At 47.0% G+C, this 144,179-nt stretch overlaps 2 protein-coding genes across 2 annotated transcripts in view; both read right to left on the bottom strand.

The window, feature by feature from the left end:
* LYRM2 (LYR motif containing 2) overlaps positions 1-3,373 on the bottom strand; it is a 4,997-nt gene extending 1,624 nt beyond the window's left edge. Inside the window, exons 1-2 of the mRNA XM_089689530.1 lie at positions 3,230-3,373; positions 629-769 (exon numbers count right to left, since the gene is read on the bottom strand). Of these exons, the coding sequence (XP_089545656.1) occupies positions 629-769; positions 3,230-3,271 (183 nt within the window). The 5' untranslated portion in view covers positions 3,272-3,373. The remainder of the gene's footprint in view (positions 1-628; positions 770-3,229) is intronic.
* Positions 3,374-38,848: 35,475 nt separating this feature from the next.
* Positions 38,849-114,860, bottom strand: LOC149452305 (disintegrin and metalloproteinase domain-containing protein 10-like). Its single transcript, XM_089689529.1, has 16 exons — positions 114,761-114,860; positions 107,806-107,956; positions 103,548-103,666; positions 100,499-100,645; positions 98,135-98,220; positions 90,424-90,546; positions 87,069-87,161; positions 75,074-75,242; positions 74,360-74,526; positions 73,541-73,712; positions 65,612-65,762; positions 61,685-61,868; positions 55,248-55,347; positions 51,819-52,033; positions 46,605-46,701; positions 38,849-39,743 (listed from the first exon to the last, which is right to left on the bottom strand). Exons 1-16 carry the CDS (start codon positions 114,816-114,818, stop codon positions 39,610-39,612), a joined length of 2,166 nt encoding a protein of 721 aa, XP_089545655.1. The 5' UTR covers positions 114,819-114,860; the 3' UTR covers positions 38,849-39,609.
* Positions 114,861-144,179: the final 29,319 nt, after the last annotated feature.

The raw sequence follows: 144,179 nt of genomic DNA, 5'->3' as shown, positions 1-144,179 counted from the left end.
ATCGGTTCCAGTAATCGCCCCTCCGCTGGTCTGATCAACCTCCCAGCGTACATCCAATTCACCCAGCTGCCTGAGCCTCCCTGCTGGCCTGGGTCCCCTATTGGAGGACTGGTGGTACCCCCTTATCCACGGCCCTGACTGAAGCACTGGGATGAAGCCATCAAAGAACATAGGAAGCCCTCTCGGCTGTCCCCCTCACCTCATCAGTGGCCGTCTGATTCCTGCGGAACTCCCCTCGGGCCCAGTCCTTCATATAGTGCCGGTCAGCGGGGTCTGGGATCTGATTCACCCAGCTGCCTGGGCCCCTTATTGGAGGACTGGTGGTACCCCCTTATCCACGGCCCTGACTGAAGCACTGGGATGAAGCCATCAAAGAACATAGGAAGCCCTCTTGGCTGCCCCCCCCCCCTCACCTCATCAGTGGCCGTCTGATTCCTGCGGAACTCCCCTCGGGCCCAGTCCTTCATATAGTGCTGGTCAGCTGGATCTGGGATCTGATTCACCCAGCTGCCTGGGGCCCCTATTGGAGGACTGGTGGTACCCCCTTATCCACGGCCCTGACTGAAGCACTGAGATGAAGCCATCAAAGAACATAGGAAGCCCTCTCGGCTGTCCCCCCCCCCCTCACCTCATCAGTGGCCGTCTGATTCCTGCGGAACTCCCCTCGAGCCCAGTCCTTCATATAGCGCCGGTCAGCGGGGTCTGGGATCTGCCGCACACCTCGAAGGATCCTCCGGTAAAGACTGAGAACCTGCTGCCTGAGGAGGAACTGAGGAGACAAATTTCAAACAGGGATTAGACTTCCTGTAGCTTCCAATACACCCGTTGGGGTAAAGAGCGTACCTGCTCTGTCTGGAGGTCACCAATACCTATAAAAGAGGGCTCCCCAGCCTCGTACATCAACCACGACACCATTTATTTCCACGATAATAACAGGCGATAGACTCACAAACGGTCATCAACAAAAGTCTCGTCATATATCTCCAAAAGTAACGACCAATGTGCACGCCTACAGATGGACTGGGAAGATGGTGACGAGTTTCGAGGAGTGCCCCCTCTTCTTCAGAGTCGAATCACCTATTTTTACTTCGGAAATAAATGGCGTCTTGGTTGATGCACACGGCTGGTGCGCCCTCGCTTGTCTTTTCCCATGTAGTGCTCGCAGGTACCCCAGTCTGAGGAGGCCAGCAAGGCTTGGTGGATTCCAGAAGGCTGAGACCACATCCATGGACCTGAGATACCTGAAGCAGGAAGAGTCTTCCTACATTACTGGTTACACACTCGAGCACGGAAGATTTATGGTGGTTTGTTGTCACCAAACATAATAGATCCGGTAAAGTCGGCCACAACTGGACTTGTCCTGAAACATGAAGATATCTTGTAGCTTCTCCAAGCCACTTCTTTGGTTCTAATGAGTGCCGGGAACATCCATCCCCTGGTATTTATATCCACACAGGTATCATGGGCACCTTAATCCCATCACCATAGAATGTGTCAAGGCAGATGTTGATTGTCCATGAACAGGGCGGGTGGGATTGTTCCATTTGTAGAAAATCAACATCTGTGGTGGCACATTCAATAACAATTGGATCAAAGTGACACTAAATTATATTCTCCCTATTCTTCACAAATAATCCAAACACATCCACTGCTTAATGGCCCTGTAATCTGTATTTCATGAAATAGTGTCTTCCTGGGTTTTATGTCCCCTTGTAATGTCCTCTATGAGCTCCCAAACCTCTCCTTTTCTTCATAACTTTTGTTTGTTTGGAACAAGCAGTTCACGTTGATATCATGTGCACTGCTCTATGCACACTACAAGCCCACAGTCCAGAGCCCACAAGCCATAATCAATAGCCCACAGCCCTCAACCCATCTTGAGAGTGAGGAAGAGAAGTTGGATATGTTTCTACACACAGTGGGAACACGGAGAATGATCACAATCATCAAGCCCACAGTCCATAGCCCTTTGCCCATAAACCATCGCCCATGGTCCACAGCCCACAGTTCACAGCCAACAGTTCACAGCCCACAAGCCATAATCTATAGCCCACAAGCCAACTTGAGAGTGAGGAAGAGAGGTTGGATATGTTCCTACACACAGTGTGAATATGGTGAATGAATGTGGACACCTTCTAACACTAAGTAGGATCACAGCAACAAAAACAAAGGAATTTGGAGAAGGCTGAAAGCAATAGTCCATAGCACATAACCTAGTCCACAGACTACAATCCATAGCCCACAGCCCAAAAGCCAAACCACACAGTCCACAAACCATCGCCCACGGTCCACAGCCCACAAACCATCGCCCACGGTCCACAAACCATCGCCCACGGTCCACAGCCCACAAACCATCACCCACAGCCCACAAACCATCGCCCACGGTCCACAAACCATCGCCCACGGTCCACAAACCATCGCCCACGGTCCACAGCCCACAAAGCATCGCCCACGGTCCACAGCCCACAAACCATCGCCCACGGTCCACAAACCATCGCCCACGGTCCACAAACCATCGCCCACGGTCCACAGCCCACAAACCATCGCCCACGGTCCACAGCCCACAGTTCACAGCCCATAGTCCAGCTGCATCCACCAGCTGGCCGGACTACCAAACAAAGCCAGAACCGGGTTTGATCAGCTCTATTGTAAAGCGGAAGCAATGTCCAGGATCAGGGCCCTCCTATCCCTCTTGTATTGAACTGTATTGTTGCTGTATTGTCTCCTGTTATATTGTAAAGTGCTGAGCAAACTGTTGGCGCCATAAATCCTGTATAATAATAATAATAATAAAAAACAAATTAAGTGACAGTGTAAAAATAAGAAAAAATAATTAAACAAAAAAATTAAGTGACGGTGTAAAAATAAAAAATAAATAAATAGGTGACAGTAAGAAAAAAATTTTTAAAAAATTGCTGTCACAGGGAATGTTTGCCGCAAAATCTGCAACACTTGTCATTTTATTCTCTAGGGGCTTCGGATTTACAAATATATAACATTTACGGGGCTCTGAGTAGTTTTTGTAGGAGAAATGACCCCTGTGGGTGGGAGGACCAGCAGAGGGAAGCTGAGTATGTGCAGCTGCTTGAGCAGCCATTGAAGTTGTTTCTCAGCCATATCACAGGCTTTTCCTTTGACAAATCCCCCCCAAAAAAATCTCCCACCACAGGAAGTGTCCCTGTACACCCAATCCCTTGTACACTGCCTCCTATACACAGCAATGGGTCACCTGTCTGAGGCTGAAGGCAGCAGGAGGCAGCCTGGACGACATCCTTCGCAGCACTCTGTCCGGGACACCCCTCCTCCTTCACACACCTGTCCTTTCCCTTGTTATTTCAAACTGTCCTCAAGTTGGAAGCCATTTTGTCTGAGACCTTCCCATAGACTCAGTTCATGTTGGTCTTCAGAAACATGGCCGCCAAAACATCGATGCCTCTATAGCACGCGGTCGCCATTTTTCTGGAGAGTAGACTTGGTACAAAATACCAGAAAATCACAGGCAAAATGGCTCCTCAGCTGAAGACAGCTTCTAGAGGCTGGCGGCGTTAGGGTTGGGAGTGTTCCCAGCCGTGAGCGCCCCCCTCTGCTGGTCGGAGGTGTTCATTACACGTATTGATAGTAATGCCTAATTAGCGCACGTTGCTGCACAGGGTGTTTGTTCATTGTGCTGTAATTATACAAAGTGGCCGCTAGATGGAGACATTGTACCACCTATCACTACTGCACAGGTTTGGTTTTTATTTTTTTGGGGGGGCTGCATTAGTAATTGGGGCATCCCGCTTTTGATAGTCTTTTTAGGTGTTTTGTCTGACATTTTTTAGCATTTTTGTACAGCGTTTTTAAAGTGTTTTTAAGCTTTTGCGTTTTTTTTAATAGCCGATAGAAGAAAAAAATCAGTTTCACCATTTTTTTCTATGTTTATCTGCTTTTTTTTAGCTTTTCATCAGCTTTTACATTAAAGTTAGGGCTTAATTATTAATTAATTTCATTTTTTATTATAATTATTATTCTTTTAAAATAAATAAATCATAACACTATTATTATGAATTAATGTATGTTTGCATTATTTTTGGTGGGGGTTAAGGATTAGGTAAAGTTTAGAGTTATTATTATTATTATTTTTATTATTATTATTATTTTTATACATGATTTATATAGCGCCAACAGCTTACTCAGCGCTTTACAGGTTAGGGTTAAGGGTTAGAGTTAGAGGTTGGGTATAGGGTTATGGGGTAAATTTATTTATTTAATTTAAAACATTTTTAGGGTTTAGGATTAGGGTATTAATTTATTTAATGTATTTATTTATGGTCAGGGTTATGGGTTAATTTATTTTGTTTATTTTTGGTCAGGGTTAGAGGATCATTTATTTATTTATTTATTTTTGATCAGGGCTAGGGGTTCATTTATTTATTTATTAGTAGGGTTAGGGGTTCATTTATTTATTTTTGATCAGGGCTAGGGGTTCATTTATTTATTTATTAGTAGGGTTAGGGGTTCATTTATTTTATTTATTTATTTTTGGTCAGGGTTACGGGGGTAATGTATTGTATTTACTTATTTTTGATTAGGGTTAGGGGGTAATTTGCTTTGTTTATTTATTTATTATCAGGGTTAGGGGTTCATTTAATTTATTTATTTATTTTTGGTCAGGGTTAGGGGGCAATTTGATTGATTGATTGATTTATTATCAGGGTTAGGGGTTCATTTATTGTTTTTATTTATTTTTGGTCAGGGTTAGGGGGTAATTTATTTGATTTACTTTCTTTTGATTAGGGTTAGGGGGTAATTTGATTGATTGATTGATTGATTGATTGATTATCAGGGTTAGGGGTTAATTTGTTTTATTTATTTATTTTTGGTAAAGTTTAGGGGTTTATTTATTTTATTTATTTATTTTTGATCAGGGTTAGGAGTTCATTTATTTTATGTATTTAATTTTGGTCAGGGTTAGGGGTTTATTTTTATTATTTATTTACTTTTGAACAGGGTTTGGGGGTAATTTGTTTTTTTTATTTATTTATTTATTTATATCAGAGTTTGGGGTTTATTTTATTTATTTACTTATTTTTGATCAGGGTTAGGATTTTATTTATTTATTTATTTATTTATTTATTTATTGTCAGGGTTAGGGGGTAATTTATTTTATTTACTTATTTTTGATCAGGGTTGGGGGGGGAGGGGGTAATTAATTTGATTTATTTATTTTTGCTCAGGGTTATGGGTTAATTTATTTTGTTTATTTTTGGTCAGGGCTAGAGGATCATTTATTTATTTATTTATTTTTGATCAGGGCTAGGGGTTCATTTATTTATTTATTAGTAGGGTTAGGGGTTCATTTATTTTATTTATTTATTTTTGGCAGGGTTACGGGGGTAATGTATTGTATTTACTTATTTTTGATTAGGGTTAGGGGGTAATTTGCTTTGTTTATTTATTTATTATCAGGGTTAGGGGTTCATTTAATTTATTTATTTATTTTTGGTCAGGGTTAGGGGGCAATTTGATTGATTGATTGATTTATTATCAGGGTTAGGGGTTCATTTATTGTTTTTATTTATTTTTGGTCAGGGTTAGGGGGTAATTTATTTGATTTACTTTCTTTTGATTAGGGTTAGGGGGTAATTTGATTGATTGATTGATTGATTGATTGATTATCAGGGTTAGGGGTTAATTTGTTTTATTTATTTATTTTTGGTAAAGATTAGGGGTTTATTTATTTTATTTATTTATTTTTGATCAGGGTTAGGAGTTCATTTATTTTATGTATTTAATTTTGGTCAGGGTTAGGGGTTTATTTTTATTATTTATTTACTTTTGAACAGGGTTTGGGGGTAATTTGTTTTTTTTATTTATTTATTTATTTATTTATTTATATCAGAGTTTGGGGTTTATTTTATTTATTTATTTATTTTTGATCAGGGTTAGGATTTTATTTATTTATTTATTTATTTATTTATTTATTGTCAGGGTTAGGGGGTAATTTATTTTATTTACTTATTTTTGATCAGGGTTGGGGGGGGAGGGGGTAATTAATTTGATTTATTTATGTTTGCTCAGGGTTATGGGTTAATTTATTTTGTTTATTTTTGGTCAGGGCTAGAGGATCATTTATTTATTTATTTATTTTTGATCAGGGCTAGGGGTTCATTTATTTATTTATTAGTAGGGTTAGGGGTTCATTTATTTTATTTATTTATTTTTGGTCAGGGTTACGGGGGTAATGTATTGTATTTACTTATTTTTGATTAGGGTTAGGGGGTAATTTGCTTTGTTTATTTATTTATTATCAGGGTTAGGGGTTCATTTAATTTATTTATTTATTTTTGGTCAGGGTTAGGGGGCAATTTGATTGATTGATTGATTGATTTATTATCAGGGTTAGGGGTTCATTTATTGTTTTTATTTATTTTTGGTCAGGGTTAGGGGGTAATTTATTTGATTTACTTTCTTTTGATTAGGGTTAGGGGGTAATTTGATTGATTGATTGATTATCAGGGTTAGGGGTTAATTTGTTTTATTTATTTATTTTTGGTAAAGATTAGGGGTTTATTTATTTATTTTTGATCAGGGTTAGGAGTTCATTTATTTTATGTATTTAATTTTGGTCAGGGTTAGGGGTTTATTTTTATTATTTATTTACTTTTGAACAGGGTTTGGGGGTAATTTGTTTTTTTTTATTTATTTATTTATATCAGAGTTTGGGGTTTATTTTATTTATTTATTTATTTATTTTTGATCAGGGTTAGGATTTTATTTATTTATTTATTTATTTATTGTCAGGGTTAGGGGGTAATTTATTTTATTTACTTATTTTTGATCAGGGTTGGGGGGGAGGGGGTAATTAATTTGATTTATTTATTTTTGCTCAGGGTTAGGGGTTAATTTATTTGATTTATTTATTTTTGATCAGGTTTCGGGGTTAATTTATTTGATTTATTTATTATTACTATTCATTTATTTATTTTGGTTAGGGTTAAGTGATACTAGTCTTTGTTTTTTTGCCATTGCCATGCCTAAACTTCAGCTTCACCCACTTGACCTCTAAAAGGTTCTAATCCCTTCATGTCCGGGGCATTTGCTTCTCAGCACTGCGCTACTTTCACTGGCAATTGCGCGGTCATGGGACACCGTACCCAAATGAAATGTTTATCATTTTTCACACAAATAGAGCTTTGTTTTATTTGTAGTATTTGGTTGCCACTGTTTTTTTGTTATATAGTTTGTTTATTATATAAATGAACAAATACCAAAAATTAAAAAAATATACATTTTCCACTTTCTGTTATAAAACATATCTGATCAAATGTATTCCTAAATTTAGGTCAAAATGTTTTTTGCTAGATGTCTTTAGTAAGGTAAAAAATTAAGCTGCGTTTTTGAAGACACTAAACTATTGGGGACACTAGCATAGTTCTGATTGTGCTCAAGATACTGATCTGTGCAGACACTGTGCTAATAATGGTGGTGATCAGCGACTTATAGTGTGGCGGGCGATCTGGTGCTGGGAGGGGCACTTGCTGACTGACACTGCGGTCGCTAGTGACATTTATACGGTGATCAGTACTGTACACGGACACTAATGACACTGGCTGGGTGACGGAGCAATCAAAGGGTTAACTGTGGAGGGAAATCAAGGGGTTAAATGTGCCTAACAAGTGTATATGTGCTGCTTGTACTCTCACAGAATCTGGCCGACTTCTCTCACTGAACGAAAAAGAGCTCAGGGAGGAAGAAACCAGGCAGATCCTGTGCATTCTGTTTACAAACACACACTGATCTGTGCTGTGATTGGCCACAGCCGATCAGCAGGTCTACAGCCAAAATCATTGGCTGTAACCTGCTGACAGATTCGTGCCCTGGCCAATCCCAGCGCAGAGCAGCAGGAACTGTAAGGAAACCAGGTGTTATGATCCGCCAGGCGGAGCCTTCCGGCTGCCAACTGATAGACCAACCCAGAGCGTGGGGTCTAAGCCCGGGCTGTGCCTTCACCAGGGCCCCTGATGGTGGGGATGGACTTGAAACAGTCCCGGGCCAGGTCACGACCTCTGGGCGGGCCCACCAGCGGCTGGGAAGGCCTCCGGGGATGCGTGTAGGTACCGGGAGAGCCAGATATGAGGCGGATGACGGCCCCAGCAGGGTGGCACGGATAGTGGTTCCGTGGGGGGTAAGCGGGGTACCAAATCAGCGGGCAAGGAGTAGTCAGGTCACATGCAGGGTCAGCCAGGTAAATCAGTCCGTAGAATAGTCAGGATATCCGAGTCAAAACGCAGGAGCAGGCAGAGTAGTCAGGACAAGCCGGGTCAAACACAGGGGCAGGCAGCGTAGTCAGGGTTGAAAACAGGGTCACAGAACAGGAGCAGGTATCCAGGATCACATAAGACCTTGCGGCAATGGGTGACAGTGCAGGGCATCTTTAAATAGTGCGCCCTGCACTGTCATTGGCTGGCTGGGACGCGCCCCCGGCTGTCATTGGACGCCTGAGGCGCGCCCTCGACTCTCTACTGCGCATGCGCGGCGTCCTGTCAGCCGCGGCTCGCCGCCAGTGCGCATGCGCGGGGGGACGGCGCCGTGATGCAGGATTCCGGCGCCGTGATCCCTGACACTGCCCCCCCCCAATGGGCACCCTCCGGGAGCCCCACTGATCTCTCCACCGTGGGTGTCCACAAAAAAATTCCCGGATGAGCCGGGGAGCGTGAATGTTCTGGGCGGGTTCCCATGAGTTCTCCTCAGGGCCATAACCCTTCCATTTTATCAGGAACTGGGTCTGGTTCCCCCTCCGTCGGCAACTGAGGATAGTCTCCACTTCGTATTCCTCCTGGTCATCTACGGAGATTGCCTCGGGAGGTCTGGACTCACGGTCCGGGAAAGGATCCGGTCTGGATGGCTTCAGGAGAGACACATGGAACACAGGATGTACCCTGAAGGTCTGCGGAAGCTCAAGCTCGTAGGCCACCTTGTTGACTACACGCTTTACCGGAAATGGGCCAATGTACTTGGGTCCCAGCTTCCTCGAAGGATGCAGCATCTTCAAGTTGGTCGTTGACAGCCATACCCGATCCCCTGGTTGAAGCAGTAATTCTCCTCTTCTTTTCCTGTCGAACGCCCTCTTGCTGTCCCCTTGGGCTTTGGCGATGGCTTCCTGAATTGTCTTGTTATTGACAGAGAAGAAGTTTAAGACGTCCTGAGATGGCGGCACATCAATGGGCGGAGCCTGAACATGGCGGCAATGTAGGAGCTCGTGGACGGAGCTCCGTGGTCTGACCTCCCCAGGCCTCCAAGCTTATCCCCTGGAGTATGTTAGAGCCTAGCGGTGGGGGACTTACCCGGTCTGACGGCTCCCGGCGGAGGAGAGACTGATGCGGGTGAGGGAAAAGAAAGGAGCGGCTGGCGATTGAGGAAGAGAGAGTCCCTGGACGCTGGGAGACGAGAGGGGCCGGCGCGATCACGTGACCGGCCGCAAAGCACCTCTGGGAGACCGGGAAGCCGGCCGGCCGGCGTTTTGTGGAGAGAGAGCAGAGCTGACCTGTTTGCCGGGGGCCGACACACTCTCACACTCTCCCACTTTCCCCCTACCCCCCTAGTAACCCTGGAGCCTAAAAGTAGGAGAAAGGAGAACTACTGAGACCTGGACAAGGAGTCTGAAGAGACCCTGGGGAGTTCCCCCCCATGAACAGACCCTCAGAGGAATCGACCGAAAAGGCACTCACTGGAAGAAGACATAGGAGGAGGGTGAGTGACACTTATGAATAGCATTTTTTGAAGATCTATCATGCTGACCTCTAAAAAGTGTGTATAAGAACGGGGGACCCCTAGAGACTGTATAAAAAGTGGAAGAGGTACGCAGAGAGAAGAGGAGAGGCTCGGGGAGAAGAAGGGGGAGAGGGGGGAAGGAGGAGGAGGAGGAGAAGAGAAGGAGAAAAAACCAGCAGGGGGACAGAGCAGAGACTTGAAAGATTTAAGAAATAATTTCCCGCCATACCCACAAACTTACAAAGGACTATAAGAAGGATAAGTGCCACAGAGAAAAATGAAAAACAAAAATGTAAAAGGAAGTGGGCTTAAAGGGTCCCAGACTGGCACAATTAAAAAATATACATCCCAAGGAAACGTAACCCCAGAAAGACCTCAGAGCAGATCTGAAAAAGGAGAAGCAGACCTTAGTATGGAAAGAAGCCCTAGAGTATCAATGGGCCCGGACACTAGTAACCAGCAAATACCAGGCAATACAGAGGCGGAAAAAGACCTACAAATACCTAATAAAAAGGAAATGGCAGAAATGTTTAAAGAACTGGAGAAAACAATAAAACAAGAAATGGTAAACATTCGCAGTGATCTGGGGCACCTCTTGGAGAGAATTGAGGAAACGGAGGAGAAAGTTAAAGGTCAGACCCAGGCTATCTCTGAACTTGAAAAAGAACTAATTAATATAGGGAAAGTCCAAGAAAAACTGTTATATAAGGCTGAGATACAAGAAAATAAAGATAGGAAAAGAAACATCTTGATACGTGGGGTTTCAGAAGACCTAAAGGGAGAAAGCTTGCAAGAGGTGGTTTGCAAAATATTTAACATTATAACAGACAGCTCTGAAATGGAAAGCTCTAAAATAGAAGGAACCTTTAGAAAAGGGAAAATCCTGAGAAACCTGGGGAAAGAAAGGCCGAGAGATATAATTGTCAAATTTTATGAATTTCGGGATAAAGAAAAAATCTGGAAGAAGACTAAGGGAAAATCAGTAATTAAGTATGAAGGAGGAGACATACAGATATACGCGGATCTGGCGCCAGAGACTTTGTGGAGAAGGAGAACTTTGAGACCCCTATTGAAAAGGTTGAAAGAACAAAAGGTGCAATATAGATGGGGGACTCCCGAATGCCTAATAGGATGGAAAAATGGGACTACAGCATACCTTAGGTTTCCAGAAGATATGAAAAATTTTTGTGACAGTTTAAAAATTCAAAGAATGGAAATCCCTGGCTGGGAAGAAGAACGATGAGAAAGTAGAGCGAAGAGAAAAGAGGACTGGCAATTTGTGAGGGGGAGGAGGTGGAGGGGGCGAGAGGGATGGAGGAAGAGAGAGGTGTGTGTTTTTTTTTTTTTTTTTTTTTTTTTTTTTTTTTTTTTATCTCCTTCTTCTCCTCTCGCCACCTACCCCCACTCTATTGCCTTTGTTATGGATTTTTTCTTCTTTTTTTTCATTTTTTTTCTCTCTCTCTCTTTTCTGCCGGTGATAATATCCAGGTGGGGCTTGGGAGGTTATGGGGAGGTTAGTCAAGGGGAAAGTCGTCCATGGACGGAGTTTTAGCCCAAGGATCAAATCAAAGGTGGATTTTTAATCCATAAATGATTAGTAGGCAAATGTTAGGCCTAAAAAGAGGGGGGAGGGGAGGGGGGAGGGAGGGGGTTGGAAGGTTGGCAGGGGGGGAAACGGGGGGGAGGGAGGGGGTTGGAAGGTTGGCAGGGTGGGAAATGGGAGAGGGAGGTTGTTTTCTCTGCAAAATAAAAGATGATATAAAAACAAGTGAGAAGGGAGAAGGAGAGAGAAATAAAAAATATAGATGGAGGAGAAAAGAGGAAATTTAGGGAAGATGGAAGAGATTCAGTTTATAACATATAACATAAATGGGTTGAACTGTCCCGGGAAAAGATATAGATTATTTAAAGAATTACATCATAGAGAAGCCTCAGTGATATTTTTACAGGAGACACATCTTGAGATAAGCTCAAATGTTAGACTGAGGTCTAAAAAATACCCAACATGGTACTATGCAGATTCCCCGGTTAAAAGAGCAAAAGGGGTAGCAATAGGCCTGGCAAAGAACGTTAGGTTTGAGTTGGAAGATAGAAAAACAGACCCAGATGGGAGATTTTTGTTCTTAAGGGGCAAGTTACAGGAGATCGAGTGTACACTGGCCAACATCTACTGCCCTAATAAAAAACCGGAGGAGTATCTCAAAAAGGTGTTGAGGAAGTTGATGGACTTTAAAAAAGGACGTTTGATCCTGGCAGGGGACTTTAACTTTTGTATGGACCCACAAAGGGATGCCACCTCCCATATAAAGACAGAAGGAAGTAAGGCCCTGAAATTATTGAAAAAAGAATTACACATAAGTCAACTGGTAGATGCCTGGAGAATTACACACACGCAAGATAGAGATTATACTTTTTTCTCAAATATGCACAAGAGATATTCAAGATTAGATTATATATTAATAGAACATCAATTAATCGACCATCTGACCCAGGTAGATATAGAGACAATAACTTTATCAGACCACGCTCCAGTTACTATGAAAATGGAATGGGGGAGAAGGAAAAGCGGAGGGCTGGGATGGAAATTGAATGAGACACTTTTAGTGGAAAGGGAAATAGCTCAGAAAATAGGGGAGGAGATCGAACGCTTTTTTAAGGAGAATGAGACAGGGGAGGTGTCAACAGCCACAGTGTGGGAGGCTCACAAAGCTTATATAAGAGGAATATTAATGGCGATTGGGGCTAGAAAGAAAAAAGAAAGAAGGGAGAAAATGAATGAGCTCTTAGAAGAAATAGATAAATTAGAACAAATACATAAGAATAGAATAACAAAAGAAATAGAGCTGAAGTTAAAAAAACAGAAGGAAGAACTGAAAGAAATGATAGAAGAGGAGAGGAGAAAAGTATATAATAGAGTTCTAAGTGAGAGATATAGATGGGGAGAAAGACCTGGAAAGTATCTGATGAGAGCCCTGAGGAAAAAGAAAAATAGAAATTATATAGAAAAAATAAAAGATGCTAAAGGAAACATGAAACACTCAAATAAAGATATCACCAAAGCCTTCATAGAATATTACAGGAAACTGTACAATATAAGCCCCTCGGAAAGTTCAGAAACTATAGACAGTGAGAATAACCAGAAAAGAAAGAAATATTTGGAAATGGCTAGGTTATTAAAATTAAGTGAGGACCAACTAAACTCCCTAGACGCAGATATCTCACAGGAAGAAATAAAACTAGCATTAAAGGGGACAGTGTCCGGGAAAAGCCCAGGCCCAGATGGTTATACAGTGAGATACTATAAAAAATTCAGTGAAATCTTAGTACCAAAACTCAAAAACTACATGAATGCACTAGGTGGAGAGATGGAAGTAAGAAGAGAATCATTACAAGCCCAACTCGTGCTCATTCAGAAAGAGGGAAAAGATCCCTCTCAGTGTTCTAGCTATAGACCTATTTCACTACTGAACACAGACACTAAGTTGTACGCAAAGGTCCTAGCAAACAGATTGAAAGAGCTAATGCCTGGATGGATACATGAGGATCAGGTGGGCTTTGTTCCAGGAAGGGAAGGAAAAGATAATGGGGTACGATCATTGATGCTAATCCAAAAGAGTAAAAAGGGAAAAGAACCGGCGGTACTACTGTCTATAGATGCTGAAAAAGCGTTTGATAGGGTAAATTGGAGATTCATGATGGATACTCTGGAAGCTTTGGGAATCGGGCCTAGGATGAGAGAATGGATAGGAAAGCTGTACAGATACCCCTCGGTGGTCATTGGGGTAAATGGGGAGAGGTCAGAACCCATTGAGATGTCAAACGGAACAAGACAGGGATGCCCATTATCTCCATTGCTGTATGTTATATCTCTAGAACCTCTACTATCAACAATAAGACTGAATAGAGACGTAAAGGGAATCCGAATAGGAGATACGGAACATAAAGTTGCTGCCTTCGCAGACGACTTGTTGTTCTATGTAGGAAACCCCAGGATAACACTTCCAAACTTAATGAAGTCACTAAAGGAGTACGGAGAACTATCAAATTTAAAGATAAATCCAACAAAAACGGAGATTCTAAATATAAACATCTTAAAAAACGAAAAAGAAAGGATACAAAAAGAATTTCCCTTTAAATGGAAAGATAGAGATATAAAATATCTAGGAGTAAAACTCACAGCCTCACAGAAACATCTATATAAACTAAACTATATTACACTGATAAATGAGATTAGAGATGAATTAAAAAGATTGGAGGGAGGAACCCCGACATGGATGGGCCGTATTAATCTGGTAAAAATGGTAATAGTACCAAAAATCATATATAGATATCAAATGATCCCAATTAAACTCCCAGAGATTTTCTTTAAAATAATTAAGAAATTGATAACAAGATACATATGGAGGAATAAAAAACCAAGACTGTCATACGAACTGCTAAGTAGGAGGAAAGAAAGAGGGGGTTTAGGGCTCCCAGACTTTAAAAGATATTACAAAGCGGTAATACTGGCAAGAACCATAGATTGGATATTTAATAATAAAAAAAGCTGGGTGAGAATAGAGAATGAACTCAGCGGAATAGACTTGGGAAGAATGATATGGGTACCAACACAGTATAGGGGTTTAAATGACAATGTAAATACATACACTTTGAATGTTTTAAAGATTTGGGATAACTTACACAGAAGTATGAAATGGACTTTTAATTCTACACTGATTCCACTAAAAAATACAGAGTTTTTCCCCCCAGGTAGAGAAGAAATAGGAGGGAAGTGGTTTAAAAAAGATAAGGTGCAATTAGGAGATATCTTGGTGGGAGATGAAATAGGAGCATATGGCGAATTGAAAAAAAAAGAGGGAGAGATTTTCACTAAATTAGACGAATGGCGGTATTTCCAATTGAGGTGTTTTGTCGGAAGTTTGCCAAGACCTTTAAGGACAAGAGACAATTGGAACTTGTTTGAAAAGACATTGGGAACACAAGGTGATGGGAAACACGGGATTGCTAGAATTTATAAAATACTCACTGAACTAGACACAAACACGAAACCAACATATTTAACAAAATGGGAAATGGATATGGGAGTTGTGATAGATGAGGAAAAGCAGAGGAGAATGTATAGATTAACTCACGAAAACGTCTCTATGAGAGAAGTAGAAATGAACTATAAGTGTTTGACAAGATGGCACATTTCACCAGTAGTAGAAAATAAGATGTGTGGAGAGAGTACACCGCTGTGTTGGAGGGGATGTGGAGAAATAGGCACAATATACCATATATGGTGGGGATGCCCAAAAATCCAGATATTCTGGACAACAATAATCCACTTAATAAGAAAATTGACAGAAATAGATATAAATCTAGATCCAGAAGTATGTATTTTGCACATCACGGATATAACGGTAAATAAATATAAAAAATCAGGGATATGGAACTATATAAATGCTGCAAAAGCCCTGATACCCAAGTTCTGGAGGCAAATAGAGACACCAAAGGAAGAGGACTGGATTGAAAGAGTTGAGCAGATTAAAAAGATGGAAAGGCTGTGCCATACCCAAGAAGATAAGATGGAGGTTTATCATGGGAAATGGGAGAACTGGGAAAAAGCCAGATTATATATGAGGTGTAGGAAAGAATAAAGATAACAACAGAAAAATTCCACTTGCTGATATAAGAAGACGTAGAGAAAAGATAGAATAGGCAGAGGGGACATAGGGTGGGGGGTGGAGAAGGGGGGAAAAGGTTGCATAGAGTATATAAAGTAGAAATGTTGGTTAATATAATATTATAGAATATATTTTATATATATATATATATTTATATTGTGATGATGAAATGTAATTGAAATGGAAAATTAATAAATATTTGAATTATAAAAAAAAAAGACGTCCTGAGATGCCGGTACCGGGTTTTCAGGCATCAGGTCAGGGAGAAATGTGGGATGATACCCGTAATTGGCGAAGAACGGGGATTGCCCCGTTGCAGAGTGACTCGAGTTGTTGTACGCGAATTCTGCGGACGGCAACAACGTCAACCAGTCATCCTGAAGGTAGGACGTGTAACATCGCAGGTATTGTTCCAGCGTTTGGTTGGTCCTCTCGGTTTGGCCGTTGGTCTGCGGGTGGTAGGCGGATGAAAGCGACAGCTTGATTCCTAGTGCTTTACACAAGGAGTTCCAGAACCTGGAGGTGAATTGGACTCCCCGATCTGACACTATATCTTCGGGGACCCCATGAAGCCTGACTACTTCCTTAATGAAGATCCGTGCCGTTTCAGGTGCCGATGGGGTTTTCTCCAGGGGTATAAAATGTGCCATCTTTGAGAAGCGGTCCACGACCACCATTATTGCTGTGTAGCCTTGGGATGGTGGGAGTTCGACCACAAAGTCCATGGCAATCATTTGCCAGGCCCGCTTGGGTATAGGTAATGGACGTAACAATCCCCATGCCCGGCTCCTGGAGGGCTTGTTCCTTTGACAGGTGGAGCAGGTCTGGACGTAACGCTCGCAGTCCTTATTCATGTTCGGCCACCAGAACGAGCGCCGTAGTAGTTCCAGAGTTTTCGCAACCCCGAAGTGACCTGCCATTCGATGGTCGTGGCAGTGCCCTAGGACCAGGGTTCGCACCTCTTCAGGGACCATGATCCGGTCTTCCTTCCAAAACAGCCCGCCGTGGTTCAGGAGGGGTGACCCCGACGGAACTGGTAGTCCTGTAGAAGCGTCGAGGAGTCTGGAACGAAGTTCTGTTTGTAGAGCAAGGAAACTTCCGGAAGGTAAGATGGTGTCAGGTGCCACTGTGTCATCGGGGTCCTCAAACATGCGGGACAGAGCGTCTGGTTTTGTGTTCTTAGTACCGGCTCGGTACGTAATATGGAGAGTGAATCGCGAGAAGAAAAGAGCCCATCTTGCCTGGCGAGGTCTCAGTCGTTTCGCTGTTCTTAAATATTCCAGGTTCTTGTGATCTGTGAAGACTAGGATTGGGTGTGTGGCTCCTTCCAGTAAGTACCTCCATTCTTCTAGAGCGGATTTGATGGCCAGGAGCTCCCGATCTCCAATGTCATAGTTACGTTCAGCCGGCGTCAACTTCCTGGAGAAGAACGCCACGGGGTGCAGTAGTTCCTTGGTTCCATTTCTTTGGGACAGAACCGCTCCTACCGCGTTCTCAGAGGCATCCACTTCCAAGACATATGGGAGGGAAGTATCCGGATGGCAGAGGATGGGCGCAGACGTGAATAATTTTTTGAGCTTCTCGAATGCCGTCTGGGCTTCGGAAGTCCACTTAAAGCGGACCCCTTGTTTCGTCAGTTGCGTGATCGGGGAGACCAGACCGGAGAAGTTCCTAACAAACTTTCTATAAAAATTGGAAAAGCCGATGAAACGCTGTACCCCCTTTTTGTCGGCGGGTATTGGCCAATCTAAGATCGCCGTGACTTTCTGGGGATCCATCGCGACCCCCGCGGGAGAGAGAACCAGTCCCAAGAACGTGATTTCGCGCTGTTCGAAACAGCACTTTTCTGCCTTGGCGTATAACCCGTGTTGACGCAACCGTTCTAATACCCGTACTACGTGACCTCGATGAACCTCCAGTGAAGGGGAGAAAATTAGGATGTCATCCAAATAAACTACTACAAAGACATCGAGGAAATCACGAAAAACATCGTTGATGAAATGCTGGAAGGTTGCCGGTGCATTACAGAGCCCGAATGGCATCACTAGATATTCGTAGTGACCGAATCTCGTACGGAAGGCCGTCTTCCACTCATCCCCCTCCCTGATACGGACAAGGTTATAGGCCCCCCGCAGGTCTAGTTTAGTGAATATCATTGCCGATTTTAATCTCTGGAGGAGCTCGGGGACTAACGGTAAGGGATAATGGTTCTTTACCGTTATCTTGTTTAGATCACGGTAGTCTATGCAGGGCCGTAACGATTTGTCCTTCTTCTCTACGAAGAACAGCCCGGCCCCGGCTGGGGATGTGGAAGGACGAATAAACCCCTTCCGCAGGTTCTCGTCAATATATTCCCTCAGTACACCCGATTCCGTTTCTGACAAGGGAAAGATCCGGCCGAACGAGATCTCAGATCCGGGTAGGAGGTCTATAGGACAATCGTAAGAACGGTGTGGGGGAAGAACGTCAGCCCCCCGCTTACTGAAAACGTCCAAGAAGTCATGGTAGGCCGGGGGAATAGTCTGGGATAGATTGGCATCACCGTCCAAGCACAGGAGGAACCGGGGACCCACGGATCCCGTGACCTGGCAGTGATTCAAACAGTAGGGTGACCTAAATTGAATCGTTCCCCTTTCCCAATCAATCTGGGGGTTATGGGCCCGCAGCCAAGGGAGCCCCAGAATGACTGGAAATAGGGGTGATGCGATGGCATCCAAACGGAGGAACTCCTGGTGATGGTCTGCTATTGTGGTAAAAATGGGTGGTGTCTCCTGGTCCACCACCCCTGATTTTATACTGGAGCCGTCTGCCAAGAATATGTTGAACCCCCTTTCTTTGGTCTGCAGTGGTATTTTTTGCCGGTGGGCAAAAGTCAGGTCGACAAAGCAACTACAAGCTCCAGAGTCAACGATTGCGGTCACCGATAGTGTTCTTCCCGGGAGCTGCAAAGACACAGGTATGGCCAGGTAATTGGACTGATCATCCCTTCCTGCGGGTAAAGTAAAAGAAAAGGAAGCGGACTTACTCATCTTTGCAGGACAGGAGCGCACCTGGTGACCAGCTTCCCCGCAGTACAGGCATAGGTTCAGCGCTCGTCTCCTTTGACGTTCCTCGACCGACAAGTGGGAACGGGCCAGTCCCAGCTGCATGGGTTCCGGGTTGTCCCCCGATTCCGTGCCTCGGGGATGGTTCCCTGGGGTTGGAGCTGTGTCTCTCGGTGGGATCCATGCCACCCTTTGACCCTGGTTGCTCCTTTCCAGCCGACGTTCCCTTAACCTACGGTCAATCTGGATGGCCAACTCAATCAGTCTTTCCAGGGAGTCTGGTAGGCCTACTCGTGCTAGTTCGTCCTTGAGAGACTCAGACAGCCCGATGCGGAACTGGTGACATAAGGCCGCATAGTTCCATCTGGTGTCTCCCATGCATCGCCTAAAGTCGGACGCGTATTCTTCGGCTGCCCGGCGGCCCTGCCGCAGCGAGTATAGAGTAGCCTCTGCGGAGGCAGCCCGCTGAGGGTCGTCATACAATACTGCCATGGCCTGAAAGAACTTGGTCACGGAGTCAAGCTGGGGGTCACGCCTCTCCATCAGACGGTGAGCCCAATCCTGGGGCTCATCCTGAAGGAGAGAGACTATAAACCCCACCCTGACGGTCTCGGAGGAGAATGTGCGGGGCTGCAAGTCAAAATATAGTGTGCAAGCATTCCGGAAGGCTCGGAAGCGGCTCCGGTCACCACGGAACCGTTCCGGCAGGGGAACGCGGGGCTCAGGAGCTAAGGGTGTGGCAACCGCTCCGGATGTCGGGGTAGCGGGAGGTTCCCCAGATGCGGGACTCTGAGCAGGGGGAGTCTGGGGGGCTAATGTCTCCATGCGGTCTTCCAGTCGGGCGCAGCGACTGTGGAAGTTCTGGAAGGCCTGGGTCAAAGTTGCCAGGTGCTGGCAAATATCCTCTAGGGACGCCGGTCCACCTCCTGGCTCTGTCATGGCCGCAAGGTACTGTTATGATCCGCCAGGCGGAGCCTTCCGGCTGCCAACTGATAGACCAACCCAGAGCGTGGGGTCTAAGCCCGGGCTGTGCCTTCACCAGGGCCCCTGATGGTGGGGATGGACTTGAAACAGTCCCGGGCCAGGTCACGACCTCTGGGCGGGCCCACCAGCGGCTGGGAAGGCCTCCGGGGATGCGTGTAGGTACCGGGAGAGCCAGATATGAGGCGGATGACGGCCCCAGCAGGGTGGCACGGATAGTGGTTCCGTGGGGGGTAAGCGGGGTACCAAATCAGCGGGCAAGGAGTAGTCAGGTCACATGCAGGGTCAGCCAGGTAAATCAGTCCGTAGAATAGTCAGGATATCCGAGTCAAAACGCAGGAGCAGGCAGAGTAGTCAGGACAAGCCGGGTCAAACACAGGGGCAGGCAGCGTAGTCAGGGTTGAAAACAGGGTCACAGAACAGGAGCAGGTATCCAGGATCACATAAGACCTTGCGGCAATGGGTGACAGTGCAGGGCATCTTTAAATAGTGCGCCCTGCACTGTCATTGGCTGGCTGGGACGCGCCCCCGGCTGTCATTGGACGCCTGAGGCGCGCCCTCGACTCTCTACTGCGCATGCGCGGCGTCCTGTCAGCCGCGGCTCGCCGCCAGTGCGCATGCGCGGGGGGACGGCGCCGTGATGCAGGATTCCGGCGCCGTGATCCCTGACACCAGGAAGTAAGCCACGACGTAGCCGTGCCCCGCCCATACCTCTAAACTACCCCCATGGAACAAAAATATATTTGAAATACTATCATTTTGATCATATTCAATAGATTTCAAAATATATTTCAATATATATATATAATCCCTGGTCACGCGGGATCTCCTGCACGGTGGGGGTTGGGGAAAGACCTGGCAACCTACCCTGTAAAATAATTGCTAAGAGAATTCATCGAAAAAAAAGTCGCTTACGAGTGACGGTCCGTGAAATCACCAAGGGTTGGATATACTGAACGGATATATATATATATACACAGTACGCACACGCACGCACGCACGGACACACACACACACGCACAATGTTGAAATGCAGTTTTTATATTATTATACAGGATTTATGGCGCCAACAGTTTGCTCAGCGCTTTACATTAAAATGGGAGACAATACAGCAACAATACAGTTCAATACAAGAGGGATAGGAGGGCCTGATCCTGGGAGCTTACAATCTAAGAGGGAGGGGCTGGTGGCACAGGAGGAGAAAGCTGTGGGGGATGGAGTGGTAGGAAGATAGGAGGAGGTCGGCAAGTTAGCAGGGGGTGGGGTAGGCTTCCCTGAAGAGATGGGTTTTCAGGGTGCGCCTAAAGGAGAGGAGAGTAGGTGATAATCTGATGGGTTGGGGCAGGGAGTTCCAGAGGATGGGTGACACCCTGGAGAAGTCCTGGAGGCGGGCATGGGAGGAGGAGACCAGGGAACTAGAGAGAAGGAGGTCTTGTGAGGAGCGGAGTGTGCGTGTTGGGTGGTACTTGGATATTAGGTCAGTGATGTAGTTCGGGGCAGTATGGTGGACGGCTTTGTACGTCAGTGTTAGGATTTTGAATTTGATCCGTTGCGCAATTGGAAGCCAGTGGAGGGATTGGCAGAGGGGGGTGGAGGACACTGAGTGGAGGCCAGTGGAGGGATTGGCAGAGGGGGGTGGAGGACACTGAGTGGAGGCCAGTGGAGGGATTGGCAGAGGGGGATGGAGGACACTGAGTGGAGGAGGTCAGTGGAGGGATTGGCAGAGGGGGGTGGAGGACACTGAATGTAGGCCAGTGGAGGGATTGGCAGAGGGGGGTGGAGGACACTGAGTGGAGGCCAGTGGAGGGATTGGCAGAAGGGGGTGGAGGACACTGAGTGGAGGTCAGTGGAGGGATTGGCAGAGGGGGGTGGAGGACACTGAGTGGAGGCCAGTGGAAGGATTGGCAGAGGGGGGTGGAGGACACTGAGTGGAGGTCAGTGGAGGGATTGGCAGAGGGGGGTGGAGGACACTGAGTGGAGGCCAGTGGAGGGATTGGCAGAGGGGGGTGGAGGACACTGAGTGGAGGCCAGTGGAGGGATTGGCAGAGGGGGGTGGAGGACACTGAGTGGAGGCCAGTGGAGGGATTGGCAGAGGGAGGTGGAGGACACTGAATGGAGGCCAGTGGAGGGATTGGCAGAGGGGGGTGGCGGAAACAGAGCGGTTGGTAAGGTGAATGAGTCTGGCTGCCGTATTCAGGATGGACTGAAGCGGGGATAGCCAGTGGCGAGGCAGGCCAGTGAGGAGGGAGTTGCAGTAGTCGAGTCGTGATATGATGAGGGAGTGGATGAGCTTGTGCTGTTCTCCTCATATTTGTTATTTAACTGTGCATTGTATTACCAATTCTTATTTCACCATGTTTGTTTCTATGTCTTGATCTGTTGCTGCCATCTGCTGGCCAGAATTTGCATGCTGCATGCCTTTGTTATAGCTAGTAAGTGTTTTCTCTGCTGGGCGTGGTTTTAGGCAAGCCTTGGTTCTGGTCACTTCCTGCAGCCATTTTATCTGCTATATAGCTGTGTGACAGGACATTCAATACCCTGGGCTTGTGAAGGCATCAGTTTTTGACCAGCAGTTAGCCTCAGGAAAGATATCACAGGACAGCATGAATACCTCTACTACCTTACAGTATTGTATCACTGTTTGTCGCTGTATTTTGGACCAAATAAACCCACGCTGATTTCATTCCCGTGTATACGTTTGGATCCATCTAACCTGAACATCTGCCGGTCCGGTCTGCTCCACTGCTTGGATACGAAGGTAGGAAGTTACACAGCCATTATTAGATATACCTTCATTCGCCTTCATGTGGGGACAGAACAGTCAAAAACTGCCTTAAAGTCCATACCCCGCTACAGATTCCCTCAGAGTCCAGTACCACACTCAGGAATCTCCCTAGCAACAGGCCCACTTGCAGCAAATCTGCCCGGCTACAGTGCACGTTCCACAAGCCTATGCGGAAGCACTGCACATACGCAGTATCTATAGTCTCGCCTGGAAGTCCTCCACAACTCGCCAAGCCATTCCTAAAGTCCTATATTAACTTTTCCTCGCATAATAGAAGTACTGTTTATGCACGCTCATTACATTGCTGTGGCCCGCAAAACCCCGCAATTCACTCTAAACATCTTAGAAATTTTATCAAAGTGCCCTATCGGAGCCGTGCTGCGATTTTCAGCGCCCAATTCAAAACTTCATTTTCTTAAAGGGACAGCGCACCTTAAGTCAAAATGGCCGAAAAGGACTTTGCACAGTTCCCCAGTGATGAACTAAAGCAAATACAACCTGATACTGATCATTATGAAGGGCAGGGAACAGAATCCACACTTCCAGCAGAACAAGTCATACGACCAAGACGCTCTCTGAAACCGACAGTAAAAGTCATTGAAAATTATCACACCACGAAAGATGAGCTATGTGATAACCTGGAGGAACAATGGGAACGAGTTTCCTCCCTCATGTCCGGACTTAAATCCTCCTCAGGTGATGCCACAAGCTTACAAGTTGCCATCGGGCGGCTGGACACAGCTCATGAAAGATACAATAAACTGTCCACAAGGTATATAACCTTTCTAAAAGACTCTAATATCGATGAAGCCCTATCAGAACTGAGCAAGGCAGAATCAATAGCCAGACAAAGAGACGTCATGGTGCTGGATGTTAAAGGTAAAGCGGAACTCCGTATCTCGCATTTGCAAGAAACTAAGTCACACAGATCAAATTCATCTAAACATTCCTCTCGGTCATACAGATCATCGTGCTCAAGAAGCTCAGCCTTGAGCGACAGATTACTAGAGGCCCGCATAAACGCAGAGCAATCCAAAGCGAGACGCTCCTTCACAGAAAAAGAAGCTCTTGCAAGGGCAGAGGCCAAGAGGGCAGAAGCAGAGGCAGAGGCCAAGAGGGCAGAAGCAGAGGCAGAGGCCAAGAGGGCAGAAGCAGAGTCAGACGCCAAGAGGGCAGAGGCAGAGGCCAAGAGGGCAGAGGCAGAAGCAGAGGCCAAGAGGGCAGAAGCAGAAGCAGAGGCCAAGAGGGCAGAGGCAGAAGCAGAGGCCAAGAGGGCAGAAGCAGAGGCTCGAATAAAGATTTTCGAATCAGAGATGCAGGAGGAAATTGCATTAGCTAAAGTAAGACTACTTGAGCAAGCATTGAGCCAAGGTCTTGATCCAGTCTGCTCGCTACCACAGGAGATAGATGATCCAGTTGATCGCACCAGTGACTATGTACTGAATCAGTTATCTGCGCCACCCCCAGTTTGCAGTACCGTCCAAGCCGAGAACACTGAAACCTCCAAGTCAGCTCTACCTGCGGTACCAGTGCCACCCACAGCACCCGAGCAACCTAATAACCGTTACCCGGAAGTGCCCTCTCAAGGACGATTGTTACAGAAAGATCGCTATCAGGCGTTTTCTGGCCTACCTCCACAGCTCAAGCAGCAGTCATCACAATATACAGAGGCTAAACGAAAGCTTAACCCTGCAGCTACATCATTCTACCCGGAAGCATCTCACCCCTTCACACCAGGCAGCCAATACGCCCCAGGGGCATCACAAGTCGTCATGGCAACAAGCAGTGAGAAATCAGATATGTCTGAGTTTGCCAGGTTTATGGTGAGCAGAGAGCTAACCAACACCAGTCTCTCAAAATTTGATGACCGTGCAGAGAGCTACAGAGCTTGGAAGGCAACCTTCAAGGCCGCCATCGCTAACCTTAACCTAACCGCAGAGCAGGAGTTTGACCTCTTGATCAAATGGCTGGGCCCAGGCTCCACAAATCGTGTCAAGAGCCTCAGAACTGTCTATGTGGGACAAGCAGAAGCAGGTCTTGCTGTCGCCTGGCAGAGACTCGAACGTACCTTCGGCAGTGCAGAAGCAATAGAGAAGGCCCTATTCAAGAGACTGCAGAACGTTCCAAGGATCAATCTCAAGGATGTCCAGAAGCTTCAGGATTTAAGTGATCTGCTCATGGAACTGGAGCTTGCCAAGGGTGACCCTCGTCTGTCTGGGCTTTGCTACCTGGATACAGCTCATGGAGTGAACCCAATTGTCGTGAAGCTACCATACAGTCTGCAAGAAAAGTGGGCGGCATCAGTCTCAAGGTACAAAAGAGAGCATGACATCACCTTTCCCCCATTTATTCACTTCTGTAGATTTATCGATGAACAGTCCCAGATGAGGAATGACCCCAGCCTTGACTTCCTGGAGTTCAACACTACAGCTTCAGCAACATCATCGTCAAGGTATGAAAGCATCATGCATAAACACAGAGACTTCAAGAGCAGCGTGAGTGTTAGAAAGACTAACCTACCATCTCCTGCAGTACCCACGGGTAAACAGTACACCACCTCATCAGGAGATAAGACCTTCAATCGTGAATGTCCCATTCATAAAAAACCACACTCTCTGAACAAATGTAGAGGGTTTAGATTCAAAACCATACTGGAGCGCAAGAAAATCCTCACCGAGCTTGGGGTATGTTTCAGATGCTGCGCTTCATTGGAACACATGGCTAAGGACTGTAAATCTGTCATCAAGTGTGAGGAGTGTCATAGTGAAAGACATGCCTCAGCTATGCACCCAATCCCACTCTCCAGAGATTCACCCACTGCCGTCACCACCAGTCCTGCTCCAAGTCATGGCGGGGAGCCCCAAAATTACGCTAATGCAGCGACTGCTGTTTCCTGTTCATGCTTGGATGTATGTGGGGAGGGCCAGTGTGAGAAATGTTGTGCCCGAATATGCCTAATCAAGGTCTACCCAGAGGGACTACCAGAAAAGGCAGTAAAAATGTATGCCATCATCGACGACCAAAGCAACCGGTCCCTAGCAGGTCCTAAATTCTTTAAAGCCTTTGGAATAAAGGGACCATCCGAACCCTATACCTTAAACACCTGCTCGGGCCGCATAGAGACTAGCGGCAGAAGGGCACAAGGATTCATCGCTTCTCCAGTCAGTGGGGATACGGAAATACCCTTACCGACGCTGATCGAATGCGATCAAATACCCAACCATAGGGATGAGATTCCTACCCCAGAAGCTGCAGTTCACCAACCTCACCTAAGGCACCTAGCCAACGTTATCCCACCTATGGACATCAACGCCGAGATTCTACTCCTGCTCGGCAGAGACAATCTAAGGGTACACAAGGTGCGTCAACAGTGTAATGGTCCTGACTATGCACCATACGCCCAGAGACTGGACTTGGGATGGGTAATCATAGGAAATGTATGCTTAGATCAACCAAGAATTGACTCTTTCAAAACGTACGTGCGTGCAGATGGACGCACAACTTGCATTAAGCCGTGTCCTCATCACTATGAGGTGAAGGAGAAGTCTCCAGGCCTCATACAACCACCTGACGTCATTACTCCCCTCTTTGCCGACAACTTGGGGAGATCAGTCTTTCATACAACCAAGGACGACGATAAAGTAGCCTTGTCAGTAGAGGACAGAGAATTTGTCGAGATAATGGACAGTGAGTTCTTTAAAGACGAAACCAATCACTGGGTTTCTCCATTACCCTTCCGAGCTACCAGGGTAAGACTCCCGAACAACCGGGAACAAGCAGTGTCTAGATTTAACTCTCTTCAGCGTACCATGAACAGCAAGCCTGAAATGAGAGAACACATCGTTGCCTTTATGGATAAAATATTCCGTAACAACCATGCAGAACCAGCTCCATCCTTAAGGAAGAACGACAAGTGCTGGTACTTGCCTTCATTCGGAGTATATCATGCCACTAGACCTATGTCTGTAGGTTCCTTTACTAACTCTACTTGGCTTACAGGTCCGGAGTTTCTGCTAAAACAGGCGGACAGACTATGTACAGAGCCGCCTTTCACCTACGTTGGCCTAGACGTCTTCGGGCCATGGATGGTGTCCGCACGCAGGACCCGTGGCGGTCACGCAAACAGTAAGCGTTGGGCTGTACTATTTACTTGCATGAGTGTGCGAGCCGTTCACTTAGAGGTCATAGAATCCATGGACACATCCAGCCTTATTAATGCCTTAAGACGGTTCTTTGCAATCAGAGGACCAGTGAAACAGTTGAGGTCTGACCGTGGAAGCAACTTCATTGGAGCCTGTAGAGAACTGAACATAGACACCAAATCCATTCAAGATCACTTGGCGGAAAAGGGTTGCACCTGGATTTTCAATCCTCCTCATAGTTCCCACATGGGGGGCTCCTGGGAGAGAATGATCGGCATCTCACGCAACATCTTGAATTCTATGTTGATGGATGTAAACTCTTCAAGACTCACACATGAGACTCTAGTCACCCTTCTCGCTGAAGTTTCAGCCATCATCAATTCTAGACCCCTCGTGCCAGTATCTATGGATCCTGAAACACCAGCCGTACTGACTCCAGCTATCCTACTTACCCAAAAAACTGAGATTACGCTATTACCTAGTGGAGAATTTACTCATGCGAATATCTACCAAAAACACTGGAAACGTGTACAATACCTAGCTGATTACTTCTGGAACAGGTGGCGAAAGGAGTATCTCAATATTCTTCAAGGAAGAAGAAAGTGGCAACACCACAAACCAAACCTAAAAGAAGGCGACCTCGTGTTAATGAAGGAGCAACATACCGTACGGATTGACTGGCCTATGGGACTAATTACAAAGGTTCTTCCTAGCAAGGATGGCAAGGTCCGTAAAGTGGAGTTGAAGATCTTCAGAAAGGGTGAGCTTAAAATATTCGCAAGGCCAATTAATGAACTCATTTTGATACTACCCATCGAGAACATTCCTGCTGGGTGAACTCTACTGAACTTGAACTTTGTGGTTCTTCTCTATTCCAACTCGGAATCTACTACATTGTTATGTTTATTGCATTCTAACATGTTCTTTGTTACAGGTTGTTTTATATTTTATGGACATTCGTCATAGTGAAATCCCTTATGGAATTTCAGACGGGGAGTGTGCTGTTCTCCTCATATTTGTTATTTAACTGTGCATTGTATTACCAATTCTTATTTCACCATGTTGTTTCTATGCATTGATCTGTTGCTGCCATCTGCTGGCCAGAATTTGCATGCTGCATGCCTTTGTTATAGCTAGTAAGTGTTTTCTCTGCTGGGCGTGGTTTTAGGCAAGCCTTGGTTCTGGTCACTTCCTGCAGCCATTTTATCTGCTATATAGCTGTGTGACAGGACATTCATTACCCTGGGCTTGTGAAGGCATCAGTTTTTGACCAGCAGTTAGCCTCAGGAAAGATATCACAGGACAGCATGAATACCTCTACTACCTTACAGTATTGTATCACTGTTTGTCGCTGTATTTTGGACCAAATAAACCCACGCTGATTTCATTCCCGTGTATACGTTTGGATCCATCTAACCTGAACATCTGCCGGTCCGGTCTGCTCCACTGCTTGGATACGAAGGTAGGAAGTTACACAGCCATTATTAGATATACCTTCATTCGCCTTCATGTGGGGACAGAACAGAGCTGTTTAGTGGTTTCTGGGGTTAGGAACGTGCGGATTTTGGAGATGTTGCGGAGGTGGAGCCTGCATGAGTTTGTCAGCGATCTGGGGCTGGAAAGACTGATTGGAGGCAAGGATGACACCAAGTACTCTGGCTTGCGGGGTGGGGCTGATGGTGGTGTTGTTGGACATGATGGAGAAGTCTGGGGGGGGGGGGCGCGGGATGGGGGGAAAACTAGGAGCTCGGTCTTGGAGAGGTTCAGTTTGAGGAAGTGGAGCGACATCCAGTCTGATATGTCTCTCAGTAGGTGTGTGATTCGGGCGGAGACTGAGGGGGTGAGGTGGGGGGTAGAGAGATAGATTTGTGTGTCGTCGGCATAGAGATGGTAGTTGAAGCCGTGAGAGTGTATGAGTTGGCCAAGGGAGGAGGTGTAGATGGAGAAGAGAAGGGGCCCGAGGACAGAACTTTGAGGGACCCCAACAGAGAGGGGGAGTGAGGGGGAGGTGGCAGCGTTATAGGTAACAGTGAAGGAGCGCTGGGATAGATTGGAAGAGAGCCAGGAAAGAGCAGAGTCTCTGAGGCCAAGGGAGTGTAATTTTTTGAGGAGGAGGGGGTGGTCAACTGTGTGGAAGGCCGCAGAGAGGTCAAGGAGTAGGAGCACTGAATAGTGGCCATTAGCTTTGGCGGTTAGCAGGTCGTTGGAGAGTTTGAGTAAGGCAGTTTCGGTGGAGTGTGGGGGACGGAAGTCAGATTTTAGGGGATCAAGGAGGTTGTTGTTGGTGAGGTAGGAACTGAGGCGATTATAGACTAAGCACTCTAGGAGTTTGGATGTAAATGGCAGCAGGGAGATGGGTCTAAGGTTGTTCAGGTCGGTGGGATCCAGGGAGGGCTTTTTGAGTATGGGGGTGATATGTGCGTGCTTTAGAGGGGAGGGGAATGTGCCAGAAGAGAGGGAGAGATTGAAGATGTGGGTGAGGGAGCATAGGATGGAGGAGGGGGACCGCAGGAGTTGTATGGGGACAGGGTCAAGGGGGCAGGTGGTGAGGTGGGCTTCAGACCTTAGTGACCTCTTCAGTGGTAGCGAGGTCGAAGGAGTGGATTGTTGAGGGGGTTTTAGTGTGAGGAATGTTGGGTGGGGTGGAGGTCTGGACAGTGGCAAGGTCGAAGGAGAGGACTGTTGAGGGGGTTTCCGTGTGAGGGATGCTAGGTGGGGTGGAAGTCTGAGCAGTGGCGAAGTCCCTGCGAACTGCATCGATCTTGCTTTGGAAGTGGTTAGCAATCTCATGGGCGGTGATTGAGGTGCTGGGTGGAGGTGGGGGCGTAGAGAGCAGAGAGTTGAAGGTGGAGAAGAGCCGGCGAGGGCTGGAGGAGAGGGTATTGATGAGGGTTAAAAGTAGGCTTGCTTGGCAGCATGGGAGGAAGTGTAAGTTAGGAAGGCGGATTTATATCGGGAGAACGCTTGTTGGGATCTGGTTTTGCGCCATAGTCGCTCCAGCGCGCGACTGCTTCGCTTGAGATTTTTGGTGTGGTCATTCTGCCAGGGTTGAAGCGGTCGAGGTCTAATGCTTTGTGTGCTTAGGGGTGCTAAGGAGTCTAGAGTGGCTGACAGCGAGTTGTTATAGACAGCAGTGGCCACGTCAGGGCAGGACAGGGGAAGGATGCTGTCGTAAAGTTGGGCAGCCGCTGAGTGGAAGGGGGTGGGGTTCAAGTTGCGGAGGTTTCGGCTGGTGATGGTTTATATATTACAAAATATATGAAAATTAGTTTTAACATTTTTTTTTTTTTTAATATATTCTTCAGATTTCTGTAACATATAAAAAGTAATTTTATTCCAAAAATGTAGATTTGTATTTTTAAAGATATACAGTATAACTGAAATATATATTTTAAAACTATTCTTTCCAAATATATTGACATATATTTGAAATACTACAATTTTGGCCGTATTCAATAAATTTCGAGATATATATATATACTGTATGTTGAAATGCGTTTTTTATATAATGCAAAATATATGAAAATTATTTTTAAATATATATATTTTTTTAAATATATTCTTCAGGTTTTTCTAACATATGAAAAAGTAATTTTAACATATATTTTTACATATATTTGTAAATGCATTTCACAAATGTAGATTTGTATTTTTAAAAATATTTTTCATATTTTGTAATAAAAATGCATTTCAACATGTAGTGTGTGTGTGTATGTATATATATATATATATATATATATATATATATATATATATATATATATATATATTTTGAATACGGCCAAAATTGTAGCATTTCAAATTATGTCAAGATATTTGGGGAGAATATTTTTAAAATATATTTAAAATATATTTTTCTTCCATGTGGGATATAGCACAGGCACAGTTTAAATATCCTGCTTAGTGCCACTGTGGGGGACATATGTGAGTGCATGCACATGTACACGGGTGCACATTTCCTATTTTTCATATATTTTGTGATAAAAACGCATTTCAACATACAGTACATATACAATGAAGGAAATGCGTATTTGCTCCCCGGCTGATGTTGAATGTTCGCCCCTCACACAGAAATGATCGGTCTAACAATGGAATGTTCACCCCTCACAAAGAAATGATCGGTCTAACAATGGAATGTTCGGTGTAACACTGAGAGACAGAATATAACAAATTCAGCAGAAATGCGTCTAACAGATGATGCTGCCAGGGATCCCCTTGGGCCATGGCGGTGCGAGTGTACATGCCCAGGAGCGTGCGATTGCGCACATGTGCAGTAGTGTACATGTCACTGCAAGGCGGGCTATTTAAACCTCCAATACAGTGTAATCAATGCCTTCTGGTCTATAACGTCCTGCACTCCATAACCTGATTCTGTTGCCTGTATCTGATCTGACCCTGACTAAGAAAGAACTCCGCCTGCACCGACCCCGGCTATCCCTGACTATCCGCTTGCCTACCCCCTTGTACCTGATCAGCCCGATTGATCCTGACCCAGCTTGTCTGACTCTGCTGCACCTACTTACCTGTATCTGCACCTGGCTTGTATCCTGTTTGCTGCCATACTTACCTGCTGCTGCACCCACGGTCCTGCACCTGGCCTGCATCCTGGTCACCGCCATACTTACCTGCTGCTGCACCCACAGTCCTGCACCTGGCCTGCATCTTGGTCACCGCCATACTTACCTGCTGCTGCACCCACGGTCCTGCACCTGGCCTGCATCCTGGTCACCGCCATACTTACCTGCTGCTGCACCCACAGTCCTGCACCTGGCCTGCATCCTGGTCACCACCATACCTGCCTGCTGCCACATCCACGTTCCTGTGTCCATTCCCAGTCTGCATCCCGATTGCCGCCATACCTGCCTGCTGCTGCACCTACGTTCCTGCTGTAAGGGACCGCCTGGCGGTACCACTAGCACTCCACTGAATAGGCGTCCCCAGCGCACGGAATCTAAGTCCCAGGGTGCTTGTTCACCAGGGCCCCTGATGGTGGGGATGGACTTGGAGCCCCCCGAGACCAGGTCGTGGCTACTGGGTGCGTCCGGCAGTGGTAGTGGTATGCGCCAAGGGCTCCCGCGGGGAAGAGTCTGATGTGAGGAGGTCAGAAGACCCCACTGCAAGGGATGGATGGATGGATGAGCAAGGTCAGACGGGCCGGGTCGGTAACAGAGAGGACGGCAAGGTACAAGGCAGCGGGCATAGAATGGTCGGGTCACACGCCAGGTCAGCAACAGCAGGTCAAATCCAATCAGGGGCATTCAAGAGAGAGGTCAGGCAAAGCAAGGGTCAGGATAGGAGAAAACAGCAAGGTCAGGTACAATCCGGGTCACAACTTACAATTCACAGGTTCACAGGATGCAGGGAAGACCAGAAGGCACTGAATGACAGCTCAGGGCCATTTAAATATACCGCCCTGCTCTGCCATTGGTGCCCAGCGGGCGGCCGCGGCTTCTACTGCGCATGCGTGAACTCGAACGCCGCGGCCGGCCCGGACCTAGTGCCCGTGTCCCTGCACAGGGCGGTGCACTGCGCCTGCGCCGGGACCATCGCGGCGGGGATCGGAGAGATCCCTGACATTGCCCCCCCCCTACGGGCAACCTCCGGGTGCCCACCCAATCTCTCCACCACGGGTGATCGCGAAAAAACCTCCGGACAAGTCTGGGTGCATGGACATTATGGGCTGGTTCCCAAGAATTGTCCTCAGGGCCATAGCCCTTCCATTTGATAAGGAATTGGGTCTGGCCTCCCCTCCTTCGACACTTCAGGATTGTTTCAACCTCAAATTCTTCTTCTCCCTCGACCGTTACGGCTTCCGGGGGTCTAGATTCCCGGTCAGGGAAGGCATCAGGGACTACTGGCTTCAGCAGGGACACATGGAAGACTGGGTGGATCTTGAGCGTGTCAGGAAGGACGAGTTCGTAGGCCACTTCGTTAACCATCCGTTTAATGCAGAAGGGGCCTATAAATTTGGGTCCCAATTTCTTTGACGGGCAAAGCATCTTTAGATTGGACATCGCCAGCCAAACCTTCTCCCCAGGCCGCAATACCAGATCTCCTCTCCGTTTCCTATTGAATGCCTTCCTGTAGTCTTCCTGGGCCCGACTGATGGCCTCTTGAAGCTTCTTATTGTTCGCGGAGAAGAACGTCACCACATCTTGTGTTGCTGGTACTGGGCATTCCGTGACCAAATCCGGGAGGAAGGCTGGGTGAAAGCCATAGTTGGCAAAGAACGGGGACTGTCCCGTCACTGAGTGGCGGGCGTTGTTGTACGCAAATTCCGCTAGGGGTAGAAGTGGCATCCAGTCATCTTGAGTAAATGAAGTGTAGCATCTTAGGTATTGCTCTAGGGTCTGATTGGTCCTTTCGGTTTGACCGTTAGTTTGAGGGTGGAACGCAGAGGAGAGAGACAATTTGATGTCCAGGGCTTTGCACAGTGCTCTCCAAAATCTGGACGTGAACTGGACCCCCCGGTCCGAGACAATGTCTTCGGGGACCCCATGCAGCCTTACTACCTCAGGAATGAAGACTCGCGCAGTCTCGGCCGCCGAGGGGGTTTTCTTCAACGGGATGAAGTGGGCCATCTTGGACAAGCGGTCCACGACCACCAGGATTGCCGTGTGGTCTAGTGATGGCGGAAGCTCGACTATAAAATCTAACGAGATCTTTTGCCAAGGCCGTTCAGGAATCGGTAAGGGTCGCAGCAGACCCCAAACCTTGTTTCTTGCTGGCTTGTTCTTCTGGCAGGTGATACAGGACCTTACATAGCCCTTACAATCTTTAGCCATGTCCGGCCACCAGAATGAGCGTCGGAGAAGTTCCAGGGTCTTTTCTGGGCCAAAGTGCCCCGCCATCGGGTGGTCATGGCAATGCCCCAAGACCAAGGTTCGGGCTTCCTCCGGCACCACAATTCGATCTTCCCTCCATAGGAGTCCCCCCTTGTTCTGGAGCGGCCCTCCGCCTGGGGTAGAGATGGTTGTGGATGCCTCCATTAGCTTGGAACGAAGGTCCGACTGAAGGGCCAAGAAGTTACCCGAGGACAGGATGGTGTCGGGTACTGGGATCTCCTTGGCGTCCTCGTACATACGTGATAACGCATCGGGCTTAGTGTTCTTTGATCCAGGCCGGTACGTAATGTGGAAGTTGAATCTTGAAAAGAATAGTGCCCATCTTGCCTGTCGCGGGCGAAGACGCTTGGCGGTTCTCAGATATTCCAAGTTTTTGTGGTCAGTAAATATTAAGATGGGGTGCACCGCACCTTCCAGTAGGTACCTCCATTCCTCTAACGCCGTCTTGATCGCCAGTAGCTCTCGATCCCCGATATCATAATTCTTCTCCGCTGGGGTAAGCTTCTGTGAGAAAAATGCTACAGGATGGAGCAGTTCCTTGGTGCCTTTCCGCTGGGAGAGGATGGAACCTACCGCATTCTCTGATGCATCTACTTCCAAGATATAGGGCAGGGCGGCGTCTGGGTGACCCAAAATGGGTGCCGAGGTGAACAGCTTCTTCAAGGCTTCAAAAGCTTCCTGCGCCTCTGGTGTCCATCTGAACCGAGTTCCCAGCTTGGTTAGCTGAGTAATGGGGGAGACCAGACCCGAGAAGTTCTTGATGAACTTCCGGTAAAAATTCGCAAAACCGACAAATCGTTGGACGCCTTTCCTGTCCGTGGGTTCAGGCCAATCCAGTATTGCGGCGACTTTCTGGGGATCCATCGCGACCCCCACGGTGGAGATAATCAGGCCCAAAAAGGCAATGCTGGATTGTTCAAAACAACATTTCTCTGCCTTGGCGTACAACCCATGCTGCCGCAATCTCCCCAATACCTTTGCTATATGTATTCTGTGTTCCCCCAAAGAAGGGGAGAAAATCAGAATGTCGTCTAAATAAACGATAACAAAGACATCCAGAAAGTCTCTAAAAATATCATTCACAAAGTGTTGAAACGTGGCCGGAGCATTACACAACCCGAACGGCATGACCAAATATTCAAAATGGCCGAAGCGGGTGCGGAAGGCCGTCTTCCACTCGTCCCCCTCCCTTATGCGAACCAAGTTGTACGCCCCCCTCAAATCCAGCTTTGTAAAAACCACTGCTGACTTTAAACTTTGGAACAACTCTGGCACTAACGGCAGTGGGTAACGGTTCTTTATCGTGACCCTGTTCAACTCCCTGTAATCGATACATGGCCTTAAGGTTTTGTCCTTTTTTTCAACAAAGAAGATTCCCGCCCCCGCCGGTGAAGTGGAGTGGCGGATGAACCCCTTCTGGAGACTGTCATCGAGATATTCCTTTAGGGCCCCCAGTTCGAGCTCTGAAAGGGGGAAGATTCGCCCAAAAGGAATTTCTGAACCGGGTAACAGGTCAATGGGACAGTCATAAGGGCGGTGGGGGGGTAGAGAATCGGCTCCCCGTTTGCTGAACACATCTAGAAACCCATGGTAGACTGCAGGGATTACTTGTTTTAGTTCAGCTTCCCCCTCAGAGCACAGGAGGATTTGGGGGATCCCCGGGCCCGAAGTGCGGCAGTATACCCGACAGTATGGGGAAGGGAACGAGATTACTCCGGTTTCCCAGTCAATCTGGGGGTTATGGGCCCGTAACCATGGGAGCCCCAGAATGACTGGGAAGAGGGGTGAAGCTATAGCGTCCAGGCGAAGGAGTTCCTGGTGCTGGCCGGCAATGACAGTGGTGATGGAGGGGGTTTCCTGGTTCACTACCCCCGATTTTATTCGGGAACCGTCGGCCAAATAAATATTGAACCCCTTCTGTTTAAATTGGAGAGGAATACCCTGTTGGTGAGCAAAATTAATGTCCAAGAAGCAGCTGCATGCCCCCGAATCAATTATGGCCGATACTTCCACGGTCCTTTCTGGAAGCTGAAAGGAAAGGGGCACCACTAAGTATTGGGATGGACCAACATTGCCAATGGACAAGGAAGAAGAGGTGCACTTACTCAGTTTCTGCGGGCAGGATCGTACCATATGGCCAGCTTCACCACAGTAAAGGCACAGGTTCTGGGATCGTCTGCGCTGATATTCCTCTGGAGATAGTTTAGGCCGTGCCAGGCCGAGTTGCATGGGTTCAGGGATATCTCCAGGTGGCCGGTTCTGGACGTTTGGCCTAGGTGCTTGACTGGGATCTTGAAAAGACCCCCAGGAATTTCCTTGACCCTGGCCGGACCTCTCAAACCTGCAATCCCGCAGTCTACGGTCAATTTTAATGGTCAGTGCTATTAAGTCCTCTAAAGTCTCAGGTACCTCCACCCGGGCGAGCTCATCCTTCAGACCTTCTGATAGGCCTATACGGAACTGATGCAGGAGTGCGAATTCGTTCCAGCGTGTGTCCCCCATCCAGCGCCTAAACTCAGACACGTACTCCTCCACCGCTCGGCGGCCTTGCCGGAGCGTGTACAAAGTAGCTTCAGCAGAAGCTGCCCGCTGCGGGTCATCATACAGGATGGCCATGGCGTCAAAAAAAATGTCAACCGAACTAAGGTGAGGGTCATTTTTTCCCCGTAATCGGTGGGCCCAGTCTTGGGGTTCACCCTGCAGGAGGGAGATGACGAACCCCACCTTCATGGATTCAGTCACGAAGGTCCGGGGTTGTAACTCAAAATAAAGAAGACAGGACTCGCGGAATGATCTGAAGCGTGTGCGGTCCCCGTGAAAACGTTCCGGTAAGGGTACTCGGGGGTCGGCCGCCGGGAGTGGTGCGGAAGCCCCAGAAACCAGCACAGGGGCTGCTACGGCTGGGGGTGCGGGGACCGCGGCCTGTGGGGCAGGAACGGATATAGTGCAGGTCTGGAATTGGGTTTCAATCTGCTGGCATCTATCCTGCAGGGCCGATACGGCCTGAGTCAAATTAGACAGGTGCCTGCAGATCTCCTCAAGCGGCGAGGGCCCTCCTCCAGACTCAGTCATGGCCTTCTGGTACTGTAAGGGACCGCCTGGCGGTACCACTAGCACTCCACTGAATAGGCGTCCCCAGCGCACGGAATCTAAGTCCCAGGGTGCTTGTTCACCAGGGCCCCTGATGGTGGGGATGGACTTGGAGCCCCCCGAGACCAGGTCGTGGCTACTGGGTGCGTCCGGCAGTGGTAGTGGTATGCGCCAAGGGCTCCCGCGGGGAAGAGTCTGATGTGAGGAGGTCAGAAGACCCCACTGCAAGGGATGGATGGATGGATGAGCAAGGTCAGACGGGCCGGGTCGGTAACAGAGAGGACGGCAAGGTACAAGGCAGCGGGCATAGAATGGTCGGGTCACACGCCAGGTCAGCAACAGCAGGTCAAATCCAATCAGGGGCATTCAAGAGAGAGGTCAGGCAAAGGGTCAGGATAGGAGAAAACAGCAAGGTCAGGTACAATCCGGGTCACAACTTACAATTCACAGGTTCACAGGATGCAGGGAAGACCAGAAGGCACTGAATGACAGCTCAGGGCCATTTAAATATCCCGCCCTGCGCTGCCATTGGTGCCCAGCAGGTGGCCGCGGCTTCTACTGCGCATGCGCGAACTCGAACGCCGCGGCCGGCCCGGACCTAGTGCCCGTGTCCCTGCACAGGGCGGTGCACTGCGCCTGCGCCAGCACCATCGCGGCGGGGATCGGAGAGATCCCTGACACCTGCACTGGCCTGGATCCGGATCTTCTGGGTCTCACCTGCCTGCCACCAGCTCCAGACCTACCCGGCACTCATGCCACTCCTGGCTCTGCACCCTCTGTTCCCACTATCAGGGGCTCCAAGCGGGAGTCGTAAGAGGACACCTCCTCTCCACGTCAGGCTCCCCAACCAGGTACTTGACAAATGCACTGATTTTCATGTTCATGAGGGGAATAAGGATTTGATCCCCTATCATTCAGCAGGATTTCTGGCTACCAGGTGTCTCTCATACAGGTAACAAGCTGAGATTAGAAGCAGTCTCTTAAAGGGAGTGCTGCTAATCTCATTGTGTTACCTGTATAAAAGACACCTGTCCACAGGAGCAATCAAACCATCAGATTCCAAACTCTCCACCATGGCAAAGACCAAAGAGCTGTCCAAGGATGTCAGGGACAAGATTGTAGACCTACACAAGGCTGGACTGGGCTACCAAACTATGGCCAGGTGAGAAGATGACAACAGTTGGTGCAATCATTCACAAATGGAAGAAACACAAAACAAGTGTCAGTCTCCCTAGGTCTGGTGCACCATGCAAGATCTCACCTCGTGGAGTGTCAATGATCATGAGAACAGTGAGGAATCATCCCAGAACTACACATGAGGACCTTGTCAATGATCTCCAGGCAGCTGGGACCACAGTCACCAAGAAAACAATTGGTAACACACTACGCCGACAAGGACTGAAATCCTGCAGTGCCCGCAAGGTCCCACTGCTCAAGAAAGCACATGTCCAGGCCCGTCTGAAGTTTGCCACTAAACATCTGAATGATGCAGAGGAGGACTGGTGGGAAGTGTTGTGGTCAGATGAGACCAAAATCGAGCTCTTTGACATCAACTCAACTCACCGTGTTTGGAGAAGGAGGAATGCTGCCTATAACTCCAAGAACACCATCCCAACTGTGAAACATGTTGGTGGAAACATTCTGCTTTGGGGGTATTTTTCTGCTAAGGGGACAGGACAACTGCACAGCATCAAAGGGATGATGGACGGGGCAATGTACCATCAAATCTTGAGAACCTTCTTCCCTCAGCCAGGGCATTGAAAATGGGTGGTGGATGGGTGTTCCAGCATGACAATGACCCAAAACACACGGCCAAGGCAACAAAGGAGTGGCTCAAGAAGAAGCACATTAAGGTCCTAGAGTGGCCTAGCCAGTCACCACACCTTCATCCAATTGAAAATCTGTGGAGGGAGCTGAAAGTTCGAGTTGCCAAATATCAGCCACCAAACCTTAATGCCTTGGAGAGGATCTGCCAAGAGGAGTGGGCCAAAATCCCTCCTGAGATGTGTGTAAACCTGGGGGCCAACTCCAGTCCTCGTCTGACCTCTGTGATTGCCCACAAGTACTAAGTCATGTTTTGTGAAGGGGATCCAATCCTTCTTTCCCTCATGAACATGCAGATCCGTCATCATTTGTTAGACGCATTTCTGCTGAATTTGTTGTTGTATTCTGTCTCTCAGTGTTACACCGAACATTCCATTGTTAGACCGATCATTTCTGTGTGAGGGGCGAACATTCAACATCAGCCAGGGAGCAAATATGCATTTCCCTCACTTTATATATATACTGTATATATATTTATTTTATTTTTTAATTAATTTATTTAAATATATTGAATACGGCCAACATTGTAGCATTTCAAATATATGTCAATATATTTGGGAAGAATATTTTTAAAATATAATTTCAAATATGGGTAACGCCAGCTGCCCATATACAACCAGCACTCTTTATCCCCCAAGGATGCATGGCAGCTTTCAACTTTGCAAATTTACATTTGAAAAAAATATCTGCAATATATATATATATACACACAACCAGCTCACAATAAAGGCAATTTTTATTATATATATATTTTAAAAAATTTTTTGCGGAGGTTCCTACTCACAATTTTTAATAGACTAGCCATAAATGTCTGGGTGGGTGTCAACCCTGGTATAGGGTCAAGGAAGAGTCTCTAATAACAACAGGGTGCCACGGTGTGGAGATAGCACTAGAGGAAAGGACCTCGGAGACATGGCAGAAGGACTTCGAGGAGGAAGCACACATTTCATACCACTCGAGGAAAGGACCTCGGAGACACGGCAGAAGGACTTCGAGGAGGAAGCACACATTTCATACCACTCGAGGAAAGGACCTTGGAGACATGGCAGAAGGACTTCGAGGAGGAAGCACACATTTCATACCACTCGAGGAAAGGACCTTGGAGACATGGCAGAAGGACTTCCAAGAGGAAGCACACATTTCATACCACTCGAGGAAAGGACCTTGGAGACATGGCAGAAGGACTTCCAAGAGGAAGCACACATTTCAGACTCTACATTGAAAATGGAAAAGAACAATAGACCATTTTCTCTTCGGTGTCTAACTCTTTTCTCTGTCGCCTGAACGAAAAATAACACAAATCTCATCTTTTTTTAATGACAAATGTAGCTAGTAATGCCCTTTTCCTGAAACAACCTTGCCAAGGTCACCCATGATGGCAGATTCCATCATCACCCAAGATGTCGTACTGATCTCCTCTGTCTCTGGTGCCGTATCTGCTTTGGGTGACCTCCCATCAGTGGTCTTCTGGATTCAATGTCACAGTCGTGTCTCGGTCAGCCCATACGCTGCCGTCATAGCAAACTCTTCTTTTTCCCAGTAGGCGACTTCTCTTCTGCGAGTACTGGGGCACTTTTGTTTTACTTTTGCTGATGTCTTCTTCTCTTTTATCCCTGGAAGAGATGAGATACGAGGTCTGATTTGGGCAGCGTACGTTTCACAGAAAAGAATTACCAACGTGTTGAAATGTATGTACGGTAAACCCTACATTGAACCCCTCTTATTATTGGTCCTTTTTAACACACCATTGAAAGAGTTGTGTAATGACTTTCCTTCTGAGATGATGGGATCTCTCTTTTCCCATCTTCCCTTGATTTCCCACATGGAAGAAAAATATATTTGAAATAATACAATTTTGGCCATATTCATATATATATATATTATACAGGACTTATGGCGCCAAGAGTTTGCTCAGCACTTTACAATATAACGGGAGACAATACAGCAACAATACAGTTCAATACAAGAGGGATAGGAGGGTCCTGATCCTGGGAGCTTACAATCTAGGAGGGAGGGGCTGGTGGTACAAAAGGTACTAACTGTAGGGGATGGACTGGTAGGAGGAATAGAAGATTCCATTATTAGCGGAGGGCAGGATAGGCTTCCCTGAAGAGATCGGTTTTCAGAGATCGCCTAAAAGTGAGCAGAGTAGGCAATAGTCTGATAAATTGAGGTAGAGAGTTCCAGAGGATGGGGGAAGCTCTGGAGAAGTCCTGGAGACGAGCATGGGAGGAGGAGACAAGGGAGCTAGAGAGTAGGAGGTCTGGGGGGATGGACTGGTTGGAAGAGTAGAAGATTCCATTATTAGCTGCGGGCAGGATATATATATATATATATATATATATATATATATATACACACACACACTGCACGCTGAAATGCGTTTTTTATATATTACAAAATATATGAAAAATATTTTTTAAAATATGTATTTTTTTAAATATATGCTTCAGATTTTTTTAAAATATAAAAAGGACATTTTAACATATATTTTTACATGTATTTGTAAATGCATTCCAAAGATGTAGATTAAATGTATTTTTAAAACACATACAGTATATTTGAAAATGTATTTTTAAAAATACTTTTCATATATGTTGTAATAAAAACACATTTCAACGTACAGTATATTATATATATATATATATATATTATTTTTTTTTTAAATATATTTTGAAATATATTACATACGGCCAAAATTGTAGTATTTCAAATATATGTCAATATATTTGGGAAGGTGTAAAATACCGTATTGTCTCAATATTTTGTTAACGTATATTGGTGAGAAAAGTTCAAAATAGAAAGTCCTTCCAACTCTTGCATAAACTCAAAAATTGATTTAATAATAATGTTGTATAAAATTAGAAATAAAATATTGGAATACAGAATGTTTAGATAATGTCCAAAAAATATAGTTAAGTTATAATATAAAGATTCTTTGTGTATGGTGTGAAGCTGTGTGTGTCAAGAATCTAGGCTTCTAAAAAAGTGAGCCTAAAAAGTCCTTGTTCTGCTCTAAAAATGAGCAATTCAGCCCCCACCTTCCTAAAAATGGGCTGGTCTACTCCTCTGTCACTTGTAGTCCCACAATGATGAATGCATACAGATGAATATAACAAAACCTCAGTCTTCTTCTCTCCTAGGAGTCTGAAATTCAATCCTTGGAACCTCTAGACAAATCCACTGACCAGGGGCGGACTGACCATTTGGAAACTCGGGCAGTGCCCGAGGGCCCGGGATCAGTAGGGGGCCCCATGAGATGCCCCTGGTACCTTTTTCATAGGCTTTTTTGAGTTTGGGCAAGGACACAGGGGCCCCATGATCCCCTATTGCCCGGGGGCCCCATGAGTTGTCAGTCCGCCCCTGCCACCGACATTCCATCAATCAGGGAGAATGGTGTGTTACAAATATACACTAGATTTATACATATATATATATAATCTCCCAAAAGTAATCTTGATATAAAGTTATATCATATATAAATATCTTAATCAAGAAATATTACAGTATAAATCTTGTAAACTTATCATGTATGAAATAGATTCTTACAATTCTCTTATTAGTGAAACATTATCTCTTACTTACAGAGATGGGGGATGATGGGGGAGGGACAGCTAGACTAATTACTACCACATGTTGCTTGAATGTAGAGAACAAACCAAGATATATGTATATATATTCACATAGACTATAAAAAGTCTATTTATCTTACTTATCCCAATCTAGAACAAATAGAAATATAACAACTCAATTATTCTATTAAGATCCAACTCATTCATACATATGTTAGTACTGTTAATAAGCAGATATTAGATATTAGGTTAAGGAAAGCTTCTAACAGAAGGATATTTTTAAAGTATATTTAAAATATATTTTTCTTCCATGTGGGTTTCTCTTGCTATTTTTCATTCATTTTCTCTCTTTCTCTTCTTTTTTTCCCTTTCTTTCCTCTCAACCGGTTTTATTACTAGGGGCCATTGTTTGGTATCGTCGAATGTCACGCTCCCCCATCCTTCTTAATTCCTTTCTAAAGATAACCCCCCCCCCCCTTTTTTCCTCTCTCCCTGGGGTGAGCCAATGATGGGATATTGATGGGAGACATCCCGGTGATCAGGTTCTATGACTCTACAGTGGATGCTTACTGTAGATTGCCAGGTTTCGTTATATTTCTGGTCATGAGCTCAAGTTCTAGATGAGCAAACATCAAGCTTCTCTCTGTTATGTGAACCCCCGCGTGGGTCATATTTGTTCTTATGAATCTGTATATTTGTTTTTTTTATTTCCTTTTGAACAATTGTTTAATTACGTATCGCTTACGTTCCCATGTTCTGTTGATCTATTCAATAAAATTTTCTTTGGTACCAGAAAGAGTTGTGTAATGACTATCACTTTTTGAGCATGTCCGTTACCACACCGCTCTGACCCAAGCAAATTACTATTATCAATGGGGCTGTCTTAATGGGTACCCAATGGCCCCAGGTGCATGGGGGCCCCGTGATAATCTTGCATTACATTATACTTGCCAACTGTCCCGGATTTTCTGGGACAGTCACGCTTTTTACCAAGCTGTCCCAGGTTGGCCTGGGCAGCATCCAAGAACCTGCACTGTGCCCTCTTGTCCTCAGTATTGTGCCCTCCTGACTCCTCCCTGTATTGTGCCATCCTGAGTCCTCCCTGTATTGTGCCCTCCTGACTCCTCCCTGTATTGTCCCTCCTGACTCCTCCCTGTATTGTGCCCTTCTGCCCCCTCCCCCCAAGTCCTGTGGCTTTTATGTAGATTAGTCTTTGATTTATGGTATTTTTTTATGTTGATTAAAATACATTTTATTGAAGGTACTGTACTCATAAATATATGTTTAATTATATCAACTATTTATCCTTTAATTCTTGAGAGTAGGTGCGTAAATTGGGGCAGGCTGGTAGGGGCCCCAGTGCATTACCTTGCCGAGGGGCCCATGAGGCTATTAAGACCGCCCTGATTATCCATTCAAAACTCAACCGCCAAACAAAGCTTGGGAGAAATTCCACACCCTGTGGTTAATATGGGAACTCTACTCCTTGGTGGCTTCAGAAACTATCTGAACAGGTATGATTGATCGGTCACCGGCATTTATATCCAGAGACAGTGGGGGCGCTATTTTCTGCCCGCCATTCAGGGTGCTCATGTTTTCTGCAGCTCTTAGGTGGGAATATTTCATCTGCCCCTATGTGGCCCCCTGATTCTCTCTCATATAGCCTTGCCGCCCCTTGCAATTTTGGGTTACAGAATCTTGGCCATTTGGATTCAACAAGGGGGCGCTCTTTACGTCTGGAGGAAAAGAAATGTAATCTCCAAACACGGAAAGGTTTCTTCACAGTGAGAGCTGTGAGAATGTGGAATAGACTCCCTCCAGAGTTGGTTGTGGCCAGCTCAGTGGATTGCTGTAGGAAAGTCCTGGATCCTTTCTTGGATACACAGAATATAACTGGATAGAACATTTATAGGGAAAGTTGATCCAGGGAATATCTGATTTCCTCTCGGGGGATCAGGAAAGAATTTTTCCCCTGCAGGAGCAAATTGGATCGTGCTTTGCTGGGTTTCTGCCTTCCTCTGGATCAACTGTGAGTGTAGGATTACAACTTTTTTTTTCTTCTATGGTTGAACTGGATGGACTTTTGTCTTTTTTCAGCCAGACTAACTATGTAACTATGCAACTCCCCCCTAAGTGTTAGGTGCCCTGAACCCAGAGCTTCCCCTTCCCTTTACCCCTTCCTTCCTTCTCCCTTCTCGTTATCCTTTTCCTTGGAGTACCTTTCTCTCCTACTTTTATTCATATTGTTTCTGTCAAATTTGGTCTTTCTATTGAAGATCTAAAAATGTTGGATTACGTATCGGCAGTCAACTACACGGATGGCTTCTGTCAGTTTACCATCTCTGGAAATTTTCATGTTTACTCTTTTGTAAAATTTGCGTCCGCAGACATTTTCTTACACAGGCGTACCTCGGTTTACGAATTGAATGCGTTCTGCGGAACTTTTCATATTGCGAAAAATGCGTAAACCGAAACGCGGTTTATCATAGGAACGCATTGAAAACCAATTACTTTTTTCCGGAGGTCAGAAAAAAAGTAAGGAAAAAAGTCTTTTATCTGTTCAAAACAGAAAAAAGGATCAGAAAAAAGTAAAACAAAAGTCTTATCTGTTCAAAACTCTTTATAAAGTGCATTTTAAAGGCATAAATACTGTACAGGGACATGATAAAAAATTAATTTGTAAATGCATTGAAAACCAATTAATCCATTCTGGAGGTCAGGAAAAAGTCAAAAAAAGTTTTATCTGTTCAAAACTCTTTATAAAGTGCACTTTAAATGCATAAAGGGACATGATTTAAAAAAAATTAGTAAATGGATTGAAAACCAAATTATCCATTCCGGAGGTCAGAAAAAGTAAAAAAAAAAGTCTCATCTGTTCAAAGATCTTTACAAAATGCACTTTAAAGGCATAAGTACTGTACAGGGACATAATAAAAAATTTATTTGTAAATGCATTGAAAACCTATTAATCCATTCCGGAGGTCAGAAAAAGTAAAAAAAAGTTTTATCTGTTCAAAACTCTTTATAAAGTGCACTTTAAAAGGCATAAATGGACTTGATTACAAAAAAAATTCAGAAATGCATTGAAAACCAATTAATCCGTTCTGGAGGTCAGAAAAAAGTTAAAAAAAAGTTTTATCTGTTGAAAACTCTTTATAAAGTGCACTTTAAAGGCATAAATACTGTACAGGGACATGATTACAAAAAAAATTTGTAAATGCATTGAAAGCCAATTAATCCGTTTCAGAGGTCAGAAAAAAGTAAACAAAAAGGTCTTTTATCTGTTCAAAACTCTTTATAAAGTGCACTTTAAAGGCATAAATACTGTACAGGGACATGATTACAAAAAAAATTTGTAAATGCATTGAAAGCCAATTAATCCGTTTCAGAGGTCAGAAAAAAGTAAACAAAAAGGTCTTTAATCTGTTCAAAACTCTTTATAAAGTGCACTTTAAAGGCATAAATACTGTACAGGGACATGATTTAAAAACTAATTAGAAAATGCATTGAAAACCAAATAATCCGTTCCGGAGGTCAGAAAAAAGTAAAAAAATAGTCTCATCTGTTTAAACTCTTAACAAAGTGCACTTTAAAGGCATAAATACTGTACAGGGACATGATTAACAAAAAATTTGTAAATGCATTAAAAACCAATGAATCCGTTCCGGAGGTCAGAAAAAAAGTAAAAAAAAGTCTTTTCAAAACTCAACTTTTCAAGTCTGTTCAAAACTCTTTATAAAGTGCACTTTAAAGGCATAAATAGTGTACAGGGACATGATTAAAAATGAATTCATGAATGCATTGAAAACCAATTAATCCGTTCGTATTGCGAAAAAAATTCGTACACCGAGGCATTATTTTCAATGGATTTTCATTCGTAAACAGAAAATTATGTTAACCGAGACGTTCGTAAACCGAGGTGCGCCTGTATTTGCATCCACTGCTGTTTGATTGCTCGGGACGTATTTGCTGATTTTGACAATAAAACAATATTCAACCTCAGAGCTCAACCGCCACCCATACAACCCACACCAAGGCCAAGCATTCCAGGGGATGCAAACTTTTGACCGGGGGGGCCATTTGGGTGATTTCTGGTATCATTAGGATAGAAACCAGAATGAAACTTCAAAGACTGATTAGGTAGCGAGGTTCCCACCCATGTTAGGACATATACATTGTATTGGCTTTCCAAGACAGGTAGAGCATTACTTTGAATCCATCCCATGGATTGTTCTGCTCTCCCGGCACATCTACTTTTCAATCTGGCTTCAGCAATCAAAATGTTACTGAAACCCATGAGTTTTGGGTTTCCCCGTCAGGTACGATTGGAGTCGTACATTTAGTATGGCTCTAATCGCACCGCACCGGCACCAAAAAGGTGCGAGACCCTTTTTTTGGGATACGCACTAGAATCGGATCGCACGGGTATTTACACCTATGCCATCCGATTCTGCACATCGCACCACGTTTTGCAGGCTGCTTTCGGGGTGTTGTAAACGTAACCACTTCGCGCCGGCACCTCCCGGCCCTTAAAGAGTTTCAGAAGCCAGGATTTTAGGGTCCTGTGACCGCCGTGATTCGCCGTTATGGTCCCGATCAAAAAGGGGAGATCGGGACCTTTCTGTGACTCATGGACACATGTGCTGGGAGCGTGCAGGGCGCGCGCTCTCGGCACATATGTATTTTCTAATTGCACACAAATATGCGGCCGCTCAGCGCCGAGGCCCGGACGCCGAGAGGCCGCATATTTGCATGCGCTCGGCATCAAGGGGTTCACATACACACCCGCAGCGGTTCGCATGAATGGGGTGCGATTCTGATGTGGTGCGGAACTTGCACAGGAAACGCTGCAAATTCCGAACCGCGTCAGACTGAACCGAGGCTGAAAGAAAAAGAAAATACCTTTATTGGAGTCGAGCGTCCTGCCAAAAATCAGAATGGTTCCAGCCATCACGGCAGCCAAGGATAATATAATCAGGAGTACGGCCCACCAACGTGTCTGTGAAAAGAATGTAGGCAGGAATGACAAGGTGAGGGTTTTCTGATCTACAGCAAACCTGCGCAGTCCCCATTCAACGCAAAACAACAGGTTCTCTTTAACCCAATCCCCACCCCCTTCCCTCCTTAGCAGATACTCACCTTTACTTTTACTTTCCCCCCTTTGACTCCAATCATCCCCAGAACCCAGAGGGAATATCTGGTACTTCTGAGTATGGAGGAGCCATGTGACTTCCTCCATGTGGCTTCCTCCATGTGGCTTCCTCCATGTGGCTTCCTCCATGTGACGTAACGAGAATTGAAAGTGAAGCGCCACACCACTGCTAAGAGGTCCAGGTACAACTTTATTCCATTAAAAGTCAGAGGTACAATCCAGAAAAAAGTATCCAACGCGTTTCAGGGGTCCAAGCGCACCTTTCCCCCCTTTGACTCCAATCAGCCCCAGAACCCAGAGGGAATATCTGGTACTTCTGAGTATGAAGGAGCCATGTGACTTCCTCATGTGACTTCCTCCATGTAGCTTCCTCCATGTGGCTTCCTCCATGTGGCTTCCTCCATGTGGCTTCCTCCATGTGACGTAACGAAAACTGAAAGTGAAGCGCCACACCACTTCTAAGAGGTCCAGGTACAACATTATTCCATTTAAAGTCAGGGGTACAATCCAAAAAAAGCAAGCAACGCGCTTCCAGGGTCCAAGCACCCCTTTCATCAGGGCATTGATAAATTGATACATTCTCGAAAAAAAAAATGACCTTGATTGGAAACAATGTGAACAAGCCAGAAGTGAACCTACAATGGTGAAATACAGGCACAGGCCTTCACCGCTTGCCCTCCAGAGACGCAGTGGCTGAATGGTTAGGACTTCCACCTGGCAGTACGAGGGTCGTTGGTTTGAATCCCAACCACCATCACCTGCCTGGAGTTTGCATGTTCTCCCTGTGCCTGTGTGGGTTTTCTGCAGATACTCCGGTTTCAAGAAAGAAAGAAACAAACAAAAAAAGAGAAGGGGAGAGGGTAAAACAAGGAACCACAGAAAAGAAAAGAAAAAAAAAAAAACAAGCAGCACAGTGGCTAAGTGGTTAACACTTCCGCCTGGCAGTACTCGGGTCGTTGGTTCAAATCCCAACCATGACATTGCCTGCCTGGAGTTTGCATGTCCTCCCTGTGCCTGTGTGGGTTTCCTCTGGATACTCCGGGTTCCTCTCACACTCCAAAGACATGCTGGGAGGTTCCGAAATTGTCTCCTGTCTAAATTGTCCCTTGTAAGTGTATGTATGAATGTGAGTTAGGGACCGTAGACTGTACACCCCTCGGGGGCGGGGACTGATGTGAATGTACAATATATATGTAAAGTGCTGCGTACATTGATGGCGATATATAAGTACCTGAAATAAATAAATATTATATAAATGTACCCCCCCTTCCTGACTAAACTATTTTTTGCGTTACGGCGCTGCGTTAATTTAACTGACAATTGCGCTGTCATGCAACGCTGCACCCAAATTACATTTACGTCCTTTTTTTCCCCACGAATAGAGCTTTCTTTCGGTGGTATTTGATCGCCTGTGCATTTTTTATGTTTTGCGCTATAAATAAAAATTCCGACGATTTTGTAAAAAATATATATACTTGACTTTTTGCTATTAAACATATCCAGTAAAAAATTTTTAAAAAAAAAACATTTTTCTGCTCCGTGTCTTTGCTGAAAAAATATCCCAATACATGTAAATTAACCCCTCGCCTACAGGGCACTTTCACCCCCTTCCTTCCCAGGCCAATTTTCAGCTTTCAGCGCTCTCACACTTTCAATGACAATTGTGCGGTCATGCAACACTGTACCCATATGAATTTTTATCATTTTTATTTACACAAATAAAGCTTTTTTTGGTGGTATTTTTTCACCACTGGGGTGTTTTCTTTTTTGCACTATTAACGAGAAAAGAGCAAAAAATAAAAAAATTTAAAAAGTTTCTTTATTTCTATAATATAACATTTCGCAAACGGGTACATTTTCTCCTTCACTGATGTGCGTTGATGAGGCTGCACTGATAGGCAGTACTGATGGGTACTGGTGAGGCAGCACTGATGGGCACTGATAGGCTGCACTGATGAGGTGGCACTGGTGGGCATTGGTGAGGAGGCACTGATGATGATGCACTGATATGCAGCACTGAATGGCACTGATAGGCAACAATGAAGGGCACTGATAGGCAGCAATGAAGGGCACTGATAGGCAGCAATGAAGGGCACTGATAGGCAGCAATGAAGGGCACTGCTGGGCTCCATGGCTGGGCACTGATGGGAGGCATAGCTGGGCGGCACTGATGGGTGGCAGTGATGGGCACTTTTGGGGCTGCACAATCAGTGCCCTGATTATCAGTGCAGATGACGTCTGTGACAATTGCTGGTTATCGGCAGTACTTTTCAGTGACACTGTGAGGAAAGTGCTGCCGATAACCAGCAACTGTATTTACTTTGTGATGATCTGTGTGATTGGACATTGGCTGATCACGTGGTAATAGGCCGCTGTGCTTGGTCTTTCACCTGCATTCGGCTATAGCGCGGTTGTAAAGTGCTTTCTTCCTTATGGCTCCCCTCAGGGCCGGGGATAAGGGGGTACCACCAGTCCTCCTGTATGGGGCTCGGGCCAGCAGGGGGGCCCAGAGAGCAGGGTGATTCAGATGTGGGCAGGAAGGGTGATTGGCACCGTGGGGTGGGGGTCAACTACTGGAACCGATCCCCTGTATGGCTCTCCCTGCAGCAGCTGAAAGCCGGCTTCTTCTCCTCTCCTTCCGCTGTCTTTCAGCTGCTGCAAAGAGAGCCACACAGGGGATCGGTTCCAGTAACTGACCCTCACTGAACCGATCACCCCTCCTGTGCACCCATTTCCCCCTGGTGCCCAAGCCCCCCCTTTGAGCCCCCACAGTGCTTCCGGCTTTCCTCCTCTCCTCCCTGCCGACAGCTGCAAACACACAATAGGATCCTTCAGGGTGGGATGTGAGGTAAGGGTCCGAGCATATGTGACATTTACCTGCCCCTTCCTTTCCTGAATGGAAGCATAGTCAACTGTTTATTTGGAGATGGGGGGGGCCTTGTCAGGTTGATTGTATGGTGCCCAGGGGCGGACTGACCATTTGGGAACTCGGGCACTGCCCGAGGGCCTGGGGTCAGTATGGGGCCCCATAAGATGCCCTTGGTACCTTTTTTTGAGTGTGGGTGAGGACACAGGAGTCCCATGATTGCCCGGGGGCCCCATGAGTTGTCAGTCTGCCCCTGATGGGGCCCCATAGTGTTTAACAGCAACCCTGCCTCCCCCCCAGTTGAAAATTACTCTATTTTTTAAATGCTTTTGGACCTTTTTTAGGGTCTCACTTCACCACTTCCATCTATCTCACCTAGTTAGGAATGATAAAGTGTTCCCCTCGGTCCCCTGAGATGTCCATTTAACAGTTTTGCCAACAGGCACATGTGCGATGCAGGACCCTGCACATGCAAAGATGCGGTACAGGTCTGTGGGACCCGAGAGAGTCACTAGGAAGAGCGCATCTAGGGAGATATCCAGCGCATGGCGCAGACGCCAGAGGGGTCAAGGTCCACATGCAAGAGAAATGTACCCCCTCCACGTGTGCGGAGGTCCCTGCCAGGTCCTAAAGAACAGGAAAAGATCTTCTGCACATCTACAGACGAGGCAGATATTCAAAGATGGCGGCATGGGAGAGGAGAAATGGGACCAGTACATTGGGGGACTACATTTCCTCTTTAAATTACACCCCCAAAATCTGTGCCCACTTAAAATATATGATACATAACACTTTTAAAGGAAACTGCTACTAGGTAATAAGAAATTCATGAACCTATTACGTATATACACTCACCGGCCATTTTATTAGGTACGCCTGTTCAGTTGCTTGGTAACACAAATTGCTAATCAGCCAATCACATGGCAGCAACTCAATGCATTTAGGCATCCAGACGTGGTGAAGACAACTTAGGGAAGTTCAAACCGAGCATCACAATGGGAAGGATTTAAGTGACTTTGACCGCGGCATGGTTGTTGGTGCCAGACAGGTTGGTCTGAGTATTTCAAAACTGCTGATCTGCTGGGATTTTCACACACAGCCATCTCTAGGGTTACAGAGAATGGTCCGAAAAAGAGAAAATATCCAGAGAGTGGCAGTTCTGTGGAGGAAAATGCCTTGTTGAGGTCAGAGGTCAGAGGAGAATGGGCAGACTGGTTCCAGATGATAGAAAGGCAACAGTAACTCAAATAACCACTCGTTACAACCAAGGTATGCAGAATACCATCTCTGAACACACAACACGTCCAACCTTGAAGCAGATGGGCTACAGCAGCAGAAGACCACACCGGGTACCACCCCTGTCAGCCAAGAACAGGAAATGGAGGCTACAGTTCGCACATGCTCACCAAAACTGGACAACAGAAGATTGGAAAAACATTGCCTGGTCTGATGAGTTTTGTTCAGATGGTAGGGTCAGAAATTGGCGTAAAGCATGGATCCATCCTGCCTTGTATGAATGGTTCAGGCTGGTGGTGGTGGTGTCATGGTGTGGGGGATCCATCCTGCCTTGTATCATTGGTTCAGGCTGGTGGTGGTGTCATGGTGTGGGGGACCCATCCTGCCTTGTATGAACGGTTCAGGCTGGTGGTGGTGGTGTCATGGTGTGGTGGATCCATCCTGCCTTGTATCAATGGTTCAGGCTGGTGGTGGTGTCATGGTGTGGGGGACCCATCCTGCCTTGTATGAACGGTTCAGGCTGGTGGTGGTGTCATGGTGTGGTGGATCCATCCTACCTTGTATGAACGGTTCAGGCTGCTGGTGTCATGGTGTGGTGGATCCATCCTGCCTTGTATCAATGGTTCAGGCTGGTGGTGGTGGTGTCATGGTGTGGTGGATCCATCCTGCCTTGTATGAACGGTTCAGGCTGGTGGTGGTGGTGTCATGGTGTGGTGGATCCATCCTGCCTTGTATGAATGGTTCAGGTTGGTGGTGGTGGGTGGTGGTGTAATGGTGTGGGGAAGATTTTCTTGACACTAACAAGTGGCCAGTGAGTGTAAATGTCCCGTTTTGGCCCACATATATGTAAAGAAGAGCTTACCTTCATCCATGCTGCTGGGTCCCGTTCTATCACCCTCAGGAAGGAATTCTTCAGCCTGGCTATGGGCCCATCGGCATCAACAAAGCGGCAAACGTGAAATTTATCACAGTAGCCTTGCCTCTGTCCACAAGGTGCCCCTGGTGAAAGGATGACAGCCCTATTGAAGAGGGGGGACAGTGCTGGAGATTTCGTACTTCTGCAGGAGGACGCGTCACCTGTAATGTAAGAACAATATGAGATAATGATGCAATGAGATAATAGTCACATTTATATTTATATTATAAAGCAAATATGGGGACATACAACTGTAGCAGAGGGCCCCCTCGCCCACCTTGTTCAGTGGAAGGAGGAGGCTCCATTAACTGTGCTCCTCACAATGCCCTGAACATGGATTACAGGGGATGATGGACTGGATCCTGTTCTGATTTACTAAACTGTGCTGCCCTTTAATGCTCCTAATGGGAAATGGCTCATAGGCATCCCTGTTACTACAATAGATGCATTGTCTGTTCTGCATTTAACAGTTATAAGTTCAGCCTTTTCCTGCGCTCAGGAGCTCCGGGAGACCATGCCTGATGGGACATAGGTGACTGGACACAAGTTCTGCCACCAGGTGTCTGGTCTTCCATTGGTAATCCTGGCCTGCTAACGCCAAGTGGGAGTAGAATGGAACACAGCTGCCATAGAAGACCCCATCACGCCGATGGGTTCTGTGCCTTACTTTTTTCCTAGTGAGGTGGCCCTGCTCCCACAGGCATTCACCTGCATACCCACCCCTGGGGTTACTCCAGCCTATTGCCTATGGGACTGCTCCTGGGATCCCTACAACACCCATGTGGGCAACCAACTCTACACAAAGAGAAATAGAGACGCTGCCACTAGGGGCCAACCACAAGTAGCTGCCCTTTGTACCAGACTGAAGCGTACGGTTAATGTCACAGGGATGCTAATGCTATCCTATTCCAATTTACTGTACTCATGCCGCTAGTGGGAAACTGCTCATAGGCTGTCCTGAAAAGAAAGAAAGAGAGAGAGAGAGAAAGAGAGAAAGAGAGAGAAAGAGAAAGAAAAAGAGAGGGGGGGAGAGGGGGGAGAGAAAGAAAGAAAGAAATAGAGAATGAAAGAGGAAGAAATGGAGAGAGGGAGAGAGAGGGGGGGGGGGGGGTAGAGGGAGGGAGAGAGAGAGAGAAAGAAAGAAAGAAAGAAAGAAAGAAAGAAAGAAAGAAAGAAAGAAAGAAAGAAAGAGAAAGAAATAGAGAGGGGGGAGGGAGGGAGAGAGAGAGAGAGAGGGGGGGGGAAGAAAGAAAGAGAAAAAGAAGGGGAGAGAGTAATACAAGCAAGAGAGAGAGAGAGAGAGAGAGAGAGGGGGGGGAGAGAAAGAAAAAAAGAAAGTAAGAAAGAGAAAAAGAAGGGGAGAGGGTAAAACAAGCAACCACAGAAAAGAAAGAAAAAAACAAGCAGCGCAGTAAATAAATGGTTAACACTTCCGCCTGGCAGTACTCGGGTCTTTGGTTCAAATTCCAACCATGACATTACCTCCCTGGAGTTTGCATGTTTTCCCTGTGCCTGCATAGTTTTCTTCTGTGTACGCACACTCCAAAGACATGCTGGGAGGTGAATTGGCTCCTGTCTAAATTGTCCCTAGTATGTGTATGTATGAATGTGAGTTAGGGACCTTAGATTGTACGCTCCTCGGGGGCGGGGACTGATGTGAATGTACAATATATATTTAAAGCTCAGGTACATTGAGTACCTGAAATAAATAAATAAAAGAAAATCACAGACAAAAATGAAAGCTTGCAGATGAAGACTACAGCCTGGAGGTGGCAGTATTCATCTTCAGTGTCGGGTATTTCCAGTAATAGCTCAGCAGTCAGTTGCACTATTCAAAATGATAATAAATTATTTATAAAATAGAAAGAAAAATGTCCTCCTGTAATAAAAAGAGGACTTTGTTTTATTAAAGCACATTTTTCTTGAAATGCATATTGAAGTATATAAGCTATTTAGGTGCAAATTAGTACTCCAGTTATCATCAGCTGACACGTGCCGACTGTTAAATTTGTTCCCAGCATGCAGGCCAGTGTTCTTCAACCTTCTGTCAGTCAAGGCACCCTTTAGAATTGTGCGCAATCTCAGAGCACACCAGTCTGGGGGCTTTTTTTTTTTTTCGCTTTCCTGCACGTTACATTTTTAATGGACTGCTCTATGTGAGTGAAACACGCAAAAAAGGTGCACATTTGCTAGAAGCGTGGGGGCATCATTAAGAAATAATGGCACCATCTGCAAATAGCAAATCCCCCCTTCTAGAAAAAAATCCCCCCCTTCCAATCCCCCCTTCTAGCACAAACACCCCTCCCAACATAAACCCCCCAAATGTTACCACCTAGCACAAATTCCCACTCCTAACACAAACTGCTCCCAACCCCCCTCCTAGCACAAATCCCCCCCACCACCACCACCAAATCCCCCCTTCTAGCACAAATTTCCACTGCTAACACAAACTGCTCCCTCGCTCCCAGCCCCCCCTCCTACCAAAAATTGCCCCTCACCAATTCCCCCCTCCTAGCACAAATTTTCCCCCACACACACACACACCAAATCTCCTCTCCTAGCACAAATTTCCCCCCACCAAATCCCCCCTCCTAGCACAAATTCCCCCCACCACCACCAATTCCCCCCTCCTAACACAAATTCCCGCTGCTAACACAAACTGCTCCCTCGCTCCCAACCCCCCTCCTAGCACAAATTGCCCCCCACCAAATTCCCCCTCCTAGCACAAATTGCCTCCACCAAATTCCCCCTCCTAGCACACATTTCCCCCCACCAAATCCCCCCTCCTTCCAACAATTATCCCCCACCACTTCCCCCCCTCTTAGCACAAATCCCCCCACCACCATCACCAAATCCCCTCTCCTAGCACAAACTGCCCCCCACCAAATCTCTCCTCCTAGCACAGATTTTCCCCCAAAATCCCCCTCCTATCTCTTCACAGGAGACAGAAGCAGAAAGGAGGAGAGAGCTGGGAGGGGGTGTGAGCTGTGCTATCTCTACTACTGTCATTGAAAAACTGAAAGCTGTTGCCCGACATGTCCTCAACATCAATGACACCATTGGTCGGTAAGATGTGGGCAGGCGGCCTGCACAGCTTTCAGGTTTTCCATGGCAATAGTACAGATAATTACAGGGAGGAGGAGAGAGTAGGGGGGAGGTGAGGGCTGTGCTCTCTCTCCTCTCTGTGCATGGGAGTTAACACAGGATCCCGCTCAGACTGGACTGTTGCCACAGCACCATGGAGGACTGTTCATGGCACCTCTGTTGGAAAACACTGATACAGCCATCAATGACAACTGGTCACAAAAGGGTTAAAGGAGATTGCATCAGGTTGTATAGTGTAGCCAGCTTAATTGTCAGTCACTTTGTGGTTACCTGGCTTCCGGCAGCACAGCTGGCACATCTCGTACATGTTCTCTGTCGTACAATCACATTGCTCCAAACCGAATTTCACACAAACAGATTGGCTGCACACCTAAGAATAAAGACGATACAATACAGTCATTGGCAGGTATTAAAGCAAAACTCCACCCAGAATGAAGTTTTCACATAGAGCTTTGATCCCCTAAGGAAAAAAAAAGCTAATCCATCGACAGACTGTAAAATCAAATATTCATTTCCACATTGGATTCCAATTATTTCCAGCCTACTCCTAGTATTCTGAACCACCTCGAAGTTAGTAAACATTCTATGTGAAGATCTCTGCACATTTACTTCCCTGAATTCTATGGCCCATAGTCACTGTGCCCCATGAGTAGGGACTGTTGTGTAGGCAGGTGCAGTCTGCTGTTTCCACTGCAGGTGGCGCTCAACCACAGCGGCAATCCAGAGGGAGAGGAAGTCATGGAGAACAAGGTTCCTCTGTTATTTCCTGAGTCACTGGGGTAGCGATCCAATTGGATGCTGGCTGCCCATGAGACCCTGATGGCCATCTTAGGTTTGGCAGAGAATATTTAAGACCTTGGCCCCTGGGTTTGGGGCATGTTATGCGAGTGGGTGGAGCAGGGGCAGACTGACCATTTGAGCACTCGGGCTCTGCCCAAGGGCCCGGGGTCAGTAGGGGGCACCATGAAATGCCCCTGGTAACTTTTTTATAGGCTTTTTTGAGTGTGGGCAAGGACACAGGGTCCCCATGATCCCCTATTGCCCGGGGGCCCCATGAGTTGTCAGTCCGCCCTGGGGTAGAGTAGGGAAAGGTACCCCATCTGTGAGGGACCATACCAGTGATAGGGAAAGGTTCTTGACGTGGAGGGAAAGTGTAGAGTCGCATCTCTCTGGAAACCTTCCAGAGTGGGCATGAGGCGGCCAAGGCATATTCTACCCCTCTCAACAGTCGCTGTCGGTTCAGCTGGAACCTACTTCTTCATGATATTGGGACTGTGAGTTTGCCCAACTGGGTAGCTTTCCCACCGAAATTGTTGTAAACTCTTGCTGTGTTACATCAATACAAGTTTTCTATCGCACCTGTGTGAATTATTGGCACCACGCCATGCTGCACCCTGCCTTCACTTGGCATAATCAGAAGGATATGTCCCTTTGCGACGGGTGTGGAAGGAGGACTGGGCTCCAGCATAGATTCGGCCTTAGACCTGACCAGGGGCGGACTGACCATTTGGAAACTCGGGCACTGCCCGAGGGCCCGGGGTCAGTAGGGGGCCCCATGAGATGCCCCTGGTATCTTTTTCATAGGCTTTTTTGAGTTTGGGCAAGGACACAGCGGCCCTATGATCCTCTATTGCCCGGGGGCCCCATGAGTTATCAGTCCGCCCCTGGACCTGACACCGAGATTAATGGCTCTAACACTCTGGCAGAGTGGAAGGAGAGACTGGATAGTGCTGTGCGCCCGTACCAGGTCCCAGCCCGGCTGGTGGCGGAATTAGCTATTAACACTTTGGAGTCGAATGCCCACCACGCGGTGATGGCGCTCCCAGAACATGAGCGGGTCACCCTAGAACAGATATTGTCCCTCTTGGAGAGCCTGTTTGGGGAGAAGCTGCCACAGGTGCAGATTTTTCTTAAGGAAGCAGCAGGAAGACCGGAGTTTCACCCACTATGCAGTGGTCATGCAGAATCTCAGGAGATGCCTAGAAAAGAGGGATGTTCACGGCTTCACTGATTCAGATCACATACTGAGGGATCAATTCATACCTGGTCTGAAGGCAGGCCTGGTCTGGAGAGCCCTGCAGGAAGTTAAAGCGCAACCCATCTTTTCTTTTATCAATGTGCTGTTGGATGCAGTTGCGAGGGAGCAAAAAGAGGTGGATGAAAAAATAGCAGTCACCAAGGAATTTGAGCCTGCATACCTTAAGGAGGAGGACCTGGCATCATGACCCATGTCGGCCATGCAGACAGCACTTATGAAGATAGATCATTATCTAGCCACTTTAAAGCACAGCCTCCTCTAAAAAAGATTTTTACCAACTCCATAAGTACGAGAACCCATTGCGCAAGGACCCAGAAGAAGACATAAAATATTGGCAGTGTGGTCACTATGGACACATATCCAAGAACTGTGGGTGGTCTGGATCCAGGAACCCTTCCAGGCTGTCATTTAAATACTAACTCCGGGGAAAGAGGGACAACCCTGGGACAAGAGAGACAAGAGGGACTCAGAGTCCCAACAAGTCTGAAGGCACGGTCACGCCAAGCCCAGTGATGTCCGCCCTAGTCAATGGGCAAGAGATCTCATGTTTGATCGACACTGGGTCCGAGGTCACTATCATGGAATATGATTTCTATGTGCAGAGATTTGGAGCCCAGAAACAACTGGACCCCTGTTGGTTGTCCCTCTGAGAGGCCAGTAATCTGCCTATTTTGATCGAAGACATCACTTGGGTGAAGATTCAAATCGAGGACCAGGTGGTGGGTGTCAGAGTGGTCATGAAGGACTTGAAACTGCCCTGTCTGCTAGACAAATATGAGCATTCGGGCAGGAGTGCCTGTGGCTGTGACCTGTGGGCAGCGTGACTTAGAGTACTTCAGGCTTTTACAGCACAACACAAAGCTACTTAAAGGCAGCCTGAACAAGTGGGAGTGGTCCGTACCCCCAAAGCAAAAGTTAATCTTGGCACCACTGCATTGGTGGTCTGGTCCCTGACATTGGGGGCTCACAGGAAGCTACCAGGAGCTACAGTGATGGAAGAACCCCACAAGGATCCTGTAATGTCAGGAGAGTAGTTGGTGGGCCATACCCTAAGGCCCAGGCCTACCTCACAAGTGTGTCAAAAATTGTCTGCTGTTGCACAGGCAATCCTGAGACAATGGGATTGGCTGGAATTGTGAGACAAGGTACTCTACCCAAATATTTTCTGAACATGGGGACATCCTGCAAGTTGCAGTCCCCCAGTCACATATCTTGGAAGTATTTCAAGTAATCCACACCACCAAACTTTGAATCCGCGATAATGACTGAACTCTGTCGCTTAAGTTGCATCAGGAAGTCCCATACCACTCCATATCATCCCCAAGGCAACAGTGCCTGTGAGCGGTTTAACCGCAGCTTTTTGGGAATGCTGCGGACTCTAGAGCTGAGTCACTGGGATCAGTGGTACCCAGGGGCAGACTGACCATTTGGAAACTCGGGCACTGCCCGAGGGCCCGGGGTCAGTAGGGGGCCCCATGAGATGCCCCTGGTACCTTTTTCATAGACTTTTTTGAGTTTGGGCAAGGACACAGTGGCCCCATGATCCCCTATTGCCCGGGGCCCCATGAGTTGTGAGTCCGCCCCTGGTGGTACCAACACATAGGGGCCAGGGTGTGGAAATATAACAACACTGTCCACAAGTCCACACGCCCTTTTTCATAATGTTTTTGGAGATATGACCAAATGCCCGTGGACCTCCTGATGGGAACACCTTCCGCCCAGAACACCTAGGTAAAGGAGAATTGGGAGCGGATGCAAAAAGCCAGTTTCTGTTGGACAAGCACAAAGAAATGGTTTCTGATCCTGTTCTGGGGTGACTGCCACTGCATCCAGGGGACCAGTTGTTGGTAAAGAACACCAAGCATACCTGTACCTGGTGGTGGGGCAACCTATTCCATCTACCCCGATCTATGACTCCATAGGGGCCTGACTTCATGAAAAGGAGACTGCATCGAAACATGCTGAGACCTTGTGTGCTGGGCGGTGACTACCGAGGAAGCCTTCCAGTGACTAGAAGCTATTCTTCCCCCGTATATGAGTGACTGGTTACTGCCTCCCCTCGAACTTGAGCCTCCAGCCTCTGCCGACTCAAAAGACTGACAGCTCTGGTGTTGGGGGTCCAGGATACCTAACAACCCCATCCAGTACAACGGACTGTACTGATATGTCTGAACATGCAAACTTGGGCCCAGGTGATGGGCCAGCGGAGGACATGTGTGACCCCCTGCCACTACCTTCAGATGAGTTTTCGCCAAGTGACTCAGCTGAAAGTCAAGAAAACCAGCACCCTTTGTGGTAAAACCGCGGGCAACTCCCTGCAAGATAATCGGATTATGTTGTTTGAAATTGTTTATTGTTCGGCTTTACCATACCCCATTGTGTTATCAGTGTTACTGTGTTTTCATGTGGTTGTGATGCCGAGGACAGCAGTTAAAACTGTGGGGGGGGAGTTGGAGTGTAGACAGGTGCAGTCTGCTGTCTGCACTGCAGGTGGCGCTCAACGGCAGAGACAATGCAGATGGAGCAAAAGTCATGGAGAACAAGGTTCCTCTATGGTTTCCAGAGTCACTGGGGTAGAAATCCAATTGGATGCTAGCCGCCCATGTGACTCTGGCAGCCATCTTATGTGAGTGTATTCAAGAGCCAGGCCCCTGGGTTTGGCACACATGTGAGTGGGAAAAATAGGGACAGGTACCCCGTCTGTGAGGGACAATACTAGTGATAGGGAAAGGTTCCTGACGAGGGTGGAAAGTGTAGGGTCGCATGTATAAATACATCAGTGGTTCATATAGTGAACTCGGTGTAGTTATTCCCCCTGAGGTCATCACAGAGGACAAGGGGGCGCTCTTTACGTCTGGAGGAAAATAAATGTCATCTCCAAACACAGAAAGGTTTCTTCACAGTGAGAGCTGTGAGAATGTGGAATAGACTCCCTCCAGAGTTGGTTGTGGCCAGCTCAGTGGATTGCTGTAGGAAAGTCCTGGATTCTTTCTTGGATACACAGAATATAACTGGATAGAACATTTATAGGGAAAGTTGATCCAGGGAATATCCAATTGCCTCTCGGGGGATCAGGAAGGAATTTTTTCCCTGCAGGAGAACATTGGATTATGCTTTGCTGGGTTTTTTTGGCTTCCTCTGGTTGCTAAGGAGTGGGCCAGCAAGCCTGCCGCCACCTCCTTAGCAACCAATGACTCATCAGCATGCAGCCCAGCAGGCCAGAAAAGGGGGGGGACGAGTGAGAAACCCCCCTCCTAAATTATTCCAGGCCATATGTCCTCAACACGGGGGGGGGGGGTTTGGAGCCCGCCACCTTGTGACATCATCGACCCAGCATGCCCCTGTTTGATGACGATGCAAGAGGGCAGAGTCACCCAGTGACGTCATCGGGTGGCCCTGCCCCTTAGTTATTTAGGAACTGTCAGATGGTGTAGATGTCAGATGGCTGAAGCCTTCGTCGGGTGCAGAGCTCTTTTTTTTTTGGTTTCCTGCCATTCATTGTGATGGACATCGGATCTACTTCGAGGGACATTTATTTTTTGGCTGTTTTTGTTTTTTAAAAAGGACTTGTAAAAACTGTTTTAACACTTTTTACACTTTTTTGGTGAATGTACCCCTACTCATTCACATGGGGGCCAGATTCCAATAAGTCACCCCCCTGCACGCCCACAACCACCAGGCCAGGGTTGTGGGGAAGAGGCCCTTGTCCTCATTAACATGGCAACAAGGTGCTTTGGGGGGTTCCAGCCTACCCCAAAGCATCCCCCCATGTTGAGGGCATGTGGCCTGGCATGGTTCGAGGGGGGAGCTCACTCGCCCCTCCCTTTTCTGGCCTGCATGCTTGGAAAAGGGTCTGGAAAGGATTTTGGGGAGGACCCAAGCTATTTTTTTTTGCAAGTTTTGGCGTGGGGTTCCTCTAAAAAGTCCATACGAGACCCAAAGGGCCTGGTACGGATGGGGGGGACCATTTGTAATTTTTTTTTTTTTTTACATTCAGCTATCAACAGGGAGCCTTGCTGACAGCTGATACGTCATCGGTTGTTAAGGATGTGGTGGCTAGTTTGCTGGCCTGCTCCTCAGCAACCAACTATTCAAATAGAATTCAGATCGGTCTATCAGTTTTCGACCGATTCGAATTCTAATCGTTTAAAAAATTGTAATTTTATTACATTCAGCTGTCAACGGGGAACCTTGCTGACAGCTGATAAGTCAACGGTTGTTAAGGACGTGGCAGCCAGTTTGCTGGCCTGCTCCTTAGCAACAAACTATTCTTCAAATAGAATTCAGATTGGTCTATCAGATTCGAATTCTAATCGTTCCAAAAATTTTAATTTTGTTAGAAAATGTATCAGCGATAGGAAACAAATTTTGAAAAAGAATAACAAAACAAAATTAGTAACATAACAAATATACCCAAAAGGAAGCTAGACAAATTTTTCTGTTCTGCGCATATCTACTGGCGTCACTGGAGGGGAAGGGAGTGTTGGAGGGTTTACGTTTTAGGGTGGTGTAGTGTTGGGCATGACTTAGGTAACACGGATTACAAAGTTCCCAGGTATACACACACAGACTACATACATACTGTACACCGCGCTGTACACGGCATTGTACACGGCATGATAGCAGTACATCCAGAGAAATGGCTGATCGTTGGGTTTTGTCTCATTACCCCATTCAGGCATATTCTGGTTCCATAGCTGCACAAGGTGTAGTTCTCCTTCGGTTTGGGATTGGGGCATTTGGCCGACTCTCCTGTACAGAAGTCTGCAAAACTGCATTCCGCCTCATCCCGACATTGCTCTCCTTTAGCTTTGAGTTCACACCGCTGGCTGCAGCATTGTCCTTGACTGGGACTGGAGAGATGAGGATATAGACTGTTAGGTATACATGAAATACAGGTACATGCAGCATGTACAGGGCCTTGAAAAAGTCTTCACACCCCTTGAAATGTTCCCCATGTTGTCATGTTACAATGTATTCCCCCTCCCCCCCTGAAATGCCCCCCATGTTGTCATGTTACAATGTATTCCCCTCCCCTCTGAAATGTCCCCCATGTTGTCATGTTACAATTTATCCCCACCCTGAAACGTCCCCCATGTTGCCATGTTACAATGTATCCCCCCCCCCATGTTGTCATGTTACAATGTATCCCCCCCCCATGTTGCCATGTTACAATGTATTTATTGGGATTGGATGGGATGGACCGACACAAAGCGGCACATAATTGTGAAGTGGAAGGAAAATGAGAATCCATTTGTGACCAATAAATCTGTGAAAAGTGTGGCGGCATTTGTATTCAGCCCCCCGGAGGCAATACTTTGGAGGACCCCCTTTGGCTGCAATTCCGGCTGCAAGTCTTTTTGGGGATGTCTCTTTGCATATCTAGAGAGGAACATTTCTGCCCATTCTTCTTTGCAGGATCACTCAAGCTCTGTCAGATTGGATGGAGAGCATCTGGGAACAGCAATTTTCAGGTCTGGCCACAGATTCTCCATTGGATTTGAGTCTGGACTGTGACTGGGCCATTCTAACACATGAAGATGCTTTGATCGGAACCATTCCATTGTAGGTCTGGCTGGATGTTTCGGGTCGTTGTCCTGCTGGAAGGGGAACCTCCGCCCCGGCCTCAAGTCTTTTGCAGACTCTAACAGGTTTTCTTCTAAGATTGTTCTGTATTTGGCTCCATCCATCTTCCCATCAACTCTGACCAGCTTCCCTGTTCCTGCTGAAGAAAAGCATCCCCACCACATGATGCTGCCACCACCATGTTTCACAGTGGGGATGGTGTGTTCAGGGGGGTGTGCAGTGTTAGTTTTCCTCCACACAGAGAGTTGTGCTTTTAGGCCAAAAAGTTCCATTTTGGGCTCCTCTGACCAGAGCCCCTTCTTCCGCATGTTTGCTGTATCTCCCCATATGGCTTCTCACAAACTGCAAACGGGACTTCTTATGGCTTTCCTCCAACAATGGCTTTCTTCTTGTCACTCTTCCATAAAGGCCAGATTTGTGGAGTGCACGACTAATAGTTGTCCTGAGGACAGATTCTCCCACCTGAGCTGTGGATCTCTGCAGCTCCTCCAGAGTTCCCATGAGGCTCTTGGCTGCTTCTCTGATGAATGCTTTCCTTGCCCGGCCTGTCAGTTTAGGAGGACGGCCATGTCTTGGTAGGTTGGCAGTTGTGCCTTGCTCTTTCCATTTTCGGATGATGGATTGAACAGTGCTCTGTGCGATTTTCAAAGCTTGGGATATTTTTTTTATAACCTAACCCTGCTTTACACTTCTCCACAACTTTATCCCTGACCTGTCTGGTGTGTTCCTTGACTTTCATGATGCTGTTTGTTCACTAATGTTCTCTAACAAACCTCTGAGGGCTTCACAGAACAGCTGGATTTATACTGAGATCACATGACACACAGGGGGACTCTATTTACTAATTAGGTGACTTCTGAAGGCAATTGGTTCCGCTAGATTTTAGTTAGGGGTATCAGAGTAAAGGGGGCTGAATACAAATGCCGCCACACTTTTCACAGATTTATCTGTGAAACATTTTGATAAACATTTCTCATTTTCCTTCCACTTCACAGTTCTGGGCCACTTTGTGTTGGTCTATCACATCAAATCCCAATAAAATACAATTATGTTTTTGGTTGTAACATGACAAAATGTGGAAAATTTCAAGGGGGAGGGGGACTTTTTCAAGACGCTGTATATGCATATGTGTGTGTTAAAATAGCAGAATTCACATATCAGTCTAGTGTCAGGCTGCAAGTCCCCCACTAGAAATACAATATATTAAATACAGTATACCCACATGAAGACCCGGCATTTTCTGGGATGTTTTGTTACAAGTTTAAATCTGTATTTTTTTCTAGAAAATTACTTATTACCCCCCCCCCAAAAAAAAATATATATATATATATATATATATATATATATATATATATATATATATTTTATTTTTTTTTTATTATTGCAAAGACCCTAGAGAATAAAATGACAATCGTTTGCAATTTTTGTTTTAGGTCACATGGTATTTGCACAGCATTTTTTTTCAAACGCAATTTTTTTTTAGAAAAAATACACTTTAGTGAATGAAAAAAAAAAACCCCCACAATATATACCACATTTTTTTTATTTGTAAAATATGAAAGAGGATGTTATGGTAAGTAATTAGATGCCTAACATGTCACGCTTTAAAATTGCGCACGCTTGTGGAATGGCGACAAATTATGGTACAAAAATATCTCCATGGGTGACGTTTTAAAAAAATGTTACAGGTTACCTATTTTGAGTTGTAGTGGAGGTCTAGTGCTAAAATGATTTCTCTCAATCTAATGTTTGCAGCGATACCTCACGTGTGTTCTGCTAACACCATTTGCATATGTGTGCACAATTCTTTGGCCAATCACAGTGCATGATGACGTCACAAGGGGCAGGGTCACCCTGGCCCCTTGTGACGTCATCACACTATTTAGGAACTGTCAAGACTGGCGCAGCTGTCAGCCGGCGGGAGCCAGCGTCGGGAGCAGAGTGTTTTTTTTTTCTTTTCCAGGTCGGTGGCGGGCATCGTGATTGATGTCGGATCTACTTTGGGGGACATTTTTTTTAATTTGTGTTTTTATTAAAGGACTTGCCAAAGACTGTCTTATGTAATTTTTACACTATCAGCAAGCCAGGGGATCAGCAAACCAGAGGATCAGAAGAGCTGGGGGTTACTACTGAGTGGGGGATCAGCAGAGCTGGGGGTTACTACTGAGTGGGAAATCAGCAGAGCTGGGGGTTACTACTGAGTGGGCGATTAGCAAAGCTAGGGGTTACCACTAAGTGGGGGATCAGCAGAGCTGGGGGTACTACTGAGTGGGCGATTAGCAAAGCTAGGGGTTACCACTAAGTGGGGGATCAGCAGAGCTGGGGGTACTACTGAGCGGGGGATCAGCAGAGCTGGGAGTTACTATTGAGTGGGGGATCAGCAGAACTGGGGGTTACTATTGAGAGGGGGAACGACAGAGCTGGGGGTTACTACTGAGTAGGGGAACAGCAGAGCTGGGGGTTACTATTGAGATGGGGACCAGCAAACCAGAGGATCAGCAGAGCTGGGGGTTACTACTGAGTGGGGAATCAACAGAGCTGGGGGTACTACTGAGTGGAGGATCAGCAGAGCTGGGAGCTACTATTGAGAGGGAGAACGACAGAGCTGGGGGTTACTACTGAGGGGGGAACAGCAGAGCTGGGGGTTACTATTGAGAGGGGGACCAGCAAATCAGAGGATCAGCAGAGCTGGGGGTTACTATTGAGAGGGGGAATGACAGAGCTGGGTGTTACTACTGAGTGGGGGAACAGCAGAGCTGGGGGTTGCTATTGAGAGGGGGACCAGCAAACCAGAGGATCAGCAGAGCTGGGGGTTACTACTTAGTGGGGAATCAGCAGAGCTGGGGGTACTACACAGGACATCTGCCAAGCTTCATTAAAGCATCAGAAAAGCACATTGAAGCGATAGGCGCTTTATTGTGCGTTGAGGTCGAAGCACGTGTAAATTAGCCCTTAGTGGTGAGGCCGCATAATTATAATAATGTCGATTTTTACAGATGCCGTCACCCACCTGCACTGCTTTCCTGGTTTCAGTGTGCACTGTAGCCCCTCTTGTGCATTGGCGCTGTAACAACAGGTGTCATTGTCTTTGTCATTGAACCCCACATCACATTGTTCCCCGGCTTCTACAATTTGGTTACCGCACGTCGGCCGGTCACTCTCTGCAATGAGAAGTAAATGTCATCCACCGAGAAATACACACAGCGGCATAAATGTAAGCTTGTCTGGTCTGTTGGCTAAGATCAAGTGTGGTCCTCCACTCACTGCGACGGGAATACCTTAGATCTTGTCTTCTCTCACCACTGTACTCCCTACAACCTCACAAACACCCCCTTTCCTCTCTCTGATCACAATCTCATCACCTTCACAGTCTCCTTGTCCTCTAACACCTACCCCACTAAACAGCAGACAATTACCAGCAGAAATCTCCAAAACTTGAACCCTGCTCCCTTCCACTCTGCAACTGACCAATTCTATGACGGCATCAATCCCCTGTCCTGCCCTGACCTGGCCACTGCTGTCTACAACAGTTCTCTTTCATCCACACTAGACTCACTTGCTCCCCTAACAACAGGAAGCATCAGGCCCCGACCGTTACAACCTTGGCAGACTGACCACACCCAAAATTTAAAACGACATAGTCGTGTGCTGGAGCGATTGTGGCGTAAAACCAAATCCCACCAAGCGCTCACCCGATATAAATCTGCCTTCCTAACATACAATTCCTCCCTTCACACTGCTAAACAAGCCTACTTTGTCACTCTTATTAATACTAGAGATGAGCGAATTTCTCAAAAATTCGATTCGGCTGATTCGGCGAATTCCAGTGTGAAATTCGATTCGATGCGAATTTCTTCGCTACGAAGATGACTTATAAAAAGGGTTTCTAGGCTTCAGAGAGCCTTTAAATTAGTGCAGAACACTGTACCTTTAATTTAAATGCCCTTGGAGATGAGGAAAGAGAAGGAGAAGGAGAAGGAGAAGGAGAAGGATGAGAAGAAGGAGAAGGATGAGAAGAAGGAGAAGGAGAAGGATGAGAAGAAGGAGAAGGAGAAGGATGAGAAGAAGGAGAAGGATGAGAAGAAGGAGAAGGAGAAGGAGAAGAAGGATGAGAAGAAGGAGAAGGATGAGAAGAAGGAGAAGGATGAGAAGAAAGAGAAGGATGAGAAGGAGAAGGATGAGAAGAAGGAGAAGGAGAAGGATGAGAAGAAGGAGAAGGATGAGAAGAAGGAGAAGGATGAGAAGAAGGATGAGAAGAAGGAGAAGGATGAGAAGAAGGAGAAGGATGAGAAGAAGGATGAGAAGAAGGATGAGAAGGAGAAGGATGAGAAGAAGGAGAAGGAGAAGGATGAGAAGGAGAAGGATGAGAAGAAGGAGAAGGAGAAGGATGAGAAGAAGGAGAAGGAGAAGGATGAGAAGAAGGAGAAGGATGAGAAGAAGGATGAGAAGAAGGAGAAGGATGAGAAGAAGGAGAAGGATGAGAAGAAGGATGAGAAGAAGGAGAAGGATGAGAAGAAGGAGAAGGATGAGAAGGAGAAGGATGAGAAGACGGAGAAGGAGAAGCAGAAGGAGAAGGATGAGAAGAAGGAAAAGGAGAAGGATGAGAAGATGGAGAAGGAGAAGGATGAGAAGATGGAGAAGGAGAAGGATGAGAAGATGGAGAAGGAGAAGGATGAGAAGAAGGAGAAGGATGAGAAGAAGGAGAAGGATGAGAAGAAGGATGAGAAGAAGGAGAAGGAGAAGGATGAGAAGAAGGAGAAGGATGAGAAGAAGGAGAAGGAGAAGGATGAGGAGAAGGAGAAGGATGAGAAGAAGGAGAAGGATGAGAAGAAGGAGAAGGAGAAGGATGAGAAGAAGGAGAAGGATGAGGAGAAGGAGAAGGATGAGAAGAAGGAGAAGGATGAGAAGAAGGAGAAGGATGAGAAGAAGGAGAAGGAGAAGGATGAGAAGATGGAGAAGGAGAAGGATGAGAAGAAGGAGAAGGAGAAGGATGAGAAGAAGGAGAAGGAGAAGGATGAGAAGAAGGAGAAGGATGAGGAGAAGGATGAGAAGAAGGAGAAGGATGAGAAGAAGGAGAAGGATGAGAAGAAGGAGAAGGATGAGAAGAAGGAGAAGGAGAAGGATGAGAAGAAGGAGAAGGATGAGAAGAAGGAGAAGGATGAGAAGAAGGAGAAGGAGAAGGAGAAGCAGAAGGAGAAGGATGAGAAGAAGGAAAAGGAGAAGGATGAGAAGATGGAGAAGGAGAAGGATGAGAAGAAGGAGAAGGATGAGAAGAAGGAGAAGGAGAAGGATGAGAAGATGGAGAAGGAGAAGGATGAGAAGAAGGAGAAGGAGAAGGATGAGAAGAAGGAGAAGGAGAAGGATGAGAAGAAGGAGAAGGAGAAGGATGAGAAGAAGGAGAAGGAGAAGGATGAGAAGAAGGAGAAGGATGAGAAGAAGGAGAAGGAGAAGGATGAGAAGAAGGAGAAGGAGAAGGATGAGAAGAAGGAGAAGGATGAGAAGAAGAAGGATGAGAAGAAGGATGAGAAGAAGGATGAGAAGAAGGAGAAGGATGAGAAGAAGGACAGTTCTGTGACAGTTTCCGTCTATTTCTGACAGTTCTGGGACATTCACTCCATACAGCTGTTTCAACCGCTGTATGGAGGGAATGTCATGGAACTGTCAGAAATAGACTATTAATGACAGTTCTGGGACTGTCCTTCCATGCAGCGGTTGAAACATTGTATGTATTTGTTTCCATAAATGGATCCATTTATGGAAACAAATAGATACAATGTTTCAACCGCTGTATGGAAGGACAGTCCCAGAACTGTCATTAATAGTCTATTTCTGACAGTTCTATGACATTCCCTCCATACAGCGGTTGAAACAGCTGTATGGAGTGAATGTCCCAGAACTGTCAGAAATAGACTATTTATGACAGTTCTGGGACATTCCCTCCATACAGCGGTTTCCGGCAAAAAGTGTATGTGCAGAGTTCCTCTATTCTGCAGATACACTTAGAGGAGCTCTGCAGATACACTTAGAGGAGCTCTGCACATACACTTTTTGCCGGCTTGGAATTATTCTTATTTTCATCCTACTTCTTCTTCTTCTTCTTCTTCTTCTTCTTCTTCATCCTCATCCTCATCCTCTTCTTCTTCTTCTGAGGATGAGGATGAAGAAGAAGAAGAAGAAGAAGAAGTAGGATGAAAATAAGATTAATTCCAAGCCGGCAAAAAGTGTATGTGCAGAGCTCCTCTAAGTGTATCTGCAGAGCTCCTCTAAGTGTATCTGCAGAATAGAGGAACTCTGCACATACACTTTTTGCCGGCTTGCAATTATTCTTATTTTCATCCTACTTCTTCTTCTTCTTCTTCATCCTCTTCTTCTTCTTCTGAGGATGAGGATAAAGAAGAAGAAGAAGAAGAAGAAGAAGTAGGATGAAAATAAGATTAATTCCAAACAGGCAAAAAGTGTATGTGCAGAGCTCCTCTAAGTGTATCTGCAGAATAGAGGAACTCTGCACATACACTTTTTGCCGGCTTGGAATTATTCTTATTTTCATCCTACTGCTTCTTCTTCTTCATCCTCATCCTCATCCTCAGAAGAAGAGGATGAGGATGAGGATGAAGAAGAAGAAGAAGAAGAAGAAGAAGAAGTAGGATGAAAAGAAGAATAATTCCAAGCCGGCAAAAAGTGTATGTGCAGAGTTCCTCTATTTCTGACAGTTCTCTCACAGCTTCTTCACATGTACAGCGGTTGAAACATCTGTATCCTAAATGTAAACTAATAGATACAATGTTTCAACCGCTAAACATGTGTTCCTTCTGTCAGAGAACTGTCAGAAATAGCGGAGCTCACTGCAGGGACACTTTTGCCGGCTGATCGGGAAATGTTCGATTCGCGCACCCGAAGTAGGCAAAATTTCGGTTTCGCCGCGAATCGAATATTTCCTGAAATTCGACTCGAATTCCGGTTCGCCTGGTTCGATTCGCTCATCTCTAATTAATACCTTCTCTTCGAGTCCTCATCGGCTCTTCTCTATTTTTAACTCTCTACTTTCTTCGCCTCCACCGCCACCCAGCGCCTCACTCACTGCCCACGAGATTGCAAATCATTTCAAAAAGAAGATTGATGCAATTCGTAGGGACATCACCACTACACAAACACCCACCCCACTTAGCATTCCTCATATCATACCTCCCTCAACACTCTCCTCCTTTGACCTCGCTACCACCGAAGAGGTCGCTAAGATCTTCTCAGAAGCCCGCCTCACCACCGCCCCCTGGACCCTGTCCCCTCACAACTCCTTCAGTCACCCTCCTCCTCCATCCTACGCTCACTCACTTCTTCAATCTTTCCCTCTCTACAGGTGCCTTCCCCTCCCCTCTAAAGCATGCGCACATCAATCCCATACTTAAAAAACCCTTCCTTGACCCCACCAACCTGAACACCCTTAGACCCATCTCTCTGCTGCCATTTACCTCTAAACTCCTAGAACGTTTAGTCTACAATCACCTGAGCTCCCACCTCACTGACAACAACCTTCTCGACCCTTTACAGTCTGGCTTTCGCCCTCTACACTCCACTGAAACTGCCCTACCAAAACTCTCTAAGGATCTGCCAACTGCTAAAACCAATGGCCACTACTCTGTACTCATCCCAACCAACGGCCACTACTCCGTACTCCTACTACTCGACCTCTCTGTGGCTTTTGATACGGTTGACCATCCCCTCCTCCTCAAAAAACTTCACTCTTTTGGCCTCAGCGACTCCGCTCTCTCCTCGTTCTCCTCTTATCTATCGCAGCGCTCCTTCAGTGTTACCTATAACGCTGCCACCTCTCTTCACTCCCTCTCTCTGTAGGGGTCCCTCAAAGTTCTGTCCTTAGACCCCTTCAGTCTCCACTCGCATCACTAGCCTACTAAGTGACATATCAGCATGGATGTCACTCCACTTCCTCAAACTCAACCTTTCCAAAACTGAGCTCTTAGTATTTCCCCCCCCCCCCACCCATGCCACCTCCAATGACTTCACCATAAATATTGATAACACCATCCTCAGTCCATCCCCTCACGCCAGGGTACTAGGGGTAACCCTAGACTCCCATCTGTTCTTCCAGCCCCAGATCCAATCGCTGACAAAATCATGTAGACTTCACCTCCGCAACATCTCCAAGATACGACCATTCCTAACCTCGGAAACCACTAAGCAACTTATTCACTTTCTTGTCATATCTCACCTTGACTATTGTAACTCACTCCTCATTGACCTATCTCATCACAGGCTATCCCCTCTTCAGTCTATTATGAATGCTGCTGCCAGACTCATCCACCTTACTAACCGTTCCGTATCTGCCACCCCTCTCTGCCAATCCCTCCACTGACCTCCACTCAGTGTCCTCCACCCCGCTCTGCCAATCCCTCCACTGACCTCCACTCAGTGTCCTCCACCCCTCTCTGCCAATCCCTCCACTGACCTCCACTCAGTGTCCTCCACCCCTCTCTGCCAATCCCTCCACTGACCTCCACTCAGTGTCCTCCACCCCTCTCTGCCAATCCCTCCACTGACCTCCACTCAGTGTCCTCCACCCCTCTCTGCCAATCCCTTCACTGGCCTCCACTCAGTGTCCTCCACCCCTCTCTGCCAATCCCTCCACTGACCTCCACTCAGTGTCCTCCACCCCTCTCTGCCAATCCCTCCACTGACCTCCACTCAGTGTCCTCCACCCCTCTCTGCCAATCCCTTCACTGGCCTCCACTCAGTGTCCTCCACCCCTCTCTGCCAATCCCTCCACTGACCTCCACTCAGTGTCCTCCACCCCTCTCTGCCAATCCCTCCACTGACCTCCACTCAGTGTCCTCCACCCCTCTCTGCCAATCCCTCCACTGGCCTCCACTCAGTTTCCACCACCCCTCTCTGCCAATCCCTCCACTGGCTCCCAGTTGCCCAACGGATAAAATTAAAAACACTAACAATGACATATAAAGCCATCCACAACACTGCCCCAAATTACATAACCGATCTTATCTCTGAATATCACCCAAACTGTACTCTCCGCTCCTCGCAAGACTTCCTACTCTCTAGCTCCCTTGTCTCCTCTTCCCATGCTCATCTCCAAGACTTTTCCAGGGTGGCACCCGTCCTCTGGAACTCCCTACCCCAATCTATCAGACTATTGCCTACTCTACTTACTTTTAGGCGATCACTGAAAACCTTTCTCTTCAGGGAAGCCTATCCCGCCCTCTGCTAATACTGGAATCCTCTACTCTTCCAACCAGTCCATCCCCCACAGTTATTACCTATTGTACCATTCACCCCTCCCTCCTAGATTGTAAGCTCCCAGGATCAGGGCCTCCTATCCTTCTTGTATTGAACTGTATTGTTGCTGTATTGTCTCCCACTATAATGTAAAGCGCTGAGCAAACTGTTGGCGCCATAAATCCTGTATAATAATAATAGTTCAATAATTGTTCAGTCGATGCCACTTGTCTTTTAGCTGAGCTGGCTGACTTTATAGTATCTATGCTGGTGTGCTGGTATGATGGGGGTCCTGAAGGTCCTCCTTGTGGGAAAGAAACCGGTTGATGCTATGGTCCTTGGACATGGCCGAGGTGCAGGACTGTCCTGGCAAAACCAGGACGGTTGACATGTACGGTAAGTGGTATTGGGGTGATTACACTCATGTGGCAGGTGCTTTTATAATGAATCATACCAGCCCAAACTGTATTATAGGGCCTGGAAGCCCATTTTTTCTTGGAAAGATGGAAAACGTTTCCATAGACCTCAGCTGCCCATGCAGGGGTTCTTCCACATCAATAGTTAACTGAAAATTCCAAGCCACCTGGCTCCTTTGTCAGCAGCCCCCCTGCTCTTCTTACCAGTCCCTCCGATTGTGTTTTACTCAGCTTTCCTGGTTCAGTTGGATCACTCAGCCTTTAGCCACAGCTCTCTGATGCACAGCCCACTCCTGGCCTCTGGATAGGGGTTCTCCTGACACCCCAATAGAAGCCCACCTGACTCCTGGGATAAGACCTCTGACCTCCTGTCTCTTGACTCCTGGCTGAGGGCACCTCTGACCCCTGGGTGAAACCTCCTGTCTCGTGACTCCTGGCTGGATCACCTCTGACCCCTGAGTGAGACCTCCTGCATCTTGACTCCTGGTTGGATCATCTCTGACCCCTGAGTGAGACCTCTTGCCTCCTGACTCCTGGTTGGATCACCTCTGACCCGTGTTTCAGACCTGCTGCCTCTTGACTCCTGGCTGGGGCACCTCTGACCCCTGGGTGAGATCTCCTGCCTCTTGTCTCCTGCCTGGGGCACCTGTGACTCCTGGCTGGATGACCTCTAAACCCCCAGTTGAGACTTCCTGCCTCTTGACTCCTGGTTGGATCACCTCTGACCACTGGTTGAGGTTTCCTGACTCCTGGCTGTGGGCACCTCTGACTCCTGGTTGAGACCTCCTGACTCCTGGCTGGGGTACCTTTGACCCCTGGATGAGGCCTCCTGCCTCTTGACTCCTGGCTGGGGCACATCTGACTCCTGGGTGAGACCTCCTGCCTCTTGAATCCTGGCTGGGGCACATCTGACCCCTGGGTGAGACCTCCTGTCTCCAATATGTGAGCCCCAAACTATCCTCAAGGTTGTGTATATAATGACCCAGCACATCTGTGTACTCAGACAAGCTGCAGGTATCCAGTAAAATCTGGACACAGGATTGAAGTTTCCGTCCCATCAAAGACACTTTGGAACCTCCAAGCTCAGGGACTGCCGAATCTATAGAAGGCCAAAAACAGCTTTCCCTGCTCAGAGACCACGGTCTGGGACCTCACACTAAACCTTGATGCAATTCCTGTGTCATGTTCCCCTGCATTTCCACAGTGGGCGGGGCCTCGCACGGTCACAGGGAGTACTGTTAGCAGTGGTGATGGCAGTGGAAGTATTGCTGCCTACTTACCGACAAAACACTTATCCTTCTTTACTTTCAGGAGATTAGAAATATAATGAATGGAGCAAGGAGAGAACTTGTCATTGTTGTACTGGTTTCCGTCCACCGCGTGTGAGAACATCAAATAATTTCCATACGGACTATTCACCGAGAACTTGGCACATTCCTTATCTCCATCGTGCTGAAATAAAACAAATCGCAAAGAAAATGCAAAACATCCAAACCACTACTACTGTATATTATTGTGTCCAGCCGTGGAACTGGAGACTTTCCGAGGTCTGTACACCCGCTGTGCCCACTATGAGGGGTTCCCACCATCCCGGTGCTGCGTTCCTGGGTCTGTACACCCACTGTGCCCATTATGAGGGGTTCCCACCATCCCTGTGCTGAGTTCCTGGGTCTGTACATCCGCTGTGCCCATTATGAGAAGTTCCCACCATTCCTGTGCTGAGTTCCGGGGTCTGTACACCCGCTGTGCCCATTATGAGGGGTTCCCACCATCCCTGTGCTGCGTTCCCGGGTCTGTACGCCTGCTGTGCCCATTATGAGGGGTTCCCACCATCCCTGTTCTGAGTTCCGGGGTCTGTACACCCGCTATGCCCATTATGAGGGGTTCCCACCATCCCTGTGCTGAGTTCCCGGGTCTGTACGCCCGCTGTGCCCATATACTGTATATGACTTGCCTGGAGTTCACATACAAGTAGACCTGAGAGAAGTCGTTGCTTCTGCTGATCACATTCTCAGACCCTCTTAGCTGTGTGATTTACACCCCACAAATGTTCAGCATTAGATTCTTTGAGCAGCAAAGATGTTCCAGATGTCACTTACAGGAGCGCCCATGCTGTGCCCCATCTCATGTGCCAGGGTGATATGGATGACCCTCTGAGGTAAGTACTGCCCGTACTTCTGTATGGTCACCACTCCCGTATTCAGAGATGCCTTTTCTGTGCTGTTTTGCATTTTATCAAACTTCGAGCATATTCCTCCAAAATTCCCTGCAAAAAAATAATGGAAACCTTTCAATAATGTTTCATTTCTGGTTCTATTTAGATAATTAGGGTTGTGTGGGGTTCCCACCATCCCTGTGCTGAGTTCCCAAGTCTGTACACCAGCTATGCCCATTAGGAGGGGTTCCCACCATCCCTGTGCCAAGTTCCTGGGTCTGTACACCAGCTATGCCCATTAGGAGGGGTTCCCACCATCCCTGTGCCAAGTTCCCAGGTGTAGTTATGAAGAAAAACCCCCCAGAGTTATTTATCCTGTGAAATTGCAGGGACATTCGTTTTGTGCACAAGGATGCAATATTGACTGTTTCTGGGCATTTTTCCCTCCAGGGCGAATGTTATTCATTCATACAGAATGGAGTGAATCCACAAAGTACCACCTGATGGCCACTAGATGGAACTGATAACTACATATTTACCACGATCATCGGTTCCATCTAGTGGCCATCATGTGGTATGTTCCTGAGCCACTCTCTATTTTATGAATGAATAACGTTCGACCCGGAAGGAACAAAGCCCTCTGACATTTGTTTTTTACCGGATCTTCCAATCCAGGCCAGCCCCAGGGTGCCACTGTAGTCGCGGTTTGTCAGCAGGTAGGAAAGGCAGACGTGGTTCCAGTTGTTTCTGGAATGCAGCATCAGCAGCTTTTCGATCCCGATGTAAGGAGAACTCAGAGGGTCACCTGGCTGCTCCTCCTGCATGATCTATACAGAGTACAGGAATGGGAAATGTCTCGTCAATAGATAAAATAACTACAATACCAACAGTAACTACTCCAGACCAGTCCTAATATGCCAGTCTGCTGGAAATGCATACTCTCTAATGCAGGCCATAGATGGGTCGAAACCGGCAACGAAAAATCGGTCGTTCAATCGGTTGACATTTCCACCAATGGTAAAAAAATCGGCTGATTTTCGTCCCGTCTACGGCCGGCATTTAGTTACTTCTGTCCCTGCAGAGAGCTCCGCTATTATATTTGACATGAAAAAGTCTTGCGGTTGCAAAAATGTATCCATTTGTATCCATTTCAGATACAGATGTTTTTATTTGGATACAAATAGATACATTTTGCAACCGCAATACTTTTCATGTAAAATATAATAGCGGACTGGAATTCTTCTTCTTCTTCTCCTTCTTCTTTTTCTTCTTCTTGCAGGTCACGGCTCATGCGCACATTTTTTATCAGTAAAACAATTGGCCGATTTGCCCATCATTGCCGGGAAAATCAGACGATCAATGTGCCAAAACCCCGAAAAACGGCCGACCAATTAACTCACTAACAGTGCGAAAATCGGCCATTTTTTTTTCTGCCGACAAATAAGCCGTTTTTCGACCCGTCTATGGCCGGCATAAGTTTCACCCTTTTTTTTTTATTTTAGACTCAAGGAATATTTTATGTTTTTATTTATTATGGTCAACATTCAAAATTATTGTTTTAATTCTTTTTTTTATAAATATAAAGATATAAATGTGTGCTTTGGGGTTTAATATTGCTTTAAGTGAATAATATTGATTATCTTCTTACAGTGACATCTGAAAGTGGGTGGAACATGTTGTCTCTGAAGTTGAAGGCAGAAAAAATGAACATTGCAGTTCGTTGTGTAGGGGGCTGTGTAGCTGCAGAGTGGTCAGGGTGTCCATGCTGACCAGTTTCCACAACCAAAAGTGCCTACAATGAGCACGTGATCATCAAAACTGAACCACGGAGCCATGGAAGAAGGTGGCCTGGTCTGATGGATCGCGTTTTCTTTTCCATCATGTGGATGGCTGGGTTGGTGAGCTCCCCTAACCTATTGTGTATGGGGCTGTGTAGCTGCAGAGTGGTCAGGGTGCCCATGCTGACCCGTGTCCACAACCAAAAGTGCCTACAATGAGCACGTGATCATCAAAACTGAACCACGGAGCAATGGAAGAAGGTGGCCTGGTCTGATGGATCACATTTTCTTTTCCATCGTGTGGATAGCTGGGTTGGTGAGCTTCCCTAACCTATTGTGTAGGGTGCTGTGTAGCTGCAGACTGGCCAGGGTGCCCATGCTGACCAGTTTCCACAGCCAAAAGTGCCTACAATGAGCACGTGATCATCAAAACTGGACCACAGAGCCATGGAAGAAGGTGGCCTGGTCTGATGGATCACATTTTCTTTTCCATCATGTGGATGGCTGGGTTGGTGAGCTTCCCTAACCTATTGTGTATGGGGCTGTGTAGCTGCAGAGTGGTCAGGGTGCCCATGCTGACCCGTGTCCACAACCAAAAGTGCCTACAATGAGCACGTGATCATCAAAACTGAACCACGGAGCAATGGAAGAAGGTGGCCTGGTCTAACGGATCACATTTTCTTTTCCATCGTGTGGATAGCTGGGTTGGTGAGCTTCCCTAACCTATTGTGTATGGGGCTGTGTAGCTGCAGAGTGGTCAGGGTGCCCATGCTGACCCGTGTCCACAACCAAAAGTGCCTACAATGAGCACGTGATCATCAAAACTGAACCACGGAGCAATGGAAGAAGGTGGCCTGGTCTAATGGATCACATTTTCTTTTCCATCGTGTGGATAGCTGGGTTGGTGAGCTTCCCTAACCTATTGTGTAGGGTGCTGTGTAGCTGCAGACTGGCCAGGGTGCCCATGCTGACCAGTTTCCACAGCCAAAAGTGCCTACAATGAGCACGTGATCATCAAAACTGGACCACAGAGCCATGGAAGAAGGTGGCCTGGTCTGATGGATCACATTTTCTTTTCCATCATGTGGATGGCTGGGTTGGTGAGCTTCCCTAACCTATTGTGTATGGGGCTGTGTAGCTGCAGAGTGGTCAGGGTGCCCATGCTGACCCGTGTCCACAACCAAAAGTGCCTACAATGAGCACGTGATCATCAAAACTGAACCACGGAGCAATGGAAGAAGGTGGCCTGGTCTAATGGATCACATTTTCTTTTCCATCGTGTGGATAGCTGGGTTGGTGAGCTTCCCTAACCTATTGTGTAGGGTGCTGTGTAGCTGCAGACTGGCCAGGGTGCCCATGCTGACCAGTTTCCACAGCCAAAAGTGCCTACAATGAGCACGTGATCATCAAAACTGGACCACAGAGCCATGGAAGAAGGTGGCCTGGTCTGATGGATCACATTTTCTTTTCCATCATGTGGATAGCTGGGTTGGTGAGCTTCCCAAACCTATTGTGTAGGGTGCTGTGTAGCTGCAGACTGGCCAGGGTGCCCATGCTGACCAGTTTCCACAGCCAAAAGTGCCTACAATGAGCACGTGATCATCAAAACTGGACCACAGAGCCATGGAAGAAGGTGGCCTGGTCTGATGGATCACATTTTCTTTTCCATCGTGTGGATGGCGGGGTGGGTGAGCTTCCCTAACCTGGGGAAGACATGGCACCAGGATGCAGTATGGGAAGAAGACAATCCGGTACAGGCAGTGTGATGCTCTGGGCAATGTTCTGCTGTGAAACCTTGGGTCTGTCCATTCATATGGATGTCACTGGACATGTACCACCTATCTAAACATTGTTGGTGACCAAGTACGCCCCTTCATGGAAATGGTATTCCCTGATGGCAGTGGCCTCTTTCAGCAGGATAATGCACCCTTGTTCAAGAATGGTTCGAGGAACACAACAACAAGTTAGAATTGTTGACATGGCCTCCAAATTCTCTATATCTCAATCCACCGAGCATCTGTGGGATGTGCTTGCAGAGTAGGCTGATTGTACCTCTTCCATGTTCCCCTCCTCGTTGGGCACCAGGCAAGGGTCACATGAGAGGCCCACGCTAAGCACTTTGAACAGGGTCACTTGCCTTACACATGGGGTACCTTTACTTGGATCGATTGACTGAATGCTATGTAGTACCCTCCTAGTTAGCTAGGGGGAGCTAGACTCCAAATGTTAATCAGGGCTGAGTAGCAGCCTGGGTGTGATAACTAGCAGTGGCCAAATTTTGGTCAGAGCTGAGAGACTATGCAGACCAGCCCTCTGGAATTTCCCTCTGCTCTAGAAGTCTGGATAAAGGTCTAGAAGCAGTGGGTGTATCTGAGGAGTGATTGGTCTGTACTCTTAGAGCAGTGGTTCTCAACCTTTCTAATGCCGCGACCCCTTAATACAGTTCCTCATGTTGTGGTGACCCCGAACCATAAAATTATTTTCGTTGCTACTTCATAACTGTAATTTTGCAGTTGGAGGAGTAGTGCCACGTCATTGGTGTCAGTGGGAGGAATAGTGTCCCATCACTGATGTCAATGGGAGGAATAGTGTCCCATCATTGGTATCAGTAGTAGGAATAGTGCCCCATCATTGGTGTCAGTGGGAGGAATAGTGCCCCATCATAGGTGTCAGTGGGGGGAATAGTGCCCCATCATTGGTGTCAGTGGGAGGAATAGTGCCCCATCATTGGTGTCAGTGGGAGGAATAGTGCCCCATCATTGGTGTCAGTGGGAGGAATAGTGCCCCATCGTTGGTGTCAGTGGGATGAATAGTGCCCCATCGTTTGTGTCAGTGGGAGGAATAGTGCCCCATCGTTGGTGTCAGTGGGAGGAATAGTGCCCCATCGCTGGTGTCAGTGGGAGGAATAGTGCCCCATCGTTGGTGTCAGTGGGAGGAATAGTGCCCCATCGTTGGTGTCAGTGGGAGGAATAGTGCCCCATCATAGGTGTCAGTGGGGGGAATAGTGCCCCATCATTGGTGTCAGTGGGGGGAATAGTGCCCCATCATTGGTGTCAGTGGGGGGAATAGTGCCCCATCATTGGTGTCAGTGGGAGGAATAGTGTCCCATCACTGATGTCAGTGGGAGGAAAAGTGTCCCATCACTGGTGTCAGTGGGAGGAATAGTGCCCCATCATTGATATCAGTGGGAGGAATAGTGCCCCAACACTGGTGTCAGTGGGAGGAATAGTGCCCCATCATTGATATCAGTGGGAGGAATAGTGCCCCCATCATTGGTGTCAGTGGGAGGAATAGTGCCCCAATCATTGGTGTCAGTGGGAGGAATAGTGCCCCATCATTGGTATCAGGGGGAGGAATAGTGCCCCAACACTGGTGTCAGTGGGAGGAATAGTGCCCCATCATTGATATCAGTGGGAGGAATAGTGCCCCCATCATTGGTGTCAGTGGGAGGAATAGTGCCCCAATCATTGGTGTCAGTGGGAGGAATAGTGCCCCATCATTGGTATCAGGGGGAGCAATAGTGCCCCAACATTGGTATCAGGGGGAGCAATAGTGCCCCAACATTGGTGTCAGTGGGAGGAATAGTGCCCCATCGTTGGTGTCAGTGGGAGGAATAGTGCCCCATCGTTGGTGTCAGTGGGAGGAATAGTGCCCCATCATTTGTGTCAGTGGGAGGAATAGTGCCCCATCGTTGGTGTCAGTGGGAGGAATAGTGCCCCATCGTTGGTGTCAGTGGGAGGAATAGTGCCCCATCGTTGGTATCAGGGGGAGCAATAGTGCCTCAACATTGGTGTCAGTGGGAGGAATAGTGCCCCATCGTTGGTGTCAGTAGGAGGAATAGTGCCCCATCGTTGGTGTCAGTGGGGGGAGGAATAGTGCCCCATCGGTAATGTCAGTGGGGGGAGGAATAGTGCCCCATCGTTGGTGTCAGTGGGGGGAGGAATAGTGCCCCATCGTTGGTGTCAGTGGGGGGAGGAATAGTGCCCATCGTTGGTGTCAATGGGGGGAGGAATCGTGCCTCATCGTTGGTGTCAGTGGGAGGAATAGTGCCCCATCATAGGTATTAGTGACACCAATGATTGGGCACTATTCCTCCCACTGACACCAATGATACTTACCTTGCTGACCCCTGCTCCAGCCTGGGCTCGCTCGCTCCCTCCCTCTCCCATGGTACAGACACTTACCGGTCAGATGTCTTCCTTCTCCGGCCGCTCTCCTCCTCTTCACTCGCTCGATCTTCGCGGTTCCGCTCGGCTCCTCCTTTCCAAGCTCCACCTCCTCGCCGGTGATTGGCCGCCTGTGTGCATCTCCTGAGCTACAGTTCCGGCGGCCAATCACCGATGAGGATTGATCCCGGGGGTGTGTCCAGATGACAGGGACGGCATGTCATCCTGCCCACACCTGGAGTCGGATAGAGGAGCGGTGTCTCGGTTCCTAAGGCCATCGGAAATATGTGTTTTCCGATGGTCTTAGGCGACCCCTGGGAAAGTGTCGTTCGACCCCCAAAGGGGTCGCGACCCCCAGGTTGAGAACCGCTGTCTTAGAGAATCCTGAACAATCCCCAACAAGAGGCTTGGCAAGGGAAAAAGACAACCTTTAAGAGTAACTGAGCCTGCTCAGCTACAGGAGAGTTGGAGAGTGAGAGTCTGGTGGAAGATGTAAGAGAGGATGAGATGTAGAATTCTATGGAGGGGGCCCAGATGGGAAAGGGACTCACTTAAAGGCAGAGAGACCTTGGAAGGAGGAAAGCTTGGGACTTCATTGGCCCCCTGAGAGGACCACCTGTATCACAGGAAAGGAGCGGCCCAGCTAGAAGGTCTGGTAGCAGCCACCAACCCATTGGCAACACAGGAGAAGGACCATATGAGTAGACCTGCACCTCCTGGGCCAGCAAGGGGAAAAAGACACTCCGGTGGGAAACTGGACTAGCTTTTTACCCAGGTCTGTTCACATTGTGGTGGCAGGCACTGGATCACCTGCCTAGGGATTCACCCAGTACAGCTAGATAAAGAGAGGATTCATCTGGGGTCTGGGGTGGTACTGTGGGAGATGCTGGCTAGCTCTCCAGAAGATATTTTGCTGTAAACACCTGTACATAGTCGCTAAGGAGTTTGTTGCCATCCCATACACCCCTCACCCCATCCAAGTTCTAGTTCCCCTAATAAAACTTCAAAACAAAGCTCCAGGACTGGTTACTGTCTCCTGTTGCAAGTCTGAAGCAAATGCTTGTTGCCTGGCTGTACAGGACTATAGGGGGACCCAAATACTAAGCAAACCCAAAGGGGTAGTGCTACATCTAGTTAACTCTCTTGATGTATTCTACACCACCACGGTCACTTGTGCATTTAGGAGGGACATGCAGAGTCTGTTCCCTCTCTACCTGTCCAGTATAGTGGAGGTGGCAGTACATCAAAAAGGGGCTTTGGGGCTGATCGATCTTCCTCCCAAAGATAGGCTCTGTGGTAGCATTGCAGAGCAGCAGTTCAACCCCAGGAGCAGCAGGGGAGGCCATCCTGGAGAGCTGTCTTCAGCACAGCTTAAGGATCTTTGCTGGAAGTTCAGCAGAGGTGGCATCTCCGGAAGCGGGTGTAGCCTTAGGGAGGTCATCAAGACCAATCTCAAAGACACACTGGAACAGCAGTGTGCTACATATTTGACAGCGAGCCTGAGGGATGAGTGTAGCCGGACACCTACAGGAGGGACAGATGACTCTGAATTGTTCCTGGGTGCCTGAATGACAGAGGGCCAACTGGTTGGTACTTTGCCCCGATATCGCAGACCGGAGGCATCTCTTTTCCACAGAAGCTGGTGGCTCGCCATAGCGGCTGGTAGCAACACACGTGGAACATCTGAGCGTCTTTTCCAGGTCTGGTTGCTTATCAGAATGTCTGCCAATCTGGTGCTGGAACCCCGCAGGAGTCAATCAGGAAGCAGACATGTGTAGTTCACGTGGACTATTACTGGGCAAGCCTGGACCATTTCTAACTAGCTAAGTTTTGCTATGGTCTCGTTAGATGTGGTCTTCAGGTGTATGCAGTAGGTGTAGCCCCATGTTGGGTGCCAAATGTAAGGGTAGGCAGGTGGACCCTCCTCAATGTTCAGCTCCTTGCTGAGCTCCAAGCAAGGGTCATATAAAAGGCCTACCATGTGTGGGTTCTTCTGGGCTATGCTAGACAGAGACATTTACACATGGGGTACCTTTACTTAAATAGATGACTGAACTCTAGTTAACTCTTTTGATGTAATATACAACACCACGGTCACTTGTGCATTTAGGAGGGACATGCAGAGCCAATGCCCTCTCCATCTGTCCAGCATATCCCTGCTACCACACTACCAATGATATGGAGCCCTGCTGTGCACCTAGCGCTGACTCAATGGATTCACGTCACTTAACTCTTCCTCTTCCGTACCTGTGTACAGGCTAGGGACCTCTGTGGTGGTGATCTGTTCCCATTGTTATGGGAGACAGATCGCTGCAGAAGGAGTGCCGCTGTTACCATTGGTAACCACTGTATCTTCACACTGTATGAACTCTTGCACCCACATCTTCATACGTCAGTATGCTTATTGACCCACATGGTGGACTATATGCGCCGATTACTTTCATTACACCCCTTGAGTAAATCCACTCCAGGCAAAGGCAAAGTTTTGAAAGCTCCGCTGAAGAATAAGTTAGCAAGACATTTCAACATAAGGCGCAGTCTTTTCCTAATGTCCCTAGTCCCTAACTCAGGCTTGTGGCTGCCCCAGCATACCTGCATAGGAAAACGTCCATGATGATAGTATCCAGGAATGGCATCTCAGGGCGGTCTGCAAGTTCCAGCAATCCCTTCAGGCAGTAACAGGGTCCAGAGGGCAGATAGGACATGATTGACATTCTGGCCTCGGGATCTTTCGCAGGCCAATGGGACAGAATCCAGCAATGGTTCCAACAGCTTCTTATGTGCGTGTGAGTTTTCAAGCCTTTGAACCCCTGAGCCTATTGGGTACAGACCACTGTACCTTGTAAATGTACAGAACCAGTGGGTCAGACCCAGGAAAACCCGCCAAGAAAAGAACCAGAAAACCGAAATAACCCTAAACTGCCTAACTGGGGAAGTTTTAACCTCTACCTGCCTACATGCTGGAAAACCAAGTCCAGTCCATGGAGACCTCACCTCGCAACTTACAGGACTTAAAGGATCTGCTACTGATGGCTTGGTGCCAGATATCAACCGTTTACCTTCAGAGGACTAGAGGAGTCCATGCCTCGAGGAATCTGGGCTGTTTTGACAGCACAAGAGGAACCTACTCAATATTAGATGGATGGTCATAAAGTTAAGGCTGATCGATGTGTATTCAGTTAGATCCATATATTTGGACACAATTTTCATACTTTTGGCTCTGTATGCCACCAGAATAAATTAAAATGAAACAATCCAAATGAATGTGAAGTGCGGACTATCAGCTTTAAGGGGTTGAACATAAATATAAGTACAAATTTTAGGAACTGCAACCATTTTTATACACAGTCCGTCCATTTTCAAATGTAATTGAACAAATGAATATAATCATGAATAAAATGTTCATTTGTAATATTTTGTTGAGAATCCTTTACTGTCAATGACTGCCTGAAGTCTGGAACCCATGGACATGACCAAAGACTGGGTTTCCTCCTTTCTGATGCTTTGCCTGAAGTCTGGAACCCATGGACATGACCAAAGACTGGGTTTCCTCCTTTCTGATGCTTTGCCTGAAGTCTGGAACCCATGGACATGACCAAAGACTGGGTTTCCTCCTTTCTGATGCTTTGCCTGAAGTCTGGAACCCATGGACACGACCAAAGACTGGGTTTCCTCCTTTCTGATGCTTTGCCTGAAGTCTGGAACCCATGGACATGACCAAAGACTGTGTTTCCTCCTTTCTCATGCTTTGCCAGGCTCTAACTGCACCTGTCTTCAGTTGTTCTTTGTTTGTGGGTCTTTCTACCTTTAGTTTTGCCTTCAGCAAGGAAATGCATGCTCAATTAGGTTGAGATCAGGTGATTGACTCGGCTATTGCAGAATATTCCACTTCTTTTCCTACAAAAGCTCCTGGATTGATTTTGCAGTGTGTTTTGGATCATTGTCCATCTGTACTGTGAAGAGTCGTCAACTTTGCTGCATTTAGCTGAATCTGGGCTGACATTATATCTGTAAACACTGCAGAATTCATCCGTCTGCTTCTGTCTTCTGTCACATCATCAATAACCACCAATGACCAAGTGCCAATGGAAGCCATGCATGCCCATGCCATCACACTGCCTCCACCATGTTTTACAGATGGCGTTGTGTGCTTTGGGTCATGAGCTGGTCCAAGCCTTCTCCACACTTTTTTCTTCCCGTCATTCTGGTACAGATTCATTTTAGTTTCATCCATCCAAAGAATGCTTTTCCAGAACTGGTCCGGCTTTTTTAGAGTTCTTTTGGCAAAGTCTAATTTGGCTTTTCTATTCTTCAGGCTTATGAATCGTTTGCACCTTGTGGTGAACCCTCTGTATTTGCACCTTGTGGTGAACCCTCTGTATTTGCACCTTGTGGTGAACCCTCTGTATTTGCTCTCGTGAAGTCTTCTCGATTGTAGACTTTGACAATGATACGCCCACCTCCTAGAGCAGTGGTTCTCAACCTTTCTAACGCCGCGACCCCTTAATACAGTTCCTCATGTTGTGGTGACCCCCAACCATAAAATTATTTTCGTTGCTACTTCATAACTGTAATTTTGCAGTAGGAGGAATAGTGCCGCGTCATTGGTGTCAGTGGGAGGAATAGTGCCCCGTCATTGGTATCAGTGGGAGGAATAGTGCCCCGTCATTGGTGTCAGTGGGAGGAATAGTGCCCCCTTCATTGGTGTCAGTGGGAGGAATAGCGCCCCGTCATTGGTGTCAGTGGGAGGAATAGCGCCCCGTCATTGGTGTCAGTGGGAGGAATAGTGCCCCATCATTGGTATCAGTGGGGGGGAATAGTGTCCCATCATTGGTGTCAGTGGGAGGAATAGTGCCCCATCATTGGTGTCAGTGGGAGGAATAGTGCCCCATCATTGGTATCAGTGGGAGGAATAGTGCCCCATCATTGGTATCAGTGGGGGGGAATAGTGTCCCATCATTGGTATCAGTGGGAGGAATAGTGCCCCATCATTGGTGTCAGTGGGAGGAATAGTGCCCCATCATTGGTATAAGTGGGAGGAGGAATAGTGCCCCATCCTTGGTGTCAGTGGGGGGAGGAATTGTGCCCCATCCTTGGTGTCAATGGGGGGAGGAATTGTGCCCCATCGTTGGTGTCAGTGGGGGGAGGAATCGTGCCCCATCGTTGGTGTCATTTGGGGGAGGAATCGTGCCTCATCGTTGGTGTCAGTGGGGGGAATAGTGTCCCATCGTTGGTGTCAGTGGGAGGAATAGTGCCCCATCGTTGGTGTCAGTGGGAGGAATAGTGTCCCATTGTTGGTGTCAGTGGGAGGAATAGTGCCCCATCATTGGTGTCAGTGGGAGGAATAGTGTCCCATCGTTGGTGTCAGTGGGAGGAATAGTGCCCCATCATTGGTGTCAGTGGGAGGAATAGTGTCCCATCGTTGGTGTCAGTGGGAGGAATAGTGCCCCATCATTGGTATTAGTGACACCAATGATGGGGCTCTATTCCCACTGACACCAATGATACTTACCTTGCAGACCCCTGCTCCAGCCTGGGCTCGCTCGCTCCCTCCCTCTCCCATGGTACCAACACTTACCTGTCAGATGTCTTCCTTCTCCGGCCGCTCTCCTCCTCTTCACTCGCTCGATCTTCGCGGTGCTGCTCGGCTCCTCCTCTCCAAGCGCCACCTCTTTGCCGGTGATTGGCCGCCTGTGTGCCTCTCCTGAGCTACAGTGCCGGCGGCCAATCACAGGCGAGGATTGATCTCGAGGTGTGTCCAGATGAAAGGGGCGGCATGTCATCCCGCCCACACCTGGAGACGGCGGTGGCGGCGGCGGCGAGGAGCGGTGTCTCGGTTCCTAAGACCATCGGAAATATGTGTTTTCCGATGGTCTTAGGCGACCCCTGTGGAAGCGTCGTTCGACCCCCAAAGGGGTCGCGACCCCCAGGTTGAGAACCGCTGTCCTAGAGAGGGTCCTTCCCTTGTCTGGATGTTGTCAATGGGTTTTTCTTTACCATAGAGCGGATCTTGCGATCATCCACCACTGTTGTCTTCCATGGACGTCCATGCCTTTTTATGTTGCTGAGCTCACCAGTACATTCTTCTTTCCTCAGAATGTACCAAACTGTTGATTTGGCCACTCCTAATGTTGCTGTGATCTCTCTGATGGATTTGCTTAGTTTTTGAAGCTTTACAATGGCCTGTTTCACTTGCATGGACTGCTCCTTTGAAAGCATGATATAGGTTCACAGCAATAGATTCCAAATGCAAATACCACACTTAGAATCAACTCCAGACCTTTTACCTGCTTCATTGATGAAGAACTAACAAAGGAGTAGCCCACACCTGGCCATGAAACAGCTTTTGATTCAATTGTCCAATTACTTTTGGTCCCTTGAAAAAAGGGGGGATGGCTACTCTTAAAAGCTGTAATTCCTAAACCCTTCCTTCAATTTGGATGTACATACCCTCAAATTACACCTGAGAGTGCGCACTTTCAGCCCATATCCATTATAGAACTATAGCTGGTTTTGGTAAATACCTGAAAAAAACTAAAAATTGTGCCTGTGTCCAAATATATATGGACCTAACTGTAAATACATACTGTATATACACTCAAAGCACAGAGATCTCAGTTTGGTATCAAATGACATTGGACCTTACAGAGGAGAGTCCTAACATTTGAAATCGCACACTTAGGACACGTAGACACACGGCCATACTTACATGTAACACTTTCAGTTTAAAGTTTATATACTTAATGTCGTTAAAATTCACTTGCTCAAATATTGCATTTAAAGCCATCAAATATCCAGCAATCTGAAAGAAGAAAAAGAAAATTTAGATTATTTAATAGTCCTTGGATTTTATGTACTGTTATTACCCAACTAAAATAAAGTGAACAGCAATCTCCTTCTGGTGTAACGACGTGGTGATAGAAGCCTTCAAAGCTACATCCCTCAAACAACTAGAACTTTGGCCACAGATGGGCTTTAACCCCTCGCCCTCCTGAGGATTTACCCCCCTTAATGACCACGCCTCTTTTTGCTACTCGGCGCTGCACTAATTCATCTGATAATTGCGCGGTCATGCAATGCTGCACCCAAACTAAATTTACGTCCTTTTTTCACACAAATAGAGCTTTCTTTCGGTGGTATTTGATCACCTGTGCGATTTTTATTTTTCACGCTATAAACAAAAAAAAAGACCAAAAAGTTTGAAGAAAAACAATATTTTTTACTTTCAGCTATAAAAAATATATAGTAAACTCAAAGTTACTTATAAATTTAGGCCAAAATGTATTCTGCTACATGTTTTTGGTAAAAAAAAATCCCAATAAGTGTATATTGATTGCTTTGTGTGGAAGTTATAGCGTCTACAAACTATGGGATAGATACTGCAATTTACACCAAAACGCCTGTGCGTTTTTTTATTTTTTGCACTAAAAAAAAAAAGGCTGACAATTTTGAAAAAAACCCCAATATTTTGGCCTTTTTGCTATAAAACATGTCCAGTAAAAATCAAATTTAGTCATAAATTTCTGCCAAAATGCATTCTGCGACATGTCTTTGCTAAACAAAATCCAATACGTGTAAATTAATTGGTTTACGTGAAAGTTATAGTGTCTACAAATGGCGGGAAAGATACTGGGATTTTTTTTTTTCATTATACTAATGACAGTGATCAGCGACTTATGGTGGGACTGCGGCGGACATTTTGACACTGGGGGGGAACTGACTTGGGGTCACTGACATCCCCAGTGACACCAATACAGTGATCAGTGCAAAAAAAAAAAAACACTGACACTGTACTAATGGCACTGGGGAGGAAGGGGTTAACTTTTTTATTCAATGAAAGGGTTAACTGTGTGCGGGGAGTGTTTTACTAGGGGCGAGGGTGTGTACTTAATGGGAACAGCTGATCCCGAGAGATAAAGTCTTCTCTCAGGTTCAGCGTGCTCTGAACTGACAGATAGCAGAGCTGCAGTGTAAACACTGCAGCCGTGCTATCTGTCAGTGATTACCGGTAATCGCCGGGAGCCGACAGGTAATGACCTTCCGGGATCCGGTGATGGACACCCGCTGCCTTGATCGGCGGGACGGGTAGGGCAGCCACGCACCTCATGCGCGCCCCTTACCTGTTTTGCACAGCGACGTTTAAAGATGGTGCTGTGTGCACAGGTGCCGCCCTGCCGCAGTAAAAACACTGCGGCGGGTCGGCAAGCGGTTAACTAAGGCACATAATAAAAGTTCCACAGATAAAAAAATCCTTAAGGCCTTCCTCAATCATGTAGTGTCATATTTTTAAGCAGAAAAATCCATTGTACACTATATTGCCAAAAGTATTGGGCCACCTGCCTTTCCACACACTTGAACTTGAATGGCCTCCCAGTCCGTAGGGTTCAATATTGACTTGGCCCCGCCCTTTGCAGCTATAACAGCTTCAACTCTTCTGGGAAGGCCGTCCACAAGGTTTAGGAGGGTGTCTATGGGAAGGTTGGACCATTCTTCCAGAAGCACAAGTTCCTCCTCCCCAAACTGTCTCCTCCATGTCTTTATGGACCTTGCTTTGTGCACTGGTGCGCAGTCATGTTGGAACAGGAAGGGGCCATCCCCAAACTCTTCCCACAAAGTTGGGAGCATGAAATTGTCCAAAATGTCTTGGTATGCTGACACCTTAAGAGTTCCCTTCACTGGAACTAGGGGGCCAAGCCCAACCCCTGAAAAGCAACCGCACACCATAATCCCCCCTCCACCAAACTTTACACTTGGCACAATGCAGTCAGACAAGTACCGTTCTCCTGGCAACCGCCAAACCCAGACACGTCCATCGGATTGCCAGACAGAGAAGCGTGATTGGTCACTCCAGAGAACACATTTCCACTGATCTAGAGTCCAGTGGCGGCGTGCTTTACACCACAGCATCCGATGCTTTGCATTGCACTTGGTGATGGAAGGCTTGGATGCAGCTGCTCGGCCATGGAAACCCATTCCATGAAGCTCTCTACGCACTGTTGTTGGGCTCATCTGAAGGCCACACCAAGTTTGGAGGTCTTTAGCTATTGACTCTGCAGACAGTTGGTGACTTCTGCGCACTGTGCGCTTCAGCATGCGCTGACCCCGCCCTGTCATGTGACGCGGCCTACCACTTGGTGGCTGAGTGGCTGTTGTTCCCAGTTGCTTCCACTTTGTTATAATCCCACTAACAGTTGAGCGTGGAATATTTAGTAGCCAGGAAATGTCACGGATGGACTTATTGCCCAGGTGACAACCTATCACGGGACCACGCTTGGAGTCACTGAGCTCCTGAGAGCGACCCATTCTTTCACCAATGTTTGTAGAAGCAGTCTGCATGCCTAGGGGCTTGATTGTATACACCTGTGTCCATGGAGGGGATTGGAACACCTGAATCACATGATTTGGAGGGGATTGGAACACCTGAATCACATGATATGGAGGGGATTGGAACACCTGAATCACATGATTTGGAGGACTGGCCCAATACTGTTGGTAATATACAATATGTCACTATTTGCCAAGCCTGTTCTGGCAGCACAGGTAGGAACTCCAGAAGCCCATTCTTACTGGTCCATGTCAGTCTGGTAGACCCTGCCATGTCTGGCTCAGACCGAATAGGAATAGTTTGTATACATGACAATGCCAAAGACTATCCCACTGAGGTGCTCTTAGTGGAGACACCTAGTGGAACTGTAAATCATGTCATGGGCATGGTTGAGAACTGCTTCACAGTAATACTGGGCTGTAATTTCACACTATTTTCAAACTGTAGGGGGAAATCCATGAAAACCAATTGTGAAAATGTGTCTAAAATGAATGAGGTCGCAATTTTGCCTGAATTTGAGGGTGATGTTTGCAACTCTACATCAGAGTTACCCGACAACCTCCCAATGGTGGTCATGGTTGTGGCGTCAGAGGAAACTGCCCCAGTGCCAGAAATAAATAAAATCGTGGTCAGGGAAGATTTTGATCCCACATCCCAGTTTGACAAATTCATGGAGATGCATGTCCAGATCTGTGTTCATTTTGTGTGATGGAAATAATGGATACAAACCAAAGCATACCTGAGAAATAGCTTCCTGTAAATTTCTAAAACTCCTAAAAAAGTAGTAATCAGCCTTCAAATGGAGGAGACAAGATGTACGAGATAAATCCAAACTTCTTTTGGGTCTGTTGACAGATTCCTCCTGAATGGACAAAAAGTCTACATTAAAAAAGAAATTAAAAGCATACAAATAACATGTAGCGCTACCCCTGCAGGGGCCGCCTGATAATGCTTGTACCCAGTCTTTGTCCTGACCTTGCAAGCCTCCCGACACCTCTGACACTCTGGGTTCAGGCCAGGGGCGGACTGACCATTTGGAAACTTGGGCACTGCCCGAGGGCCCGGGGTCAGTAGGGGGCCCCATGAGATGCCCCTGGTACCTTTTTCATAGGCTTTTTTGAGTTTGGGCAAGGACACAGGGGCCCCATGATCCCCTATTGCCCGGGGGCCCCATGAGTTGTCAGTCCGCCCCTGGTTCAGATATATTTCAAAAGTATGAAATTATAATGAAAGAGACACAATTCTTTAGTAACACCTCTATATTACTCTTCAAAAGAGTAGACCACAAGAATGAAGGTTTAGGAGGTACATCCCCAATTAATACATAAAAGCACCACACTGATAAAATGAAAATACCCAAATAGCAGCGGTTACCAGATTATATGGTCTCAAATGATATGTTGTAACTAAGTAACTTCAACACCAGCAGCAGGAGGGGGAAGAAAAGAGTTGTTGACTTATCAGCTCCCTCTGGGCCTCTGGTGTCACAATAGGGAAAGCAAAGAATTATTTAAATATATTGCTCAAAAAAATGAAAGACAGACTTTGTTATCAGAGTCAGGCATCAAGTCCATGAAACTCCTGGGGAATGGATCTGTTGAGCTAAGTCGCAGAGGGGGTTGTTCATCAGTTTCAGCTGCTTTGGTGTTAATGAAATTACCAACAGGTGCACTAGATGGGCAACAATGAGAAGACCCCCAAAACAGGAATGGTTTTACAGGTGGAGGTCACTGACATTTTATCCCTACTCATCTTTTCTGACTGTTTTTCACTAGTTTTGCATTTGGCTAGGGTCAATGTCACTACTGGTGGCATGAGGCCATACCTGGACCCTACAGAGGTTGCACAGGCAGTCCAACTCCTCCAGGATCTCCCAGCAGTCTCCAGAGCATGGAGGAAATTCCAGGAGACAGGCAGTTCCTCTAGGAGAGCTGGACAGGGCCGTAGAAGGTCCTTAACCCAACAGCAGGACCGGTATCTGCTCCTTTGTGCAAGGAGGAACAGGATGAGCACTGCCAGAGCCCGACAAAATGACCTCCAGCAGACCACTGGTGTGAATGTCTCTGACCTAACAATCAGAAACAGACTTCATGAGGGTGGCCTGAGGGCCCGACGTCCTCTAGCAGGCCCTTTGCTCATTGCTTGGCACCATAGAGCTGGATTGGCATTTACCATTGAACACCAGAATTGGCAGGTCCACCACTGGCACCCTGTGCTTTTCACAGATTAGAGCAGGTTCACCCTGAGCACATGTGACAGATGTGAAAGTGTCTTGAGAAGCCGTGGAGAACGTTCTGCTGCCTGTAACATGGTTCAGCATTACCGTATTGGTAGTGGGTTAGTAATGGTCTGGGGAGGCATATCCATGGAGGGACGCACAGACCTCTACAGGCTGGACAATGGCACTCTGACTGCCACTAGGTATCTGGATGAAATCCTTGGACCCATTGTCAGACCCTATGCTGGTGCAGTGGGTCCTGGGTTCCTCCCGGTGCAGTGGGTCCTGGGTTCCTCGGTGCAGACAATGCCCGGCCTCAGGTGGGGAGAGTATGCAGGCAGTTCCTGGAGGAAGAAGGAATTGATACCATTGAATGGCCCCCACGCTCACCTGACCTAAAGCCAATAGAACCCCTCTGGGATGTCATGTTTTAGTCCCTCCGATGCCGCCAGGTTGCACCTGGGACTCTCCAGGATCTCAGTGATGCCCTGGTCCAGATCTGGGAGGGAATACTCCAGGACACCATCCGTGGTCTCATTAGGACCCTCCCCCGACGTTGTCAGGCATGCATACAAGCACGTGGGGGCCACACAGACTACTGAGGACCATTCTGAGTTGCTGCAATGACATTTCAGCAAAATGGACTCGCCTGCTGCATTATTTTTTCACTTTGATTTTCGGGGTGTCTTTGCATTCAGTCCTCTGTAGGTCGATCATTTTCATTTCCATCAAATGATGGGGCATCCTTACGTTCCTCACCCATCCCCCGTCCATGTCAGTATAGAGATCCAGCAGGAGATTCCTCCCCATTGAGATCTGATGGGTTTTCAAAGTGTTCCTTTCATTATTTTGAGCAGTATATATATAATATAGTATATATTTATATATATATATATATATACACACACACACACTATATTGTAGTGTAGCCCATCTGCTTCCAGGTTAGACATGTTGTGCGTTCAGAGATGGTATTCTGCATACCTTGGGTGTAACGAGGGGTTGAGTTACTAGTTGCCTTTCTATCATATGGAACCAGTCTTCCCATTCTCCTCTGACCTCTGACATCAACAAGACATTTTCCTCCACACAACTGCCACTCACTGGATATTTTCTCTTTTTCAGACCATTCTCTGTAAACCCTAGAGATGGTTGTGCATTCAAATCCCAGTAGATCAGCAGTTTTTGAAACACTCAGACCACCCTGTCTGGCCCCAACATCCATGTCACATTCAAAGTCACTTAAATCCCCTTTCTTCCCCATTCTGATGCTCGGTTTGAACTTCAGCAAGTCATTTTCACCACATCTAGATGTCATGTGATTGGCTGATTAACAATTTGTGTTACCAAGCAATTGAACAGGTGGACCTAATAAAGTGGCCGGTGAGTGTTTTTATTGGAGCGACCGGCACGCTCTTTGGGTCCATTGTGCAGTTTCTTAATTTTTGACACAGTGATGTCAGCTCTGTTAATGTTAATATGAAGAAGTAAAATGATATAATGCAAGGACCAGGGGCGGACTGACCATTCGAGAACTCGGGCACTGCCCGAGGGCCCAGGGCCAGTAGGGGGTCCCATGAGATGCCCCTTTCATAGGCTTTTTTGGTGTGTTTTGAGTGTGGGCAAGGACACAGGGGCCCCATGATCCCCTATTGCCCAGGGGCCCCATGAGTTGTCAGTCCGCCCCTGGCAAGGACCAAACCTAAACATCTAAAGTGGAGCTAGCTTCAGAAATCTTTTTTAGTCCATGCATGCCAAGTAATGTGTAGGTAAGACACACAGTAATCCTCTGAAAATGTCTCCATCTGCTTTTATCTCTAGAAGGACGCCACCGTTTCTGTTCATCCAGGGTCAGCATCTACTTCCGGGTCCTCCTAGATAGGCTGCTAGGTTCATAGGCAAATGTAGTTCTTTTTGGCTCCCTGGAGCAGCAATGGTTTATTTGGGCTGGTTTGGAACTCATAGGCTGCAGACTTGATTGCTGCCCCCTGCATTCTGGAGTTTTCCAGAGTATAGAGGGCTAGGAAAGTCAAATGGGCAGTCTGACTATTTATGGTACCTCAGCCACTCCCTGGGGAAGTGTGCCCAATAGGTGGCTGGAGGGGAGCTTAAGTAGTTTAACCTGTTCCCACCCGGCCAATAGCAAAATGACGGTCGAATAGGACTCTCATTGATCAGGGTGGGCGTCATATGGCATCTTTCCTGGATCAGGCCTCGCATGTGCCCATGGGGCCACGTTGTGGTGAGATCTGCCACCAGCTGTGTACCTCGGATACAGCCGATGACAGATCTGTGTACCAGCCCGTTGCTTATAGCAAATACATTCTTTGCTATAAGCAATCATAATGTAGAAAAAAAAAAAAAGATACTGATCACTTCCCCAGAGGAGTACAATGTTACTATGGTAACATTATACTACTCTGATCACATTATGTTATGAAAAGAAAAAGAAAAAAAAAGAATTGAAAAAATAAAAAAAATAAAAATTGAAAAATACTTTTTTTTTTGTACTGTCACCAGTCAGTGTCCCTGATCACGACCACACCAGGCCTATCAACTGGGCCACTCCTTCCCTGCCATACAGGTGATCCTCTCTCAGGGGGCCGGTGAGCTCTGGGCTTTCCTCCTTTACTGCTTCAGGCCTGTAAGTAGGCCCCATCCCACTGGGCCTCCTCACAGCCTCCAGCCTCACATCTTCCTCTCCATCTTCCATCCGAACTCTCCTGCTGCTGAGCAGGCTCCAACATTTTAAGGGTACCTTAGCCCCTTTCCAGCCTCCTGTTGGGGACTGGCTAGGGTCCTTCAAGAGTGCAGCCAACCACTCCTCGGACCCACCCACTGCCTCTAGGGCCTTCCTCCAAAGCATGAGAGCCAAGGAAAATTCCAGGGGGGGCTGGCCTGCAGAGCCGCTCAGCTCCTGACCATGATTTGACCTTCTGGCTATTACACCCAGGCTGCTACTCAGCCTTCCTCACTACTAATTAAAAACTAGCTCCCCCTAGCTAAACTAGGAGAATGCTACACGTAGAGTACTCATCCCGTGTTAGATGCACATATGAAATGCATGCACCCAAAAGTAAGAATTCAGTTGTAGACCGGTGAATCGAATTATCGTAGATCTATTGGGCGCTCCAGCAGAGAGATGCCTCTGTCACAGTTCTTGGTTCTCTTAATGCCCACTTTGGAGTGTTCGGTAACTCACTCCACTGTTCAGTCCTTTCCTGCTGCATTCTCTATAACAGTTATTCTCAGCCTGGGTTCGGTTGAACCCTCCTGTCCCTCCATAAAGACTGTCCGCAGTAAAGGGATACGTCACTAATACAACACTTGGAGTCAGAATACCAGGGACCAATGCTACATGGCCAGTCAGTGATCTTCTTAGTTGTCTGTAAGATTGGCATTCTGACCAGTGCTGCAAAGGGGACATTGTTACTAGTGGCCACCAATGTAAAGGGCATTTTTCCCACTGAACCTCAATTAATTGGTTTTAGCAGGGGTTCCTCAAGACTAAACATTATTTCAAGGGTTCCTCAAGGGTAAAAAGACTGAGAAAGGTGTAAGCAGGCGCTTCCAAAATACGAAAGGTTTTTCTTTCACTGGGGTATGTGTTCTGAGTCTGTTCATCTCAACTGTAACTGTGTGTACAAGTCATTTGTTACACTGGATCCTTGGTTGACCTATGAGATGGTGGATGCTGAGAAGGAAGGATTAATGCTGCTGGTGTGGTTTTTCTGCTCTTTTCAGGAAGATTACCACCCCCCCCCTCAAAGGTCCTGTCAGATAAATAGGGGCTCATTAGTGTAGCCGTTACTCTATCAGATTGCACCACCCCATGGTTGAGCCTAGTTGGGGTTCCCAATGAAATGGGGAGCCTATGAAATTTCACAGACTTGTGCTACCTGTTGCATATGGAATATTGCTGCCCCGTATGGATTTACTGCCAGTTACTGACTTACTAACTGAACAAGGTATGACTACCTCAAGGGACAATATTCAAAGGCACTTGGAGAACTTTGTCAGGAAAGTGTGTATTGGAGAAGCATGCATATGTACTCAGTACTTGGTTTGGGCCCCTTTTGCAGCAATTACTGCCTCAATGCGGCGTGGCATGGAAGCTATCAGCCTGTGGTACTGCTGAGGTGTTATGGAAGACCATGATATTCAAATTTTTCGAGTTTCACCTGTATATTGTACATTCACATCAGTCCCTAACCTCAAGGGGCGTACAATCTAAGGTCCCTAACTCACATTCATACATACACATATTAGGGCCAATTTAGACAGGATCCAGTTAACCTACCAGCATGTCTTTGGAGTGTGGGAGGAAACTGGAATACCCGAAGGAAACTCACACTGGCACAGGGAGAACGTGCAAACTCCAGGCAGGTGGTGCCGTGGCTGGGATTCGAAGCAACTACCCGAGTACTGCCAGGCGGAAGTGAAATCTTAAAAGGGGTGCATGTAAAACATATCAAAAGAACAGGGCCTAAAACAGGGGGACTAGAAGAGATGTTAGAGAAGATACAGTACATGGGTCTAACGAGCAGAGAAGCTATATTGTCATTGCTGAGAGCCACCGTGTTTGTGTCACTCGCTAAGCAATCAATCAGCCAGGAAAAGGGTGACATGACAAGGGTGATGGACATACTGGTGGGGAATGGGTAGTGCGCTTGGCCCCTTGCTTGGTGACCTACTCCCCACACACTAGGACTGTTGGTTATGTGTTAGAGAAGACACTGGTAGCTTGTGATGAGGCAGAACACTGTTTTACTTGTGTGGCTTAAGTTGCAAACATACAGAACACATTTCAGCAGACATCTTGTTTTTGAAGAGAGGAAGAGAAGAAGAGAGAGAGCCAACAAGTTTTACACATATGCACAACTAGTAACCTTAGTGTACAGTGACATCTACTGGTCAAGTGATATTAACACACAATACTATATAGTACATGCCGTTGTATTCCCAACAAGGACCAGTCTCGCAGCATAGAGTGCCTAGGGATCTAGGCTGGAGTCACAGAGGGAGAGGTGTAATAAGGGGCCCAGGGAGTAGAACAAGCATGGAGTTTTGGAGAAGTTTTCCTGCATCCATTAGTAACAGAACATTGTCACAAGGAGAGCGGTGATGGGACTGCTGAGTTAGTGGAGACCGGTACAAGCTTTGTGGTGCACAGCATGGGGAAAGGTGATCTCTAACAAGAAGCTGTGTCCATAGTGCATTAGTGGTGTCCACACAGTATGGTAATGGATTTCAAAGCTTTAAACGTCGTCCCGCTCGCTTCTAAGTTTGAAGTGCCGCCTTAATGCTGAACATGAACAATGTTTCCGCCTGACGCTCAGGCCATAAGGAGCGTTCTCTCACAGTGTCCACACTAGGGCGCCTTAGGCCTCATCCATATGAAATAAATGAAGATCCAGCGGGGAGAATGAGACCCTCATGTAGTTGTCACAGCAAGTACAAGCTCCAGTGAGCATACATTGATTTGCAGACCAAAACCAAAAAATGTATTGACCCCCGCTTGGTTGCCCGCCGGTTCCTCCTCCTCCACATGTCCTTTCTTCCTCTTTCTCCTTCTCTATTCAATTTCGATTTCTCTTTTCCCTTCTTCCCTCTTTTCTTCATCTCTTTCCCTTTACGTTTTTTTTTTCCCTGGTATTGGATATAGTTAACTAAAGGCCATGGGGGGGGGGGTGTCTCCCCTTATGGCTTGTTGATTATTGGAGGGTGATCGACCCTCCATGCAGGTTATGGTAGTCTCTGACGCCAGGCCTGACAAAAAGTTTCACTTTAGTTTTCATTTTCTCCTTTACCGTGTTGTTACGGGCCTTACACTATAAGTCCCAATGGGACACTTTTGGCTATCATTGCCTCACAATTGTCCTGGAAAGTTGTATTTTGTGCATTGCTTGTATCAGCCCAGATGGGTGGCAGTTTATGGAAAATGGATGTATAACTTTCTGGATTGGCTTGTAACTCCTTCTTTTATAAAACAAATAAACATCATTGAAAGGAAAAAAAATGTATTGAGTACTGACCAGGGGCGGGCTGACCATTTGGGAACTCGGACATTGCCCAAGGGCCCGGGGTCAGTAGGTGGCCTCATGAGATGCCCCTGGTACCTTTCATAGCCTTTTTTGGGTGTGGTTTGAGTGTGGGTGCGAGAACACAGGGGCCCCATGATCCCCTATTACCTGGGGGCCCCATGAGCTGTCAGCCCGCCCCTGCTACTGACCTTTGGTATCCATCTCATATTCTCCAGTGAAGTGTATTTTTTCAATGCCAGATCAAAAGAGTTCACATCTTTAAAAAGGGAGTAGTCTGAAATGAAAGTAAAAAAAATATTTAAAATACACATACAGTACAAGATACATACATGTGGGGACATGTTCCCTAACACACTTGCTGTAAAAGTATTTTTATGAAGAAGAATGCCAGCACACTCCAATACCGCTTTTATTTTATATCATCTTGTCTCATAAGGATATGAGAAAAAAGATAACTAAGGCCAACTGAGGCTGAAACCCATAAGCTGGTTACTTCCTATGAAGCAAGATGAGATGGTATCAGAGGAGACGTCTGCTGGTATTCTTGTTCTTTTACTTGGACACTCTGAGAAGATGAATTTTGCTTGTGTACCACATTGGCAAAGTCTTGGGGCAAAAGCAAAGTTGAAGCAGTGTACCCCCAAAATGTCTCTTCTAGAACCTGGTTTTTAGGGGCTGTTTCACATTATCTGCCAATAAATCTGTTGAGGGAACTCAAGAGCCCTGTGACCAAGCTGGGTTTAGAAAGTCTTAGCTGGCCAATCCGTAACAGGTTTGTCATCATTGGGTTGGACAGAGTTTTGACAAAACATTTGAGCCCTGTTCCAGAAGAGGTTCTTCAATGAGCAGGCTGGGTGCCATTTGAGAGGTCCCAGGCCTTGAGGCTGAGCCCCAAAGGTGTTCCTGGAGGCCTGAAGAGTCCTATGTCAGAGCCAAAGAACTGAAATGGAGTAATACTTCAACCTTCTTTATGGCTCCTATGCTCCAGTAGATGTTATGTGATGCTCTTTGATGTTGAGACCCACCCAGAGACCCTTGAAGAGCTTTAGGTTTTCCACTTCCTCCTGTCCTTCTTCAACTTCATATTAAAGTGTTGAGTTGCTTCTTTAAGTCTGGTCCTGCATTCCTGCATGTCTCTACCTTGGAGTCAGGGTGTCTCTAGGAAGTGTCCTACTTGCTAGTTCAAGGCTATTGAAAGTGGAGGCACCATAGTTGAGTTATGAACCTAGGCTCAGGATCTTCTACAACATAGTTTACCAGGTTTTGAGTAGCTGTAAGGGCTGCCAGGGAGAGTCTTGGAGAGCCTTTCCAGTCAGGAAAGAGTGTCTGACATTAGCTGTACAACAATGCTCAGGTGGAACTAGTCCACAGAGGACTGAGCCTAGAGTCAGGCAATGGGGGCTGGGGCTGTGTGTACAGGCTTGAAGAAGGCCTTATGTGGAGGAACAGGCAGGGGCCCTAAGTGGTGGTGCAATGAAAAGCCAGGAGGCTGAATGTGTGTTTTTGGCAGAGATATGCCGAACAACCAATGTCAGGGTAACCCCCGTTGTGTTTTATTTTTTTCTTTTAAATAAAAGTGGTCAATGCAACTGTGACATTTCAGATTTTCCCTTAACTTTCAGTCTTGGTGACAATGGTTACCAGCACAAATGAAGAGGGTGATCGCCGAGGCTGGATCTTGCCTATCTGATTTGGGGGTGCAGTAAAAAAAAGTTAGGAGGTATAATGTCAACACTGTGTTAGTCGCTGACAGTCTATCACACGTTGTCCCAACCTGGGAAACACTGCTAAACAGAACCTGTGCCCCCTTATATCAGATGTCCCTGTCCGAGTCCCTCGTTTACTGTACATCATGACTACTCATCAGAGTGTCCTTTTACATGAGGTTTCCATCAGAGCGGCCCCTTACATCCATCTTCCCCATCAGAGTATCCCCTTACATTTGATCAGGTATCCCCATCAGAATGCCCCTTATATCAGATGTCCCCATCAGAATGCCCCTTATATCAGATGTCCCCATCAGAATGCCCCTTATATCAGGTATCCCCATCAGAATGCCCCTTATATCAGGTGTCCCCATCAGAATGCCCCTTATATCAGATGTCCCCATCAGAATGCCCCTTATATCAGATGTCCCCATCAGAATGCCCCTTATATCAGGTGTCCCCATCAGAATGCCCCTTATATCAGGTGTCCCCATCAGAATGCCCCTTATATCAGGTATCCCCATCAGAATGCCCCTTATATCAGGTGTCCCCATCAGAATGCCCCTTATATCAGATGTCCCCATCAGAATGCCCCCTTGCATGGATTGTCCTCATCAGAGTGCCTCCTTACATCAACTGTCTGCATCAGACTGGCTCATGGATCAGTGGATACACTCTCAGAGACCCGGGGGGACACAAACCAAATCTGGGGCAGCACAGCCCACCCAAGCACCCCCCTAGATCCGGCCCTGGTGACATTCCTGCCCCAAGCAGGGACACAGACAGCATTAAAAACCTTCACATATACTTTAAGGTCGCTGATAGGTCCACTTTAAAATTACTTACCAATATCTGACTCATGATAAATATAGGAATCTATTGAGCCATTGTGGTTTTCTTCATATTCAACATAAAAAGTCCCATTCCTTGTATGGATGGATCCACTGAAATATCCATTGATGATGGAACCGTGACACAAGGAGTCGTTCTCACCTAAGTGACATAAATCGAACACCGGTGTTACATACAGGACTTTTTTTCAGCAGGAATGCGGGGGAATTAAATGTATCTAGTGTCAAGGGGTCCTGGGTTGTGCTGGAGGGTCTATTGATTCTACCTGCTGGAGGGTCTATTGCTGTTGGTGGGGATTTATTGTTATGGGGGGTGACAGCGGTGTATTTAGGTTTTGTGCTGCCCCAGGCAACATAAAAATCGTCTCCCCCCATGGACACCTACCAACACCACCCCCCCTCCCCCAGAGAGAGTCTGACATTGACCAACAACACCCATGCCCCCCACCTTTGAGAGCCTTCCATTATTCCCCCTCCCTCCCTGGCGATAGAGTGAAATACACCCATCTTCACAGCTCCGGACATCCCCGGGAATGAGAGCCAGGCTCTACATACACCATCAAGCCCCCCGCAGCCTCTCTTAGATCCCACCTGGTTCCCATGGTGCGCGTGTCCCTTCTTCCATCCTTACTTCTGGGGGAAGGTGCTGCCCCCCTGAAAAATGCCACCCTAGGCAAGTGCCTTGTTTGCTTTGTGGTAAATACACCCCTGGGGGGTGGTTATAGTTGCCGGTAGGGAATCTATTATTGCTGAGGGGTCTGTTGTTGCTGGCTGTTGGAGGGTCTATCGATGTTGGCTGCTGGGAGATCTATTATTGATGGTGGGGGGTCTATTGTTGGTGGTGTGGATCTATTGTTGCTGGTGTGGATCTATTGTTGCTGGGGGGATCTACTGTTGCTGGAAGCAGGAGATCTATTTGACAGCTTTTTTGTTATCATTAGTAAATTCCATACAAAGTTTCATAGCACCACAATATGATACTTGGTTCTGTATTCTCTAAAAGGGGCAATACTAGGTAGGGGGCAGAGACAAAGGGTGACTCGGAATGGGGGAGTACCTGCACCTATTCGCTGAGAAAAAAAGCCCTGGTTATATGACATGTATAAAAGCAAATAACATCCTAAAAATCATGTAGTGCTCTTATTTTGTTTGTAAGATTATGAAGTTAAATTCTAAGCAGAAAAAAAAAAAAGATAACAATGAACGGCCCATTAGCCAGTTTGGCTGCAGAACCATTGTTTTTATTTTTCGCATACATGTAAAAATCTAAAATGTTGCCAATAAAATTACTTTAACCCCCAGAACATTATATATATATATATATATTTTTTTTTTTTTTTTTTTTTTTTTTTCTGAAAGCAGAGGACCTGTAGAATAAAAAAGGTGATATTCACAAATTTTTATGTCACACGATATTTGCGCTACTTATTTATTTAACGCAAATTTTCAGGAACAAAATATCAGAAAATGAGTTTTAGTGCAAAAACACACACAAAAGAATACCCATTTTCGATTAAAATATAAAAGAGGAGGTTGCATCGAGTAAGTAGATACCATACACTCCATGTCTCAAAATATGGTGCGCCCATGATATCGCCAAAAACTATGGAGCCCGAAAATCACCATAAGTGACGCTTTAATAGCATTTGCAGCTCATCAGTTTAGAGTTAACCAGGAGCTCTTGTGCTAGAACGATTGTTCTCACTCTGACGTTCGCGGCGATGTCGCACGTGTGGTACGACCGCAGTTTACATACGCGTGCACACACTGGGCTTGTATTTGCGCAGGTGTGTGGCACAACGGGGGAGGGGAATTTTCTCAATATTTTAATTTATTTTATTATAATTTAAATTTTTTTAAAAATTATTTTTACCTTATAAACCCACATGTGATAGCACTGGGCAGGTGACAGGTACTCTTTATGGCGACATTAGGGGTCTAAAAGACCCCAATATTTTTCCTGTTCTTCACACCATCTAACCAATCACAGATCGGCTTTGTTAGAGGTGTCCCCTGGCTGTACTGGCCAGGACAGGGTGAATCTGAAACCAGAAGTGACATCACGTGTGAGATTGAGGTATGAATTTGCCTCGGTCTCCCAGCGCTCTCCCTCCCCTATCCGGCAGTTGTGTTCCGGGGTTCCGGTGAGAGCAGAGATCCCGGGAACCACGGGAAGAGGGGGAGGAAGGGGGGTGCCAGTGGGAGGGGGAGGCGACTGCGCTGCCGGCTCTGTGAAAGTGATTGGAGCTGCTGCGTCACATTCAATTTCAAGCCGGTAGCCGGATGAACAAAAAAGTAAATGGCTGCCATCAGCTTGTGATTAAAGGTTCACTCTTTGGATGTACAAAGAGCTGAACTGGTTAAAAGCTAAAATACAGGAACCAGCTTTTGCTGCAATATTCACTTTCAATGCAATGATTTCCCCTGCAGTTCTTTTATCCACCACTAGATGTCCTCAGTCATATGTCCAGCATCGTTCAATCAACCTCCTTCTGAGCCCAGGTCATCCTGAACCCGCCCCCAGCCTGTGAATGGCCAATGAAAGGAGAAGCAGCACAGTGATGAGCTCATTTCTCTGTCCCTCTGCTCTCTCCTCCTATCAGCATGATAACATCTCCTCGGGACTGTTAATAGCAGGTCACATTCGGATAGTTACACTGCTTGTATTTAAAAAATACATTTTATAATGTATTCACGTATAGTTGGTTTAAAAAAAAACCTGACAAGGGTTGTAACCTTCTCTTTCTCCATCCAAAATTAAAACTAAAGTGTTGCCCAGGGGCAGAGTGACAATTCATGGGGCCCCCGGGCAATAGGGGATCATGGGGCCCCTGTGTCCTTGCCCAAACTCAAAAAAGCCCATGAAAAAGGTACCAGGGGCATCTCACGGGGCCCCCTACTGACCCCGGGCCCTCGGGCAGTGCCCGAGTTTCCAAATGGTCAGTCCGCCCCTGGTGTTGCCTTTAGTTAGCATTATGGATGACAAAGCTTGGACTCCAGTGTAGACCAGTGATTGGATTGTGGACTTGCTGGCTGTTCCTTACCTTTAAGACTGCCCTTGTAGACAAAAGAGATATCCACCGGTAGCGGCTGATCATGTGACATGACGGAAAAATCATCTGCAAAAACGCCGTTATCCCTTCTTAACATCAGTGCAAATTTTCTGGAAAGAAATACAGAGATGCAAAGTTCATATTCAATATTCCCGGCTTGCTGGAGGGAAGTAGAAAAACGCATATGCTTGTTTATTCCTGAGAACTCTCTCTGTATATATGCAACAAATCATCTTAAAACCTAACTCCTCTTTCATGGAAAAAAATATTGCAAAAAAAAAAATAAAACATACATATATATATATATATAATATTGCCAAAGGTATTGGACCAGCCCTCCATTGGATTCTGGTGTTCCAATCCCCTCCATGGACACAGGTGTATACAATCAAGCCCCTAGGCATGCAGACGGCTTCTACAAACATTGGTGAAAGAATGGGTCGCTCTCAGGAGCTCAGTGACTCCAAGCGTGGTCCCGTGATAGGTGGCCACCTGGGCAATAAGTCCATCCGTGACATTTCCTGGCTACTAAGTATTCCACGCTCAACTGTTAGTGGGATTATAACAAAGTGGAAGCAACTGGGAACAACAGCCACTCAGCCACCAAGTGGTAGGCCGCGTCACATGACAGGGCGGGGTCAGAGCATGCTGAAGCGCACAGTGCGCAGAAGTCGCCAACTGTCTGCAGAGTCAATAAAGACCTCCAAACTTGGTGTGACCTTCAGATGAGCCCAACAACAGTGCGTAGAGAGCTTCATGGAATGGGTTTCCATGGCCGAGCAGCTGCAACCAAGCCTTCCATCACCAAGTACAATGCAAAGCGTCGGTTGCTGTGGTGTAAAGCACGCCGCCACTGGACTCTAGAGCAGTGGAGACGTGTTCTCTGGAGTGACCAATCACGCTTTTCTGTCTGGCAATCCAATGGACTGGACGTGTCTGGGTTTGGCGGTTGCCAGGAGAACAGTACTTGCCTGACTGCATTGTGCCAAGTGTAAGGTTTGGTGGAGGGGGGACTACGGTGTGGGGTTGTTTTTCAGGGGTTGGGCTTGGCCCCCTAGTTCCAGTGAATGGAACTCTTAAGACATCAGCATACCAAGACATTTTGGACAATTTCATGCTCCCAACTTTGTAGAAAGTGTTCCTTCCTGTTCCAACATGACTGCACACCAGTGCACAAAGCAAGGTCCATAAAGACATGGAGGAGCCAGTTTGGGGTGGAGGAACTTGACTGTCCTGCACACAGTCCTGACCTCAACCCCATAGAACACCTTTGGGATGAATTAGAGCGGAGACTGCGAGCCAGGCCTCCTCCCCCGACATCAGTGCCTGACCTGACAAATGTGCTTCTGGAAGAATGGTCCAACCTTCCCATAGACACCCTCCTAAACCTTGTGGACGGCCTTCCCAGAAGATTTGAAGCTGTTATAGCTGCAAAGGGCGGGGCCAACTCAATATTGAACCCTATGGACTAAGACTGGGAGGGGCCATTAAAGGTCATGTGTGCCGGCGGCCCAATACTTTTGGAAATATAGTGTATATAGCATAAACCATTGCTGTACAGGATATATTGTCATTTAATTATATATTTACCAGCCCCTTCCTTTCCTGAATGAACACAGAGAGTGATCAGAACCAATCGATCCTGAGTCTATTCAAAGCTGAAGCATAGTAAACTGTTTTTACTATGCTTTTGGTTTGTGAATGGTTTTGGTTTTTGCTTTAGGTTTTCCTCAAAAGTGTGACATAAGAGGTTTATTTAGACTCCTGATATTTCACCAAAGCCCCCCAACAGGGCTGCTAAAAAAATTGTGCTGCCATTATCCACTGTTCTACTGAGATCATCCACTGCCCTACTGGCGTTATCCACTGCCCTACTGACGTCATCCACTGCTCTACTGGGATCATCCACTGCCCTACTGACATCATCCACTGCCCTACTGACGTCATCCACTGCTCTACTGGGATCATCCACTGCCCTACTGACATTATCCACTGCTCTACTGACATCATCCACTGCCCTACTGACGTCATCCACTGCCCTACTGACGTCATCCACTGCCCTACTGACACATCCACTGCCCTACTGACATCATCCACTGCCCTACTGGCGTTATCCACTGCCCTACTGGCATCATCCACTCCCCTACTGGCATTATCCACTGCTCTGTCGATGCATCCATGGCCCTACTGACACATCCACTGCTCTACTAGTGATATCCACTGCTCTGTTGATGCATCCATGGCTCTAAAGATACATCCACTTCCCTAGTGGCATTATCCATTGCTCATTTGAGATCATCCACTGCCCTACTGACACATCCACTGCCCTACTGATATCATCCACTGCCCTACTGATATCATCCACTGCCCTACTGATATCATCCACTGCCCTACTGACACATCCACTGCCCTACTGACACATCCACTGCCCTACTGATATCATCCACTGCCCTACTGACACATCCACTGCCCTACTGATATCATTCACTGCCCTACTGAAACGTTCACTACTCTAGTGACACCATCCACACGTTATCCACTGCCCTACTGACACTATCTACTGCACTAATGACTGACACTGTCCTTTCTTAAAGCGAAGTTCCAGCTGAAAAAAAATAAATAAAAATCAGCAGCTACAAAAACTGTAGCTGCTGACTTCTAAAATACAGTCACTTACCTGTCCCTCGGTCCAGCGGTGTCCTTACCACGGCTGGTTTCACCGGCCGTCTTCTCTCCCCGGTGCCAGAATCTTCAGTGTGGGCACCCCCCTGTGACAGCTTGTGGCTTCACAGCCGGGTGCCCTCTACGCATGCGTGAGAAGCGCTGCACTTTGTGAATGCTCCCGTAGTCTTCTGGGACCTGTGATGTGTCCCAAAAGACTACGGGAAGGGAGGGAGGGGGACAACTTCTGCTTCCGATCGCCTCAGGAGATCAATTCGGGTACCCGCTCCCCAAAGGTGCCAATCCTTAATGGGGAGCGGGGGACAAAGACTTAAAGCAGAGCTTTTGGGTGGAGCTCCACTTTAAGGTAGGCTGTTTATATCTTTACAATGACATCATATTTATCTACGTTTTCCGTACTATTTAGTTAGGCCTTGTTAGGTCATTTCTTTTTTTTTAAAAACAGCGCCAAACCACGATAATCTTTGATCTCTTTCAGGTTCAGGTAGATCTTCACTTCTCAAAGGTTGACTGTCTCTGATCCATGGTATTCAAAAGATTTGTAGAGGTATGCTAAAATGCGGACAGTTTCTCCAAAATCACTTGAATTACCGTCAGTATGGAAATAAAGATCTGAAAAATCCTCTTCAGCCACTTGCAGTATTTTGGCGTGCGGTGGAAGCTTTAGGTGGGAGTGGGGGGGTCCTGCAGTGGTGTATTTAGGTTTTCTGCTGCCCTAGGCAAGACAAAAATTGCCCCCCCCCCCCCCCCGCAGGGAGAGCCTGACATTGACCAACAACACCCCTGCCCCCCCCCCGAAAGATCCTTCCACTAACACACATCCCCCCCTTGAAGAGAAAGTCACTCACCTTCACAGCTCCAGACATCCCTGGGATTGAGAGTCGGGCTCTGCATACACATCAAGCAGTCCGCAGCTGGTCCCCATGACACAAGTGTCCCTTCTTCCAGGGGGAAGTGCTGCCCCCCCCTCAAAAATGCCGCCCTAGGCAACTGCCTTGTTTGCCTTGTGGTAAATACACCCCTGGGGCCCGGGTCAACTTTCACATCGGGTCCACAAGCTTCAAGCTGCGCCTCTGAGTGCCCCCTCATTTCCCACATAATTTGGAAACAAAAATGGTCAGAATCCAAATGGAAACATTCCTAAAACTATCCAAACATGTTCCAACAACTACAGTATGTACCAGAAATGTATACCTGAAATCTGTTTATTTCATTTATATCCAATCAGGCAATCTCATGTACTGAATAATTGTTGATCAATCTAATGGAGATTTTACAATCAGATTACACCACCTTGCTGGTCTACTGATGGGCTGACGCGTTTCAATCCAATAGTCTGATCCAGCCAAATGTTCAGCTTTCAGAAGAGTGCGCTGATGGACCCATTCACACTAAAAGAGCAAAATGCTGCACTAAATGTACAAATGAGCTGAAATGAAACAAAACACATAAGAAAGAGGAGACCCGGACCTCAACATAGATGTCAACCAGATCAAATAAATAAATAATCCATGCATGTGTGGCCTGCCTCAGTGACTCGGCTCCCCGGTGTTTATAAGATCAGTACCTATTATAGGCGGCAAGGTCCAGGGTTACTGTTTTTTCTTCTTCATTTGTAGCTCTTTTTGACCGCTGATGACTTTGGAGAAGGCTCATCCTGTCGTACGATAGGGTTTCATAGTATTTTAGAAAGGGTCTGCTGATTTCACAGCTACTTCCTAATGTGAAAAAATGTACGTTTTATAATAATGCCAATAACCTATGGAACCAGACACAGCACAGAGAGCCTACAGAACCAGACACAGCACAGAGAGCCTACAGAACCAGACACAGCACAGAGAGCCTACAGAACCAGACACAGAACGGAGAGCTTAGAGAACCAGACACAGCACGGAGAGCCTACAGAACCAGACACAGCACAGAGAGCCTACAGAACCAGACACAGCACAGAGAGCCTACAGAACCAGACACAGCACAGAGAGCTAGAGAACCAGACACAGCACAGAGAGTCTACAGAACCAGAAACAGCACAGAGAGCCTACAGAACCAGACACAGCACAGAGAGCTTAGAGAACCAGACACAGCACGGAGAGCCTACAGAACCAGACACAGCACAGAGAGGTTAGAGAACAAGACACAGCACAGAGAGCCTACAGAACCAGACACAGCACAGAGAGGTTAGAGAACAAGACACAGCACAGAGAGCCTACAGAACCAGACACAGCACAGAGAGGTTAGAGAACAAGACACAGCACAGAGAGGTTAGAGAACAAGACACAGCACGGAGAGCCTACAGAACCAGACACAGCACAGAGAGCTTAGAGAACCAGACACAGCACGGAGAGCCTACAGAACAAGACACAGAACGGAGAGCCTACAGAACCAGACATAGCACAGAGAGGTTAGAGAACAAGACACAGCATGGAGAGCCTACAGAACCAGACACAGCACAGAGAGCCTACAGAACCAGACACAGCACAGAGAGCCTACAAAACCAGACACAGCACAGAGAGCCTACAGAACCAGACACAGAACGGAGAGCCTACAGAACCAGACACAGCACAGAGAGGTTAGAGAACAAGACACAGCACGGAGAGCCTACAGAACCAGACACAGCACAGAGAGCTTAGAGAACAAGACACAGCACGGAGAGCCTACAGAACCAGACACAGCACAGAGAGCTTAGAGAACCAGACACAGCACGGAGAGCCTACAGAACCAGACACAGAACGGAGAGCCTACAGAACCAGACATAGCACAGAGAGGTTAGAGAACAAGACACAGCATGGGGAGCCTACAGAACCAGACACAGCACAGAGAGCCTACAGAACCAGACACAGCACAGAGAGCCTACAGAACCAGACACAGCACAGAGAGCCTACAGAACCAGACACAGAACGGAGAGCCTACAGAACCAGACACAGCACAGAGAGGTTAGAGAACAAGACACAGCACGGAGAGCCTACAGAACCAGACACAGCACAGAGAGCTTAGAGAACAAGACACAGCACGGAGAGCCTACAGAACCAGACACAGCACAGAGAGCCTACAGAACCAGACACAGCACGGAGAGCCTACAGAACCAGACACAGCACGGAGAGCCTACAGAACCAGACACAGCACAGAGAGGTTAGAGAACCAGACACAGCACAGAGAGCCTACAGAACCAGACACAGCACAGAGAGGTTAGAGAACAAGACACAGCACGGAGAGCCTACAGAACCAGACACAGAACGGAGAGCCTACATAACCAGACACAGCACAGAGAGCCTACAGAACCAGACACAGCACAGAGAGGTTAGAGAACCAGACACAGCACAGAGAGGTTAGAGAACCAGACACAGCACAGAGAGCCTACAGAACCAGACACAGCACAGAGAGGTTAGAGAACAAGACACAGCACGGAGAGCCTACAGAACCAGATACAGCACAGAGAGCCTACAGAACCAGACACAGAACGGAGAGCCTACAGAACCAGACACAGCACAGAGAGGTTAGAGAACCAGACACAGCACAGAGAGCCTACAGAACCAGACACAGCACAGAGAGGTTAGAGAACAAGACACAGCACGGAGAGCCTACAGAACCAGACACAGCACAGAGAGCCTACAGAACCAGGCACAGCACGGAGAGCCTACAGAACGAGACACAGCACAGAGAGCCTACAGAACCAGAAACAGCACAGAGAGCCTACAGAACCAGACACAGCACAGAGAGCTTAGAGAACCAGACACAGCACGGAGAGCCTACAGAACCAGACACAGCACAGAGAGCCTACAGAACCAGACACAGCACAGAGAGTCTAAAGAACCAGACGCAGCACAGAGAACCTACAGAACCAGACACAGCACAGAGAGTCTAAAGAACCAGACACAGCACTGAGAGCCTACAGAACTAAATAAAATTGGAGAGCCTACAGAACCAGACACTGCACAGAGCCTACAGAACCAGACACAGCATGGAGAGCCTACAGAACCAGACACAGCACAGAGAGTCTACAGAACCAGACACAGCACAGAGAGTCTACAGAACCAGACACAGCACTGAGAGCCTACAGAACTAGATAAAGCATGGAGAGCCTACGGAACCAGACACAGCACAGAGCCTACAGAACCAGACACAGCACAGAGAGCCTACAGAACCAGACACAGCACAGACAGCCAATAGAACCAGACACAGCACAGAGAGCCTACAGAACCAGACACAGCACAGACAGCCAACAGAACCAGACACATCATAGAGAGTCTAAAGAACCAGACACTGCACAGAGAGCCTACAGAACAAGACACAGCACGGAGAGCCTACAGAACCAGACACAGCACAGAGAGCCTACAGAACCAGACACAGCACAGAGAAGCTACAGAACCAGACACAGCACAGAGAGCCTACAGAACCAGACACAGCACAGTCAGCCAACAGAACCAGACACAGCACAGAGAGGCTACAGAACCAGACACAGCACAGAAGCACAGACAGCCTAGAAAACCAGACACAGCACAGAGATGCTACAGAACCAGACATAGCACAGAGAGGCTAGAGAACCAGACACAGCACAGAGAGGCTACAGAACCAGACACAGCACAGAGAGGCTACAGAACCAGACACAGCACAGAGAGGCTACAGGACCAGACACAGCACAGAGCCTACAGAACCAGACACAGCATGGAGAGCCTACAGACCTAAACAAAGCATGGAGAGCCTATAGAACCAGTCACTGCACAGACAGCCAACAGTACCAGACAGCACAGAGAACCTACAGAACCAGACACAGCACAGAGAGCTTAGAGAACCAGACACAGCACAGAGAGCCTACAGAACCAGACATAGCATGGAGAGCCTACATAACCAGACACAGCACAGAGAGCCTACAGAACCAGACACAGCACGGAGAGCTTAGAGAACCAGACACAGCACAGAGAGCCTACAGAACCAGACATAGCATGGAGAGCCTACATAACCAGACACAGCACAGAGAGCCTACAGAACCAGACATAGCATGGAGAGCCTACATAACCAGACACAGCACAGAGAGCCTACAGAACCAGACACAGCACAGAGCTTACAGAACCAGACATAGCATGGAGAGCCTACATAACCAGACACAGCACAGAGCTTACAGAACCAGACATAGCATGGAGAGCCTACATAACCAGACACAGCATGGAGAGCCTACAGAACCAAACACAACAAAGAGCCTAAATAACCAGACACAGCATAGAGAGCCTACAGAACCAGACACAGCACAGAGAGCCTACAGAACCAGACACAGCATAGAGAGTCTACAGAACCAGAAACAGCACAGAGAGCTTAGAGAACCAGACACAGCACGGAGAGCCTACAGAACCAGACACAGCACAGAGAGGTTAGAGAACAAGACACAGCACAGAGAGCCTACAGAACCAGACACAGCACAGAGAGGTTAGAGAACAAGACACAGCACAGAGAGCCTACAGAACCAGACACAGCACAGAGAGGTTAGAGAACAAGACACAGCACGGAGAGCCTACAGAACCAGACACAGCACAGAGAGCTTAGAGAACCAGACACAGCACGGAGAGCCTACAGAACCAGACACAGAACGGAGAGCCTACAGAACCAGACATAGCACAGAGAGGTTAGAGAACAAGACACAGCATGGAGAGCCTACAGAACCAGACACAGCACAGAGAGCCTACAGAACCAGACACAGCACAGAGAGCCTACAAAACCAGACACAGCACAGAGAGCCTACAGAACCAGACACAGAACGGAGAGCCTACAGAACCAGACACAGCACAGAGAGGTTAGAGAACAAGACACAGCACGGAGAGCCTACAGAACCAGACACAGCACAGAGAGCTTAGAGAACAAGACACAGCACGGAGAGCCTACAGAACCAGACACAGCACAGAGAGCTTAGAGAACCAGACACAGCACGGAGAGCCTACAGAACCAGACACAGAACGGAGAGCCTACAGAACCAGACATAGCACAGAGAGGTTAGAGAACAAGACACAGCATGGGGAGCCTACAGAACCAGACACAGCACAGAGAGCCTACAGAACCAGACACAGCACAGAGAGCCTACAGAACCAGACACAGCACAGAGAGCCTACAGAACCAGACACAGAACGGAGAGCCTACAGAACCAGACACAGCACAGAGAGGTTAGAGAACAAGACACAGCACGGAGAGCCTACAGAACCAGACACAGCACAGAGAGCTTAGAGAACAAGACACAGCACGGAGAGTCTACAGAACCAGACACAGCACAGAGAGCCTACAGAACCAGACACAGCACGGAGAGCCTACAGAACCAGACACAGCACGGAGAGCCTACAGAACCAGACACAGCACAGAGAGGTTAGAGAACCAGACACAGCACAGAGAGCCTACAGAACCAGACACAGCACAGAGAGGTTAGAGAACAAGACACAGCACGGAGAGCCTACAGAACCAGACACAGAACGGAGAGCCTACAGAACCAGACACAGCACAGAGAGCCTACAGAACCAGACACAGCACAGAGAGCCTACAGAACCAGACACAGCACAGAGAGGTTAGAGAACCAGACACAGCACAGAGAGCCTACAGAACCAGACACAGCACAGAGAGGTTAGAGAACAAGACACAGCACGGAGAGCCTACAGAACCAGACACAGCACAGAGAGCCTACAGAACCAGACACAGAACGGAGAGCCTACAGAACCAGACACAGCACAGAGAGGTTAGAGAACCAGACACAGCACAGAGAGCCTACAGAACCAGACACAGCACAGAGAGGTTAGAGAACAAGACACAGCACGGAGAGCCTACAGAACCAGACACAGCACAGAGAGCCTACAGAACCAGGCACAGCACGGAGAGCCTACAGAACCAGACACAGCACAGAGAGCCTACAGAACCAGAAACAGCACAGAGAGCCTACAGAACCAGACACAGCACAGAGAGCTTAGAGAACCAGACACAGCACGGAGAGCCTACAGAACCAGACACAGCACAGAGAGCCTACAGAACCAGACACAGCACAGAGAGTCTAAAGAACCAGACGCAGCACAGAGAACCTACAGAACCAGACACAGCACAGAGAGTCTAAAGAACCAGACACAGCACTGAGAGCCTACAGAACTAAATAAAATTGGAGAGCCTACAGAACCAGACACTGCACAGAGCCTACAGAACCAGACACAGCATGGAGAGCCTACAGAACCAGACACAGCACAGAGAGTCTACAGAACCAGACACAGCACAGAGAGTCTACAGAACCAGACACAGCACTGAGAGCCTACAGAACTAGATAAAGCATGGAGAGCCTACGGAACCAGACACAGCACAGAGCCTACAGAACCAGACACAGCACAGAGAGCCTACAGAACCAGACACAGCACAGACAGCCAATAGAACCAGACACAGCACAGAGAGCCTACAGAACCAGACACAGCACAGACAGCCAACAGAACCAGACACAGCACAGAGAGCCTACAGAACCAGACACTGCACAGAGAGCCTACAGAACAAGACACAGCACGGAGAGCCTACAGAACCAGACACAGCACAGAGAGCCTACAGAACCAGACACAGCACAGAGAGGCTACAGAACCAGACACAGCACAGAGAGCCTACAGAACCAGACACAGCACAGTCAGCCAACAGAACCAGACACAGCACAGAGAGGCTACAGAACCAGACACAGCACAGAAGCACAGACAGCCTAGAAAACCAGACACAGCACAGAGATGCTACAGAACCAGACATAGCACAGAGAGGCTACAGAACCAGACACAGCACAGAGAGGCTACAGAACCAGACACAGCACAGAGAGGCTACAGAACCAGACACAGCACAGAGAGGCTACAGGACCAGACACAGCACAGAACCTACAGAACCAGACACAGCATGGAGAGCCTACAGACCTAAACAAAGCATGGAGAGCCTATAGAACCAGTCACTGCACAGACAGCCAACAGTACCAGACAGCACAGAGAACCTACAGAACCAGACACAGCACAGAGAGCTTAGAGAACCAGACACAGCACAGAGAGCCTACAGAACCAGACATAGCATGGAGAGCCTACATAACCAGACATAGCATGGAGAGCCTACATAACCAGACACAGCACAGAGAGCCTACAGAACCAGACATAGCATGGAGAGCCTACATAACCAGACACAGCACAGAGAGCCTACAGAACCAGACACAGCACAGAGAGCCTACAGAACCAGACACAGCACAGAGAGCTTAGAGAACCAGACACAGCACAGAGAGCCTACAGAACCAGACATAGCATGGAGAGCCTACATAACCAGACATAGCATGGAGAGCCTACATAACCAGACACAGCACAGAGCTTACAGAACCAGACATAGCATGGAGAGCCTACAGAACCAGACACAGCACAGAGCTTACAGAACCAGACATAGCATGGAGAGCCTACAGAACCAGACACAGCACAGAGAGCCTACAGAACCAGACACAGCATGGAGAGCCTACAGAACCAGACACAGCACAGAGAGACAACAGAACCAGGAACTGAATTTCTTACCTTTTAGGAAGATAACTGTAGGTATAAGGAAAGCCTGTATGTAGTGCAATAAGAGCATGGTTCATGTGTGTATGTTCGGCTCCAGTGTCACCGCCTGCAGGGGATAAGGAAGTGCATTGGCAAGCCCTAAAAACACATGCAGAGACTTGCATGCATCGCTTAGAGAGAAAAATAGAATATGTACAGATACGTAATGAAACAAAGGATTGTTATTGACCATGAGAGATACCACTGCTGAAATCTCCTTCTCCTAATGCTAGGTGCCTGGCTGTCATGCTGACCCTCTGGCTTCAGTACGTCAAGTCCCTGACCCACAAAAACTCCTGACTATCCTCTAACGTTCCTTATTTACATCCTTGTTTAGGGGATTGAAGCCAGAGGACCAGCATAACAGACAGGCGACTAGCATTTTCTGAAAGGGTCTCCTTATTTCTCTTCAGGAGGTTGACTTCCTCTGAGCATTTTATGTGATAAGTGTTTGTGGTTTGAGTAAACTGCATGGGCCAGTTTATTATCTAGAGGTTTAAAGTGGTTATAAACCCTTACATATACCCAGTGATTGGTCTCAGGTGATACACAGAGATGAAACATCCTCCTACATAAGTTGTATCTGTTTTTCTGTAGTATTTTCTCCTCTACAGCCATTCCAAGTCTAGAATTTATACAGCTTGTCTGAGCTGTCAGAAAGCAGGGGATGGGTAGCTGAAGTTACAGCAGGCAGAGCTCAGTGAGAGCTGATTGGAGGGAAGGGACACGCCCTTCTCCACACAGCACACAGGAACAGAGTTGAGGCTGTCAATCAGCTGAAAGTCACTCCCTTTAAAGTCCCTTTAAAGTGTTACTAAACCCCTGACCCTGCATTCACTATATCCGGTCTCCCCGGACCCCGCATTCACTATATCCGCTCTCCCCGGACCCCGCATTCACTATATCCGCTCTCCCCGGACCCCGCAATCACTATATCCGCTCTCCCCGGACCCCGCATTCACTATATCCGCTCTCCCCGGACCCCGCATTCACTATATCTGCTCTCCTTGGACCCTGCATTCACTATATCCGCTCTCCCCGGACCCCGCATTCACTATATCCGCTCTCCCCGGACCCCGCATTCACTATATCCGCTCTCCCCGGACCCCGCATTCACTATATCCGGTCTCCCGGACCCCGCATTCACTATATCTGCTCTCCTTGGACCCTGCATTCCCTATATCCGGTCTCCCCGGACCCCGCATTCACTATATCCGCTCTCCCCGGACCCCGCATTCACTATATCTGCTCTCCTTGGACCCTGCATTCCCTATATCCGGTCTCCCCGTACCCCGCATTCACTATATCCGCTCTCCCCGGACCCCGCATTCACTATATCCGCTCTCCCCGGACCCCGCATTCACTATATCCGGTCTCCCGGACCTCGCATTCACTATATCCGCTCTCCTCGGACCCCGCATTCACTATATCCGCTCTCCCCGGACCCTGCATTCACTACATCCGCTCTCCCCGGACCCCGCATTCACTATATCCGCTCTCCCCGGACCCCGCATTCACTATATCCGCTCTCCCCGGACCCCGCATTCACTATATCCGGTCTCCCGGACCTCGCATTCACTATATCCGCTCTCCCCGGACCCCGCATTCACTATATCCGCTCTCCCCGGACCCTGCATTCACTACATCCGCTCTCCCCAGACCCCGCATTCACTATATCCGCTCTCCCCGGACCCCGCATTCACTATATCCGCTCTCCCCGGACCCCGCAATCACTATATCCGCTCCCCCCGGACCCCGCATTCACTATATCCGCTCTCCCCGGACCCCGCATTCACTATATCTGCTCTCCTTGGACCCTGCATTCACTATATCCGCTCTCCCCGGACCCCGCATTCACTATATCCGCTCTCCCCGGACCCCGCATTCACTATATCCGCTCTCCCCGGACCCCGCATTCACTATATCCGGTCTCCCGGACCCCGCATTCACTATATCTGCTCTCCTTGGACCCTGCATTCCCTATATCCGGTCTCCCCGGACCCCGCATTCACTATATCCGCTCTCCCCGGACCCCGCATTCACTATATCTGCTCTCCCCGGACCCCGCATTCACTATATCCGCTCTCCCCGGACCCCGCATTCACTATATCTGCTCTCCTTGGACCCTGCATTCCCTATATCCGGTCTCCCCGGACCCCGCATTCACTATATCCGCTCTCCCCGGACCCCGCATTCACTATATCCGCTCTCCCCAGACCCCGCATTCACTATATCCGCTCTCCCCGGACCCTGCATTCACTATATCCGGTCTCCCGGACCCTGCATTCACTATATCCGCTCTCCCCGGACCCCGCATTCACTATATCCGCTCTCCCCGGACCCCGCATTCACTATATCTGGTCTCCCACAGTACACAGAACATGGAAATGCAATTATTTTAGTAAATATGAACTGCTAAATACCTTTTCTCATCACCTGTATATAGCACTCTTGTGACTTCTATCAGTATCTAGCAGAGCACTGGTTAAAGCTTGTAGGAGTTTTCTTTCTGCTCTAGGAGGATGCAGAACCCTTGATCCTCTCTCTGGACAGTGCTGATTGTCTCTGTGCTGATCACATGCACTCTCCCAAGAAAAAAAACCTCTCTAGCAATATACACCAAACTGAGCATGTGCATGCCTACGGTTCAGTCTGAAGATAAGAGTTGGTCGCTTGAAAAAGGGGAGGATCAGAGAAGACAGGATCAAACAGCCTTTTTACACAATGCAGAGGATTAACCCCTTAGGTTCCACAGTGAGTATAACAAGCATGCTTTCCTGCATCTACAGACCGATTGTACTGTTGTGGGTTTAGTAACACTTTAATTCCAGCACCAGATCTCCTCTGTAATTCTAAACTGGTATCCTGCAAAAATGTTTAAAGCGTTGCTTATGGAGATTTTTAAGTGTAGTAGTTTGGTGCGCCATTCCACCGCTATGCGCAATTTTAAAGCATGACATGTTTGGTATCTATTTACTCGGCGTAACATCATCTTTTATATTTTACACAATAATTGAAAATTATACTGTGCTTGTGTGCAGTAAAATTCATTAAAGTGTATTTTTTCCCCAAAAAAATTGGTACGTAAATGCCGTGTGACATACAAAAATTGCAAAACCCACTATTTTATTCTTTAGGGCCTCTTCTAATATACACATACACTCTTAAAAAAATAAAGGAACACTTTTTAATCCGAGTCTAGCATCAAGTCAATGACACTCCTGGGATATGGATCTGGTCAGGTAAGTAGCAGAGGGGGATGTTCATCAGTTTCAGCTACTTTGGTGTTCATGAAATTAACAACATGTGCACTAGATGGGCAACAATGAGACAACCCCCAAAACAGGAATGGTTTTACAGGTGGAGGTCACTGACATTATTTTCCCTAATCATCTCTTCTGACTGTTTTTCACTAGTTTTGCATTTGGCTCGGGTCAGTGTCACTACTGGTAGCATGAGGCCATACCTGGACCCTACAGAGGTTGTACAGGTAGTCCAACTCCTCCAGGATGGCACATCAATACCTGCCATTGCCAGAAGGTTTGCTGTGTCTCCCAGCACAGTCTCCAGAGCATGGAGGAGATTCCAGGAAACAGGCAGTTCCTCTAGGAGAGCTGGACAGGGCCGTAGAAGGTCCTTAACCCATCAGCAGGACCGGTATCTGTTCCTTTGTGCAAGGAGGAACAGGATGAGCCCTGCCAGAGCCCTACAGAATGACCTCCAGCAGGCCACTGGTGTGAATGTCTCTGACCAAACAATCAGAAACAGACTTCATGAGGGTGACCTGAGGGCCCGACGTCCTCTAGCATGTAACATGGTTCAGTATGACCGTATTGGTGGTGGGTCAGTGATGGTCTGGGGAGGCATATTCATGGAGGAACACACAGACCTCTACAGGGTGGACAATGGCACCCTGACTGCCATTAGGTATGGGGATGAAATCCTTCAACCCATTGTCAGACCCTACGCTGGTGCAGTGGGTCCTGGGTTCCTCCTGGTGCGGTGGGTCCCGGGTTCCTCCTGGTGCAGTGGGTCCTGGGTTCCTCCTGGTGCAGTAGGTCCTGGGTTCCTCTTGGTGCAGTGGGTCCTGGGATCCTCCTGGTGCAGTGGGTCCTGGGTTCCTCTTGGTGCAGTGGGTCCTGGGATCCTCCTGGTGCAGTGGGTCCTGGGTTCCTCCTGGTGCAGTGGGTCCTGGGTTCCTCCTGGTGCAGTGGGTCCTGGGTTCCTCCTGGTGCAGTGGGTCCTGGGATCCTCCTGGTGCAGTGGGTCCTGGGATCCTCCTGGTGCAGACAATGCCTGGCCTCATGTGGCAAGTGTATGCAGGCAGTTCCTGGAGGATGAAGGAATTGATACCATTGAATGGCCCCCACGCTCGCCTGACCTAAATCCAATAGAACCCCTCTGGGATGTCATGTTTCGGTCCATCCGACGCCGCCAGGTTGCACCTCAGACTGTCCAGGAGCTCAGTGATGCTCTGGTCCAGATCTGGGAGGAAATCCCCCAGGACACCATCCGTGGTCTCATTAGGAGCCTCCCCCGACGTTGTCAGGCATGCATACAAGCACGTGGGGGCCACACAGACTACTGAGGACCATTCTGAGTTGTTGCAATGACATTTCAGCAAAATGGACTCCCCTGTTGCATCATTTTTCACTTTGATTTTCGGGGTGTCTGTGAATTCAGTCCTCTGTAGGTCGGTCATTTTCATTTCCATCAAACCATGGGGCATCCTTACGTTGCTCACAGATCCCCCGTCCATGTCCATCCCCCGTCCATGTCAGTATAGAGATCCAGCAGATTTGTCCACCATTGAGATCATTATTTTGATCAGTGTGTATAATGTTTGGACATTCTAAGTAATTTTTTAGCATTTTTACATGTAGGAAAGAAGTGTCAGAATCGGTCCGGTTGGCAAGTGGCTAAACTTCATCCCCAGCAAAAACATTTACCCTGGTGCCTCCATGGCAGCATACCCGTGAAGCTTCCCTAACCACCGCCCCCCCCCCCCAGACTTCTCCCTCAGGACCAGTGAATATTATAAAAAAGAGAGACTTAGACCCCCCCCCCCAGCATTCCCCTTTTTTCCCTCATACCTCATGGTCAGCGAATGCAAGTCGAACGTCCTTACCTCTGCCTTGAGCAGCTTCTGTCTGGGTTCATCATCTACCAGACGTGGTCCCTAGGCTTGGGCTGCTATACGTGATGATGAGGTGGGGAGTCCCTTCTGTGAGTCTTTTGGGACTGCAGACATCTCTTCACTTAGAGCATTCAGTTGTGCCGACACAACAAGTGTGTTCTTTGGACCGAGATCAGAAAGAGCAGCTTACGTTTCTTCCGTTGTCTTTTTTTTCTTCTCTCTCCTCTTCCCCTCTTCTCCTGCCTCTCTCCCAATCCTTTCCTTTGGTCCAAACCTCCCATTGCTTCTGTCGCCTTTCCTGTGATGAAGAACTTCACTCTATCAGTCAACAATGGTTATTATTTTTTATGCTGCTAGCTTTAGTAAATCGATAGGAAAGCAAATCAATTTTACTCGTTTTAAACCTTTTTTTTTGTTACATTTCTTCAGTTACTTCCCAGTATAAAAATGTATCAGCACATCTCGAAGATCAGACGTACGGTGCCACATCCCATAAATACCCACATGGAGGAAATATATAGATTTCAAATATACCGTATGTTTTTCAGAATACAAATCTACATTTTTGGAATGCATTTACAGATATATGTTAAAATACAGTGAAGGAAATGTGTATTTTCTCCCGGCTGATGTTGAATGTTCGCCCCTCACACAGAAATGATCGGTCTAACAATGGAATGTTCGGTGTAACACTGAGAGACAGAATACAACAACAAATTCAGCAGAAATGCGTCTAACAAATGATGACGGATCTGCATGTTCATGAGGGAAAGAAGGATTTGATCCCCTATCATTCAGCAGGATTTCTGGCTCCCAGGTGTCTTTCATACAGGTAACAAACTGAGATTAGAAGCAGTCTCTTAAAGGGAGTGCTGCTAATCCCATTTTGTTACCTTTATAAAAGACACCTGTCCACAGGAGCAATCAAACAATCAGATTCCAAACTCTCCACCATGGCAAAGACCAAAGAGCTGTCCAAGGATGTCAGGGACAAGATGGTAGACCTACACAAGGCTGGACTGGGCTACCAAACTATCGCCAAGCAGCTTGGTGAGAAGGTGACAACAGTTGGTGCAATCATTCACAAATGGAAGAAACACAAAGCAACTGTCAGTCTCCCTAGGTCTGGTGCACCATGCAAGATCTCACCTCGTGGAGTGTCAATGATCATGAGAACAGTGAGGAATCATCCCAGAACTACACGTGAGGATCTTGTCAATGATCTCCAGGCAGCTGGGACCACAGTCACCAAGAAAACAATTGGTAACACACTCTGCCGACAAGGACTGAAATCCTGCAGTGCCCGCAAGGTCCCTCTGCTCAAGAAAGCACATGTCCAGGCCCGTCTGAAGTCTGCCACTGAACATCTGAATGATGCAGAGGAGGACTGGTGGAAAGTGTAGTGGTCAGATGAGACCAAAATTGAGCTCTTTGGCATCAACTCAACTCACCGTGTTTGGAGGAGGAGGAATGCTGCCTATGACCCCAAGAACACCATCCCAACTGTGAAACATGGTGGTGGAAACATTCTGCTTTGGGGGTGTTTTTTTGCTAAGGGGACAGGACAACTGCACTGCATCAAAGGGACGATGGACGGGGCAATGTACCATCAAATCTTGGGTGAGAACTTTCTTCCCTCAGCCAGGGCATTGAAAATGGGTGGTGGATGGGTGTTGCAGCATGACAATGACCCAAAACACACGGCCAAGGAAACAAAGGAGCAGCTCAAGAAGAAGCACATTAAGGTCCTGGAGTGGCCTAGCCAGTCTCCTGACCTTAATCCGATGGAAAATCTGTGGAGGAGCTGAAAGTTCGAGTTGCCAAACGTCAGCCACCAAACCTTAATGACTTGGAGAGGATCTGCCAAGAGGAGTGGGCCAATATCCCTCCTGAGATGTGTGCAAACCTGGGGGCCAACTCCAGGAAACGTCTGACCTCTGTGATTGCCAACAAGGGATTTGCCACCAAGTACTAAGTCATGTTTTGTGAAGGGGATCAAATCCTTCTTTCCCTCATGAACATGCAGATCAGTCATCATTTATTAGACGCATTTCTGCTGAATTTGTTGTTGTATTCTGTCTCTCAGTGTTACACCGAACATTCCATTGTTAGACCGATCATTTCTGTGTGAGGGGCGAACATTCAAAATCAGCCGGGGAGCAAATACGCATTTCCTTCACTGTAAGTGACTTTTTATATGTTAAAGAAAAATCTGAAAAATATATTTAAAAAAAATATTTTAAAATTATATATTTTTTTTATATATTCTTCAGATTTTTATTAACATATAAAAAAGTAATTTTAACATATTTTTTCCATATATTTGTAAATGCATTCCAAAAATGTAGATTTGTATTTTTAAAGACATACAGTATATTTGAAGTGTATTTTTAAAAATATTTTTCATATATTTTGTAATAAAAACGCATTTCAACATACAATAGATATATATATATATTTATTTATTTATTTAATTATTGAAATAAATTTTGAAATATATTGAATACGACCAAAATTGTAGCATTTCAAATATATGTCAATATATTTGGGAAGAATTTTTTTAAAATATATTTCAGATATATTTTTTTCCATGAGGGTATACTAGAACAATAGGAAGGAAACTCTACATTTCCAAACTAGTGTAGCACTACCCCCGAAGGAGCATCATTGGTGGCACCATCGGATTATAGAACGAATGATGTTATCGATTTTCGATCGAAAAATAATTCGGAATTCAACCCGCGTTTGGCCTGCCTAAGTCTCTCTTTTTTATAATATTCATTAGTCCTGAGGGAGGAGTCTGGGTCGGAGCTTCACAGGTATGGTGCCATGGATAGGCTCCTGGAAAAGAAAATTACGGTCGGTATGATACAATATTCTGTTTTTCTTCTTTTTTTTTTGGGGATAAAGTGAGAAGAGTTTTTATATTTGTCTGCCATAAAGATCTGCAAGTCAGCCACAAACCACCAGGTGGCAGCAGGCAGTCTGGCTGACCACAGCATGAAATTCATACATCCTACTATGATCATCTTAGATGTCTGTTTAACCCCTCGCCTGCTATAAAAAAAAAAGACCAACAATTTTGAGAAAAAAATCAATATTTTTTACTTTTTGCTATAAAACTTGTCTGGTAAAAATCTGATTTTTTTCATAAAATTTAGGTCAAAATGTATTCTGCTTTGTGTCTTTGCTAAAAAAAAAAATCCCAATCCGTGTAAATGAATTGGTTTACGTGAAAGTTATAGCGTCTATAAATGGTGATATAGATACTGCTTTTTTGTTTTTTTTCTGCTAGTAATGGCAGTGATCAGCGACTTATGCAATAGGAAGAAGGGTTAGCAGCACAACGGAGGATAGAGGAATATAGTGTGATGATTAAGCACGCGGTCGTGTGAAACGCGTTAACAAGTCCTGTATTCATGTCCTGGTGTTTTGTGTGTCCTATGGATCGATACATACACACTATATTCCTCTATCCTCCGGTGTGCGGCTGACCCTTCTTCCTATTGCATCGTGTGTGGTGGTGATCCAGAGCCTGCGCCTATTGTGGATTGATATGGATTGTTTGCCTGAGCGGTATATATTTGTTCTTTGGATCAGCGACTTATAGCAGGACTGTGGCAGGCATTCTGACACTGGGGGGGGAACTGACTTGGTGTCACCAAAAAAAAGCACTGACTGTACTAATAGCACTGGGCAGGTAGGGGTTAATGTGAGGGGCGATCAAAGGGTTAACTGTGTGCTGGGAGTGTTTTACTGGGAGGGAAGAGGGGGTGCTTCACTGTAAGCACACTGATCGGGATGGCCTGAAAGCACTTCTATCTCTAGATGCAGGACAAGGACAGTGTGAGGACCTCTACACCCCCAGGGCCGATAAGGGAAAGGTCTGCTAGATGAAAGTTCTTGGCAAGTCCTCAGGTGGCAGTTTTTTGCCTACCCAATCCCTTGTCCTGGGATCAGATACCATAACCAGGTGGGCTGGTATTTTGTTCACAAAGGGGACCCAGAGCTCTTATAAGTTGTCACTTTGCTAAAAATCCACTCATGGGACCCCGAATTCCTAGGAGGGGAATGACTTTGCTGAAGACTGTCATGGTTCTGGCTGGGATGCCTTCAAATATCTGTCATTTTGCTGTGTGCTAGAAAATAAAACTGAACTCATTCTTGTTATCCTTCAATCACGTTGGACATCCCAAAGCCCATTTCCCTATCCAAGTTGAAATCCCTAATAAATACAAAAAACAAAGCAAATGGACTGTTTCTTTGCATTAGAAAATGCATGTTGCCTGGCTTGCAGAACGTAAAAGGAAACAAAACCAGCAGCTTGCAAGTAGGTATCACTACATATCCTGTCCTCCTTCCTCAATACATCCTCCCCTCCTTCCTCAATACATCCTTCCCTCCTTCCTCAATACATCCTTCCCTCCTTCCTCATTACATCCTGTCCTCCTTCCTCAATACATCCTTCCCTCCTTCCTCAATACATCCTCCCCTCCTCCCTCAATACATCCTTCCCTCCTTCCTCATTACATCCTCCCCTCCTTCCTCAATACATCCTCCCCTCCTTCCTCAATACATCCTCCCCTCCTTCCTCATTACATCCTCCCCTCCTTCCTCAATACATCCTTCCCTCCTTCCTCAATACATCCTCCCCTCCTTCCTCAATACATCCTTCCCTCCTTCCTCAATACATCCTTCCCTCCTTCCTCAATACATCCTCCCCTCCTTCCTCAATACATCCTCCCCTCCTTCCTCATTACATCCTTCCCTCCTTCCTCATTACATCCTTCCCTCCTTCCTCAATACATCCTGCCCTCCTTCCTCAATACATCCTTCCCTCCTTCCTCAATACATCCTCCCCTCCTTCCTCAATACATCCTCCCCTCCTTCCTCAATACATCCTTCCCTCCTTCCTCAATACAACCTTCCCTCCTTCCTCAATACATCCTCCCCTCCTTCCTCAATACATCCTTCCCTCCTTCCTCAATACATCCTCCCCTCCTTCCTCAATACATCCTTCCCTCCTTCCTCAATACATCCTCCCCTCCTTCCTCAATACATCCTCCCCTCCTTCCTCAATACATCCTCCCCTCCTTCCTCAATACATCCTCCCCTCCTTCCTCATTACATCCTCCCCTCCTCCCTCAATACATCCTGTCCTCCTCCCTCAATACATCCTGTCCTCCTCCCTCAATACATCCTCCCCTCCTTCCTCAATACATCCTCCCCTCCTTCCTCAATACATCCTTCCCTCCTTCCTCAATACATCCTCCCCTCCTTCCTCAATACATCCTCCCCTCCTTCCTCATTACATCCTCCCCTCCTCCCTCAATACATCCTGTCCTCCTCCCTCAATACATCCTGTCCTCCTCCCTCAATACATCCTCCCCTCCTCCCTCAATACATCCTCCCTCCTTCCTCAATACATCCTTCCCTCCTTCCTCAATACATCCTCCCCTCCTTCCTCATTACATCCTTCCCTCCTTCCTCATTACATCCTTCCCTCCTTCCTCAATACATCCTGCCCTCCTTCCTCAATACATCCTTCCCTCCTTCCTCAATACATCCTCCCCTCCTTCCTCAATACATCCTCCCCTCCTTCCTCAATACATCCTCCCCTCCTTCCTCAATACAACCTTCCCTCCTTCCTCAATACATCCTCCCCTCCTTCCTCAATACATCCTCCCCTCCTTCCTCAATACATCCTCCCCTCCTTCCTCAATACATCCTTCCCTCCTTCCTCAATACATCCTCCCCTCCTTCCTCAATACATCCTCCCCTCCTTCCTCAATACATCCTCCCCTCCTTCCTCAATACATCCTTCCCTCCTTCCTCAATACATCCTTCCCTCCTTCCTCAATACATCCTTCCCTCCTTCCTCAATACATCCTTCCCTCCTTCCTCAATACATCCTTCCCTCCTTCCTCTTTACATCCTTCCCTCCTTCCTCAATACATCCTTCCGTCCTTCCTCAATACATCCTTCCGTCCTTCCTCAATACATCCTCCCCTCCTTCCTCAATATATCCTCCCCTCCTTCCTCAATACATCCTCCCCTCCTTCCTCAATACATCCTCCCCTCCTTCCTCAATACATCCTTCCCTCCTTCCTCAATACATCCTCCCCTCCTTCCTCAATACATCCTCCCCTCCTTCCTCATTACATCCTCCCCTCCTCCCTCAATACATCCTGTCCTCCTCCCTCAATACATCCTGTCCTCCTCCCTCAATACATCCTCCCCTCCTCCCTCAATACATCCTCCCTCCTTCCTCAATACATCCTTCCCTCCTTCCTCAATACATCCTCCCCTCCTTCCTCATTACATCCTTCCCTCCTTCCTCATTACATCCTTCCCTCCTTCCTCAATACATCCTGCCCTCCTTCCTCAATACATCCTTCCCTCCTTCCTCAATACATCCTCCCCTCCTTCCTCAATACATCCTCCCCTCCTTCCTCAATACATCCTTCCCTCCTTCCTCAATACAACCTTCCCTCCTTCCTCAATACATCCTCCCCTCCTTCCTCAATACATCCTTCCTCAATACATCCTCCCCTCCTTCCTCAATACATCCTTCCCTCCTTCCTCAATACATCCTTCCCTCCTTCCTCAATACATCCTCCCCTCCTTCCTCAATACATCCTCCCCTCCTTCCTCAATACATCCTCCCCTCCTTCCTCAATACATCCTTCCCTCCTTCCTCAATACATCCTCCCCTCCTTCCTCAATACATCCTTCCCTCCTTCCTCAATACATCCTTCCCTCCTTCCTCAATACATCCTTCCCTCCTTCCTCTTTACATCCTTCCCTCCTTCCTCAATACATCCTTCCGTCCTTCCTCAATACATCCTTCCGTCCTTCCTCAATACATCCTCCCCTCCTTCCTCAATATATCCTCCCCTCCTTCCTCAATACATCCTGCCCTCCTTCCTCAATACATCCTGTCCTCCTTCCTCAATACATCCTGTCCTCCTTCCTCAATACATCCTCCCTCCTTCCTCAATACATCCTGTCCTCCTTCCTCAATACATCCTCCCTCCTTCCTCAATACATCCTCCCCTCCTTCCTCAATACATCCTCCCCTCCTTCCTCTATACATCCTCCCCTCCTTCCTCAATACATCCTCTCCTCTTTCCTCAATACATCCTCCCCTCCTTCCTCAATACATCCTGTCCTCCTTCCTTAATACATCCTCCCCTCCTCCCTCAATACATCCTGCCCTCCTTCCTCATTACATCCTCCCCTCCTTCCTCAATACACCTTCCCCTCCTTCCTCAATACATCCTCCCCTCCTTCCTTAATACATCCTCCCCTCCTTCCTTAATACATCCTCCCCTCCTTCCTTAATACATCCTCCCCTCCTTCCTAATACATCCTGATTACCGCCATACCCCATACCAGCGCCCTTATCACGCCATACCCCATACCAGCATCCTGATCACTGCCATACCCCATACCATTGTCCTGATCACTGCCATACCCCATGCCAGAGCACTGATCACCGCCATGCCCCATACCAATGTCCTGATCACTGCCATACCCCATGCCAGAGCACTGATCACCGCCATACACCATACCAGCATCCTGATCTCCGCCATACACCATACCAGCACTCTTATCACCGCAATGCCCCATACCAGCACTCTTATCACCTCCATACCCCATACCAGCGCCCTGATTACCGCCATACCAGAATCTTGATCACCGCCATACCCCATACCAGTGCCCTGATTACCGCCATACCCCATACCAGCATGCTGATCACCACCATACCCCATACCAGCATCCTGATCACCGCCATACGCTATACCAGCATCCTGATCACCACCATACCAGCATCCTGATCACCACCATACCCCATACCAGCATCCTGATCACCCCCATACCCCATACCAGCATCGTGATCAACGGCATACACCATACCAGCACCCTTATCACCGCCATGCCCCATACCAGCGTCCTGATCACCGCCATACCCCATACGAGCACCCTGATCACTGCCATACCCCATACCAGCATCCTGATCACCGCCATACACCATACCAGCACCCTTATCACCACCATGCCCCATACCAGCGCCCTGATTACAGCCATACCCCATACCAGAATCTTGATCACGCCATACCCCATACCAGTGCCCTGATTACCGCCATACCCCATACCAGCATCCTGATCACCGTCATACCAGCTTCCTGATCACCACCATACCCCATACCAGCACCCTTATCACTGCCATGTCCCATACCAACGTCCTGATCACCACCATACCCCATACCAGCATCCTGATCACCGCCATACCCCATACCAGCATCCTGATCACCACCATACCCCATACTAGCACCCTTATCACCGCCATGCCCCATACCAGCATACTGATCACCACCATACCCCATACCAGCATCCTGATCACCACCATACTCCATACCAGAATCCTGATAACCGCTATACCCCATACCAGCACCCTGATTACCGCCATACTCCATAACAGCGCCCTGATCATCGCCATTCCCCATAACAGCGCCCTGATCTCCGCCATACTCCATACCAAAGTCTTGATCACCACCATACCCATACCAGCATCCTGATCACCACCATACCTCACACCAGCATCCTGATCACCACCATACCAGCATCCTGATCACCGCCATACCCCATACCAGTACCCTGTTCACCGCCATACCCCATACCAGCGTCCTGATCACCGCCATACCCCATACCAGCATCCTGATCACCACCATACCAGCATCCTGATCACCACCATACCAGCATCCTGATCACCACCATACCAGCATCCTGATCACCGCCATACCCCATACCAGTACCCTGTTCACCGCCATACCCCATACCAGCGTCCTGATCACCGCCATACCCCATACCAGTGTCTTGATGCCCCCATATGCAATACCAATGTCCTGATCATCACCATACCCCATACAAGTATTCTGATCACCCCAAATATCATACCAATGTCCTGATTACCACCATACCCCATGTCAACGTCCTGATAACCACCATACCTCATGCCAACGTCCTGATTACCGCCATACCCCATGCCAACATCCTGATCAGTGAAATACGTCATACCAGCCTCCTGCATTTTAGGGTCTCAACTGATCAATTTTCAGATATACATCCCATAGTTAATGGACTCTATAACTTTCACACAGACTAAATAATATAAACCGATTTGGGTTATTTTTACCCAAAACATATCAGAATACATTTTGGCCCAAATTCATGAAGAAAGATTATATAATTGCAAATTTTTTAAAAAATTTTATAAACCAAGCAAAAAAAAAAATTTTCAAAAAAAAAAACCGCAGTGGTGACGAAATATCATCAAAAGATAGTTCTATTTGTGTGAAAAAAAATAACAACTTCATATGGTTACAGCGTTGCATGACCGCACAACTGTCATTCAAAGTGCGAAAGCGCTGGAAGCTGAAAATTGGCCTGGGCAGGAAGGGGGTGAACGTTTCCAGACCTGAAGTGGTCAGATTGAGAGGTCACATATATGCACCCCTATGTAAACATTTTCTGTGCTAAGAGCGCGCTCCCATCACAATTACTGGCAGGTACCAGAAAGCTCCCGATGCCTACTTACAATTGGGAACTTTCTGATCATGTGACTGCTGTGACAGCCAATCAAAGCGGTTACATGATCGAAATGCCAACCTCCAAATTTAGAACCTCTTAAAGGGCCGGGAGGCTAAGATGGGAAGAAGTTCATGATTATTATGGTGTGTGGCTGCCCCTTTAAGAAGGAATGATGTACCTCCAGGTTCGCAATGTATCCATTGTTACCTGCGTCCCAGAATGGGAGCTCCATTGTTATCTGTGTCCCAGAATGGGAGCACCATTGTTATCTGTGTCCCAGAATGGGAGCTCCATTGTTATCTGTGTCCCAGAATGGGAGCTCCATTGTTATCTGTGTCCCAGAATGGGAGCTCCATTGTTATCTGCGTCCCAGAATGGGAGCTCCATTGTTACCTGTGTCCCAGAATGGGAGCTCCATTGTTACCTGCGTCCCAGAATGGGAGCTCCACTGTTATCTGTGTCCCAGAATGGGAGCTCCATTGTTACCTGCGTCCCAGAATGGGAGCTCCATTGTTACCTGCGTCCCAGAATGGGAGCTCCATTGTTATCTTTGTCCCAGAACGGGAGCTCCATTGTTATCTTTGTCCCAGAACGGGAGCTCCATTGTTACCTGTGTCCCAGAACAGGAGCTCCATTGTTACCTGTGTCCCAGAACAGGAGCTCCATTGTTACCTGTGTCCCAGAATGGGAGCTCCACTGTTATCTGTGTCCCAGAATGGGAACTGCATTGTTACCTGTGTCCCAGAATGGGAGCTCCATTGTTACCTGTGTCCCAGAATGGGATCTCCATTGTTACCTGCGTCCCAGAACGGGAGCTCCATTGTTACCTGCGTCCCAGAACGGGAGCTCCATTGTTACCTGTCTCCCAGAATGGGAGCTCCATTGTTATCTGTGTCCCAGAATGGGAGCTCCATTGTTACCTGTGTCCCAGAATGGGAGCTCCATTGTTATCTGTGTCCCAGAATGGGATCTCCATTGTTACCTGCGTCCCATAATGGGAGTTCCATTGTTATCTGTGTCCCAGAATGGGATCTCCATTGTTACCTGTGTCCCAGAATGGGAGCTCCATTGTTACCTGTGTCCCAGAATGGGAGCTCCATTGTTACCTTCGTCCCAGAATGGGAGCTCCATTGTTACCTGCATCCCAGAATGAGAGTTCCATTGTTACCTGCATCCCAGAATGAGAGTTCCATTGTTACCTGCATCCCAGAACAGGAGCTCCATTGTTACTTGTGTCCCAGAATGGGAGCTCCATTGTTACTTGTGTCCCAGAATGGGAGCTCCATTGTTACTTGTGTCCCAGAATGGGAGCTCCATTGTTACTTGTGTCCCAGAATGGGAGCTCCATTGTCTAGTTCCCATGGCCTTCATCCTGTATAGGAATCTGAGGTTTCAGCCTAACCTGAGCTCTGATTGTCTCCTTCATGAAGCTGCTAGCAGGTGAAGTGTCAGCACCATTGGAGATTGTGAAAGCCTCCTGGAGGCTGGATTGTAGAGACATCATTCCCATTAGGATCTGAGTTTAAAGCCAAACTCCAGGTTTTAGTGAAGTGTAAAGCGGTATTAATCCCAAAATCAAATATTTATCATATTGCAGCTTACATTTATCATATTGCAGCTTAGCATTCATTAGATGTGATGGCTGCATTAGTTTTCTTTTTTTTTTTTAGGCTTTTTTTTTTTCTTGTGCTTTCATCTGTTGATACAGCCAGTAAGTCTGTTGTTTCTCAAAAACCAAAAAGGAAAAAAAATGTATGCAGTAACTGACTATAAAGTGTGTGCTGGAGTTTGGCTTCAGTTAGTGTATCTAAATCTGCTAGTCCATCTAACACTCCCCTTTTTCCCTCCCTCCCAGACTGACAATGCTGCTGTGCTAGTTTATCCAGAGAGGGGGCGCTCTAACACAGGAGGTGTGTCATTGGCCCGATCACCGGGTGAAAACAGAAGGACAAAAACACTTAAAGTGGAGTTCAACTCACACTGTAAAAAAATAAAAGTCAGCAGCTACAAAAACTGTAGCTGCTGACTTTTAGAAAACAGCCACTTACCTGTCCCTCGGTCCCGTGGGGGCACTCTGATGGGCATGACAGATGTAAGGGGGCACTCTGATGGGCATGACAGATGTAAGGGGGCACTCTGATGGGGACACTGGATGCAAGGAGGCACTCTGATGGGACATCAGTTTTAAAGGGTTCAAGTAAAGGGGGACTCTGATGGGGACACATGATGTAACGAGGGACTCTAATGAGGACTCCTGATGTAAAGGAGGACTCTGATAGGAACACCTGATATAAGGGGGCACACATTCTGCACCCCCAGATAGGCTAGATCTGACTCTGCCCGGGGGGGGGGTGGGTAAGAGGGCTGAGTACCGGCTATACCACTGCTAACCTAAAGGGAAGATCACATCTAGAGGAGGCTGCTCTCTTGCAGCAGCTGTGATGCTTTGAAATGTAGGCGACATGCTAGGCTGGCCGCCTGTCAAACTCGGCCATTAAAGTCAGCGAGGCCATGAGCCAACCGACCTCCAAATGCTTGGCATGCGGCTCTCGTCCATTAGGCCGATTATAAATTGAATCATAAAAAAAGAAAAAAAAAACAACAGGCATTCAGGAGGCTGGCACGATTGTTACCTGAGGCTGCATTCACACTTTCGCGTGGTGGGATCCAACTGCTCGCCATTTTGGTTCAACGATTTGCACCGAATTTTGTGTGTCCCTCATAGCGCTGCCCATTCACTTCATGTCTGTCGCTCTGCTCATGCTCCTTTTCAGGCAGCAAACATTTTGCCGCAATTGTATTGAGCGACGACCGCCACTTTGCGTTTGATGGGCGCCATGAAAGAGTAACGGTACCCAAAAGCGCGTCACTCATTCTGCTGCAATCCCAAATTGCGAGATGTGAATGGGGCTTGAGCGCCTTACAACGGCAGATCCGTGCAGATCGCTTTTTGAGCAGTAAGCGTTTTGCCACAGTTGCATTGAGCGACGATCGCCACTGTGCGTTCGATGGGCGCCATGAAAGAGTAACGGTACCCAAAAGCGCGTCACTCATTCTGCTGCGATTTGGGATCCCAAATTGTGAGGTGTGAATGGGGCCTGAACGTACTACAATGGCAGATCCGCGCAGATCGCTTTTCAAGCAGAAAGCGTTTTGCCGCAGTTGCATTGAGCGACGATTGCCACTTTGCATTTGATGGGTGCCATGAAAGAGTAACGGTACCCAAAAGCGCGTCACTCATTCTGCTGCGATTTGGGATCCCAAATTACGTGATGTGAATTGGACCTGAACGGCAGATCCGCGCAGATCGCTTTTGGAGCAGAAAGCGTTTTGCCGCAATTGCATTGAGCGACAATCGCCACTTTGTGTTCGATGGGCGCCATGAAAGGGTAATGGTACCCAAAAGCGTGTCACTCATTCTGCTGCGATTTGGGATCCCAAATGGCGAGATGTCAATGGGGCCTGAACGTCTTACAACGCAGATCCGCGCAGATCGCTTTTGGAGCAGAACGCGTTTTGCCGCAATTGTATTGAGCGACAATCGCCACTTTGCAATCGATGGGCGCCATGAAAGAGTAACGGTACCCAAAAGCGCATCACTCATTCTGCTGCGATTTGGGATCCCAAATGGCGAGATGTCAATGGGGCCTGAACGTCTTACAACGGCAGATCCGCGCAGATCGCTTTTGGAGGGAGAAAGTGTTTTGCCGCAATTGCATTGAGCGACGATCATCACTTTGCGTTCGATGAAAGAGTAACGGTACCCAAAAGCGCATTACCCATTCTGCTGCGATTTGGGATCCCAAATTGCGAGATGTGAATGGGGCCTGAACGTCTTACAACGGCAGATCCACGCAGACCGCTTTTCGAGCAGAAAGCGTTTTGCCGCAGTTGCATTGAGCGACGATCACCACTTTACGTTCGATGGGCGCCATGAAAGGGTAATGGTACCCAAAAGCGCGTCACTCATTCTGCTGCAATTTGGAATCCCGAATTGCAAGATGTCAATCGGAACTGAACGTCTTACAACAGCAGATCCACGCAGATCGTTTTTCGACCAGAAAATGTTTTGCCGCAATTGCATTGAGTGACGATCGCCACTTTGCATTCGATGGGCACCATGAAAGAGTAACGGTACCCAAAAGCGCATCACTCATTCTGCTGTGATCCCAGATTGCGAGATGTGAATGGGGCCTGAGCGCCTTACAACGGCAGATCTGTGCAGATCGATTTTCGAGCAGAAAGCGTTTTGCCGCAATTGCATTGAGCGACGATCGCCACCATGAAAGAGTAACGGTACCCAAAAGCGCGTCACTCATTCTGCTGCGATTTGGGATCCCAAATTGCGAGATGTGAATGGGGCCTGAACGTCTTACAACGGCAGATCCGCGCAGATCGCTTTTCGCACTTTGGCCAATGTCACTAGTATCTACCAAACACGGACATATCATTTCCACTTGGACTAAACCTTTAAATGTTACAAAAAAAAAGGTGTTGGGATCCAAGGACCCTTTAATTTCTTAAAGGAGCTGTCCATGTGTCTGGTTTTAACACGCCGTCAGCTGCGGAGTTGGCAGACGTGGCCGGTGACAGCAGACTGAGCGTGCCAACGGCGTGATCCAGCCCGGCACTAGGACCCAGGCGATCTCGCCGTCCTGCCGATTGTGCTGCACCAGGACTGAGATGTCAGACTCAGCATCAGCTGGCCATCAGCAGCAGCGCACGGTGCTGGGGGGGCTCCATTCTCTCCTACCTTCCCGATCCCTGAGATAGGCAGCATCTGCCTGTATGATCACAGCCCACCCCACAGCCTGGCACTGCCACCAGCAGCCATGCTGCACCCGCTCCTCCCAGGGATAGAGGAATAAACCTGCCATACCGGGCGACAACACGCGCCAGCATGGCCCAGAGCAAGAGGCACACTTACAGCCGGGTGAGTACCAGCCGGGTGAGTACCAGCCGGGCGAGTACCAGCCGGGCGCCCTTTATCAGACCCATTGGTTTGTCTATAGACGCATTGGGAGGTTGACTTGGGTGGGCATGCTGTGTGTGTGGGCGGAGGGGCACATGATGTAAGGCGAAGCATGAGCTGTAGCCGAGCAGAGAATCCCAGCGTCTGGAGACTCCTGGATCTATCAATTCATAATATGTGGATCAATGACCTTTTGTATGCCGTACGCTCCCTCAGCCCCGTCATTAACAATAGCGCCGGTCATTCCTCCTTCCATGGCAGTGGGTTGGCAGACAACATATGTGGTCGTATCGATGACCTGCTTCGTGAGCGCCAAATGGCAGTGAAATGGTTAACACGCGGGTTCATGGCGTTGCAGCATATGTGTGAATGGAGCCTTTTTTTTTTTTCTGTGGGATCGATCGCAGACAGTCAGCAAGGGGGGTTGAAACGGTTAAGGTCGATCGCTCGCCATCATGTTGTAAAGCGCTGAGCAAACTGTTGGCGCTAAATCCTGTATAATAATAATGGTGAGGGCACCACGAGGAGATTTGGGGTTATTGGTGGAAGTTGGGGCTTGGCGTTGGGCTTGGCGGGGGTTAATGTTGGGAGGTTATGTGCTGCGGGAAGGTAGGTTCATTGAGGCACTTGGGTTACCTGGATACTGCAAGGGGTTAATAGGAGAGGTTCAGCTCTTTAATTATTGCAGAGATTTGTCATAGTAATGATTCACAAGCAACGGAGAAGAGAGAGGGGGGGATGGAATGACTCAGTAGCATGGATACCGGTGGCAATGGAAGTGGGACCAAGTCACAGTGGTGTTGGGACTTGTGGCATTAGAAGATGTGATAAAGGCGGCGGTGGTATCATATGGCGACATCACTGGGGTACACAAAGGTAACTTGGTAGCAATAGTGACATTCTGGGGGTACAGGCCTGAGTAGTGGGGGAGATACCTGGGGCATTGCAGCTATAACTTAACCAAAAATCGTCATGCCTGTGGCAGTGTAGAGGTTAATAGCAGATATGGTCACAGGTGTGTTACCACGGGTGTCAGGGTTGGGTTCATTTATTAGTGTCCAGCTTCAGTGACCACATGATGGTCATAGAGGAGCCATGGCTCTGCGGCGCTCAATATCAGTAAGTGTCTGTTAGTACCTGTGGCAGGGAAGGGCTGGATAATGGCTGATTCCCATCGCTACTATTAATACCTATGGGGTTGATTGAATGAATTGACATACAAGATTTCCTGTGATACATGTGGCATTGTAAAGATGGCCAATGGTTATGGCTTGGCAGCATCAGTGTTAATACCTGTAGTCCTGCAAGAAAGTTTCATAGTAGAAGTATTATTACATGTGGTGTTTTTATTGTAGGAGTATTACATGTGGTGTTTATTGTAGGAGTATTACATGTGGTGTTTATTGTAGGAGTATTACATGTGGTGTTTATATTGTAGGAGTATTACATGTGGTGTTTATATTGTAGGAGTATTACATGTGGTGTTTATATTGTAGGAGTATTACATGTGGTGTTTATTGTAGGAGTATTACATGTGGTGTTTTTATTGTAGGAGTATTATTACATGTGGTGTTTTTATTGTAGAAGTATTATTACATGTGGTGGTTTTATTGTAGGAGTATTATTACATGTGGTGGTTTTATTGTAGGAGTATTATTACATGTGGTGTTTTTATTGTAGGAGTATTATTACATGTGGTGTTTTCATAGTAGGAGTATTATTACATGTGGTGTTTACATTACCTATGGCACTATAGGGCAAGTGGGTAATATTACTGGAGGCAATACAGTACTCAACTATAGAGGTGGAAGTTTTCATCTATTGATTTATTATGAGTAGTATAATGACTACTGTACCAAAGGATTTAATACCTGTAACATTACACAATGTCTAGACTATCATACCTGTGGCATTTAAAGACTTTATTAGGGGTATCTGCAATCCAACAGGTATTCAATTACTCCAAATAAATCCTTCAACCCAACAAGTATTATACATCCCTCAACCCAACAGGTATTGTATTACCCCCTAATACATCCCTCAACCCAACAGGTATTGTATTACCCCCTAATACATCCCTCAACCCAACAGATTTGTAGTAAATGTGCCATACCATCTGAGAGGTTGTGGTATTTATTGGGGATAATGGAATACCTGTTGGGGTTGCAGCATTTATTAGGGGGTGATGGAATGCCTGTTGGGGTTGCAGCATTTATTAGGGGGTGATGGAATGCCTGTTGGGGTTGCAGCATTTATTAGGGGGTGATGGAATGCCTGTTGGGGTTGCAGCATTTGTTAGGGGTGATGGAATACCTGGCGGGGTTTCAGCATTTGTTAGGGGTGATGGAATACCCAGATCATTGAAGGATTTACTAGAGTTTATATAGCACCTGTGGCATTTCACAGTTTATTGCAAGTTCTACAGTATATTACCTGTGGCATTGCAGGATATAAGATGAGGGTACAATACTTGCGGCATTAAAGTATTTAATAGGGGTGCTTTAATGATTGGGGTATCTAAGGATTAAATAGGGGTACTAAGAAAATCCTTTAGTGCCATGGGTGTTTTATGGGTGTCATGATCCAGTTGACAATGGACAACATAATGCCTGAGGCATTGCAGGATTTATTAGGGGTAATCTATTATCTGTGGCATTGAAAGAATTAATTGGGGTGCTACAATAACTGGGGTATCAAAGGTATTATTAGGGTTACTAAAACATTGGTGGCATTAGAGGATTTGCATATGGGTGTCATGACTCTGACAATAGCCAATTTATTATCTGAGGCATTGCAGGATTTAATAGGAGTGTTCTATTATCTGCGGCATTTAAGGATTTAATAGGGGGACTAGAATACCTGTGGCTCTGAAGTATTGCATAGGGGTACTTGAATATCTCAAGCAGCCATATCTAAACCATCTATAATTGCTGTGGCATTGTTGGATTTGGTAAGGGTACTACAGTACTAATGGCATTGAAGGATTTTTTAAAAGTATTTGAATACCAGTGGCATTGCAAGATATAATAGGGATACTATACGAATGTAATATGGATAATACCCGTGAAATTGATGGAATAGAAAATTATTTTGCAATACTTGTATTATTGTAAGGTTTAGCAATTGAACTCCAGTACCTGCAACATCAAGGAATTTATTAGGGGAACTACCGTACCGGTGGCGTTGAAGGAATTTATAGGAGTAGTATAATACCTGTGGCATTGCAAGATATAATTGGGATACTATAATATCTGCTCCATTGAACAGCTTATTCTGAAAACTATAATACCTGTGGCATTGAAGGAATAGAAAATAAAATATTTTGTAATACCTGTATTATTGCAGGATTTAGCAAAGGGAGTGTAGTACCTGTGGCATTGCAGGTTTTAAAAGGGATACTATAACACCTTTTTTGGTATTTGCTATATTTCTTAGGGGGTTTTATAACACCTGTGGCATTGCAGGATTTAAAAGAGGTACTATAATACCTGTGGCATTTAGTAAAGGAACTATAGTATCTGTGGTCAGGGGCGGACTGAGAATTCATGGGGCCCCCGGGCAATAGGGGATCATGGGGCCCCTGTGTCTTTGTCCACACCCAAAAAAGCCTATGATAGGTACCAGGGGCATCCCTTGGGGCAGTGCCGAGTTCCCGAATGGTCAGTCCGCCCCTGTAAGGGGTACTATACCACCTGTGGCATTTTCAGGAGTTCAGAGTTGCTGTCCTGTATGTGGCATTAGAGAGTTAAACGGAGGTACTGTAATACTTCTAGATGTGCACAGCCTCCAGGTCTGGTTGACTGCACTGGAGCTAACATTTTGGGTAATGAGCCAGGGAATGGTTAGTCCTATTAATGTCTTCTGAGACCTGCGTTTTTTTTGCTTTTCAAAACACTCCCATTAATAGTGGTAATATGGCCATTAGCCATTTTGGGCAACACGTGATCTCAACCATTACACCGCTAATTTTGATCCAGTAAACAAGGCAGTGGTGCCCAATGATCTGTAAACTTGAGGACAAAACATCTTAGAAACCATACTGTGCAAGAAAAAAAATGGATCAAAAATGGCAACCGTCTCTTGTTAAGGCGCACTGAAGTCCTCTTGGTGTACCTCTTCTGACCCCAAATGAATCCTTCCTCTTCACCCATCTGCACTATGGGTATCCCTGGGCAAGGGATTCCAAGATCTAGCAATAAGAAGTCCTGGATGAGAACTAGTTGGGTCTTGCACCTGACCGCCCCCTCTCTTTATTTGATAAGGGGGTGTAAAAGTACTCACACTGTCCTGTTCTTTTTAGCTTGGCAGATTAAAGCTACTTTCGGGGCTTTTGCTGGGCTGACCCCTTCCCGGCTGACAGGTTGTCCTCCTTAGGAGACGTTGGGAAAGTGGAGAATCTTCTGTGCAGCGACCAGCCTGTATGTAGGCTCCTCTACCTGGGGACCCCTCCAAGGCTCCATATTTCAGCCTTCCTCTGTCCATCTTTCACCCGACTTCCCTGCTGCTCAGGCTCTGCCACTTTTAAGGGTTGTCCTTGCTCACCATGTCTTGGCCACCTGCCTGGAGATTGGCTAAGGTCCCTCCAAATGTGCAGATCTGGACCTCTCTTCCTCTGCCCCTCTTCCAGAAAGTTCTCTAAGTTTCTGGAAGGGTGGGAGGGCTGCAGAAGCCCTGGCCTGTAAAGCCTCCCAGCCTGTACTGAGGTGAACTCACTACCTCACTCCCAGGCTGCTACACAGCCTCTATCTACAAAACAACAAGCCTAGCTACCTAGAGGGCACTACAGTTGATTGCTTATTTTATGTCATCATTCCTGATAATTGTGTTTTGTGTAGAGTAGCCCTGGGTATCAAATATGCTAAGTACACCACAGTCCTTATTCTTCTTATCTCAAGCTACTGTTCTCGTGAATGTAGAGCTGTAGATCTAGTAATGTCAAAGGTTTCCTGAGACCTGAAGCACCTTCTGGATGAAGACAAACTTCTTGGTTGTAGCCTAGGCTACAACACTACATTACAAATTCACCATTGGCTATATGGAGGGGGCATCTGGATCATTCATTTTACCATTCCTTGAGTAGTTCTTTAAATATCAGGTTTCATAATGAAAATTGTTTTACAAACCCATTTTAATTCCACCTTAGATTGCTGACTCCAAAATTTTTGTCCAGTGTGTTTGAAGGCATCTACTGTAGTCGGGCAGTTATATTAATCAATGTGATTTTATTTCATAGCCTGAACATCCTGTAGTGCGTACCAGTATTGGGAACTCAAAAATGAATGTACAAATAATTAAACAAAAGCTAAGTAACTAGTATCCTCCAGGGAATCCATATTTGTTGCCATCATTTAAACTTTACTCTACTGTCTTTTATCACCAGTGACTTCTACCATCTTCAGCTCATAATGAGGTCATTTGGGTCAGGAGAGGAGGGCCTGGTCCTCATAGAAATCCTGGTATCTCCAAGTATGACAGATAAAAGTACTGTGTGAAACTCTCTTCCAGGGAATCTCATTACAACCACTGTCATACAAGACCTTTAGTTTACTGAAGTGTAATCCGTAGGACTCCCATCTGTTAAAAGCAAACTGGCTAAAGTAATATAAAAAGATCATAAGAAAACCTATTGGTGGATATTACTTTAGTTGGTACAGTTCTATATCAAACAGGATAAAACCTCTGCAACATCTCCAAGATACGTACATTCCTCACCCCAGACACCACCAAACAACTCGTACACTCCCTCATCATCTCACGCCTGGACTACTGCAACTCCCTTCTCACCGGCCTACCCAAACAAACGCTATCCCCACTCCAGTCGATCCTAAACTCAGCGGCGAGACTCATCCACCTCACCAACCGTTCCACATCTGCCTCCCTCCTCTGCCAATCCCTTCATTGGCTCCCAATTGCCCAACGCATCAAATTCAAACTGCTAACTCTGACCTACAAAGCCATTCACAATGCCGCCCCAAACTACATAACTGACCTGATACCCAGATACTACCCTACCCATGCCCTCCGCTCCTCACAGGACCTCCTGCTCTCTAGCTCCCTGGCCTCCTCCTCCCACGCCCGATTGCAGGACTTCCCCCATCCTCTGGAACTCCCTACTCCAATCCATCAGACTGTCACCTACCCTCCTCACCTTCAGGCGCACCCTGAAAACCTTCCTCTTCAGGGAAGCCTACCCCACCCTCGCCTAACACCCAACTTTGCCTAACAACTAACCTCCTCCACTCCTCCCACCACTCCATCCCCCACAGCCACTTCCTCCTGTGCCACCTTCCCCTCCCTCCTAGATTGTAAGCTCGAAAGAGCAGGGCCCTCGAACCCCTCGTGTAGTGTATTGTTACTGTATTGTCTCATGTTCTGTCCCCCACTATAATGTACAGCGCTGAGCATACCCTTTGGCGCTATATAAATACTGTATAATAATAATAATAATAATAATAAAAAAAATGGAGAGTTGCAATGGCATCTTTTCTTGGGAGTTATTGATGTAAACTAGCTTGATGGTGTGGAAATAAAAAAAAAAACCTGGAACGAGGAAGTGTCACTCTATTACTGATTATATCCACAGGCAGTTACAATGTCACATATTTATCTATTGAATAATTATAGTATAAAACGTACAGTAGCGGGATCTGTTGTAGTGTAGCATTAAACCCCTTTCTCAACTGGGCTCCCCTGCGGGGGCTGCCCGAGGCTCCTCAACTGGGCTCCCCTGTGGGGGCTGCCCGAGGCTCCTCAACTGGGCTCCCCTGCGGGGGCTGCTTAAGGTTCCATTGCTTGGCAAGATGGAACACTCAGACATCACCCTTCTGGACACCCTGGGCCAGGCTGAGTCTGAACTTGCCAAGATCCTCTTTCCAGTCCATACCTGCTGACTGTGGCTCCTGCTCATACCTGACCCCAAATCCACACCCAAGAGTAGTTCTCCATTTGTATAAAGCAGGAGTCCACACCAGACTGCATTTGAAAGGGTAATAGTTTTTAGGTTTTCACACAAACAACTTGAAGAGACTCCCCAATTTTTATATAACCTATGATACCAATGGGCAGACGCCAGGAGGCCCAAGAGGGAAGAATCGTTTTTAAAAGGGCCATATTCCATTACAAAAAATATGTATAGTAATTTTGAGTAATTTTAGCGCATTGTTGGTTGAGTAGCTGATTAGAAATTGGGGTCCTCAAATGCTGCCTTTAACTGGATTTTGGGTAGCTTAGGATTCACAATTTAGCACGGCCTTACCCCCAAATGGTTAAGAGGGCTAGCAATTTCAGTTCTCAGGGTCTGGTTCTTGGTGTATAAAATAAGTTGGCCACAAGACACTTTAATCTTTTACCTTTTTATTGGACTCCACCATGGGAGAAAGGATTTGGGAGTCAGAATATCTGAAAACCGCACAAAAAGGGTGGACAGATATTCTGTAGTGGTTGGAAGTAGAGGAGCAGTTGGAAATACCTTGATCTGTGGCCAATGAATCCTTACAATGTCCTGATGTCGGATTTTACCAAGCTCCTGTCCTCCTCACAGCAAGAAGAGCTTTTCAACCCAGATTCTGTCAGGAAATCATTCCAGCCTCACTTCTTGGGCCATCTGCACATGGCTGAGGAATGGCCCAAGCAGCAATCCTGTGAATTAGTTTCCCAGGCAGAAACCCCGGGGGAAAGAGTCTAGGGCAGGTTCTCCCAAACATTTATCATCTCCCCAACCATACCTCTGAATACAGCTCCTCAAGGATTGGCTGGAGTAGATACATTTTCACAGCCCATGGAGTTGACCTCCCTGCACTTCTTACTGGGAGTTTTTTTTTTTTTTTTTTTCCCACCAACAAACCAAACCACCTACTAAACTTAGGTTAGACCTGCAGAGTTCAGAAAAAGTAGATAACAGCTCAGATGGGTTATAGCCTAGCAATAAAAATTAAAATTTAACTAGAGACACAATAATGTGGGCCAGGGTCCCTACACAAATGTATTATTCACTTGAAGTTATCACAGCAGCACAGTCAGATGTTCTGAAAGCCTCCAGTGATGTCATTGTCAACCTTTTTATACTTTTCTCACATAACGGACAGTCTAGAATCATGGCCACGAGATGAAGAAGCTTCAAACTGCTACTGCCCACCCACATGTATCTCTCCCCCCCCCCCCCCCCCCATTAAATTTAATAGTGCTGGGAACTGTAGTCTTGGCACTGTAAGTAAAAAAAAAAAAAATACTGATCCCTCCCATAGAAGTATTTAGAGCAAAGCCTCTGGGCCTGAATCAAAGTAATTATGTATCTTATTCTTTTTTTTTTTTTTTTTTTAAAGTATGACTAAAGGCAAAATTCTTGTTTTAACCATTTACAGCCCTCCAGAGGATTTACCCCCCCCCCCCCCCTTCCTGACTAGGCCATTTTTTTTTTAACTTTTTGCTATAAAACATATTCAATAAAATCAAATTTTGGCCAAAATATATTTTGCTACGTCTTTGCTGAAAAAAAAAAAAATCCCAATATGTGTAAATTTAATTGGTTTACGTGAAAATTATAATGTCTACAAATGGTGTATACTTGGAACTTTTTGCTTTTTACTAATAATGGCAGCGATCAGCGACTTAGTGGGACTGTGGGGGGCATTCTGATACTGGGTGGCAACTGACTAACTGCCACTGACATCCCCAGTGACACCAACACGGTGATCATTGCTAATAAGAAAGCACTGACACTGTACTAATGGCACTGGGCAGGAAGGGGTTAACATCTGGGGCAATCAAAGGGTTAACTGTGTGCGGTGTGTGTTTTTACTAGGGAGACCTGCTGCGCAGAGAGATACAAAGCAGTATGTCCTTGACAGGAGGGAGATCCGTGTTGTTTACACACAGGTCTCACCCGTCCGCTTTCCCCGACAATCACCGGTGATTGACATCCCACGCCAATGGTGTCCCACGCCAATGGTGGGTAGGGCAGGGCATGCGCACTCCCTACCCGGAAATGCAAATCGTGTGTGTGTGTATGTATGTATGTGTGTGTATATATATATATATATATATATATATAATGATTTTGCGCAGCCCTGCCGCCCTGTAGCAGTATTTCTGCTATAGGGCGGTGGTCAAGCGGTTAATCTTGGATAGAGTGAGGAGGTATTGGAACACTTGTCAATTTTTATTGCGTTCTTTGCCCCCATTAAAGTGGAGGTAAACCCAATTTTGTATCTTTGACCTACAGATAAGCCTTTTAACAAGTCTTACCAGGTAGGTACTGTAAATATCTCCTAAACACGTACAGTTTAGGAGATATTTTACTGTAGAAGCGCTGGTGATGTCACCGACACATGCTCACTGCGCTCTCAATGGACACCATGCCGCTGCCGAAACTCCCACGCATATGCGCGGGAGTGATGACATTGTGGCTCGGCGAATCAGATGGCTGCAGCTTGCGAACCCGGGAAGAAGACCGGGCGAAGATTGGAGCCATGACAGCGCTCCACTGGAGGGCTTTGCTTTCACGGAAGTCTTTCATAATGTGCTAGTATGTGATGCACATTATGCTCTTAACTTACATAAGGAGATTCACACTCTCTAATTCCTGCTCACCATTATCAACAAAAGTGAACATAAAAAAATCTAAAATTTTAGGTTGTCCCCAGAAAAGCAATAGAGGGAACACCTGGATCTGGTGATCCCCAAGGAATTCC

The sequence above is a fragment of the Staurois parvus genome, unplaced genomic scaffold, assembly GCF_062004578.1.
Source record: "Staurois parvus isolate SC_StPar_1 unplaced genomic scaffold, SC_StPar_1.0 ptg000483l, whole genome shotgun sequence".
Taxonomy (NCBI): domain Eukaryota; kingdom Metazoa; phylum Chordata; class Amphibia; order Anura; family Ranidae; genus Staurois; species Staurois parvus.
This window is presented reverse-complemented; position numbering and strand designations above follow the sequence as displayed.

Bases quoted from the DNA above. Each gene is read 5' to 3' on its own strand.
- LOC149452305 (XM_089689529.1), bottom strand. From the start codon at position 114,818: ATGCTCTTATTGCACTACATACAGGCTTTCCTTATACCTACAGTTATC. The intron at 75,243-87,068 runs GTAAGTATGGCC...TACTCTGTATAG, and splicing joins TTAAACTGAAAGTGTTACAT to ATCATGCAGGAGGAGCAGCC. The intron at 65,763-73,540 runs GTAAGTAGGCAG...TTCTCATTGCAG, and splicing joins GAAGGATAAGTGTTTTGTCG to AGAGTGACCGGCCGACGTGC.